Genomic DNA, 144,179 nt, shown 5'->3' on the forward strand with positions numbered 1-144,179 from the left:
ACGTCCGAACTTCGAACGATTTGTCTGCGTTCGGGGTCCCAGAGTCGGTATCCCATTTCGCCGTCTGATCCATATCCAAGGAAGATGCATTTCCTGGACCGAGGTGCAAGTTTTCGGCGATCATCTTTCGGAATGAGGGCGTACGCCTCGCATCCGAAGATCCTCAGCTTGTCGTAATTCGGCTTACTGCCGATCCATAGTTCCTGAGGAATTTGAAGTCCTAGAGGTCTACTTGGCGACATATTGATTATGTGTACTGCCGTGAGTAGAGCCTCTGCCCAGAAGCCATCCGACAGTCCGGAGTGTTGGAGCATGGAAACTATCCGTTCTTGGATTGTCCGATTCATGCGTTCGGCAATCCCGTTTTGCTCCGGACTGTGTGGTGCCGTAAATTCACGTCGGATGCCGCGTTGTCGGCAGAATTTGACGAATTCTTCGGATTTGAACTCTCCCCCATTGTCTGTTCGAAAGCATTTCAGCTTTCGGTCGGTTTGATTTTCTACCATAGCGAGCCAATCGGAGAAGATCGAGAAGACACGATCTTTGGTGCGAATTGGATACGCCCACACCTTTCGAGTCGAATCGTCAATAAAACTGACGAAGTAAGAGGCACCACCAAGAGACTGATGCGGCATTGGGCCACAGACGTCCGAGTGGACTAGATCGAGAGGTCTCGTTTCTCTTGGTGCTGAGGTCGGGTGTGATGCGGCTGCTTGTTTGCCATACTGGCAATGCTCGCAGAATTGATGGTCGGAGAAGGAGAGTTTGGGGATGTATCCGGCTCTAGATAGATGCGTAATGCCGGCCTTGCTGAGGTGTCCTAATCTTCGGTGCCATAGTGATGACACAGGAATATCCACCAAAAACAGGTTACCCTCTCTGAGCGTAACATGTAACGGGTACAGGGAGTGTATCTTGGGTCCTCTGGCAAGCAGGAGGTTCCCCCTGTGGAGTGTCCACCCTCCCGAAGAAAAACCGGCACGAATGCCGTCTTCATCTAGTTGTCCGACTGAGATCAATGGCCTTGAGAGCTCGGGTACATGTCGGACATTGTGGAGTACAAGTGTAGAGCCACCTGCAAGGTTGAGCTCTACTGTGCCGATTCCGATGATGTCACAGTGTTGTGAGTTGCCGACTCGAACTGAGTCGGAGTGACGGATCGTATATTGCCGAAATTGGGATCGATGAGGAGTCACGTGAAATGACGCGCCCGAATCTAAGAGCCATGTGCTCGATTCTTCAGTCGTGAGTAGAACTTCTGATCCGACTGGATTTTCGATTGATAGTATATTCGGGTCGTTTGGTAGCACATCAGCTGAGAAGCTGACGTAATTGATCTCCTCATGCCGGCCACTCTTCTTGTTGTTCTTGTTCTTGAGTGCGCGGCAGTCGGCTTTGATGTGTCCGGGTTTCTTGCAATAGTTGCAGATTCGGTTATCCCGTGACTGGCTCCGTCTTCGCTGGTTGTTCGGCGGTCGTGAGGAATCTCTTCCTCGTATGTTCGATCGGTCTGTCGAACCTTGTACTACATAAGCGTCGTCTGTTGAGTCTTTGGCGAAAGACTTTCTCCGAGCTGCTTCGGTCAGGATTGCGCTCGTGACTTCGGAGTATTTAACAGCCGTGGTTGACGCGTTGCACACGGTTGTGACGAAAGTTTCCCATGATGAGGGGAGGCTGCTCATGAGTATCATTGCTCTGAGTTCATCCTCGATTGCCGTCCCCTGTGACGAGATTTGGGAGCTTATGCTTTCGTACTCATTTAGGTGTGCTTGAACCGAATCGGATTCTTTCATCCGCAAGTTGTAGAGGCGCCGGATCAGAAACATCTTCGTTGCGGCGACCTTCTTTTCGTAAGTGTCCGACAGTGTTTTCCACAGTTCGAATGCTGTCGTACACGATTGCACCGTAAAGTATACCGATTCCGATAGGTGCATTCGAATCGTGGCGCGGACAATTCTGTCCAGCTTCTGCCACTCAATTGGTTTGTATCCTTCTGGAGGTTCTTCATTTTCGATGGGATCGATTTGCCCCTTGACTATGAGATAGTCCTGCATTTGTTCCTTCCAGAAGTTGAAGTTCGATCCATCGAACTTTCGTAGACTCATTTCTGACGAGCTGGATGTTGATGCCATCAAATTCGGTTTCGGTTGACGAAGCTCGGTTCGGAGTTGACTACGAACCTTGTTGGAGTGCAGCCGGTTGGCTCACCCGATATCGTTCTAGTCGGATTTGAACCCGAGTTGGTTCGGCTTCGGAACTTGCTCGAATTGACTCCGGTAGCTTGAGGGACAGAACCGACTGGTCTTCCCGAATGTTGCCGAGTCGGAGTGAGCCCGGTTCGCTTCGGATATATATGCCGAATACCGATTATTGAAACCGATTATCTGGACCGATTCTGCTTCGGTTGACTGCAGCGACGAGAGAGACGGATCCAACTGATCCTCTCGAATGTCGATCAGCCGGATGAAGCGCGAATTGGGGTTGTTGTCTTGAGACCGATCTGCACCGAGTGGTTACAATGAGCGGCGAGCAGCGTTTGTTGACCTCTTCGGATGCCGTTCAACCGAGTGGAGCACGATCGTGTCAATGTTACACAAGGGGATTTCACCTCGAGCGGTTACGATCACAAGGAACAGAGTACAACCGGCTGGCTTACTCCAAGTGAAGATGATCTAACGCGATGAGGTGCAAGCCTCGTTTTTCTTCTTCTTCTCTCTTCTTCGAATGACGCAAGAAACCGAATGCTGTGCAGGCTGAGACGACGGCCGACAGCAGATTGAAGGACCGAATACTGTGCAGGCTCTGATACCAGATGTTGTAAACAAGGCCGTGTCGATGCGGAAGATCTAATAGCATTCGATTAGGGTTGAGTACCTGCGTATGACAGAATCATAGATCGTGCACAGAGATAGAGAGAGAGAGAGAGAGAGAGAGAGGCACAAAAAGAGTTTCTATTCAATAGAAGAAATAATACAACAACCCCCCCTTACAAAAAGGTTACAAGGTCAATATATATAGTGACCGACTTAGGGCAACTACCATTTATGCTAATTACACAAATGGCCCAAAGGGATAGTGTGAATACGTCCATTATACACAGTATTCGACAGATAGGTCTAACTTCTTCCGAATGGAAGAGTTGGTGACCGTGTCGATGTTAAGCTGTCTGGCGATATCCATGCTTTTGCGACCCGAATGTAACCATCCAAGCGTTTCTCCACGAGCCATCGGCGTAGGGCAGTAGAGATGAAGATCGGCATCGCTAGGGTAGGTTCATGGAGAGGAGACGGGTAGTAGTGGTGAGTTGGAGCTCTGAGATAGGATGGGGAAGAAGGTGAGGAGGAGGAGCGATGGGAGCGCTGATAGCTAGAAGATGGGTTTCTGCTTTGTGCAGAAAATCTTCTGTTTCCTTCTTTTTGTGGCTTAGGGTTCATTGGGCGGTGAGCCATCGTGGTGCCGCGTGTTCTTGAACTAGGAGTTTGTGCATGCCTTTAGTCGTTTTAATAGTCGTTATCTTCTCTTCTTCTTTTTTTTTTTTTCGTAACAGTTATTTACAACCTATTTTTACATTATTGTACAAATGGGACTGTCCATTTTACGCTGCGGGTTCTCCGGCTTTGTCCCATTCGGCGGTGAATGGGTTAGGTGGCGTAGGGCCCAGGTAATGTTTGAGTCGAAACCCATTCACTTTTTGCCGTACTATTTCTCTAGCTAGCGTTCCTAGTTGGAACGTGACCTGTTCCACGCCAATTATCCAGTATGGGCTGGTCTAGTGGAAATGTAACTTCCCCGGCATATGGCCCATGCGCGTTTGAAAAACTAGCACCGCTCGGCCCACGGCGAACTCCTTTTCCCTTGCGCTCCGATGTCGATCGACAAACGCTTTACGCCGTCGTTGTTCCTGTTCCAACACAGCCATGTTGTGGACGCGTTTTTCCCCTAGTTCGAGGAGTTGGTAGAGTCGTTCCTCCTCCGACTTGGCTTCTGATAATCGGTTCCGTACCTGAATGCGCAAACTAGGTACCCAAAATTCGACCGGCATCACAGCCTCTAGTCCAAACGCTAGCTGGAACGGTGTTGACTGTATGCTTGTTTGTAACTAGTTTTGTACGCCCATAACGCACTCTGGAGTTTGGTATCCCAGTCCATTCTATTTTCATTGACGGTTTTCTTCAAAATGGTCTGTAAAGTTTTGTTCGTGGATTCCGCTAATCCATTCGCCTGTGGGTAGTATGGCGTGCTCTTCTTGTGGACTACTACGTAATGTTGTGTTAGTTCCCGAACCACCGTGTTGAGGAAGTGGCTCCCCTGGTCACTGATGAGCTCAATTGGACAGCCGAACCGGCACCAGATGTGCTCGTAAAGAAATTTGGTTGTGACGGCCGCCGTATTTTCACGTAGTGCCTTTGCTTCTACCCATTTGGTACAGTAATCCGTGGCTACCAATATGTATTTGTTGCCCGTACGGGCCGCTGCTGGTGTGAAGGGCCCCACAAAATCCAATCCCCACTTTTGGAAGGGGTCTAGTGGTAATATCAGCTGGTGTGGCATCCTTGCGTCCTTCGCGGGCTGACCCATCCGCTGGCACAAATCACACTTTCTACAATACTCGGATGCGTCTTTCTGCGTTGTTGGCCACCATAAGCCCGCCTGCCATACTTTGTGAGCTGTCACGTTGCCCGCGTAATGGCCGCCGGCCGTGCCGCAGTGTGCCTCCCGTAAAACTGCTTCTTTCTCATCCTGACGAACTCCACGTCACCAAATGCCGTCACTTCCTTTGTGATATAAATTTCCTTCGACAAGGCAGAAGTGACGGCTTCTGACGGCTAGTCGTTTCTTCTCGTCCGTGCGTAATTGTGGTGGAGGTAGTCCTATAGTTAAAAAGTACGTCATTTCCATAAGCCATTAGTCCGGAAAGGTGGATTCCGTTTTTTCTGCAAGTGTCGCTACTCGCCAAATGTCGGCGTCTGAAAAATCGTCGTCGTCCTTCTGTACTGTTTCTCCGTTCTCAAGTCTGCTCAAAAAATCCGTCATTGCGTGTTGCGTCCCTGGCTGATGTTGAATTACGAACTCGAATTCCTGGAGCAGCAACATCCACCGCGCCAATTTCCCTGTCAGGGCTTGTTCCTCCACCAAATACAATAATGCCAAATGATCCACGTGGAACGTGAATTTTCGTCCTAGTAAAAAATGTCGGAATTTATTGATGCTATAGATCATCCCTAGCGCCTCCCGCTCTGTTGTGGAATAGTTACGCTCTACTGCTGACAATTTACGACTTGCGTAGTATACTGGCCTATACCAGTTTGGTTCGTTTAGTTGCATTAGCGCACTTCCTATTGCTATGTTCGAGGCATCGACGAACACGTGGAATGGCTTCGCCCAAACTGGAGGTTGTACGACGGGGGCCTGTGTGAGCATTATCTTAAGTGCCTCATAGGCCTTATCCTCTGTTGCAGTCCATTGGAAAGGAGTCCGATGTATGGCAACGTGTAGTGGCGTGGCGAAGTCTGCCAAATACCGTATCATCCGACTATGCCACCGTATTTGGCCCAAAAATCGGCTAAGTGATTTGGCATTTGTCAGAGTTTTAGCTTGCGTAATAGCGGAGATCTTGTTTGGGTCGACTGCTATTCCTTCTTTGCTGATAATGTGGCCTAGGAGAGTCCCACTGGTCACGCCGAAGGCACATTCCGCGGGATTCAGGCTTAAGCGTGCGGTACGGCAACGTTCCAGGCACAAACGTAAGAGCGAAAAATGGTCTTTTGTTTGCCCATATACCACAAAATCGTCTAAAAAGACTTGCATGAACGCCAGAATGTATTCCCCAAAGATCTTCGTAATCATTCGTTGAAATGTTGTCGGCGTCATCTTTAGCCCAAACATCATGACGACCGCCACATATACTCCCCAGTCCGTGACAAACGCATGCGTACTTGGTTATAGCCACTGAAGCCATCTAAGAAACTGTACATCTCATGGCCTGCGACGGCGTCCAGCACGCTATCGGTGAAGGGTAAGGGAAATCCGTCCGTAATGGTTACGTCGTTTAATTTTCGGTAATCTACGCATACCCGTATTTTGCCATTTTTCTTTGGGACAACCACTATCGGGCTTAGCCATGTCGCTTGTTTAACTAGCCGTATGAACCCCGCCCTCAGTATCTTGTCAATTTCTTCTTTCACGCGGGTCGCGTAATTGGGGTTCATGCGGTAGTGGCGCTACTGGACAGGTTTCGCATCAGTTGCTAAATTGATCTTATGTTGATAGAACTTGGGATCTAACCCCTTCATGTCCTCGCGAGCCCAAGCGAACACATCTTTATATTCCGTGAGTAGTGCGATCATTGTGATTCTCTGGTCCGACCTCAATTCCTTTGCTATGGAGAGGAATCGGGGTTCCGATTCCGTACCCACATTTACTTCGTCGAGAGCAGAAGCGGTGACTCGTCGTGAAATCTTCATTTCCCTTTCGAATGCCGCCCGTGCTCTGCTGAGTTCCAATATGGACTCTGGGTTTGGTTCGTATGGCTCTTCGTGCGGGACAGTGGTCGTAGTATATTCTAACGCAGTTGCGATGACATCTATTTCGAAGAGCGGAATAATCCAAGGATGTTCGTCAAGGTACGCTTCCAATTCGGCATCCTCCACCCCAGCCAGCATATTTATGTCTTCCGCGTATAACTGTGTTATACCCTTAGATTGTGGCGTGTTGCCTTCCGTAGGTACACGAACCTTGGTGCGTCCATGCCGGAAACTGATACACTCGTGTTGCCAGCTCTGCTTGATATTTGCTGTCCAAAGCCATGGTCTGCCCAGAAGCACTGGGTACGCTCCTGGGGCATCCAAAGCGAGGACGACTGCCGATATGTCGAAGCGGTGTCCGCCCACGATGATGCCCATTTTGCGAATTAGCCCCAACAGTCGCACTGATCAGGTATCTGCCTTGCGGAGCCAGAATGGACACGCCTCCCATTCGGAAATGCCTAACTGTTCGCAAGTTTTCGCGCTAATCACATTGACGCCTGAGCCACCGTCGATTACGCATAGTTAACATGATTTCCAGTGGAAATGTGGAACTAGTTGTAGCAGTTTTTCCATAGTTAACGTGATTTCACAGCCTCCTAACACCTGCCAAATGGGGACCAACCCCGGTCTTTCATTCTCTGTTCGCTCCATTGTGTTCACGGACTCCTGCCGCATACGTTCCGTATTGGTCGCGTTTGCTTTTTCCACCCAGGCTTGGGCTTGTCGTCGTACCTCGTCCTGCGCAACCCAATCCGCCGTTTTTGTTTGCTAGCGTGTTGTGACTTGTTGCACCTCCGCCGTAATCATATTGATGGCGGGCCCCTTTCCCTTGCATGCTGGACATGTTGCACACGGTGCTCGGCCACAACCGAGGAATAGGATCAACTCACAGAAAATAGGAAATACAAAGTACACGGAGACAATAGAGAGAAGAGTACACAGGATATTTTTCGTGGAAAACCCTAAATGGGAAAAACCATGGGAGTCCTCAAACTCCAACTATCACTATGAACAGAGATGTACAATGGTGAAGCTTCAAGGCAACAACCTTGAGCTCACTGTCTTCGCCACAGGCGGCGGTAATACACAGAGGCAACGACCTCCTCGTCTCTCTCTCTCTCTCTCTCTCTCTCTCGGCTGCTCTCTTCACTCTCTCTAAGTGGAAAACAGAAAAATAAGCAACAACCAAAAAACTGTTTGCCCTAAGTCATATTTATACACATATGACTTTCGGGTTATTTACAGATATAGCCTCAAGGGCCCTTGGCAAACATATTCTCAAATATGTCCCCGTATCCGGATCTCTCTCCGGGTACATTCGTCATCCGGCTCCGAAGCCGGGGTCTTCATCATCCGGCTCCGTAGCCGGGACCGTAACCGTAACCGTAACCGTAACCGTAATTGCCGTCATTCATCTCCGGACATCCCATCCGAAGGGACCGAAAATCCCAACAAACTCCCCCTTCACTTCGGCATGGGATGTCTCTCCAATCCGATCCTCTTCCGGCATGCTTCCAGCTTGTCGGGTGTAAGTACCTTGGTCAGCATATCCGACCCGTTCTCGTCCGTGTGGATCTTCGTCAGCACGAACTCCTTGTCTTCTATCCTTTCCCGGATCCAGTGGTATCTACGCTGGATGTGCTTCGTCCGGGAGTGATAGGCCGCATTCTTCGCAAGGTGGATGGCACTCTGACTGTCGCAGTAGAGTCGGTACTCCTCCTGCCGGATACCGAGCTCTCTAATGAAGTCCTTCATCCATATCATTTCCTTGCCGGCTTCAACAGCCGCCATGTACTCCGCCTCCGTGGTTGACAACGCAACCGTCTTCTGCAGCCTCGACTGCCATGAAACAACTCCCCCTGCATACGTCATCACATACCCTGATGTGGATCGGCTGGTATCTGCATCAGCCGACATATCCGAATCGGTAAAGCCGTCGAGTTCGGGCTTACCGGAGCCGAATCGGAGGCACACGTTTGCCGTGCCCTTCAGGTATCGGAGTATCCACTTGGCTGCGTTCCAATGCTCTTTGCCGGGGTTGCTCATGTACCGGCTCACCACTCCGACTGCATATCCTATGTCCGGTCGGGTGCACACCATTGCGTACATCAAGCTCCCGACGGCAGAGGCATATGGTACTTTCATCATGTCCTCCTTCTCAGCCTTTGTCTTGGGGCTTTGCTTGCTGGACAGCTTGCAGTTTGTCGGGAGTGTTGACCCGACCGGTCTTGCCTCCGACATGTTGAACCGGTGAAGCACCTTTGTCACGTACTTCTCCTGTGACAGCCACAACTGCTTCTTCTTCCGGTCCCGGATGATGTGCATCCCTAGTATTTGCCTCGCCGGACCCAGGTCTTTCATTGAGAAGGTTCGGTGAAGGGCCTTCTTCAGCATCCGTATCTTGACCTGGTCCCGTCCGACGATCAACATGTCGTCCACGTACAGGAGGAGTATTAGAAAGTCTCCTCCTTCGAACTTCTTCACAAACACGCAGTGATCGGACTGCGTTTTGTGGTACCCTTCGTCTGTCATGAAGGAGTCGAACTTCCGGTACCATTGCCGGGGAGCCTGCTTCAGACCGTAAAGGCTCTTCTTCAACCGGCATACCAGGTGCTCCTTCCCTTTCTTCTCGAATCCTTCCGGTTGCTGCATGTAGATCTCTTCTTCGAGGTCACCGTGAAGGAATGCCGTCTTCACGTCCATCTGTTCTACCTCGAGGTCCATGCTTGCCGCTATGCTCAGCACCGTCCGGATGGAGGTCATCTTCACTACCGGGGCAAATATCTCGTCGAAGTCGACGCCCTTCTTCTGCTGAAACCCCTTCACCACGATCCTGGCTTTGTATCTCGGGGGTTTCCGGCATCTCCCGGTTTCAGCTTGAACACCCACTTGTTACGGAGTGCCCGTTTTCCTTTCGGCAACTCCACAAGTTCATATGTGTGGTTCTCATGCAGGGAATCCATCTCCTCCTGCATAGCACTTAACCATCTGTGGCTATGGGTGTCATGCTTCGCTTCTTCAAAGCTCTCCGGCTCCCCCTCGTCGGTTAGCAGCACGTGCTCTGGTTCCGGAAATCTCCGGGGAGCCCTTCTCTCTCTTAGAGGATATCTCCGTTCCGGAGCTTCGGTAACCGGTTCTTCCGATTCTTCTTCATCCGAATCCATTTCGGGATCGGGGCCGGTTCCGGTATTATTTTCATCTTCCTCGGCCGGTTCTGTCTCTTCACCGTCTTCGGCCGGATCCTCGAGTGCTAACCGGTCCCTTGCCGGTCGGGACTGCTCTTCGTAGAGTTTATCCTCACCGGTCGACTTGGAGCTCTTCATCTTCTTCTCCGACTCCCAGTCGGTGAGTGTCTCGTCCTCCATGAAGATGATATCTCGACTCCTGAATATCTTCTTGTCGACCGGGTCCCATACTCGGTAGCCGAACTCGTCGTCGCCGTAACCGAGGAATATGCATGGCCGGGTCTTTGGATCTAACTTTCCTCTCCGGTCCTTTGCCACATGCACGTATACGAGACACCCGAACACCTTCAGATGCCGGTAGGATACTTCCCTACCGGTCCACACTCTCTGCGGCGTGTCTCCGTTCAAAGGTACTGAGGGTGATCTGTTTATCACGTATGTCGCCGTCGACATTGCCTCAGCCCAAAACCCCTGGGGTAATTTCGCATGCGCCAGCATACTCCGGACCCTCTCCATTATGGTCCGGTTCATCCTCTCGGCCAGCCCGTTCAGTTCCGGCGTCTTCGACACAGTAAACTCGAGCCGGATTCCCTTCGAGCGACAGTACTCCTCGAACTGCCCCCGGTATTCCCCTCCGTTATCCGCTCGTATCGCTTTCAGCTTCTTGCCGGATTCCCTTTCCACTCTCGCGTGGAGTTCTTTGAAGACGGACAATACTTGGTCCTTTGTCTTCAACGGTGCCGTCCACAGCTTCCGGCTGTGATCATCAATGAATGTTACGAAGTACTGGGCTCCGCCATGTGACTTCGTTTCTACCTGACACACATCGGTGGCCACAGCTCACCAGCAGTGTCGGCTGCCACGTTCAACTCTTCCGGACACAACCAGGCATTCATAAGGTACAGTGTGTTGACTTTCCGGGCCCGAGCCACTATCAGGCTCCCCTTGCTGAACTTCATTACGCCGTTCCGGATGCTACCTGTGTAGCCTTCATCGTCTAGCCTCCCGGCCGAAATCAGGTTCAATCGAACCTCCGGAACGTGTCGAACATCCTTCAATAGCATCTTGCATCCGGTTGATGTCATCAGCCACACGTCTCCTATGCCGGCAATCCGGCATGTACCTTCATTTCCCATCCGGACACAGCCGTGCTCACCGGCTGTGTAGGATGAGAAGTATTTCTTCTCCGGGGTCAGGTGGAACGACGCTCCAGAATCGACCACCCAGGTCATCTCTTCACTGGCAAGGTTCAGCTCCCTCTCTTCGGTAATGAGCATTATCTCTTCTTCACTTGCCGCGAGTGCCGTCGTTCCTTTCCGGTCCTGCCCTCGCCGATCCGGACCTCTCCGGTCCGTGGCTCCCCGGTATGCACCGTTTCGCTCCGGTGACTTCTTCGAATCGGTGTCGTCGGCTCCGTTGTCCTTTCGGTAATGCCGACAATTCTTCCGGAAGTGCCCCGGCTTCCCACAGTGGAAGCATGTGGGTCTTCCTCTTGGCTGCGACCGGGTCCCCGACTTCTCCCGTCTTTGCGGACTCCGGTTCCATTGTCTTCCCCGTTCCGATTCGGTAAGCAGCGCCTTCGAGTCGGAGGCCGGTTCTTTATCTCTCCGACGCGCTTCTTCGTTCAAAATACTTGTCTTTACCGTTTGTAGGGACAAGTTATCTTCCGTGCAGGAGGTGCTGAGAGTCACCACCAAGTTCTCCCAGCTTTCCGGCAATGTACACATCAGAATGATGGCTTGCATTGCATCCTCCAACGGGAACTTGATCGCCGCAAGCTGGTTCACGAATCCCATGAACGTGCTCACGTGTTCCACCATATTCTCGCCGTCCCGGTACTTGAGGTTCACTATCTTCCTCATCAGGGAAGTCCGGTTCAACGCATTCTTCCTCTCGTAGAGGCCCGACAGCTTCTTCCACATCTCATATGCGTTGGTGTCGTTCGCCACATGTTGCAGAACACTTACATCTACATATTGCCGGATCGTCGCTACGGCTTTCCGGTTCAGGAGCTTCCACTCCGACTCTATTACCCCCTTGGGTATCTCGGCATTGTCGATCGGTTCGTACAGGTCTCGGACGATGAGAAGGTCTTCCATCTTTATCTTCCAGTCGGCGTAGTTCTGTGAGTTCAACACCATCATGCCCGGAGGCCCACTACCGCCGCCTTCCATTTTCTGTGTTAACCGTGCTCTGATACCACTTTGTTGCACACGGTGCTCGGCCACAACCGAGGAATAGGATCAACTCACAGAAAATAGGAAATACAAAGTACACGGAGACAATAGAGAGAAGAGTACACAGGATATTTTTCGTGGAAAACCCTAAATGGGAAAAACCACGGGAGTCCTCAAACTCCAACTATCACTATGAACAGAGATGTACAATGGTGAAGCTTCAAGGCAACAACCTTGAGCTCACTGTCTTCGCCACAGGCGGCGGTAATACACAGAGGCAACGACCTCCTCGTCTCTCTCTCTCTCTCTCTCTCTCGGCTGCTCTCTTCACTCTCTCTAAGTGGAAAACAGAAAAATAAGCAACAACCAAAAAACTGTTTGCCCTAAGTCATATTTATACACATATGACTTTCGGGTTATTTACAGATATAGCCTCAAGGGCCCTTGGCAAACATATTCTCAAATATGTCCCCGTATCCGGATCTCTCTCCGGGTACATTCGTCATCCGGCTCCGAAGCCGGGGTCTTCATCATCCGGCTCCGTAGCCGGGACCGTAACCGTAACCGTAACCGTAATTGCCGTCATTCATCTCCGGACATCCCATCCGGAGGGACCGAAAATCCCAACAGGACATTGCGTGGCATAGTGTCCGAGTTGCTGACAAATAAAACAATGGATGCTTGATTCTCCCTTCTCAGCCCCAGGTGGAGCGTGCCGCTCTCCGGGCGCTACTTGCTCTTCGCGGTCCGGCCTCATTTGTCGGAATGTACGCGGTGGCTGTTGTTGGTCCCGTCGTTGTTCCTGGTGCCGCTCATCCCCCGAACTTTCGTCGTAACGTCGGTGATCCCTATATTGTCGAGGCTTACCCCGATAGCCATTGAAGCCGCCCCGTTTGTTTGTCGGGCGTTGATGTTCGTATCGCCAACCCCCTTGGCGTAACTCGGATGTCCATGATAATCCTCGTCCTCCGGGTCGTCCTCCTCGGACTCGTTGTGATTCCGGCGATTCCGGTTGTACCGGTCCTCCCGCGGGTTGCGATCCTTATACCGGGGTCGGTCTTCTTGCCTCCTTTGTTCCGCCCGGTGCGGTTGACACTATGCGTCCATGCTGCGGACTGCGGGAGTGGCTCTGTTTAACATATTGTACTCGCATTGGTCGACTGTGTGAACCTTCGAGTGGCAGATTGGGCAGTGGATTCGCATATTGCACTCCACCGCGGAATGCCCCGAGTTCAAGCAAATCGTGCACTGGATTGCTTGACGAAATTGGCGTTCCTCATCCTGAGGTAACGCTTGTCGTAAGGATGACATTGAAAACCTCTCCTCCTCATCGTCTAACTCAAGCTGTAACACTCGTTCAATCACGATATCTGCCGTTTCCCCTTTCACGCTATTGTTGTTGAGCGTATCTCCTCATCATCCAACTCAAGCTGTAACGCTCGTTCAACTCATATTTGCATGTGGTTCGCATTCCAAACATTCAAGAACATGCGAATATGAGTTGCGGCGTCGGTTTCGCCGTTAAAGCGGGGGTAGGCAAAGGCCATCGTGGGAGCTACGGCGGATCAGAAAAGGTCACCGGGTGGCTGCGGTGAGCGTGGTCCCCTCGTCTCGTCGAGGTATTTGGGGAGCAAAGAATCCCCTTTGCACTCCTGGCAGGTAGTACTGAGGTCGCTGATGCGCGGCTTTTGCAGGGCGCGTTCTTCTGCCTGGCATGTGACGGACCTTGTTATTGGCCGCTCTTGTCTTGTTGGTTCTCTGGGTCGTCTGCGGCTAAACATCCATTTGTTGTTGCTCGTCTGTGAGGAAACACAGATCATCAAGCGTGCCAAAAGTGTTTCCTCTTAGGAACATGGTCCGTGGTCAGTCCTTCGACCTAGACCCCAAGGTGGGTGTGGAACAACGCACAGGGTTTAAGCGTACTGCATAAGGAGAGAACCTCTGTAATTCCTCCGCGTATAAGGGAAGACAGCTACAACCGAATCCTTATCACAGGTTACACTTACGTACTACTACGTTTAAGTATCCGAGACACAGACACTAAATTAGCCGCAGCTATACACAGAAACTCAGAGAAGATAGAATTCTATTATCAGGCGTTCTTTACATTCCCCAAAATTTACACGCACCTCCATAAGAGGTTTTCTGCCCTTTATATATGCAGGGTCTAATTAGCCGTTCACGCTTCCCGCGTGAACCGTTACATACGTTATGCTCTTATATAGTTTCTTATTCCTACGCTTTTGGCCGTCGGTTACTATTCCGGCGGACAACAGCAACCATGGAGACCCCCGTTAAGATCGGAGATGTTCAAGAGCTGGTGGTGGCATTGGTGGACCACGGTTCAGAAATCAACTTGATGTCCATGGACTTCTACAAGAAGGGGAAGTGGCCAATCAACACCAAGCACGGGTGGAAAATACAGGCAACAACGCACGCCACAGAAGAACTGCATGGAGCCTGCCCGAATGTACGAGTGAAAATCGGCGATGTCGAGATCGATCAGCACTTCTTCGTGCAGGAGATGTCCTCACATCCGGTTATACTCGGGGAACCATACATCACGATAGCACGAATGGAGACAAAGGTGTTGGACAACGGTTCGGCATATGCACGAGTCCAGAGCCAAGATGGGCGTCACTCGGTCCAGTTCCTGACGGTGCGACCGAACCATGAGCGTAACCGCGAGACCCTCGGTGGCGAAAACCGAGGGGATTTTTAGAGAGGGCTATCAAGGCGTGGGGCCGCGATAGTCCGGACACCCCAGAAAAACCCCACAGATGTACTATAGGCAAAAAGACATGTACCATAGGTAGGAAATTTTGGTTCTCCGATAGCGGAGGTTGTACGATAGCCGGTGTAGTTGGCCGGGAAAAGAAGTGGGCGGAGGAGCGACTTCAGGCATGCGGAGTCCTCGGCCCTGAAGAGGAAATCAACGAAGCCGTGGAGGCGGTCTCTTTCAACGACACCTTAGGGAAGTTACGAGAGGTGTTCGGAGAAGGCCTTAATGAGGACCAGACGATTTCAGTATGTTCGGAAAAGATGTACGAAGTCATCGCCGACTTCAGTAATGGACTCAAGTCGGATCGGACAGCTCGAGTGGTTACGAAGTACAAGACTATGGACCGGAAGGTGAGGCCGGTCGCGGCACCCTTGCTGGAGGGCAACAAGTTACGGATAAAGGGGGTCGCGTCGGACCCAATTTTACAAGATCCAGTCAACATAGGACACACGTTCACCGACATAACGCTACGGGAGCTCAAGGTCGGTGGGGGTGGCTTTCTACTACCGGCAGAAGAGGACCGGTTTTGGAGAATGCTCGGGAGGCACGGGAAGGCTTTCGCATTCTCACCGGAGTAGATCGGGTGCGTAGACCCGACGGTTATGGAACCAATGGTGATCTTCACGGTACCGCATGTGCCGTGGAATCTCAAACCGATTCCGATACCCAGAGCTCACATCCCGAAGCTGATGGAGCTGCAGAAATAGAAGGTGGAAATGGGCATCCTCGAACCATCGAATGCCCCATATTCGAATTGGTGGTTTACAGTGCCAAAGAAGAATGGCGCATTGCGCTTCATACAAGACTTGTAGCCGGTCAACAAGGTGACCATTTGAAACGTAGGTATCGGACCGACCACTGATGAGTTTGCGGAGGCCTTCAAAGGGAGTGTTAGGTGTAAAGGCCCGTAGTTCACAAATTAGGTAATTATTCGTATATGTGAACACATTGTTCACTTGGACAAGACACCTCCTTTTATAATGTGAACACACCACTTTCTATGTAAGGTTAACTAATATAATAACCTTCTTTTTTCTTGTGTACCAATCAAGGCGGTTGGGTACACCAAAGATCTGCGTGTCTCTACTCTCATCTCTACTACAGTCCTGTTTGCTGAACGTCATCTCTCAATGGTTGATCTGTCAAACATCCCTCTTTACCTTTAACTGGTATCAGAGCTAAATCTCTTTCCTCTACTTTGCTGTTTTTCTTTAGATTCAGAATCAGCAGAAAACACAGATTTAAAAAATAATAATAAATAATAAATAATAAAAAATCTGTCAGACCCTTTCCTATTGGTATTCTGCTCAATTTCTGAAGGCATCTGTCATAAATCTTGGGAGCAATGGCCTCCACTTCAGCTGAAGTGAAAAACCTCTTTGAAATCAAGAGATTTGATGGAAAAGGTTTCGAATTGTGGAAAGAGCGTATGCTGGGCATCCTCTTTCTAAGAGATTGTGAAGATGCTCTCGTAGAAAAGAAACCAGAGAGCATGGAAAATGATGCTTGGAACACCCTGAATAAGAAAGCCATTACATATATTAAAAGGGTTGTTTCTGATGAAATTCTTGTAGATGTAAAGGGCTTGACTACTGCCCATCAAGTTTGGGAGAAACTTAAGAAAACTTACGAGAATACTACTCCTGTGAATCAGGTGCATTTGATGAGAAAACTTGTCAGTATGAGGCTTGATGAGTCGAAAGGTGCAACAGAGCATCTATCTTTATTCACAGGTACTCTCTCCCAACTACAAGATTCAGGATTACCAGCTTTTGATGACAAGCTCAAAGTTATCTTCCTACTTATGACTTTACCGGATTCGTGGGAAACATTAGTTGTTTCACTATCTAATAGCCCCACCTTGACCTTCGATGGTGTGCAGGGCTCTATTCTCAGTGAAGAGATTAGAAGACAATCTAGTGGAGAAGGTAGTGGTTCAGCATACAATATTAGGGGGAGATATGATAAGAGGAACCCAAATGTAGGACAAAGAAATAGAAGTAAGAGTAGAGGGAAAGGAAAACAACAAGATATCACTTGCTATCATTGTGGCCGTAAAGGTCATAAGAAACTTGATTGTAGATATTGGAAGATGGAACTAGAAAGGAAGAAGAATGTTGGAGAGAAGAAAAACAAAGAGGATAAGTTTAATACAACAGAGAAAGCTAATATGGCTTCAAATGTTATCATTGAAGACCTATCTGGTGAAGATGGTGATGTACTTTGTATTACAGGTGATGCCTTTATAGCTCATGTTCAAGACATGCAAATCACCAAAACAGATGTTATTGATGCTTTATTGTCAATCAATGATGGATTGACACAGACATGGATAGTAGACTCTGGGGCTTCGTTTCATGTTACTCCATGTTTGGAGTGCTTTACCACATTTGATGCAGGCAGTTATGGAAAAGTTTATCTTGGTAACAATAGTGCTTGCAATATTGATGGTATTGGAACCATACACTTGTCTTTGGATAATGGTCAAGAGCTTGTGCTCAAAGATGTTAGGTATGTACCTGGCATAAAGAAAAGTTTGCTATCTGTAGGACAGATGGATTTGCATGGTTACACCACATTATTCGGTGGTGGATTATGGAAACTAAAGAAAGGATCTATGGTTATTGTGAAAGGTTGCAAAAAGGGCACTCTGTACTGTTTGCAATGCAAAGCTTTACCTGGAAAGTTTCTTGCTATTGCTGAATTCGACTCTCGTTTAGAGCTTTGGCATAAGAGATTAGGACATATGAGCCAAAAAGGACTTGAAGTCCTTTCTGCTTTAAAAAATTTGATGTTAAAGGATCAAAGCTGGTTTTTTGTAATGATTGTCTATTTGGCAAACAAGTGAGAAATTCTTATTATTCTGGTATCTCTCGTAAACCAAATGTGCTAGATTTGGTGCATTCTGATGTATGTAGCATGCCTGTAAAATCCTTGGGCGGTGCTGCATATTTTATTTCCTTTATCGATGATTATTCTAGGAAGATTTGGGTGTACTTGATGAAAAGAAAAGGTGATGCATTTGATGCATTTAAATCTTTTCATGCATTTGTGACTACTCAAAAAGGGACAAAACTGAAATGTCTCAGAACAGATAATGGGGGTGAGTTTACATCTGCAGAATTTAAGTCTTATTGTGACTTACATGGTATTAAAAGAGAGCTTACTGCTCCATATAACCCTTCATCAAATGGGGTGGCAGAAAGGTATAATAGGACCTTGTGTGAGCGAGTACGATGCATGCTGTCCACAGCTAATCTCCCTCATGAATTTTGGGGAGAAGCATTAAAAACCGCGGTTCATATATGTAATCGTTCTCCCAACAAGTCCTTAAAAAATGGAATCCCTGAGGAGGTTTGGTCTGGCAAACCAGCTTCATATGACCATTTACGAATTTTCGGTTGTGATGAGTTTGTACACATTAGAAGTGAGCTGAGAAATAAGCTCGATGCTAAGTCCACCATGGGCATTTTTATGGGCTATGGTGATGAAGGTGAAATGGGCTATAGGATTTGGTTACCTCAGTCCAGAAAAATTGTACGCAGCCGGGATGTTGTTTTTAATGAAGAAAAATTGCTGAAAAATGCTTGTTCCTCTGTTGGGAACTCTAAGAGCGTTACATTTCAGCAATTACAGCCATCCACAAAATCTGAAAATAAACCTCATGATGCTATACCAAAGGTTGAATATGATGGTCAACCGGTTATCTTTGAGCCAGAAGAAGTTGGACAGCAAAGAGATGCTCATGAAGATATTGGTCAACGAGATGAAGGTACTGAAGAACAAAATATAGATGTCGAACAACATGCTGGACATGGTTCGCAACAGCCAGAAAGTGCTGAAAATGATTTTCCTCCAGATTTAGAACCAATCCCAGAAAATACTGATCATTGGGTACGTAGGTCTAATCGTTCAAGGAGGCAGGTATATAGATATGACCCCTCTTTGCATTATGTCATGCTGTCAGATGAGGGTGAACCTCTTACTTATAAGGAGGCAATGTCATGTGAACTTAGTAGTAAGTGGGAGCTTGCAATGCAAGAAGAAATAAAATCTTTATATGCAAATGATACATGGGATCTTGTGTCCTTACCTCAAGGAAGGAAAGCTCTTCCAAATAAGTGGGTTTATAAGGTAAAGGAAATTGAAGGGAAACCAAAATACAAGGCAAGATTAGTTGCCAAGGGTTATGCACAGAAGGAAGGTATTGACTTCCAAGAGGTCTTCTCTCCTGTTGTGAAGATGACCACACTTCGTGTGCTATTTGCTCTCACTGCAATGCTTAATTTGGAGTTGTACCAAATGGATGTAAAGACCGCTTTTTTGCATGGTGATATTGATGAAGAGATCTACATGAAACAACATGAGGGTTTTGTAGTCTCTAACAAGGAGCATTTGGTATGCAAACTAAAACGTAGCTTGTATGGCCTAAAACAAGCACCACAACAGTGGTATAAGAAGTTTGATACTTTTATGCTTTCTCAAGGCTTTGATCGTAGCTATGCAGATCATTGTTTATACACGAAAAAGGATATTGATGACAGTCCTATCATACTTCTTCTATATGTGGATGATATGTTGCTAGCTGGGAAAAGAAAGACTAGTCTTGATGCTCTAAAAGATCAACTGAAATTGGTCTTCTCTATGAAAGATTTGGGAAATGCAGAGCATATTTTGGGCATGAGAATCAATAGAAACAGAAAAGACAAATTGTTGTTTTTGTCACAAGAAAAGTACATTGAAAAAGTGCTTAACAGATTTAATATGGCAGAAGCAAAGTCTCTTGGAGTTCCTTTGCTGTCATATCTTAAACTCAGCAAGGCTGATTGTCCAAAGGATGAGATGGAAATCAATGCTATGAAGGGAATTCCTTATGCATCAGCATGTGGTTCTCTAATGTATGCTATGGTAGCTACTCGTCCAGATATTGCTTATGCAATGGGAGTTGTTAGTCACTATATGTCTAATCCCGGGAAAGCACATTGGGAGGCTGTCAAGTGTGTTTTCAGGTATCTTAAAGGTACACAGAGAAAATGTTTATGCTATGGGAAGGGTGCATTAAATTTGCAAGGATATTGTGATGCAGACATGGCAGGTGACTTGGATACACGTAAGTCTACTAGCGGGTATATATTTACAGTTGCTGGTGGAGCAGTGTCTTGGTGCTCCAAATTGCAAAAGATTGTAGCACTGAGTACTACTGAAGCTGAATATATTTCAGCTACAGAAGCTTCAAAGGAAGCTATATGGCTCAGCAGACTTGGTGAAGATCTTGGCATGTCTGTTAGTACTCTTGTGTTAGGATGTGATAGCCAGAGTGCTGTGTATCTGGCTAAGAATGCCATGTTTCATTCGCGCACCAAACACATTGATGTGCGACATCACTTTATCAGACAAGTTTTGGAGGATGGTCTAGTCACATTGACCAAGATCAAAACACAGGATAATCCTGCAGATATTCTCACTAAAAGTCTTAGCAAAGCTCAACATGAGCATTGCATACAGTTAGTGGGAGTTACTTGAATGTTCACATCGGACCTTTAAGTGGGAGGTTGTTAGGTGTAAAGGCCCGTAGTTCACAAATTAGGTAATTATTCGTATATGTGAACACATTGTTCACTTGGACAAGACACCTCCTTTTATAATGTGAACACACCACTTTCTATGTAAGGTTAACTAATATAATAACCTTCTTTTTTCTTGTGTACCAATCAAGGCGGTTGGGTACACCAAAGATCTGCGTGTCTCTACTCTCATCTCTACTACAGTCCTGTTTGCTGAACGTCATCTCTCAATGGCTGATCTGTCAAACATCCCTCTTTACCTTTAGGGAGGTCGATCTACTCGGTTGGAGATCTGTACTCATGGTACGATTAGTTCCAACTAGTCGTAGAGAGTAGGGATGTCATGACAATGCGAACTCCTCTCGGCCTAGTTCAGATGTGTACCCTACCGCAAGGCAGAACTAACTCGATGGCGCACATGGTGAATGCGATGAACAAGGTGTTGAGGGACTGCATCCCGAACATCACCATGCCATTTCTGGACGACATCCCGATCAAAGGATGTCTGGTGGAGGCCAAGGACGAGTCGATCAGGCCCGACGGTTGCCGGAGGTTCGCGACGGACCACATCCGCAACTGCAAGAAGGTGCTACAAAGACTCGGGAGAGCGCGGCTCACCTTCTCTGGAGAAAAATCAGCCTTCGAACAGCCGGAGATCCTGGTAGTCGAACACCTGTGCGGGCCTTACGGCCCGAAGCCGTCCTCGGCGAAGGTAGAAGCCATCTCCACGATGAAGGATGATTGCGGGTCGGTCACGGAGGTCCGAAGGATCCTGGGGGCATGTGCGTTCTATCACATTTGGATTCCGCACTACGCGCATGTCGCGGAACCGCTTTACGGGTTATTAAAGAAAGGGCGCCGATTTGAATGGAGGACGGAGCACATGAAGTCGGTCCAGAGACTGAAGGAGGCGTTCGCCACGGCATTGGTTCTCCGGAAAACAGTTAACGGCAAGGAAGTCCCCATTTACGTGACGATGGACACGAGCCCGACTAGGATCAAGTGGGTGGTCAATCAGGAAGACGAAGACGGCGCGTACGATTCCCGATCCAGTTCGGGGCAAAGGTATTGAGCGAGCGGCAGCGAGGATACGCCCAAATCAAGTGCGAGCTATGGGGTATCGTTTCGGCAGTCAAGGCCGACAAGGACTATCTGATCGGGACGGAAGTGATCATCGAGACAAACTGCCTACCGATTCTGGGTATGGTTTTCAGATGCGCGACTCCGAACCTGGCGATGCTCAGGTGGATCGCGTATATCAAGTCCCTGAACCCGGAGATACAGCACATCTCTGAAAAGGATAATACCATGGCTGATATGCTTTCAAGGGCGCGGTTCAGCGACGAGGACGGCATGGTTTCGGATAACGAAGAAGTCGACGAGGACTTCTTCGAGTCAGCTAACGTAACAACAAGAAAGGGGAGCACTCCAGCGCTTAATGAATTCGACAAGAGCAAGTATGACAAGGGAGTGGCTCCAGATCGGCGGGTTCCTAAAGACAATCACACCGGACACGGCGTGGACGAAGGAAGAGACTAACCGGATTCGGAAGAAAGTGTACTGATTCTTCCTACGGGACGGGAGCATATGGAAGCACCCGAAGAAGAGAAACGACATCCCGCTCCAAGTGGTGGCGAAGAAAGAGGAACGGGAAGAATTGCTGACGGCATACCACGAGAGTCCCTGGGCCGGACACCACAGGACATGGGCCACATTCGAGAAGCTAAAGGGGAAGTACTGGTGGCCGGGACTATATCGGGACGTGCATCGGTTCGTGACGACTTGTGAAAACTGTCAGGTGCACTCCATAGTCCGACATCAGGACGAGCTTCACCCGACCTACCCTCCGACCGTCCACTTCAAGTGGATGGTGGATCTGGTGACGATGCCGATGGGGGTAGGGCAGATGCAGTATCTGGTGCTGGCTCGGGAGGACTTGACGAACTAGGTGGAAGGCCGAGCGTTGCAGAACCAAACGACTGCGGCCGTGTGCCAATTTTTGATCGAAGAAGTGGTATGTCGGTACGGGTGCGTAGGTAAGATCGTGGCCGACCGCGGAGAATTGGACGTGCAAGAGGCGGAAGAGTTGTTTGACCGGCTAGGGATTACACTCTCGCTCACCACAACGTACAATCCGGAGGCTAATGGGAAGGTGGAACGCGGACACGGACCGATCGTCAAAGCGTTGGTACGGGCGTGTGGAGATCAAGTCGGGAAGTGGTCGCGGCTCTTACCCTATGTGTTGTGGGCGGACCAAACTACGCACTATTCGGTAACCAGGTTCATGCCGGTGGAGCTAATGTACGGGCAGAAGCCGATCATGCCAAAGGAGCAAACAATCTCCTCATGGGCCACGGTGGACTGGAAAGACGAGATGAGCCGGGAGGAGCTATTAGCGGCACGGATTTGGCAGCTGGAGCGAAGACCGGAGGACGTGGACCGAGTTGCGGAGAAGCTACAGGTGGCGAGGGTAAAGAACAAAGGACGATTCGATCGGACTCACCGACTGAGACCGAAGAAGATCGAGGAAGGCGACTGGGTTCTAGTGTATGACAGCAGCCTCGACAACCAGCACAGGGCAATGCGGAAGTTAGCAAGAAGGTGGTTCGGGCCTTATGTGGTGACAAGCGCCAACGACAATGGGACCTACCATCTCGCGAAGCTCGACGGAACAAGGATGGTGGTACCAATGGCAGGGAAAAGGATCAAAGCATTCAAAAAGCGGCACGAGGCTGAACCCAACCCGGACGACCTGGATAGCGACAACGACCGGCTCGGAACGAATGTCGATCCGGAAGACGAAGGATAAGCGTGGGTCGGTCTTCTCCGGCAAGAGTCTAATTTGGCGCATACCGGTGGATGCGCTGTCGTAAAGAATTTCGGCCAGAGGCGGAAACCGGGAAATATTGGCTACATCGACGGGGTGCAACATGTGCGATCACCCTTGTACATTTAGTGTGAATAGTAGGAGTCGGGATAGAGAATCCCATGTAAGTCGGGATTTATCCCACATTGTAGCGCATCTCCCTCCTTGTTCTATAAAAGGAAGGGAGCGCCTCTTGTGAGAGGGTTGCCCATTTTGAGTTGTAAGGGTATACCATTTTGTGCTTCGTTTCTAGGGTTAGTGACTCTCTTTTTCTTTCCTCTACTCCTTCTCCTTCTCGACAACTCGAGCGGCAGCTATGGCGGGAAAGCTATTAGGTTAACTCTTCTTCTTCTGTGCGTAGCCGGCTCGCGGTTGGGGTGGTATCTCTCCCTGTTGTAGGTTGCTTTTGCTTGGCCTCCTGTGCAAGACCCCGCTCAGCGCGATGAGCCCAAGAGCTCCCTGACGGCGGCTTGGCGGCAGACTGCCGTTGCGACCTAGCCTACCTCAGTCCGAGTCGGAGTAAGAGTTGTAACTCACTCTTGTAATCATATATATTTATATATATGTTGGGAGACAGGTCCCTCCGGATGGGAAGGGAGAAGATCAGTGCCGATGAACAAACTCGGCCGAGGCCCGGTATGAACCGGATGGTGCAGGCCCGGTATGAACCAGATGAGGAGTACCCGGCTACGGAGAACCGGATGGTGCAGGCCCGGTATGAACCGGATGAGGAGTACCCGGCTACGGAGAGCCGGATGGTGCAGGCCTGGTATGAACCGGATGAGGAGTACCCGGCTACGGAGAGCCGGATGGTGCAGGCCCGGTATGAACCGGATGAGGAGTACCTGGCTACGGAGAGCCGGATGAGGAGCACCCGGCTACGAAGAGCCGGATGGTGCAGACCCGGTATGAACCGGAGGAAGAGACATATTCGTAAATATTTTTCTGAGAGCCCATTGTGGCTATATTTGTAAATAGCCAAAAAGTCATATTAGTATAAATATGACTTAGGGCAAACTAATATTATGTTGTCGTTATTTTTCTTGTTGGTGCAAGAAGCAGAGACAGTACGTAACGTTGTACAGAGAGAGAGAGAGAGAAAGAGGTCGCTGCCTCTGTTGTAACCGCCGCCTGTGGCGAAGATCGTGAGTCTGAGGTCGTTGCCTCCGTGAACTCACTGTTTTGTACATTCTTACATAGTGACAGTTTGCAGCCTGTGGGCTGCCGTGGTTTTTCCCCTAGTTTGGAGTTTTCCACGTAAACCTCTTGTGTATCTTCCTCTCCTTTGTGTCGTGTTTTTCGTTTCCTGTTTTCTGTGTATGAAAAGAATCTCGGTTGTGGCTGAGCGTTGCGCATAAGGAACGACAAGTTCCTGTCAATATATACAGGGTTGTGCATATTTGTGTCTCTGTCAGTGTCGGGTGCTTTCCCTTCCCTATGTTTCCTGTACATAAGAGGTGTGTGTTGTGTCGGTGTTGCGCGCGTGTTCTCTCCCTCTCTTCCTCTCTCGCGTTTGGTAGCCACCGGTACGCGTCTAGAATCGCTCCGGTTCGCACCACCACCAGTGCAGCCGAGACCGGAGAGAAGTCGGCTTCCTACGCTCTGTCACTCCCTAGTCCAAGACCCTCGTGGTCCCGCCCCTTCTATACGCACGCATGTAACATCGTGACATATTTGGTGAACCCGACGTGAAGGGCGGCAAGGGAGGATGGAGTTCGAAGAAGACAACTTCGCGCAACTTTTTGTCGAAGCGGTGAGGGAGTTTGGACGAGCAACAGCAAGAAGAGAGACAGCGCAGCAAGCTGTCGAATGCGTGGTCGAAAGAGTCGGCCGGTTCAACGGGGACAAAGGCCCATTCTACTTGGAAGCCTACAACGCCGAAATGGAGGAGCGAGACGTAGTCGAGGCGTTGAGGCTGGAGTTCTTCTGTCGGGTCGTCGTTGTCCGTATGCACGCGGAGGTGAAGGAGCTCCGAGAAGCTCATAGTTCGTGGGAGGCCTTTGAAGAGGTGCTCCTGCAGGCATATGGAGGACGGCGGAAGAGCCGGGGACAACGCGACTTTGACCAGTGGGTTGCATCGGCGAAGACCCACCGGGGCGCAATGAAGGCGTTCCGAGAGTACGAGCGGCGGCTTGCTCGGCTCCCGGAGCGGGAACAAGGTTTGGTGGGGGCGGACAAAGTCCTATTGTTCGTCAGGTTGATCGACCGAGCGGAACGGGAGGCCATCGAGATTGAGCTCGAAGACAATGACGGAGCGAATGGGCTTACGGAGGACTGGTCGAAGGTCAGAAGGGTGTGCCAATGGCTAGATGACAAGCGATGGCAGAAGATCGGTACGACGATACCACGGGAGAGGGTGCGGAACAAAACGCCCTCTTGACTTGCGGAGATAGAACGGCCGAGGACGAGGCCGAGATACCGATCGCGGAATCGGAACTTTGGGACCAGCGGTTTCGGGCGTGTCAGCCCGAAACCCCGGACATTGGAGAAGCAAGCCCAGGCGGGGCTTGCGTGATCGGTAAGGAGATGAACGCCGACCATGAAGAGCTAGTGGCTATGGACAAGGGCGTAAAACGGACGGACGACTCTTCGCGTCTTCCCACGCTTGCTCCCGAGACGACGATAGTCGGGCCCGAGTGCCCACATGAGTCCCAAGAGGAGGAAGGCGGCGGCGTGAGACCAAGAATCACCGGCGAGACGATACGGGGAAGGAGCGGACGAAAACCCTCAGACCCGATTCCGGAGAACTCAGCATTCGGGCCCTTATGCCCATGTGAGACCGAGGAGATGGATGATGGTATTGAGGAGTCCTGGCACGATGCCAACGAAGATGGATGGGAGATGGCCCGCGAAAAGGTTGAAGAAGAGACCAAGAAACGACCCAACCGGGGACCGAACCGTGCGACGCTCCGATACGGGTGGAGCATAATCCGGTTGTGGATTGTTCGATCGGGGCCAGAATCGGCATGAAGGTGCCGATACGGGAGAGGGTGCGGAACGAGCCGCCCTCTTTTACATGGGGGGAAAGACCGACCGGGCGAAGGTCAGGAATTGGAAGGAAGGTGATCAAAGGTTCGGAATGAGTCTGGCAAGGTCGGCATCGGAGCCGAAACTCCGGACATTGGAGAATCAAGCCCAGGTGGGGTTTGATTGATCACAGAGCGGATGCTATCCACCGACACCACTAAAAGGGGCGGTTGCCCGGACGAGTCGCCGAAAGACGTTGCGAAATCGGTTACCCCACGTCCTATCCGGAGATTTCGGCAGTTCAGTCGACGTCGCAACGTGAGACCAAAAGAGATTGAAGATGGAGGTGGGAATGCAGCAAGGAGCGCGACGACGAGTTCGGGAGAAGTACAGCGGATGAAGAGGAGAACGAAGACCGGTCCTACGGAGACCTTCACACCGATCCGGTTGTCGGCCCGAGTGCCGGCGTGAGTCCTATAGGAGAGATCGGTGGCAACAAGAGAACGGGACCCAGCGATCCAGAGAACCGGGCGGAGCGGACTCTCAGATAACCATTCCGGGAGGGAGGAAGAGAGCAGGCCTACGAAGAGGCCGAGGACACGGTACGTCGGTACCACGGGAGAGGGTGTGGAGCGAGCCACCCTCTCGACTTGCGGACGAAGACAACCCGGGATAAGGGTCTGGGTTACAACAAGCTCGAGGAGGATCCTTCACAACGGTTCTACAGACTCCGGCGGTCGGCCCGAGAGCCGGCGTGAGACCTAGAGTGACGATCGGTGGCGGCGAGGGAACAAAGGCAAAGAACTACAAATGGGCGGTCTACAGAGATCCTCACACCGATCCAGCTGTCGGCCCGAGTGCCGACGTGAGTCCTATAGGAAAGGACGGTGGTAGCAGGTGAACGTGACGATGGCGAGCGGAAGGCTCCAAATGTCATGAACACATGACCATTATGGCGTCACCCGGACTTGAACCTTGAACCTTGTAATCCATACTTGAAAACCTCAACCATTAAGATAGCTTATTGTTATATGAAACAATAAAAGCTACTTCTTATATTACATTGATTATTGTAAAACCTCTAGATTATTCTAGAATTTCTAGAATGTCCTACAGCATTCTAGGTCTAGAACATTCTAGAACATTCTAGAAATCTCTAAGCTATTCTATAGGAACCTATAAATAAGGGCATACATGTATTCTCAAATCAATTCGAATCAAACTGTTAGAACCAAGGATAAAAGATAGAGTGATGGAAGAAGGATATTAGAGAACACGAGAAGAAAGGAACAAAATACTAGTGTCATGATAACACTCACATCATGCATCGAAAGGATCATGACACTCACATTATGACTCGAAAGGATTTGAACCCAAAACCTTGTTGTATACATGTCGAATCCTTAACCATTGTATTAATATTCTTATATGTATAGTCTCTAGAATATGAAATCTAATATCATAGGAATATTCTATATTACTCTACATTCTAGAATGACCTAGAATATTCTAGAGTGTTCTATACCACTAGAACCTTCTAGAATACTCTAGAGATCTTCTAGATTACTCTACATTCTAGGATAACCTAAAATATTCTAGAGTGTTCTCTATTACTTATAAATAGGGATCTACCACCCATACCAAACCTAAATTGGTTCAACGCCATTTTGTAGCCTACTCTTTGTAATCCATTTTACGCTTCAATATAATCATTCTCTTCAATTATCTCTCTATCTCTTTTTCTCTCTTTTTCTCTCTTTCTCTCTCTCAGTGTTGACAGTTTGAACCAATTTATTTCCTTTCATCTCTTCGTCTTCCACAAATCCTAACAAGTTCTCTTCTTCCTTCTCCTCTCCTCTCGTAAGCTATGGAGTCCGTGAGCAAACAAGAATACATGCGTGTTCTTTCTGAGCTCGACATGCTCACAAATAAATTTGTGGCATTAGAGCATGAGAATCAAAGGCTACTTGGAGATCTACAACACGTGAGTGCCGAAAAAGCTCAACAATATGAAGAGTTATCACAGCAGGTTCATCAACTCAAGGCAACTATATTGTCATTATGTGAGCGAGTGTCGGGGGCTCAGAACTCCCCTAGAGAGCCAAAGATCAACCTCCCTGCCAAGTTTGATGGTACGAGGTCTTTATTTCGAGGCTTTTTGAATCAAGTTCGTCTAGTTATTCAGCTACATCCCAATCGGTATCCAACTGATGCTGCTCGTGTGGGATTAGTGGGAACTTTGCTATGCGGTACGGCATTAGTATGGTTCGCACCACTTCTCGAGAAGAAATCACCAACAGCTAGTTTCAAGCTAGTTTCGGAGACACCGACAGCACTAGGATAGCGATAAACAAGATTCGAAGGCTCCGACTAGGAGATCGTCCCGCGTCGTCTTATGCAGCCGATTTCCGTCTCTTGGCATGCGATATCCCCTGGGATGAGGCAGCTTTAATGGATCAATTCCGTCAAGGTTTGAGAAATGATGTCAAAGATCTTCTTCTTACTTTCCCTGAAGATCCTCAGTCACTTATAGAAGCCATTAGTCAAGTTGTGCGATGTGATAATCGCCTATTTGAGTGACTTTCTGAGCGCCAACAAATGTTACGCCGCCAACCTGAGCAGACTTACACTTCCGTAGTTGCAATGCCTCCACAAGTTTCTAGACCCATTACAAGGGATGGCCCAACTCCGATGGAAATAGAGTCAACACAACGTCGTGGGCCGTTATCAGATGCTGAGAAGCAACGGCGTCGAGCGCATCGCCTCAGCCTGTATTGTGGCGGTCCAGGACATATAGCTGTAAATTGTCCACATAAACCTAGGCGTCAAGTATACCAAGTAAGTGCCCATGAAAACCCTACATCGAGTTCTATTGTTACTTCTAATAACATAAATAAGCCTCATAGTCCATGCCATGAGAATAGATTCGATGTCTTGAGTCAATTAGAGGATGTGTAAACGGGTAAGTCCGGCCAAAATAGGAGCCATTTGGCTGGACCATCCTAGCTATGTAGAGTTAGTTCCTAGTCGTGGTTCCATTTCATCAAATCAAGTGAGTCAAGTTTTTTCAGCACAAGTCGAGCTTACCACATCTACATGTCATCGAGTCCTAGCCTCTGCCCTTCTAGATTCTGGAGCCAACTCTTGTTTCATGGATCGTGAATTTGCCTTGTCACAAAACATCCTCTTGAATAAGCTTCCCAACCCAGTAGCCGTAGGAGTCATTGATGGAGGTCCCATAGCATCAGGAGATATAGTCGAGGAGTCCGAGCCAATTAGGATAGTTCTTGGCATTTTGGCAAGCATAATCTCTTTCAACATTATTCGTAGTCCGGAATACCCAATAGTTCTAGGTCTCCCCTGGTTTGAACTCCATAACCCGAAGATTGATTGGATGAAAAGAACAATTGAGGAGACCCGGGAAAAAAGCACAAACCCTGCATCCCTCTCTCCTACATGTGATAATAGATCCCCGGAGTTATCACCCATCTCTTTACGATAGTTGCGGGAGGAAGGGAGGAACGAGGCCATGTTTGTCTTAACAATAATAGCAACTCCATCATCCACTTCACGTGAGGTGGATATTAAACTACCAGAGAAATACAAGGAGTTTTCAGATGTCTTTGATAAGGTGAAGGCCAATACATTGCGGGAGCATCGGCCATACGACTGCCCTATTGACTTACAACCAGGGAAAGAACCTCCATGGGGCCACCTTTATAATCTCTCCCCTATAGAGCTAGAAACTTTGCGGGAATATATTGATGAGAATCTGGCAAACGGATTCATTCGGCATTCTAGATCCCCTGCTAGTGCACCTATCTTCTTCGTTAAGAAGAAGAATGGGACTCTTCGGTTGGTCGTGGATTATTGAGGGCTAAACAAAGTGACTATCCGGAATAGATATGCTCTACCATTAATCCCGAATCTTTTGGAACGTCTCAGTGGTGCAAAATATTTCACGAAGTTGGACCTTCGTGGAGCATATAATCTAGTTCGAATTCGCTCGGGGGATGAATGGAAGACAGCTTTCCACACTCGCTATGGACATTTTGAGTATACAATGATGCCATTCGGTCTCACGAATGCACCTGCTGTTTTCCAACATATGGCGAACAATATTTTTCGAGATTTTCTTGATATCTTCACTATAGTTTACCTAGATGATATTTTAATCTACTCAAAGACCCAAGAGGAGCATGATGAACATGTTCGTCAGGTACTGCGTCGACTCCGAGAATATGGTCTCTACGCAAAATTAGAAAAGTGTCGTTTTGGCCAGAATCAAGTGGAATTTTTGGGGTATGTTGTATCGTCAAATGGTATTGCTATGGACCCCATGAAGGTACAAGCAATTTTAGAGTGGCAAACGCCCCTTTCAGTGTGTGATATGCAATGTTTTCTCGGGTTTGCAAATTTTTATCGAAAATTTATTAAAGATTATTCCAAGGTTGTGCTTCCGCTTACTCAGCTCACACATAAAGATTGACCATTTATATGGAGTTCAGATGCAGCTGAGGCATTCGAAAGCTTAAAACGAGCATTTACAACGGCACTTATCTTAGCACATGTCGACCCAACAAAACGCTTCATCCTCGAAGCCGATGCATCCGATTTTGCACTAGGGAGTGTCCTCTCGCAGACTGGAGATGATGGACAACTACACCCTGTCGCCTTTCATTCACGAAAGTTTGAAGCTGCAGAGATCAACTACGAGATCCATGACAAAGAGCTTCTTGCAATCGTGGATTCGTTTCAACAATGGCGACATTTCCTAGAAGGTTCTTCTCAGCAAATCATTGTCTACAATAATCATAAGAACCTGACTTATTTCCAAAAGTCTTGAGTCGGCGACAAGCCCGGTGGGCGCAATTTTTGACTCACTTCGATTTTATCATCATATATCGCCCTGGGATGCAGCAAGGCAAAGCAGATGCTCTTTCTCGGCGCTCTTATATGGAACTTCGTCCAGGGGAACCTGCATTTGAGCATCAAAAACAAATCCTTTTGGGTCCTAATCGATTACGATTAATGGTAGTTAACGCCATAACAACTCTTGAAAATTCCACTCTTCTTGATTCCATTCGAGATCATATGGCCACTGATGATTTTGCCAAGGATGTTTTGGATCATATCGTCCCAGATCGTGCTTCTTGCTCACGGTCGAAAAATCCTCGTAATGACTATTGTCAGTTCTATTGGCATGGTGGTTTTTCTATTTCGACAAAATTTATTGTATGTTCCTGATGGTCCCCCACGGCTACAAGTTTTGCAACATTGCCATGACTCACCAATGGCTGGTCATTTTGGAGTTCACAAGACTCTAGAATTAATTTCTCGACGTTATTGGTGGCCTCGCCTTCGTCATTTTGTTGAGGATTATGTTCGGAGTTGTGATATATGTTGTCGATCAAAGAATCCTCATCACCGACCCTATGGCTTACTACAACCACTTCCCATTCCGGAAACTCCTTGGAAGTCTATATCCTTGGACTTCATTACTGATCTCCCAGTTTCAAAAGGTTTTGATGCAATTCTCACAGTGGTTGATCGATTTACCAAAATGGCACATTTCTTGCCATGTACAAAGTCGATTACTAGTCAAGAGGCGGCTGATCTCGTTATGCGGGAGGTATTTAAGCATCATGGTCTGCCGGATGATATTATTAGTGATCGTTGTCCACAATTCATCTCAAAGTTTTGGAAACACCTATTCAAACTTCTCCACATTTCAGTTACGCTTTCTTCGGGCTATCATCCTGAAACAAATGGCCAAACAGAGCATACCAACCAGACATTGGAACAATATCTTCGTTGTTTCATCAACTATCAACAAGATGATTGGGTTGCTTTTTTACACTTGGCGGAATTCGCTTACAACAACTCAGCCCATTCTTCTACAGGATATTCCCCATTTTTCGCAAATACGGGCTGTCATCCTCGGTGGACGATGAATGCGCATCCAGAAGTTCCTACCAACCCTACTGCCGAGGATCGTCTTAGTCGCCTCCAAGAAATTCAAGCTAACATTCTCCACAATTTGCACGATGCTCAATTTACACACAAGAGGCTTGCCGATCGTCATCATCTAGACTCCTTAAAAAAGTTCCGCATTGGGGATCATGTATGGCTTCTCCAACACAACATCAAGACCACTCGACCTTGCAGTAAATTGGATTACCAACGTTTTGGCCCTTACATGATCACTGGTAAGATAAGTGATGTTGCATTTCGTCTTGACCTCTCCCTCCGCACATGCATCTTCATCCGGTGTTTCATGTATCCCGTTTGGAACCTTATACTACAAGTTCAATTCCGGGCCGACTTACGACACCCCCACCACCTGTCGAGTTCTTGGACGGGCCTGAATTTGAAGTTGTTGCCGTTCTCGATTCTAAAATCGTGCGCAACAAGCTGTATTACTTAGTCGATTGGCTAGGTTATACCCCCAATGATCGAACTTGGGAACCTGCCGCAAATCTTTCCAATGTTGCAGAACTCGTCAATGCATTTCATCGCCAATATCCTTGTAAACCAAGTCCTAATACAAACCCTACGACCCGTGAGACGTGTCGTCGAAAAAGGGGGATAGTGTCATGATAACACTCACATCATGCATCGAAAGGATCATGACACTCACATTATGACTCGAAAGGATTTGAACCCACGACCTTGTTGTACACATGTCAAATCCTTAACCATTGTATTAATATTCTTATATGTATAGTCTCTAGAATATGAAATCTAATATCATAGGAATATTCTATATTACTCTACATTCTAGAATGACCTAGAATATTCTAGAGTGTTCTATACCACTAGAACCTTCTAGAATACTCTAGAGATCTTCTAGATTACTCTACATTCTATGATAACCTAGAATATTCTAGAGTGTTCTCTATTACTTATAAATAGGGATCTACCACCCATCCCAAACCTATCCTCCTTTGTAACCATCCTGAAACCATGGCTGCCATTAACTCAGAAGAATATCTCACCCTTGTTGCAGAAATGGAGAACCTTAAATCCAAGTTCACATCTCTTGAAGTAGAGAATCAACGTCTATTTGGGGATCTACAAAAGGTTACTATAGAGAAGCAACAACAACAAGACGAGTTCACGCGACGAGTGCAACAGTTAGAGTCGACAATCGTAGTGTTACAACAACAAAGGGTTGAAGGTCAGGGACTTGTCAAGGAGCCCAAAATTAGCCTCCCAGCTAAATTTGATGGGTCGAGGGCGCATTTCCGAGGTTTCTTGAATCAAGTACGGTTGGTGATTCAAATGCATCCCGCGTGTTATCCAACAGATGCATCACGAGTCGGGCTAGTGGGCACCTTATTGACTGGCATAGTGTTGTCGTGGTTTGCTCCATTGCTAGAGACCAATTCCCCTCTATTGAATAATTTCAAGGAATTTATCAAGGAATTTAAAGCTTGTTTCGGTCCAGATACTGATGGGGCGAGAACAGCTATCAACAAGATTCGTACACTTCGTCAAGGTGATCAACCAGCTTCGACATATGTTGCCAATTTCCGTCTCATCGCAAGCGATATTCCTTGGGATGAACAAGCCCTAATGGAGCAATTCCGTTCAGGCCTTCGTAGTGATGTCAAAGACTTACTTCTTACCTTCCCCGAGGATCCAAGGTCACTTACAGAAGCTATTAGTCGAGCAATACGGTGTGATAATCGCCTTTTTGAGCGTCAATGTGAGCGACAACAACAAATAACAAGATCAAGATTCACACCAACTTATGCATCAATAACGGCGCAATCATCCCCAAGGCAAATGTATAGCCCTACTCCATCTCCAAGGCAAACACGTAGTCTAGTCCCAATGGATAGTCCTGCACCTATGGAGATCGATATGACTCAACGACGAGGACCGTTGTCAGATGAAGAGAAGCAACGTCGTCGAGCAAACCACCTATGCTTATATTGCGGAGGTCCAGGACATATAGCCATTCATTGCTCCCGTAGGCCGAGACGTCAGGTAAATCAAATTCACTATGACAATAAAAATGAGTCCAACATTTTAGAAGTAGTTAGTGAATCTAATATTATGAATAATCCACCCTTGTCCAATAAATTTGAAGTCCTAAGCCAATTAGAAGAGGAGTCAAACGAATAAGTCCGGCCAAAATAGGAGCCATTTGGTTGGACAACCCTAGATATGTACAACCTAGTGTGGGTTCCATTTCTTCCAAGCATGTCAGTAGAGTCTTCTCAGCCCTAGTACAAGTTAGGAGACCCAGTTGTCAACTTCAAGTCCAAGCCCTCTTAGATACTGGAGCCAATTCTTGTTTCATGGATAGAGATTTTGCCCAAAAATACCAAATATCCTTGCATACACTTCCTTGTCCAGTTTCCGTAGTAGTGATTGATGGACGCCCCATAGCTTCCGGGAAGATATTTGAAGAGTTTGAGCCAATACACATACTCTTGGGTGATTTAGGATGTGTAGTTTCCTTTAACATAATCCATAGTCCTGAGCATCCAATTGTCCTCGGTTTGCCATGGTTCGAGCTACATAACCCTAGAATCGATTGGAGGAAGCGAGAAATTAGGTGCCCTTTAGTGGAAAATATCATTGTCAAGGATCGAACTCGGGATTATCCTCCTAAAGTATATAGTTCTACTGATGCACCATATCCTTCTCATCAAATTTCAGCCATCACATTGCAACAATTGTGCCAAGTGGGAGGCAAGGAGGAGCTTTTCTTATTTGCAGTATTAATGACACCTTCTAGTGTCACTCAAGGGAATTCAGGCATCCAAATTCCCAAAAAATATCAAGACTATGCTGATGTTTTCGACAAAGTCAAAGCTAGTGTTCTTCCAAAGCATCGGTCGTACGAATGTCCTATTGATCTCCAACCAGGAAAAGAGCCACCGTGGGGTCCGATTTACAATTTATCACCCATCGAGCTTGAGGTTCTTCGAGAATACATCGAGGAAAATCTTGCACATGGGTTTATTCGACATTCAAAGTCTCTAGCTAGTGCTCCTATCTTTTTTGTGAAGAAAAAGGACGGCTCCCTTCGTTTGGTCGTGGACTATCGAGGCTTAAATAAAGTCACCATAAGGAATAGGTATGCTTTACCTTTAATCTCCAATCTCTTAGAATGCATTGGTGGGGCAAAGCATTTTACCAAATTTGATCTAAGGGGTGCATATAATCTTGTTCGAATTCGGCCGAGAGATGAGTGGAAAACAGCATTTCGTACTCGGTATGGTCATTTCGAGTATACAGTCATGCCTTTCGGGCTCACAAATGCACCTGTTGTTACGGGCATGAACATTTAATATCCCGTGGTGAGAATTTACCGTAGTATTCTATACACGTGGATAAGTGTGAGGGTTAAATGAGAGTGTAAAGAAGGGGAGGATTACTTTTAATCCTCGGGATTGAGACAACCCATTAGGTCAAGTGTGAACTTGCCTCCAGGGGCCTTGGGTATCACTATAAATAAGAGGCCTAGCTACCCTCATTTGATCATCTTTTGACTACATCGAGACTCTGCTCTTGTGGTGGGTCAACTCTTGTAGCGAGCGCGCCAACACCAGGTACGACTCGACGCCACGGCGGTGGTATGGGACGCCGATCGAGGCTCGAGTCCGTCTCGATCCCTTCGCTCGGGGGTGGTCGGGTGGATCGGCACCCTTCTTTCTCTTTCTCCTTTCTATCTATCATTAGTTTATCCTTATCTTAAGCTTACTTTAGTACCTAGATCTCTAATACCTGCAGTATTCCAACATATGGCAAATGACATCTTCCGGGATTTCTTGGATATTTTTCTAATCATCTACCTAGATGATCTATTGATTTACTCTAAAACACAGGGGGAGCATGATATACATGTGCGGCAAGTACTTGAACGCCTAAGGAAGTATGGTCTTTATGCCAAACTTGAGAAATGCAGTTTTGATTGCAAACAAGTCGAATTTTTGGGATACACTATTTCATCCCAGGGTGTTTTCATGGACCCAGCAAAAGTCCAAACAATATTGGAATGGAAACCCCCATGCTCAGTTCGGGATGTCCAGTGTTTCCTCGGATTTGCGAACTTCTATCGCAAATTCATACATAATTATTCAAGCATTGTGTTGCCCCTTACTCAACTCACTAAGAAAAATCAAGCATTTTTTTGGAGTATCGAAGCAGACAAGGCTTTTACGCAGCTGAAAGAGGCATTCACATCAACACCCATCCTAGCACATATTGATCCTAAAAAGCCATTTACTATTGAGGCAGATGCATCGGACTTTGCATTGGGGAGTATCCTATCGCAACCAGGCGAGGACGGGCAGACACATCCAGTCGCGTTTCACTCGAGAAAATTTATTGTTTCGGAGATAAACTATGAGGTGCATGACAAGGAGTTACTAGCTGTGGTTGACTCATTCGAGCAATGGCGTCATTTTCTAGAAGGATCACCTCATCAGATTATCATTTATAGTGATCACAAAAATCTCACATATTTTCAAACAGCTCGAGTATTAAATAGACGCCAAGCTCGGTGGGCCCAATTTTTAACGCGTTTCGATTTCAAGATCATTTTTCGCCCCGGAAAACAACAAGGGAAAGCAGATGCTTTGTCTCGGCGTTCGTATCTAGCACTTCGACCTGGAGATCCGGCCTTTGACAATCAAAAGCAAATTCTCCTCGGGCCATCAAAGCTACAGGTAACAACAATTTATGCCATGCCACTTGATTCTACCCTTCTTGACACTATTCGTCAACAACTTCATTCAGATGATTTCGCTAAGGATGTCTTAGCCCATTGTGGTTCAAGTCGTCCATCTTGCTCCACATTGCCAGGGTCATCTCAACATTATCAGGACTTCAAGTGGCAAGATGGCTTACTCTTCTACAAGAATCTCCTTTACGTCCCCGACGGATCACCCCGACTTCAAGTGTTGGAACATTGTCATGATACCCCCATGGCTGGACATTTTGGTATTTCCAAGACCATTGAGCTGGTGAAACGTTCATTTTGGTGGCCTCACTTACAAAAATTTGTCGAAGATTATGTTCGCACTTGTGACACTTGTTGTCGCGCCAAAATACCTCGGCATCACCCTTATGGCTTACTACAACCATTACCCCCTCCCAACAAGCCATGGCAGTCTATTTCTATGGATTTCATTACGGATCTACCACCTTCCAAAGGCTTTGATACTATTTTAACAGTAGTGGATCGGTTCACCAAGATGGCACATTTTGTACCATGTGTAAAGACCATCAATAGTGAAGAAACTGCAGATCTCATTATGCGTGAAGTGTTTCACCATCATGGTCTCCCGAATGATATTATTAGCGATCGAGGTCCTCAATTTATCTCACACTTTTGGAAGCACCTATGGGCAGGCCTCAAAATCTCTTGCAAACTCTCTTCGGCTTACCCACAAACTGACGGACAAACAGAGCGCACAAATCAAACGCTCGAGCAATATCTTTGATGTTTCATTAGTTATCAACAAGATGATTGGAGTAATATTTTACATCTTGCCGAGTTTGCATACAACAACACAGTCCACTCTTCTACCAAAGTTACATCTTTCTTTGCCTACACTGGCAACCACCCTCAATGGTGTATACTGGATCTTCCCGAGGTGTCACGAAACCCTAGTGCGGCGCATCACCTCCACCGACTACAACAAATCTGGTTCGAGTTATCGTCACATCTTCAGAAAGCATAAGCACACCATAAGACCAATGCCGATCGACATCGTCTTAAGTCTCCGTTTAAGGTTGGTGACCGTGTATGGTTGCTTCGTCGTCACATCAAGACTACCCGACCGTGTGCTAAGCTTGACTATCAACGCTTAGGTCCTTTTGTCATCACGGCGCAGATTAATGATGCAACATTTCGTCTTAACCTTCCTGCACATATGCGGCTTCACCCTGTCTTTCATAGCTCTCTTTTGGAACCTTGCCGCACCTCTTTAATTCCTAATCGTGTCGTGCCACCACCGCCTTCTGTACAACTTGTGGACGGCCCTGAATACGAGGTAGCTGTTATTCTCGATTCTAAGATTGTGCGCAATAAGCTTTATTATCTAGTTGATTGGCTTGGCTATCCTCCGAGTGATCGCACTTGGGAACCCATTGATAACGTTTGTAATGTTGAAGCTCTGGTCAACCACTTCCATCGTCACTATCCAAACAAGCCCGGCCCAAGAATGTTAACGCCGACTTCCACTCGGCGTTCTCGAAGGAGGGATAGTGTCATGAACACATGACCATTATGGCGTCACCCGAACTTGAACTTTGAACCTTGTAATCCATACTTGAAAACCTCAACCATTAAGATAGCTTATTGTTATATGAAACAATAAAAGCTACTTCTTGTATTACATTGATTATTGTAAAACCTCTAGATTATTCTAGAATGTTCTAGAATGTCCTACAACATTCTAGGTCTAGAACATTCTAGAACATTCTAGAAATCTCTAAGTTATTCTATAGGAACCTATAAATAAGGGCATACATGTATTCTCAAATCAATTCGAATCAACACCAGTCTTTAGCTCTCATTACATATCTTGTATCCATTCTCTTTCTTTCTCTATCTTATACATCCATTCTTCTCTTAGTATTTCGTTCCTTTCTTCTCGTGTTCTCTAATATCCTTCTTCCATCACTCTATCTTTTATCCTTGGTTCTGACACCAAACCGGTAGCAGCAGCGCGAGACGAAAGTGGCCAAGCAGGCTACCATGGGGTGTTCCTCAGACGTGGAGGACACCGGTACGCGGAGAGCGGAGCGTGCATACGGGGGAGTGAAGGGCCAACAATGAGGCACGCGTACTACGAGGTCGCGGCGAACGACCTATTGGCGGGACGAATGAGCCTACGGAGAGGCAAGCGGCACGAGGATGAACCGGACCCAAGCAACAAGGACGACCGATTCGAAGCAAATGGCGATTCGGAGGACGAAGGGTAAGCGCGAGCCAGTCTTCTCCGGCAGAGAGTCTATTTTGGCGCATACCGGTGGATGCGCGGTTAGGTGGGAGTGGATGTCGTGGAGAAAACCGTCCCTAGATGGAATCGGAGAATATCGGGAGAAACGGCGGTGTGCACCATGTGTACTCACCCTTGTATAAACGTGTGAATAGTAGGAGTCAAGTCGGGACAGAGAATCCCATGTAAGTCAGGATTTATCCCACATTGTAACGCATCCCTCTCCTTGTTCTATAAAAGGAAGGGGTGGTCCCTTGTAGAAGTTGCCCATTTTTGCATTCGTAGGGTATATCGTTGGATTAAGAGACATCATCTCTTTCTCTTCCTCTTGTTTAGGGTTTCGTTTCTTCTTCTTTCCTTTGCTTCTTCCTCTTCGTCGTTCTGTGTATCGAGAGGGACTTCTAGTGTTTCTATTTGTTGCACCATCCCCTATGCAAGACCCCGCTCGGCGCGACAAGCTCGAGAGCTCCCTGACCGGCAGCTTGGCAGTAGATGACTGTTGCAACCTGAGCTACTTAGGTCGGGCTCGATGCCAGTATTGTATCTTATTCTTGTAATATATGTGTGGAGGGTTCTGCGTATCGGTGTCTATGTGAGTGTTTTGGCGTCCTCTTACCTCCATTTCTGTACATAAGGGCATGAGTTGGGTCGGCGTGGTGTGTGTGTGTGTGTGAGTCGGTGTCAAGCGCGCGCTCTCTCTCTTTCTCTCTCTCGTTCGGTTGCTTCCGGAACGCGTCTGGAATCTTCTTCTCGGCTTCCCTTCTTCCCTTGTCCGAGACCCCCGTGGTCCCGCCCTTTTACACACACGCGCGTAATAACGTGACAGCACGGTTAGGTGGGGGCGAATGTCGTGGAGAAAACCGTCCCTAGGCGGAAACCGGGTATAACGTGCGTAAACCGGCCCTTACACGTGGGCACAAGTTTTGTTGTATAGTACGTAGATAGGTACAAGTCGGATGAGGCGAAATCCTAGGTAGCACACATTCATTAGGGAGAAAATCGAGGCGTATCCCTATCCAAAAGGACAAGGAATAAAAATGATGTTGTTGAGATATCAAGCTCAACTAGTTTAATCTAGTTAGTCAACACATGTAACTTAGTAGTTACCTAGATCGAATCTAGTTAATGTGTTGACCTTAAGCCTTTAAATAGGACCTTGTACTTAAGTGGGATATTCTAGATCCTCCACTCCTTAGTACATTTAATGTAGGACTTACACATAAGTACCTATGTTCTACCCACACATGTGCACCTTTGCACATGGGTTGTATATATATCTCATTGTGGGTATTTTTGTAGTTGATGACACTTTTCAATATAGTCAATCATCCCCCATTTATCTTTGTGTTCAAGTGTAACTTCCTCTCTCTCTCTCTCTCTCTCTCTTCCTCTCACACACTCTCACGCGCATATCATACTAATCTTCAGCTGCTTAACGTAACCATATAATTAGTCTCTAATTAACCATAGTTAATTACCTAATTACTTAACAGATCTAACGGGTGGTAATGGCCTCCCTCCTTGGGCTATAAAAGAGAGGGAGAGGTATGGTAAAAAGGTATCGCGTTGTGTGGAGGACGAAGTGCTGCCGGACTGGAACCGAGCTCTTCTCCTGTCTTCTCCATAGTCGTTCTATGCAGGTTTTCAGGAGGCTAACTCTACTCTGCGGAACGCTCGAGTGCTTCCGGTAGAGTCTCCATCTCGCGTTCTGTGTGTGTGTGTGTGTGTGTGTGTGTGTGTGTGTGTGCAGGCGTCAAAGCCTATCACTCGCCGGCTTGCCGGTTGTAACTCCTTGGTATATATATATACATATACATTCGTTTTGTCTCCATTGTTCAAAGTTAGTTGCAACTCATGTGAATCTGTGTGTCTGTGCACGTGTGAAGTACATCGGTAGTTTCCTTCCCCTCTTCTCATTCGGTTATTTCTCGGTCCAAGGCCCCCGTGGTCCCGCCTCGTTCCCCACGCACGCGCGTAACAACGCGACACCGTGATTGTGTGTTCGAGACGCCGACAACAAAATCCGGCTATCGGCTACCGTAATGCCGCTACGTAGCACGTACACGTGATCGAAGGAAGAAAAACAAAAGAAGAGAAGACACAATCAACATGAACACCCAAATGGGTAGCTCGCTCCCTAGCGAAAAGCTAGACTAGAGCAATTATTCATCTTGGGAGTACAAGATGACCCAATACCTCGTCGGCCAAGGGTATTGGAGCTACATTCACGACGCACTCGAAAACAAGCCCGACATCAAAAACGCCAACTACCCAGCGTGGGAGCAAGGAGCGAGTCGGGTAATGTATTGCTTGGCAACATGTGTCCACGACCACATTCAAGACGCCAAGACGCCTAAAGAGGCGTGGGCGAATTTAAAGAAAATTTTCGCTGCCAACACGACCGCCCGAAAGCTTCAACTCCAACAAGAGTTGAACAACATTCGGCAAAAAGACATGTCTATGTCAGACTACACCGCCAAGATCAAGAGCATTTGCGACTCACTTGGCTCCATCAACATAAACGTCAACGAAGACGAGATAGTTCAAGTATGCTTGGGCGGCCTCGCACAACGATTCGATCCATTACGGATGGCAATCTTGGCGAGAGAAAACCCTCCCTCATTCATCGACCTCCAATCAATGCTATTGGTTGAAGAGAACCACGTCCGAACCAAAAGCAAGACGTCGGAAGGACAAATGTTCTTCTCGAATTCGAATGGTGGCCGAGGAGGAAGTCGCGGCGGTAGAAGAGGTCAATTCGGCCCATCACACGAAGGGAACCCAAACCTTCACGGAAGCCATCAAGGAACTTTCGGAATAAGGGGGAGCTTCCATGCCAAACAAGGTCGGCAAACGACGACGCCCACAACTTGCAATTATTGCGGCAAAGTCGGCCACCATGAGGCGGTGTGTTGGAAAAAGAGAAGTGAGTCGGCTTCAACAAGTCGACAACTCATAAACTACGCATCGAACTCCTACTATGACAATCGTAGCGGAATGTTCACGAATCACACATTGAATTCCGACTACGGCGACCGTGGCAGAATGTTCGTAATGAGGCATAGAGCGAACTCTATGACGGCCTCCAACTCCGCAAGCACCTCCAATTCGGAAGACGTGCAGTTCGTCGATTCCGGCGCCTCACATCACATGACATCCCACAAGGAGTGGTTCAATGACTTGCGTACACCAGATCAACCCAGCTACATAGAGACGGGAGACAACACCACGCATCCCATTCGGCACATCGGCAATGTCCCATTCGGAAAAGAAGGCGAGCAAACTTGCATCAAGAATGTCTTGCATGTGCCCACAATAACGAAGAATTTGGTCTCGGTCGGCCAAATCATGGAGCAAGGCATGCAAGTCTGCTTCAACAACGAAGGTTGTTTCATCGAGAAAGATGGTCGACTCATAACCAAGGGACGAAGAGACGGTCGAATGTTCATCCTCGATTCGAACGAGGTGAAATCGGCAATGTACACTAAAGGTCTCAAAACCGAGACAAGCATCGAGTTGTGGCACAAGAGAATCGGCCACATGGCACATTAGTCTCTCGACGATGCCTTCTGATTCGTCAGCTTTATTGATGACTCGACTCAAAAGGTGTGGGCATATCCGATGTTGAGAGATCAAGCTCAATTTAGTTTAGTTAGTTAGTCAACAATATAACTTCGTAGTTACCTAAATATAATCTATTTAGAAGTGTTGACTATAACGCCTTAAATAGGACCTTGTACTTATGTGGGATATTCTAGATCCTCCACTCCTAGGTACATTTAATATAGGACTTACACCTTAGTACCTATATTCTACTCACACATGTGCACCTTTGCACATGAGATAGTATATATACCTCATTGTGGGTATTTTTGTATTTGATGATGATAAAGCTAATTTAATATAGTTACTCATCCCCCATCTTGTGTTGTTCATAAGTGTATCTCTCTCTCCCTCTTCCTCTCACACACATACACACACATATCACTTAATCTTCCGCTTATTAACTTAATCACATAATTAGGTACTAATTAACCCATACTTAATTACTTCCCTAATTCTTAACATCCGATAAAGACCAAAGATCTAGTGGTTCTCAATTTTCTCCGATTGGCTTGCTATGGTCAAGAATTAGTCCGGCCGAAAATTGAAATGCTTTCGAACAGATAATGGAGGAGAGTTCAAATCTGAAGAATTCGTCAGATTCTGCCAACAACGCGGTATACGACATGAATATACGGCACCCCACAATCCGGAGCAGAATGGAATTGCCGAGCGGATGAATCGGACAATTCAAGAAAGGATAGTTTCCATGCTCCAACACTTCGGACTATCAGATGGCTTTTGGGAAGAGGCACTACTTACGCAGTACACATAATCAATATGTCGCCTAGTAGGCCTCTAAGACTTTGGATACCTCAGGAACTATGGAACGGCATCAAGCTGAATTACGACAAGCTAAGGATTTTCGGGTGCAAGGCATACGCCCTCATACCGAAAGACGATCGCCGCAAACTTGCACCAAGGTCCCGGAAATGCATTTTCCTCGATTATGGACCAAATGGTGAAATCGGCTACTGACTTTAGGACCTTGAGCACAGACAGATCGTCTGAAGTTCAAACATAGTGTTCAATGAGTCAGCCATGCATCAATTGGCCGAAAAGCCAATTGAAGTCCGAAGGGTAATTTTTTCTAATGTGCCAACCCTTCACGAAGGCCCAACCCGCAACAAAAGATCGGCTTCACGGGTAGCCGAAACCTCTAGCACTGACTCGGCAGCATCCGACTCGGCACAACCGAATGTTTCGGCTTTTGACCATCCGACTTCGATACCCGATGCAACTAGTCTAGTCATACCTCGAAGATCAGTGAGACTGTCGCGGCCCCTAGAGAGATACTCTCCTGGAATCTTCTTTACGGACGCCAGAGAACTGACGTCATACGAAGAAGCATCGGCATCTGCCGATTCGGCCACCTAGCATCTGGCAATGGAGTCCGAAATGAACTCCATTCGAGCAAACCAAACTTGGGACTTGGTTGAACTACCGAAAAATCGATGTGCTCTTCCGTGCAAATGGGTCTATAGAATTAAAGAGACGTTTGATTCGTCCACCCCAAAATTCAAGGCCAGGTTAGTTGCGAAAGGGTTTCAATAGGAATGACAACCCTCCCCTTTATGCTCGGCGTTGTGGTAGCCGAGAATTTGGAGTTGATTTAGCTAGATGTCAAAACGGCATTCCTCCATGGTGATCTAGAGGAGGAAATTTATATGGAGTAGACGAAAGGCTTCGTCGCACCCGGTCAAGAACATCTAGTCTCCCGACTCAGGAAGAGTCTTTATAGCTTGAAACAAGCACCGCGACAATGGTGTTAGAAGTTTGATGACTTCATTCAGTCGGTTGGCTTCTCGAAGAGCGATGAGGGCCATTGTCTCTTCACGAAAACAACTTGAGATGGGTCACCCATCTTCCTCATCATCTACGTGGACGACATGCTAATCTCCGGTCGGTAAGCCGGAGAGCTTGTCGAACTCTTTCGGCAACTACGGTTTAAGTTTGCCATGAAGGACCTCGGTTCGGCAAGACACATTCTCGGCATGAAGATCAATCGAAATCGAAATCGAAGACAATTGTGTTTGTCCCAATGCGACTATATTACCCGTGTCCTCGAACGCTTCAACATGCAATCGGCTAAACCTACTTCAAACCCGCTCCCCATTAGCCTTTGGCTGTCTCAACGAGACTGCCCAACATCTGCTTCGGAGGGGGACATTATGAAGTCGATACCGTATGTACAGGCAATCAGCTCCTTGATGTATGCAATGGTCGCGACACGGCCTGACATAGCTCACGTCGTAAGAGTCGTCAAGAGATTCATGCACAACCCTAGCCAATCGCACTAGAACGCAGTAAAGCATGTGTTCAGATATATGGTGGGCACAAAAGACCTTGCCATTCTATTCGGCCCGAATGACACCTCAGGCGTAGTCGGCTTATACCGACTCCGACGTTGTCAACTGTGTGGTCAGTTGAAAATCGACAATCGAATACTGCTTTAAGTTCGGCAATGGAGCAATCTCGTGGAAACCGAAACTTCAGGAGTGCACTGCCACATCAACGACCGAGGCCGAATACGTAGCTGTGTCCAATGTGGCGAAAGAGGCCTTAGGCTCGGTCGGTTGGCTTGCACGTTTCAACAAGTCGAATCCGACTCAACTCCAGTTATCTACAATGACAGTCAGGGTGTTGTCGCTCTGTCGAAAAATCCGGTTCATCACAACGCCTCGAAGCACATCGACGTTCGATATCACTTTGTTCAGGACTGGACTACGTAATTTCAGGGAAAATCGGCCTCGAGAAGATATCTACAATCGATAATGTCACAGATGGGATGACCAAGTGTCTTTCAGCGGATCAATTTCGATCCTTTCGGCACGAAATGGGCATAACGAAGAATCGGTCCAATTAAGTCAGGCACTTAGGATGTTTTCGAACAATCGACCTCGATAGTTCGAAGTTCAGCCTTAACTTCCCCAACCTTGGCTAGTTCGGCCTTTAGTTTTTTCGAAGTTCACCGACTTGAACAAAATTTTAATTTGTTCAAAAACTTTGTATCAATTTGTATGGTACATTTATTTTGATTTACAGAATTTCAATGTATACGCCCATTACGGGGGAGTGTTGAATGCGGATTTCTAATGAATGTATTCACATTGTCTCCTTTTGTACACACTAGGTTTAGGCTATTTATGTAAATAGTGAGAAGGGCAATTGCCCTAAGTCAATCAATATATAAACTGACTTTGTAACCTAGTTTTGTAGTTGTTGAAATATAGTTCATCTTGTGCCTAATCGTCTCTCTCTCTTGCATTCTTGTTGTGTCTTGTTTCTCTGTTTCTGTTTTTTATGCCATCAATCTACCTTGCTTGCATCCACTTATGATCCTCACCGTAGGAGAGTGTTGATTTGTTCTGCACGACACGACAACGTTCTCAACACCCATTGGGTGATGCCGAGGTCGTGACATGTTGCCTCACTGATGACATTAACACCCGAACCACCATCGATAATGCAGCCATGAACCTCGCGGCCTTTGATGATGAGCTTAACCGAGGGGTTCTGGGAGTCCATTAATGGTGGACCGATGTCCGGCTCTGTACAGACCAAGTGGTTAGCACTTTGCCGGTGGTCAATATTTAATTGCATGTACTGAAAAGATTAAGGGTTCAAAGCATGCATGAAGCAAGGGCAAATGTGTGGCATGTGCTTTTAATCAAACCAATCACCCAAGCGAAAATAAAACTAGTTGCATATTAAACGAAGCAAGTCCATTTTTATGGAACATAACGAGCGCTAATAAATGAGTTAGAGAGAGCTCATTGTTGGGTTTCCCATTTTTTGGAACCAAATGCCCAAGCTTTGGTGACAAAGGGAACTACATGGGGTAGCAAATCATGAGGACATGTCAGAGGCTTACAATGACAAAGGTGCCAAAGTCGATCATATACTTCTATCAGGGATACCCCTTCCACATTTCTTTCTTAATTATACCCCATATGTATCCAACATCATTTTTCGTAATGTCCAATTGAAAATTGAGCCTACATGTAATCATGGATTTTAAACTACTTTCCCTAACCAATATTTTCTTTTCACGAAATTATATGTTTCATGTAAAACTTAAGTTTGGTTCTCTTTGAAACCCCATTTCGTGAAGGAAGTCACTCCATTCGTTTGTTTAGCTCCACCCTAATGAATTCGTTATGTTCTGTTGTGTAGGGCTATTTCTCCAAGCATCATTATTGCTAATATGGACATTGGACACAACTACAAAAGAAGAGGTCAAGACATTGAGCCTCCTTGTCACTTAACCTACCTTGTTGATGCAACTACCTGAACTTAGGTTTCATACACATTCACACTTTTCATTAACAAAAGCACATACACCCCACAAGATATACACATAAGATGTATACAAATTTATATTACATTTCAATTCATCTTTGTTTTGTCATGCATACCTACAAACATATACATGCATATATTGTAAGAATAGTTGTTGCTTGTAGAGTGGCCTCCCACCTACAAGGACATCAAACACAACTATAAAGGAGGAGATGACGAAACCAAACCTCCTCACCACTTAACCTAGGGTGCTCAACCACACCAATCAATCCCAAAATGAAGGACATGAAACAAACATAAAATACCATCAGTGTCCCATACAATCAAATATTAGCTTATGTTATGCATTGGTTATTTAATAAATATGAAGAAGAAAATGTAGCCTCGCCAACAAAGTCTCACTAGTGTCTTAAGATATTGTCATGAAGGGGGTAGTTAGTCCCCTTTACATAGCTCTACACCGAAGGCTCCTCGACCACCACGTTGTCATGGGTCCATATGGGTTTGTCACATTTTCTAGAATAACCAGTTTCCCAACTATCCTACCCTAAACCCAATAAAATTAGATATAGAATTGGTCCATAAGGTTACGCCAATAACACCCACTAACGTAAAAAAACACATAGAATACAACACTATTAAGTACCCACCATTGCAAAGCAAGAAAACATTGGCATCGGTGTAGTTGATGAGCTCAACGATGTCATGAAGCAAAGGCTTCACTATTAAGTACCCACCATATGCAAAGCAAGAAAACATTGGCATCGGTGTAGGTGCCAAGCTCAACGGTGTCATGAAGCAAAGGCTTCACAATATCAAAAAAATGGGAAAATTCTAAAATGATATCATCCTGCCAACAGTGTGTAGGATTTTACGGTTCGTGAATTAGACACCAAAATCCCAAGATACAACCTCCGGAAGGATAGTGTTAGGTTCAAGATTGTTAGGAATAAAAAAGTAATTATATAAGAGGGGGGAGGGAGGTTGAGTTAAAATAAGATCAATTCTATATTTTTTGAAAAAGTGTAATTTTACAGTTTAAATTTATTATTAAAAGCCCCTCTCCCATGGTGGGACAAGGCATGGAAAGTGAGTGAAGGAGGAGCTCGCAAGGGTGAAGAAGGTGTGGTGTCAAAGATGCCGTTGAAGAAGGTGGTTTGTGCAGGAGATGTATAGTGTGCGCAAAAAAATACAAAAATCAAGGAAAATAAAATAAGGCAATTTTGTTTTAAGAGTTTGAATTTTACCAAAGCACTTCGTTTTGTAAAGTAATGAATAGAAAGGAAAAGGAAAGGAAAACAAATAGAGGAAGAGAAATACTTATCATTAAAGTCTGTCCTCCCAAAGAAAGGAATCATGTTTGAATCTTGCCAAAGTAGCTTTTCGCAAACAAATCTTGTAAGTGTTTTTGAATCAATTAAAATTTTCTTCTCCCGAAAGCTTCGCATTTGTTTCATCTTCTTACCATCGCACCATCTACAATTACGCCATGTCATATCGAACATCCGCGAATCACAAAACATTGATGGTTGTGACACACGATTGCGATCATTACAACAACAAAATGTTAGAAACAAGGGGAATAGTGCACAACTCCTTTCAAAGCCTAGGACAAAGGGCCAACCCTCATTGTAAGAAGCTATAAAAGCCACTTTTGGTGACTTTTTTAGCTCTTCTTTTTCTCTTGAGTTTTATATCTTCATATACCTTAAGCTTCATCACTCTCTTCCTTCTTCCTTAATCTTTCACTTAAGTGAATTGAGTGATTAAGAATAATCACTATTTAGCTATACCTTAATCACTTTATTGTTACTAGCATAATTGTAACCATAGTTATGGGCTAATTTGTACGGATGAAGGGTAAGGATTGAGTTATCTCAACCCTATGGTGGGAGATAACTTTTGAGTGTTTCATCACCTAGTTACTTTTTATAATAATAAAAACAACCAATGGGAAACACACACAATGGCCTAGGGTTTGAGCCTATATAAGAAAGCTCACTACCTTCATGAAGGGGAATCTTTTTTTTATTTTATGTTATGACTCATGAGATAGAAACTTTGACAGTGTGGCAAACCTGTAGCTTCATACGTGTGTGCCTCCTCCTTCGTCAAACCCAATGTATGATCCATGTTTGTACCTTGTGGTATGGGACACCAACGAGGGACTTGGATCTGTCTCTCACCTTCCCTAACGGGTGGTCGGGTGGATTGTCGCCCTTTTTCTTATTTTCCTCTTAAATTTTGCTTTAAGTTAATTAAGATTCTAATAGTTGGTATCCGAGAAAAATTTACGTTTTCTTGTGTTGGTTCATTTTTTTATGTTTTCCTTGATCCTAGAACAATTAACAAGAGCTTGTAGTTAAGGAGATTGTAGTTACTTACCAAATAGCAAGAACTATTGCCTAATAAGAATAATAATGCACAAGTTGAGGGAGAGGTATGCGCCATTTTGCAACAAATATTAACCCTTAAAGTAAACTACATATATGAGATATATGTAAGATGGTAGGTTTCCCAGAGTGAAAATCAAACGTTCTCGACCATATACGGAGCAAATAAGTCGACCTAAGTGTCAATGAACTCTTGAGGTCAAACCCAACCTCTCGGCATGATGTGTTGAGGAGGATAATGGATGAACTAAATGCGAGATATAGATAAATTAAAATGACCACAACTTAGATTAGTAAAACTTTTGATGAGACTTTTGAGACAATAACATTAATAGATGCTTTTGGTCCCCACTTTGAAATTGATGACACTAGCATGAGTCTCCAAGTAATAGTTAACAAGATCACCATACTAGTCCTAATGAACAAGGTTTGGACTAAGTATCGTAAGCTACAAATCTTAGCAAAAGTAAAAATGATCACTTTATACAAGAAGTTAAGGATGATATATGGCTTTACACAAAAGCAGCAGGGTATAATAGTGAGCCACACATTTTAGGTGTATGGATCAAGTCCTATCTCATATTTATTATTGTTTGTTAGGGTGACCTTTCTTGAAGGTGAGTTGATTACTAATGGTTTACAAGCACAAAAGTAGTGCAACCTATTGAGTATGAGGCTACACCCAAAAGATCCGTGAACAATAAGTGAACCCATTTTATGGATGATTAGCAACTTATCATATACTTTTCTGCAAGGTTGTTACCTTGTGATCTCAAAGGGAATTGGAAAATTGACTATAATATAGAGTTATGGTCAAAACATAATAATAAAAAGTTTTGATATGATTTGGATTCCCTTGTTAGCAAATCCATTGGCACCAAATGTTGTGATGCCGATGAAGTGATGGTTTCATGTTTCAATTCTATTGCACAAAGATGTAAGCAATCTCAAGCTAGACTAAATGCATCCCATTACCCAAAAAAAGTTGTTACGAGGACAATGTGGTGGTGCATGTTTCACTTCTAGTGTGCAATGTGTGAGCATCTCAAGGTAGATCCATTAGAAATAGATTTGGTGCTCCCAATCCATTTGGGTAAATTAGGACTACTTAACTTTATCATAACAATGGAATGTTGGGTGTATATTAATCCCTAATTGAGTTTATCACTAGGTATATAAGGTGAATACACTAATGTGACAATAGAACTAAGGTGAATACACTAATGTGGTAAATTAATTAAGAAAATAAGGACCTAATTTTTACGAATAATTTCAAATTATGCAAGTCAAGAGCTCAATCACCTTCAAACTACTAGGAAAATACAAGGTTTGGGACAAGCCTTTCGAAGGTTCATCTCGAGTAAAGAAAGTCTTAGTGATGATGAAATAAGTAATTAGTTTTCATCGTCATAAACTTATGTCTACAAGAGGAAGCTGAATTAGTAGCCCTCCTCAAAGAGTGTAAAACACAATGTTCACATGGAGCTTTGAGGATATGAAAGGGGATAACCACATGAAGTAGTCATGGATATATGATCCCTATGCGACATAATGTAATTATGGCTTGATATGATGACAAACATGGAATCACTCTTGACAAAACTAAGGTCAAAATCTTCTAGAGATGTCTCCACCTTCTAATATAATGCAACTTTGGGTGACAAGGGTACTACAAAAGGCTTTGAGAACATGAGACTTACGTGCTAGGTATTTCATCTAATCAATGGGTGTGTAGCTAGGAGATCAACATTGAAGTCACATTATTGGGATAAAGAGTTCCACGTCCACACAAACGCCTTTATGTTTGTGGACGACGTTCTAGCCCAACCAAGGGAGGAAAAATAGACTTTGCTACAACTTTTTCTAACTGTCAACTCAAACAAGTGGAACATAATTATTTGACAATAAAGAATTATAAGGTGTGTTCCACAAGTATTGTGCGTCGTTTCCGTGTGCTTCACGGTTACACATTTATGGATTGATGGAGTTTTGCCTCATGTCAACATCGTTAGCCTATGATCTGGACCGACATATTCCCTTTTGGTGGCGAACTAGGCCAAGGTGGTTGTCAACCACCTTGGAGCTACTAATTAGCGTAGCTGTGATTGTTACTACTTAAGCTCTCTCTCTCTCTCTCTCTCTCAACAACGGAATGGGCTCTAGCATTTATCAATGTGTACGGTTTCCTCGTTTCGCAAAGAAACCGTACACATCGATACATGCTAGAGCCCATTCTATTGTCTTCCATTCGAACCATTGTTTCCATGTGACTTACCTCACATGCATTGCGATGTGAGACGAGGCGTTGGGGCACAAGTGATGAGAGTGGTCGACTATGCACACATTGCCCTAAACAAGTTCGAGAGTCCGCGGTATCACACTTCGTACAATGCTCTGCCTCTTATCAGATTCGGCCATGCTTTCCACACATCTTCAACCAAAAGCCCAATCCTCGCACGAATTTCTCTCACAACCACAACGTGCACCTCTCGATTGCAACATTCATTGGTAAAGTTTTAGAACATCGAGAGTCGCTACTCACTTTCACACACATCACGTGAAATGTAAATATTTTTGGTCTCATGGGTCATATTTGAACTCCAAAGACGATAATATAATCTATCTATTTATGTATGTATGTATGTATCCATAGTACGTAAAATTCATGTTCGTCTAGCATAACGTTCGTTTTCATACGTTGGAAAACGAATGCGAATGTTATTCAAACACTCTTGCGACTTTATTTTTTGTTTTTTTCCACTTTTTTAAGTTTTTTTTTTTAAAACTTTTTTTTTCCCCTTTTTTTAGGTTTATTTACCTCATAATAAATAGTTAATCCAAGAGTATGGTATTTACCATTCTTCAAAAAGGGGTGTTTACCATACTCGAGAATGCGAATGCACGCATGGTACGTATGGTTCAAACTTCATACTATGAATTATGAATGTATGTATCTATCGAAGGGTACCATTTACACCAGAAAGTCTTGAGTTGTAACTTGTGAGGTTTTGAAAGTGTTATGAAGTGGGGGGTATAAGTGTATAATTTTGTAAAAGCTTCTTCAGAGGGAGGGAGGGGTATAACCTACAAATAGTTTTCTGCACTGCACTGCACTGCACTGGAACCTGCAGAGCTATGGCGACGACGATTTCCTGCTCCTGCTCCTGCCATCGCAGATATTAGGGCTACAGACTTCTTCTCCGTTCCTTTCTTCCTTTTTCATCCCCTCCTCGCTCTTCTGAAGATTCGGCCAAACGGAAACCCGGAAGAGATCCGAAGGAAACCACAGAGATCTCGTGGAAGAATCGCCAGACGAATTCCTCGTTCGTAGGGCTTCCAGGAAGGCAAAACCTCCTCCTTTCTGAAGAGTACCAGAATCAGATGGAGAGCTGTCGACACGAGAAGATAAGCGAAGGCAAGTCTTCATCTTTGCCTTTCACGGCGAGATAGAGATATTGAGACGTAAGCAAGGAGATATTTGCGATTACGCGAAGGTATGAATTTTGCCTTTTTTCCGCTCCCTTATTCATCTATGGAGGATTCAATGAGAGGAAGAGATAAAGAGATTTTCTGAAGAAAATCTGCAGAGGTTATTGCGATATTAGGTAAGTGAGATTCTACCTTCTTCTTCTAAAGAGGTATCAAAAATAAAAAAGAACCAGAGATAGATAGAGAGTGACAAAAAGAATAAAACTGAATTTTTCTGAAAGAATGCATGTTTTTGCTATTCCAAGAATGTGAGGCTTTGATTTTTCTTCTTCGTATCCTTAAAAAGGATTAGAATCAGAAAGAACACAAAGATTTCAAAAGAAAAAGAGAAACGGGGATTTGGCAAAGATAGCAAAGATCTTTTCAAGTACAATAAGATAAAACTTCGCCCATTCTTCTTCTTCTTCTTCTAGAGAGGGGAGAGAATCAGAAAGAGACGATACCGCTGATACACTCAGAGAGAAAAGAAAGAAGTTATATTGGATAGAACTGATATACGCAGAGATAGAGAATCGATGGTGCCCTATAATGCATAACAGCACTCTTTAGTAAGAAAGAGAGATGCAGAGGCAAAATGGATGCTTTCAGGATTCCTATGCTGCTTTGTGAGAGAAAATATCTAGTATCTGTTAGAGAAATAGAGTACCCAGTATCTGTTGAGAAGGAGTATATGTTATCAAGCAGAGAAACAAAAAGGGCATCTATAGTCTTGTATAATACAATACAATACATTTGAGAGAGACAATGGAAGGTTTCAGGCCTCTTATGCTACCTGGCCATATACACACTGGACAGCTATGTCCGGTGTGTATGGCTCCTCATTTTCCCTTCTGTTCTCCACCTCCACCTCCACACCCCCATCATCGTTTTGTTGCAAATCACCATATACAACATTTCCATCAAAGACCAACATTTATTCAAGGTGACCATATGTTTACAGAACCTCGATTCAGACCTCCCCCTATTGCTACTGAAGCTCCCATGGTTCCTCAACGTCCTTATTATCCACAAGGGTTTCCGTCACATGTTGTTGAAGAACATCATCATCGACCTCATCTTCCTCCTCCACTGCAAGATCATAATCAGTTTCAACCAGGAGGAGATCTAAGGTTTAATACGATGATGATGCCTCAGCAAGGAGTTAACAATCGGATGGTGAATTCAGAGAGGAATATGGCATCTTTTCAACAACAGAGAATACAAACCGGGAAGGATGATAGATTATTAGTTCAAGATTCAGTACCTCATGCATTTCTTCAAAGGAACAATTGCTTTAATGGTGAACCTGATTCAACAAATAAAGCCGAAGCAACTATGAGGAATCAGTATTTACCTGGACGAGTAGCTGGAAACTATTCTGAATGGTCTCACGGAAGACAAGCTTTTCCATCAGAAGCATCACAGGCTATGGAAGTTTCACAGAATATGCATATGGAAGCGAACATACATTCTAGCTCTGTCCATTGTGTTGCAGGTGCTCCTAAGAACCAAGGTTTACTAGAAGGACAATCTGACATACAGTTTAACAACTCTGACAAGGAAGGATTTTACACACAGAAAGATGGTGAAATTCAGAAACATGGATTGAAGAGGAAGCAGCCAATGTCAAGAGAGGAAGAGTTGTTAATAGAGAAGGGATTATTAGATGATGAACAGAATCCTACAGCTCAGAAATTCTCTCATCAGACTGAATTACTTACGCAAAAGAATAGAAGTGTAGGAGGGATCAATGAATCAAAAATTCCCATTAGTCCGGAGAAAATGATGTCTAGCTGGCCCAGTGAAAACTTTTCTGGTAGAGGATGGCAAATGTTTGCCTCTCAACAGGTATCACAAACTGGTAATAGAAGCTTTAGACCAGAGTTTCAAGAAGGAAGGCAAGATAATGATATACTGTTACAACGGCAGAATAAAGAAATTTTGTTACAAAGGCAGTACGAAGAGTGGGAAGCGGAAGAGAAACGCATGGAAGCTCTGAAGAAAGCTGAAATCCTTGCAAAAGAAATTCAACAACGGGAAGAAAGCTCTCGGAACATGGGAAATTTGCAGTCAAGTCAGTTATCCGATTCTAATATGGAACAGCTTTTGATAGTTAAAAGGAATCAAGACAATATGAGTTCTGAGGATACTTATTCACGGTTCAAGACAACAATGAATGAACATAATTTGCCTCAAAACACCAGCATTTCATCATATTCTTCTCAAATGTCTCATCAACCCCAGCAATCAAACTATTACTCTGATTTGCAATTGAGTAATCATGATCATGAACTCCACCAAAGATCCATTCAACATGGAATGCAAGGGGAACAGTTTGATCATCAAAGACAAAATATTCCTCAAAAACCATATTTTCCTGAACAATCTTTTTCTATCTCTTTGCAAGGACAAACAAGGGAAGGTTCTGTGCAACAACGAAGGGATTCTCCAAATCCTATTCAATCATATGAAGATTACTGGCATCAGAATGGTCCAGGACACCGGAAAAATGAAAATGCAACAAATATTGCACAGGAAGTAGGACAATGGCATGAAACAAACTACCAGCTACTTCAGTCATATGAACAGAAAACACATCAATACAAGCAATCTATAGATTCAAAGAATACACAATCTCTTGTAAATGCTTCAGCCCATCGGGGTAATCTAGCTGAAAATGTCCATCAAGTAAGATTAGCTGAAAATGCTCACCTATCAGGACATTATCCAACAGGATCTACTATAGGTCATGGTGGTATTCCTCCACTTCCTCCTGTTTCGATTGATCCTCCTCCACCATGTTCACCACCTCCTCCATTACCTCCCTCGGATTATCCTACTGAAAATATGCCACCGCTACCTTCATCACCAATTTCTTCAACATTATTGGCAACAAGCCATTTTACTATGCACGGTTCTTCAGGCAATCAACAACATTATCAATTCCAACAAGACCAGAATCTACTCTCTAGAAATCAAGGTTATGGCTCACAAGAACTAGGTCATCCCCAGCATATGGTGAGTGACTGAAGCAAAGTCTACTCTTTGTTTGAATTTTTTAACCTTATCAATTTCGAGTCCATCCCTCAGCATATGATGGCTGAGTGAAGCAATTGATTTGGAATTTCTTCATTTACAAAGGAAATCATTGTTGATAAGCTTTAGATTTGTTCTGTTGGTTGCTCAGGCTGACAGTCATCACCAGACACAATTACAGCAGTCACATCCATCTCAACAATTTGAGAGACTGAAAACTATTGATGCTGTCAGCATATTTAGAAATCCAGGTCGTTTCACAAGACCAGACCGATTTGTTGTAATCCTTCGAGGACTTCCAGGTTGGTAAATTTCACATGTTCATGTGTGGCTATTGGGGCATCATTCTAGTAACTAAGATTGATCTTCACAAATTTCAGGCAGTGGTAAAAGCTATCTAGCCAAAGCTTTGCGTGATATTGAGGTAATGAATGGAGGTAGTGCTCCTCGGATACACTCTATGGACGATTATTTTATGTCTGAAGTGGAGAAGGTAAGTTATATACTATTGTGTATTCTGAGCACATGACCTCCATTTAAATTTTCATTGATAATGAACGAATTTTGAAGGTTGAGGAGCTAGAAATGAGTGCAAGCAGTTTGAGGAATAAGAAGAAGATAGTCAAGAAGGTGATGGAATATTGCTATGAGCCAGAAATGGAGGAGGTAATGTAAATTTTGCCAACTGCATATGCTTTTATGAAATCACTGTCTATCTAGGGCCTACACATTTTGTGCATACAAATTTCATTTTTTTGTCAGCCCTTACCAAAGGAGTATTTATGATGGTCTGCTATGTGTGCTTTGCAGTTCTTTCTTTGATATCAACTAGAGTACTCCATTTGTAGATGTGTTGCTGTAACACTTGTCTCTGAAGATAACTTAATTCTCCGGATAATTTAATTCTCCTCAATTTTGATAGGCTTATCGAGCAAGCATGCTGAAAGCTTTTAGGAAAACTTTGGAGGAAGGCATGTTCAAGTTCATTATTGGTATGGAGGTTTTAGAATTTTATTTTTCATTGATATGTGATGCTATTCTGCAGTAAATTATGTTAGTTTCTAGAAGTAGAGAGAAATTATCTTGGTTAGTAATGTTCTCAGTAATAAGGATGCTTGGGCTTGGGAGTTATGAAATATAGTTTAATTGAATGATGTAGATGCGTGAGTTAAAAGTTCTGCTCAAATATTGTTTTTCCTATACGATTTATGAATTCCACCATTTTGAAAATCGTGCGGTTGGTCTCTACCTCTCAACATTAATGAGACTTATGCAGAAAATAGAGACGCATGATGTGCGCATGCATGCTCATATATAAGTTCTATAGCAGTACATTTTAGAATGCCTATTAGTAGGCCATTATAATTACAGGGGAATGTTTTCCACGAACTTTTCTTTCGGCTAACTCAGCTGCAGTGGTGCTCGCAACACAATATTGACCATTTTGGTTTCTCTCGCATGTGGGCCTCATCTTAGTGGATGACCGCAATGTGCTGATAGCTGATTTTGCTCAATTTTGGGCAATTGCCAAGGTATATTATCTCGACTTTAATGGATTGAGTATGCCGCGATTCTTTTTCCAGTAAATCTGTCTTGTCTTACCTCATTTTTAGAATGATCGATTGTACATTATTAAAGCATATTATTTATCTGCCATTTTACCTGAGTTTGATGTGTAACGATAATTCCAGCTCCATCAAACTGGACCACAGCTCATTTTGAGTGTTTTTAAAATTTAAACCCAGACTTGATGATGCGTTTTCTGATGCCTTGATATATTCAAGAAGTCACCAGAGTTGGTGAGACTTGCTCTTTAGATGATGAAGCACATGTACATAAATGCTGAATTTTCTGCGACACAGTTAAAACCTTATGCTACAATTCCCTTGCCAAATACTCATCAGTAATTTGATTACTGTTGCCATTTTGAGCAAAAAACTTGATTATGATATTTTTGAATTATGACAGTCCATCATCCAAGTCAAATATAAGTAAAGAATGATATATTACTCTGCTGAATGTATGATCCTTGAACCTATTACAACATTATCAATATATGCTTATTCCTCTACCTATAATTACCTTTATGGTAGCCATGAAGCTTTACATCTCATTACCATGCCAAGTAAACACTTTTATCTTTGTGAGAGACAATGCAAGTTGCAACTGATGAAGAACCTGCTTCATATAAAATCTCTATTATTGTACATGTCTTCTATTACAAATTCTTGGAGTCATATGTCATCACATATCTCTTTTTTGATTATCACAAATTACTCGTGCCACTTCTTTGACCCACTTTCTCTGTTATGCTGTCCTATATAGTCAAAATTTGTGTTTCCATTCGAGGGAAATTTGACTCAACAAGGTCATCTAACCTCATTTTGAACATCACACAACCGTGAAGATACTCATGCAAGGTTCTCATCAATCTTACATTGGATTCCGAGAGACCCAACATATGTTCGTGTAGGTGATTGTGTGTCTTGCATGTATATTGTTTCACGTATTTGCATGTGACATTGTGAATTTCCATGCATTTTCAAGCAGCAATGAGATTAATGTGGAAATTTTTATAGTAGTGTAAATTTCATATCTCAAAAGGGATGGGAATCCTAAAAAAAGTTAATTATCTAGCCACAAAGTTTCTTATTTTGTCTTGTAGATATAATGTCAACATTTGTGTACCTTTTTAGGAGCTCTTGCAGGTAGAATTGTATAATTTAGTCCATTATGCAATGAGAAAACTCAGTACTTTGAAAAGCTATGCTGTAAAGAATTTGAAAGAAATGAAATTTGCACCTGTTAATTTATACATAAAACTGTTATAAAGGCATTAAGAAATCCTTACTTTTTCGACTGTTACATTTACAAAATTATGTAACCTAGGTGAGCTCTTTTATTCTACACTGTACATAAGAAAAAAGCTGTAAGGTAAAGGGTATTTCATGTGGGATTAGATAGCTAAGTTAAAAAAATAGATTTGAGAAGGTATTCATAACAGAGTGCTTGAAGTAACGTTATGCTTGTGTTGTTTGCACAGAGGTCTGGATATGAAGTATATGTACTGGAGGCACCATATACTGATGTTAAGGTATTTCTAGATTAATATATAGTTTGCGTAGTGCTTAAGAGTGAAAATTTTATGGTTCTGTCATCCAGTAATTTGTTCTACCATAATTTACTTGATTGACTACAGGGTTGTGCTGCGAGAAATGTGCATAACTTTACAGAGGAGCAAGTAAAATCTATGGCTGATCACTGGGAGCCAACCCCTCCGCTTTATCGAAAGTTGGATGTTTCGGTATGTACAGGAAATCGTGAAACCTCTGATCAGTTAACTAATATTTGATCTTCTAACTAATTATTGTAAACCATCCAGTTGTTATTTCGAGGTGATGATTTGAACACTCAAGATATCATTGAGGTAAGGTATTGAAGGTCATGGGTTCTGTGTAGATATACTAGCATGGAAAAGCATAAAAATACCATCACTGGTTGCAGGTTGAGATGGATGCAGATGACATAGAACAGGAGGAAGAAGAAGATTTTCAATCACCGAAAGAGAAATCATTTGGAACTAGTGCTGATAGTTCAGGTTTGTCCCTTTACTGTATTGAAGGCCTAATGAGTCACTTTGTGATGCTTAGTGAATTATTTAGTTTCATGTAATAGTTTTGACATATTCTCTTGCATTCTCCATACCCAATTACTATAGGACATGCACTTTATGTTTGTACCATAGAGGCGTTGAAGCATAGCCTAGAATGACCGGTCATGGTATGTCTCTGAGCTGGCGATAAATCATTGGTAGTAGTTACACAGAGGTCCTTTCTCATGAGGTGTCAGTATCAACTCACGACAGAATGTAATGCTATGGAGGATGAGAACCTAGTTGGGTCCCATATACTTTTACTGGAATGGAGACCATAAAGAGATTACTTGTTCTAATTTTGGATCTATAGGCTTATCGATGACTCAGTTTATGTGTACACATGTGTCTCTCCCTGTTATGGACCAACCTTTGGTGAGATTAGGAAGACATGTAGTAGCTTGGCAGACAAAACAACGAAGAATCTTTCAGACTTCTGCTAATGACTCATAGAGTAGCTTCAACAAGGAATTGTGTATTGAAGCCACTCATATGATGGACCTATTGTACAGAGACTTCAGGAATGTGTCTTGATATAATCTTTCTTGCTATTTTTTCACATGATCAATTGGCAGTTTGTTTTTTGGTAGGTAGGACATTTGCCATTAACAAGATTTATTGTATACATCTGATCTGATGACATTTTTAGTGACTTCTTCCTTATGTTTCTTTTACTAATAAGCAATCTGGTGGCTTTCCATGCTTAGGACATGATTTTGTGGGTGCCGTTGCATTCATACAATTGATCCATGTGAATATGTTATTTGATGAAATTGATTTTAATACCTTTGATCAGAGAATTCAACATGGGGGGATAGATGGGAGGACAAGAGTGAACCTGCAACTGAATCCAAGGTGTTGCCAGTGGCGAAAAGGCTCATCAAGAATGACAGCCTTGGGCGTGAGAATATCAAGAAAAGCAATGACAATGCCCTGTCGGGGTTAATGACAACCTATGGTAAAAAAGATAAGTTTGTACATTGGTCAGATAATGAGGTATGTTGTAGCTTTAGAAGGAAACCAGTTTATCACTATCTTTTTAATATGAGGACTTACAATGTATTCTGATTGGTGCATGGCCTATAGGGTAATTCAAGGAGCAAATTGGGATTTACTATAGCATCTCAGAAGGGACCATCTCTTATTATTGGACCTGGTCCTGGGTATAATGGGGTATGTATGTACCACTATAATATTCATATGGTTCCTTATGGAATGTATTGTAGACTCAGTGAATTGAAATGAAAACGTCAGATTTCCAATCCTGTCATGGCTGAAGATGACAAGCGCCTGGAGGGCGAGTTACGGAAAACTAATAAGTTTACAGAGCAGTTGCGTGCAGAGCAAGAAACTTTTAAAGCTGTTTTAGCTAGGCGGCGTCAAAGAATATGTGCGTTGGATGAGGATGAGGAGGATTAATACAGAGGAGTAGAATTTATATTCTTTTAGCTCAGGCAGTTTGATTCACAATAGCTATCAATTTGATCAATGTGTATTGATACAAAAATCTGCCAACGTGTTAGTTTCCCTTGCACTCATTTAAATGTGCTTCCTTCCATGAGGCATATTTTCAAATTATACTCTAAACCTTAGGCCTTCGAAGGATGAAATGTATGTGCCCAGAGGGTGTATGATGAGCATTCAAAGCCTGAATGCTGTGTAACTTAAATGTAAACACTACTTGAATGAAAAAATGAGTCCTGTTCCTATCTTATCCATTAACACTCTTCAAAGTAGAAGTGCTATATATCTTTCAATGGAAGCCTTGTGTCGTTTACATATGTACCAGTGGATGATAGAAAACATAATGGTAAGGGGTCCCTTGTATAGGTTATTTTGACTCTTAAAAGATGGTCAATAAAAATTTTATTTCTTTTCTCTCAATTGCAACACTTTGGGTTCAGGTTCATATATCTCAGTTGCTTTGCAGTGCAAGAAAATATTAGGTTTGATGTCATATGTAAAAAGTTTCTGATAGCACAATTATCAAGAAATGATGTTGTAAAGTGTAGAGTTACCGTCTTCATTGTATGTATACAAACTGCCTTAAGCATTTCATATGTTGGTGATGAATGGAATAAACCTATTTGGAAGTAAATATCAATTTAATAAGCTTGTTAACATGAGAAGAAGGCTGACAGTGTTATAACTGATATTGATATGTCAATTCATCATATGTAAATTTTACATACAAAGAGTGCTTATATGGGACGTTAATTCATTGTCAACTTAGCATAGAAATAGTGCTTTTGTTGGACGTTTATTCATACTCTTCAACTCATAAAAGCTTATTCAACTTTGGGGGTAAGCAGTTTAAGAAAAAAAATTATTGAGAGTTGCCTTCCATACCATTATATAATTCCAAACGTTTTAAAAATTTGTTTTGTACTGACATACATAAAGGTCACTTGAGAGTTGTTTTCTATTGTATAATTCCAAACGTTTTCAAACGTACTTCAGATTTTCCCCACATACATGGTGATATGGTGACATCAGCACTTACCATCTCTCACAATTGAAAGGATATGGTGATATCAACACTCAAACATCTTTACCACAACTGGAGGTTGATATCAGCAAATATCTCACGATTGAAGAACATTTCAGTGATGCAAAGTTTGCAAGTTTAGGGTTCTTCCATTATTTGGTAGGTTTTCCATTTGAATGTAGGAGAATCCCTTTGTGCCCACCATTTGGTAGGTTTTCTACTTGAAAGAACCTCCAAGACTTTTGCCTTATGCATGGAGGATATATGCACATACTATTATATAAATTTTACGATTCAGAGGTAAAAAAAAGCACATCATGTGATTGTGCATAGCTTCTATGACGACAAAGTAGACCCAAAAATATCTTCTTTTTTCTCATTTGCGAAGGTTTATGCAAAATGCTTGTAATCATAAAAATTTCCTTTTTATCATTTTACATTTAAATTATAGCAGATCCGTTTCCCAGTCGATCATTAGCATCTCTCATATGATCTTTTGATACTCCAGAGAAATTTGGATAAACTTCATGTCACTAAACAGAAAATGGCCCGAGTCCAAACTCTTGTCATGCATCATCATTGTTTCCATTCTGCATTCATAAAATGGCAATAATGGCATGGCCCCACTCGAGTATAGTCAAACTTTAATGTAACTTGTGTTCAGCTGAGTTGCAACTCGGAAAATATTTTCAATTGACTATCTGCTCCCCCACTAACAATAGAGTCAAGATTCCACCAATCTGCACAGAGGATCTGTACGAAAAGAAACAAACAAAAATCTCTGGCTTTGGTGTTAAGCACACGTATAACAGTAAGCCAACTTCACCTTTTAATTGGCCTTGCCAATATATCATTAAACAATTGAGTGAATGCATCATGACACCTCTCTTAAATCTTACCAATTTACTAGGTAGGAACTATGATACACCCCATTGGGCTCTCCGTACAGACTGCATAAAAATGTTTCACTTTGAACCCAATGGTCATTCCCAACTTCCAAGGGAATGTCTCCTACAAGGCCTTTGAGATTGTACGGAGGGAACATCTCCTACAAAGATTTTGTGCACCCAACATTCCTTGTGATGTGATATGGGATGAGTTAGGCCTCCAAGGGGGTTTAGGTAGGATGCCAACTCTCACTGATCCTACTCGAAATCGATATATTAGGTACACCTGTCCCCATTCTTCTTTACACTGATGAGATAACCTCGGCCTTTGAATCTCAATCTCATATGGTGTGAAGTAGGATGCCAACTCACCTACCCTCCATGGACTCAATATATCAGATACACCTGTCCAAATTCTTCTTTACACTGATGACATGCGCTTGGCCTTTGAATATCTCAATCTCATATGGTGTGAAGTACGATGCCAACTCTCACCTTGCCTCCTCAGACTTGATATATTAGGTACACCTCTCCACGTTCTTTTTTACACTGATGACATAACCTTGGCCATTGAATCTCAGACTCGCATTTGTCTATAACATCATTCAATGCTGTAGATGGTTTTCACTGAGAAAAAGGGCTCACCGTAAATCCAGAAAAGACCAAGGCCATGATCTTCCACACATCTGTGCTGACTTGCTAGAGAGCTATCTTCACATTATCAGGAGGGCAAGTTGAAGTAGTGGATTCCTATGTATAACTAGGAGTCACATTTACAAGCACAAATGGGCACTTTTCTATGACCCAAACAACCACGGACTGATTCACTCGAGGATATGTAGCTGTAGTCATGCATCAGGCACATTCCCAAGAGTCCTGTACCAAAGTACAGTTACTAGACACCATGGTCACCTCAACCCTCAAGTATTGTGCTGCCATATGGCTTCAAGCCTCCCCATGTACATGTCTGTGGACACAAATAGCACATCCACTGCTTATGATGTTGTCGAGGATGACACATGTTAAAGCATTCACCCCACACAGGAACATTTATACTGAATTGGAAGCATCACCTATGATGGTTGATGCATTGTTCCAGACCATGAACTTCATCAACTGGATTCAACCATGCCACCTTAAAGAATTAAACATAAGGTGTTTGAAGCATCAAAGGAAATGGCAGCAACAGAACATGTAGATGGATCATGGCACACAGGTGATGAAGTAGTTCAACAATAATGGGCTATGTTCAAAAGACTAGGATCACACCAAGCGAGCCTTTCTTCCAACTTTGGCCTACTACAAAATCATTTCATGATCGAATCAGGGGACACAAAGGTTGAGCTACATGGACATCTACATGTCCAATGGTGCTTGGAAAGCAGGACAACTTAGAGTTTCCTCTCACCAAATAGAGGCAAAAGTCAACACTTCACATACCTAGGACTGAAAGATTACATGCTTAATGGTGATTGGAAAGCAGGAGGCCAAATCAGAGTTCCCCCCACCAAATAGAGAGTGGAGCAAAAGTCAACACCAAATTATGAAAGGAAATATCAAAAGAGTGGAACATTTTGTCTAGGTGCCCAGATTACAAGCACATCCGAGAGAAGTATGCCACCTTCCACACTGACAACACCACCATTTGACAAATGATGGAGAAGGCTGACCCATGACACTTTGGCTAAATCCTGCTTGCACTTCAAAATCATAGAAGAATCAATCCGCATATTAGCAAGTGAGATGCAATGGCAATCACACATCACTGATTTCTTCCATCGTTCCACACCTCCATTAACGATGTGCTGTAGTGTCATTGTATGTCAGGACGAATAACATAACTGTTCTATTCTCTCTCTCTCTCTCTCTCTCTCTCTCTCTCTCTCTCTCTCTCTCCCCTCTTATGTCACATCTCATACATAACACACACACACACATACACAAATACCTTATCATCATGAGCGTGTATTGTTTGTAAAGGAATCTGCAATAAAAGTAGAGAAATTGATATAATTAACATATAATTTTTTCATGTCAACTAAGAAAATTAGAGTATTTTCAGTCAAAAAGAATAAATCTTGAGTTTTTTAACAGAATTTCAAATTTTCTGCCAATAAAAAACTGTTACAAATCTAAGGTACATGAAGAGATAGCAATTGAGCTCTCATAATTCTATATCAGGAAGAAATCTGAACATGTGCAAATCCTGATTCAGGGATTTCGGAATAATCCATTGAGAACCAACACCTTAGAATCATTCTAATGAAAATTGCTGGACAAATATGGTCAACTCCTTTCTTCATACATACTCTATTGGAGACTAGATTAGAGCTTTACGACATTACCCAACTCGAAGACTACGGTTGTTGTTAATTGTGTACCTTCATAATTACATGATGCATAGCTTTTACTGTGACTTTCCAAAATGACACTACTTTGAAAAAGTTAGGCAGGATTGGGAGAACTCCTGCAGTCTTTTTGAGAGTTGCATCAAGATAATACTAAATTACTTGTTAAGAAGCTATGGTACATGTGAAATTGTAGCTACAAATCACATTTTACACATCAAAACTTTGATTCACCGCGTTAGTGTTGTCTTTCCAGTTATATACTGACTAGTAATGTAAAAATATTTGAAATTCCTTCCTTGGAATCCTTTTAAAAGAAACAAAACAAAACAAACATCAATTACACAAGCAGCATACAGAAATCATTGATTAAAAATAAACACCTTGCTTCGTATATCCCATAACTTGATAGAGCCATCGTGGGAAGCTGACAGGATATGGTGCATAGAACGATTATGCCTATTGATAAGACACCATGAAATTAATAGGACGCATAGAAGAGAACAAGAAATAATATGGAAGCATACATCCAGCCACACAGAACATACCATTTGCATGCAGAAATCCAAGCTTTGTGGGATGAGAGCTGAAGAATAGGTGTATTAATGCCTGAAATCCATCTCAACACATCAAAAACATGTTCATGCACGTAGCTCAATATAGAATAAACGTGGATCCAGACCTGGAATCCGAGGGTCCCATATCCTCAACAGCGGATCTGCCCCACCAGCTGCAAGTAGTGAATTGTTTTCTCCCCCCAAGCTAAGGCAGTGTAAAGCTTTGGTATTTGTCTGGAATATAAAAGGTTTAATATACTTGAAAACAAGCACATATATCCATGAATCTGAAAATACAGAACCATGTGACTACGCTATGTACTATATGTATGTTAACTACATTTTTATCATTTTTTGATAGTTTCCCCAATGAAGCAATCAACAAATTACTTCCAGTCTATCAACCACTACCATGCATATTGCCAAAATGTAACACCTCCTAAGGTTACATGCAACGACAATTGACAATCTAGACTATAATCATAGGTCATGGTTCCATACCAGAGTTTCTGTATTTATATTTGTCTCTGCATCCCAGGTTCGGATGGAATGATCCCACGAAGCAGACACAATAGCATCTCTTTCACTCCAAATAACAGCTGAAACACATTGTGTATGCCCTTCAAATGTAGCCATTGGACCTACCTGGTTATAGCAGCAAAATACACAGAATATTTTTTGTAACAACAAGTAATATCCTCACGTTTTGGCCTTCCTTCACAACTTTACATTCTACCTCTATCTCTTGAGCTTCAAATGATCCAGAATCTTCAGTCAATTTTCTCTTTTTTATAGAAACAATGTTGTCTTCTGGATTTGAATCTTCTGGAATTTTCCACAGCTTTAAGGTGCAGTCCCATGATCCCGAGCAAACCTAAAACAGATTGCAGCAAAAGAATTCCTAAACCATTCTATTTTTAAAAACAGATGAAATCTAAAGCAATAATGTCAACGCAAGATCAGAGAATCTCATCGAGTAAATTCATATCTAAAGTGTAAGTAATTCTTACTGATTCTTTTATCCATGTAAATAAAGGAAACACAGCTCCAAGATGGGATTCTACTACCTAGTGGACGGCCCTCGGTAGAAACATTGGGTTCTAATATATGCACCCAGCAGGGGTTGAATCTACAACCCCCCCAATTACGCAGTGGTACCTTCACCACTAGACCATTATGAGGACAAACTAGCTAGTTATTATCTTCTAAATTTCAAGAAGCATTCCAAGTTTTTCAGTTCCGAAATAGATTTATAATAATAGGTAATATCAACTCCACCTAATCACTGTGTCACACACTATCATAATGGCTGGTCCTTGGGTTATACCAGTCTCTTATGACATCTATTCTAATGATCACTGCAAATCCAAAACACACAAGCTAAGTACATAGAAAGACATTAAAAACCCTAAACGATGTAAGCTCCACATTCCAACCTTCAGACAATAAAGATTAAATCAGGCATGTGTTGCGTTAATGCTAACAAAATGCTTCTACGACCAAGAAAAACTCACAGTGTCGCCAGATGAATTAGACGCCACAGATTGCACTGATGAGCCATGGCCTTTCAAAATTGTAATTGGCTTTTCAGGAGACAAATGACAATTAGATGATTTGTCTTCGTAAAGCTGCAAAATTCACCTTAAGTTAATTTTTATTAAAAGATTTTAAAACCATAAATAACATAAGTTTATGCACAAAAAAGGATTTACAAACCTGCCACACTCGAATAGTGCGGTCTTTTGACCCAGAAATCAGCTTCCAACTCTGAGACTCTGAAGGAATAAAAGAGAGAAGAAACCAGAACATCCATTTTCTTTGATTTAGTCTAAAACATTAAATTCCTTTACAAATGCAATGATGAGATTCTATAGGTAAAACCTGATGGTCTATGTATGCTAAGAGAAGTAATTGCCCCTGTATGTCCATCTAACAGCTGCATTGATACCCCATCAGCACTCCAAATTCTATGAGATAAGTCAATAATGTTGTAAAAGAGAGACCATTTCCATTCAAGAGCATTGATTTTAATTATTGACATTGGAGAAAACAAGCATTACCTGAGAGAAGTATCATATGATCCTGTTGAGATGAACCTGCAAAATCCGGTAGAAAGAGGAAGTGAGAAATGTGATAGCTGGGGTTCTACTGCTTCCTATAAAATTTAAAGTTTGCAGGCTTAAAATTTGATGCCCATTATGAAAGAAAATGCCTCATTCACTAGAACACATGTTGAATCTTTTCATCTGGCAGCTGGAATTATTTACACAGGAAACAGAAATTGCAAGAAATATATTTGATTCCTATCAATTTCGTACATTAGTAAATTTTCTGCATGTAAAAGAACCTTGGCTGATTAGAAAATAAAACTTTTCTGAAGTACTGGGTCAGATAGCAGCCAGAACAAAATAACAAACACTGGGTGAGACAGAGACAGAATAAAACTTGAGTGTCAAAATATTCCAAATCTGATGCAATGAAGGGATAAATTTGACCTTGGATGAGTACCAATAACTGCACTGACCCAGTCCTTATGATCCCGAGGCTTCTCAGGTTTAGGTGGCCCAACGGCATAAGCATATTCTATAGTCAGGGTGGATTCCTAGTTCATCACAATGCAAGATATCAGTGAGAAATATTGCCAAATTCATTATTATCACATATACATGTTGTAGAAGAAAGCACCAATACATACAGCTGATAGATTTTTGCTCAGCAAAAGTTGTTCTAGAGAAGTTCTAAGCAACTCATTGTCAACAAGGAAATCAAATGGTGTTGGTTTATCTGAAACAACATGAAATGGAATCAAATTAAATACATAAGAGTAAGAGATCAGAAAACCCCTCCAAATTCCAAAAAATAAACATCTTGCACACCATCCACAAAACAAAAACATGTTTAATAATTGTGAATTGATTCTATAAAGATAGCTTCCCAGAACACTCTTACAACATACTTTCATGTTGTGGTAGCTTAAATATTGGGCTGAACTACTTTTTTTGTAAAAGGTATTGTATCATATTATGACATATAAACAATATGAAGATTACACAAAGGTGGAAAAGAAAGCATCCTGAGTTATCTGAACACTCTTATCAGAGGAAGGAATCATCAGAAGACCCTCATATATGAACACATATCTATCCCATTCATTGCACAGTGTGATAGGGCAGCTACAGACATCTTCATATCAATTAGAGATTGATGTAGGCAGATATGCACCCACACCCCTAGAAGAAAGAATTTTCCAATAATGTCATCAAGGAGTGGAATTTGACGAGCACTATGTTTGTAACTATACAGTTTTTTATGAAATAAGAGGGAGATAACATTGCCTCTTTTACCAAGGCTTTGGCCCACTATCCAAGGTAATTAAATATGAGGATTAGTGGTGCTTGGGTCTGTTAGAAATCAAGAGACAAGGAGAATTGTTGAAAGGACAACAATACAACCACACAAGCTCATCAACAAAGAACAATCACAACTTTCTTTGGCCCCATCACCCCTACTTATGATACAAGTCAATCAAGGGCTACTTAGTGGGCCCCTGATTAGGACATTGCAAACGAGTTACAAAACATTGGGCAATATTAAACCATCATGCACATACGCTGAGGTCTTGTGGACCACAATCTTGCCACCCTTGCCATTTATAGATAACAACCATTATCTCTCACCATCGCAAGTTCTTCCATCACTTTGAGGTCTCCATTCTGGATCAAACAATGTGATTTTTTGAAGACAAAAATTACAATCTATCTGAGTCGAGAATTTTACATCTATAGACAATGGGATTCTTTAGTCACTTCTATTTTTATTTAGTTAAATCTATTTTATTTTGTTCTTCTCAAAGAAGGGACAACATGTCAAGATGTAATCTCTTGTATGATCATTTTGGCCTCTTAAAGACATTCTTTCTTTCTTTCTCCTCTCTCTGTCTCATCCATATAAATCATGGGTTATATTTGCGCATGAGAGAGAGGGGGAGGGGATTACATATATATCAGGATGTGCACACCTCATACAATCATCATCATGGGTGATACGTATCATCATCCCATATCATTCGCAATATGTGCCATTGCATTATTTGTCCTGTATTTGATACTTACAAGAGACTACTTCTGAATACTTAATAGGCTGGCATAGGCCTCACGTAGACATCATCATGTAATTTCTTTGGTCTAATAGGTCATGTCGGCCTTTCGAACAAATAAAAATAAATTATACCTCTACATTCTGTAATTTCTTTGGTGTCATATGCCATTTTGTCCATTTCAAGATTCCCCTCTCTATCTCTATCTATTTTTCTTTTAATATTGCATAATAAAACTCTTGCATCCAGGCATTTTGGCTAGAATTAACTTCCAAGAGTTGGGTGACACGCATGTAAATCATTCAAGTTTCCTTATAAGTGTTTCAGTATTGCATGCAACGCCCTTTCTGGATGGGAGCCTATCCATAGCTAGGAAACTCTATCCTTTGTAAAAGCTTTCTCATAGGCCAGTTTTTGGCCTTTATTAGAGGTAACAAATCTTTTTCTTCTCGCCCTACCTCTACTGCTCATGTACTTCTTCTTTTTTATCATAAGCCATTCCGGTTATTTGAAAACTTTAGTATAACATCGTTCTGATGTAATTTCTTTGTTCTCACGAGTAATTGAAGCCATCTGGCCATAAGTTGGTTTGGTCATTTACATCATATCATCCGAAGTCATAATATTCAGATAAAGCAAGTTCAATTCTTTCCATGGGCTCAGCATTATAGTTATACAATAGTGGTAAGCCAAGTATTTTCATAACCCATACAATCATTTTACAAATCTCACTAATTGCATAAGCTTTTACTAGACGCCCTTGTGAAATGGAAGGGTAAATGCATGACCTTTTTCTTCTTCAAAAAACCTTATAAACAGAGCTACAACTGCGCCATCTCTCTCGTGTACAGATATACATACACGTAACCTACATATGCACGAACACATACACATTGCAGATAGCAAATCAAACGCCTCCTTAATAAAGAAACATAATCAACAAAAGGATATAATACTATACGATACCTAGTCCGAGCAGGGCATTGATGACCTCTGACAATCCATAGCGACCGAGGTGGGATGGAACAGAGAAAGGAGTGGTGGCCACACGAAGCTCGGTGGGGAGTTTGGTCACAAAACGGACCTGTATCTGTCTCTCCTCCGCCATGGCTCAAAAACAAAACCCTGTCTGTCTGTCTGTCTTCTTCTTCTTCTTCTTCTTCTTCTGCTAACCCCTTCTGTATATATACATACAGATTGCTAAACCTTCTTTATTTCCCCGCTTGCCCCTGAGTTTTCCTTTATTTCCCCGCTTGCCCCTGCCTATACATACGGTTTGCGGGGTTTATCGGTTCGGTTCGAGCCTTTATCGATTTAACCGTTTTTTATTTAAACGGTTTGAACTCATGGTTCAAAGTTCAAACAGTTTTTGACGGTTTAGGATTGGCATTCCATCATTATCTTAAATATTTTTATCAAAATTTTAAGCCCAATTTTGATATTTTAAGAGAAATCTTTCAATTTTTCTAAATAAAAATGTGAAGTTTTGAATTTTGACCTACCTTGAAAACCAAAACCGAATCGCGAAACCATGGTTTTAATTGTTTAACGGTTTGAATGTGCTCCCCGATGAGAGACTTGCCAGTGTGTGTCCGTTGTATTTGTTTCCCTACTAACCAGCTCCGATCTGTTCAACATCTACCTTTTTTGTTCATTAATAGGATTTGTTGTTATTTGTCTATGTTTGCGCACGAGTTGATCTCTCTCTCTCTCTCTCTCTCTCTCTCTCTCTCTCTCTCTCTCTCTCATTCTTTCTTGGACTTTGGCATAGTGTCTACTTATGCGCCACATAGTAAGAGGTTGTCATCCCGCCCTCTAGAATCCGCAGTTTACCACCCCGAGCCCGTGTGCTCAACAAGCAAACGGTCGACGTAGGGATTGCTTCAGCCTGCACATGTCGCCGAAAGCCCGAGAGCTTGCCATCTGTAGGCCGAGAGTTCGAACTAATAACGAAGATCCCTTTTCGAGGGAGAGTTGGTATCCCCGTGGAGGCATACATTCGGAAGCATCTGGTGGACCGTACTTGCGAGTGGTCACGTCGATTGGTGAATGAGGAACGACCAGACCAATTGATCAAAAAGGACCAGTCAATTCCGATTTGTCCAATTGAGTCAGACAAGCCGGAATTAGAATCAGACGAGCCGACCGATAGTTGGGGTTCGTCGAGCTAATAGGTGGGCCGGTTCGGCCTGCAACGAAGCACCCAGCCTCAACTTCTATCATTGACCTCCTTGGTCCAGGACCCCGATGGTCTCGCCCAAGCATACCTACAAGCTGTATATTTCCGCGACATCTTTGGTGAACCCGACGTGAAAAGGTGGCAAGGGAGTTTTAGGATGAGAGGCAGTGAGCTCGCGGAAGCAATGACGGTGGCCGTTGACCGCCTAGTGAACGCTCAAGAGAGTGTCGGTGGTCTCCATGGGGCCATAGAATCTATAGTTGGCACATCAGGCCAATTTAACGGGTGAGATGTCACCAGTAACCTCGAGGCCCACAAGGCTGAAATGTTGATGAGGGATATCGTGAAGGATAGGCAATTGATTGGATTCACTCGAGTAGTAACACATGAGTATCCATGCAAAGGTACTCGAAATTCATGTTGACTGTCATAATTGGTAGGAGTTCGAGGACCAACTCCTCAAAAGGTACGGCCTTGATGACTTGCTCTAGATGTAGAAGGAGCTTATGGAATAGGTCGAGCTCCCGGGAAAGGAATGAACAGGACGGTGCTCCTTCAGGAGTTCGAGAAGCGCTTCACCCCACTATCAACACTAGATAGGACCTTGCTCGACACGAGCAATGTCTTATTGTTCATAAAGGTGGTGGATGTGCGAGACTGAGAGAATGTGGGTCTCTTCTTAGAGACAGATGATGGGATCACAATCATTGTGCTGTGGTGAAGAGGGTCTCTACCCGATTTGACAAATTACAGGAGTGGAATGAGGACGGGTCGTCATGTGGACAGGCTGCCAGTAGCAAAACCATGGAGGTGCTCATTCAGAGTGAAGAAATGAGAAGGTGAGCTGACACAGGCCCGCCAAACCCAGTGAACATTGTTGAAGGGCCATCCAGAGGGTTGACATTGGAGGAGCTAACAAAAATGGTACGAGACCTTCAAATCACCCAAGCTCGCAGAGACGGTGGGGCCCCTCCTTGCAACCGGCAACTGTTGTATGTCCAAGAATGAATGTGGCGCGACAACATGTGCCACATATGGAAGGAATGCGCCGACTTTGCAGAGGCACTAAAGAATAATGTAGTGTACATGTGGAACAACCGGGTGCATGTTAGTGAGTGGTGGAGGCTCCTGGAAATGAACACCGGATGTGGCGGGATGAAGAGGCTAATGGAGGAGGCAAAGGCACGACATGTCGAGGCCGTCCACTACTCAGCGTCGACCAGAATCCGTGTAGGACGGGAAAAGGGCACCCGAAGGAGAAGAATATTGAATTTTGGCTGATCATTCTTGATAGCCTAGCCGGGAAGAAGGACGAAGCAAACTGAGCGAAGCAGCAGTCATGCCATTCCATAGGTAAATTAGAATATATGAGGTAGATTTTGATAAAATTATTGATGATCAATGGTTAAACCCATCAATAATAAAAACTCACGAACATAAAAACAAAAGAAGGAAAAACTCATGGAGTTTCAATGATACAAGGTATCATTTGTTTTCTACTATTGAATGATGATTTATCCCATAGTGTTCTATAGGGAGGGTTTAGATTACTTAGTTTTTTTGTTTTTCATAAAAAACTATCCTCCATTGGTATTAAAATTAAAATGGGCAATATACAAGATAATCCAATATTACAACAAATAATATTGTATAGCCATGTCGAATGATTGTAGCCAATCTTTCTTGGTAAAGATAAATAATCTTTCTAGCCAATCTTATTCATGTTCGGCACATCCAAGAACAATGTTCATTCAAGAAGCCCATTATTTCAATTAGATTACTTAGTTGGGAGTTCATATAGGGAGATTGATACTCCATGCATGCTAGGGTGATTTACCAAACACACTTCCTTTTCAAATTTATAAAATTCCCAAATTCGAATATACTAGTTACGTTGATCAATTAATCATATGTGAGAGCTAAGCGGTTGATACTCCTTTTGGGGTGATTTACTACACCAATTTCCATATACTATTGTATAATTCCTACTTCCCATCATTTCTATTCTCCATAAGTTGTGTTGATTGTTTACTTATGAGTGCAACCACACATCAAACAAACATGTCAAATTCCAATACTTAATCAACTATAGTAAATGAAACTATTGCTTCAATTTTTTGAGCACCCTTAATTGTACATCCCCAACAAAGAATGGCCAATAATTTTCCAATTGAGTTTAAATATAACGTGTGGGCAAATAATGCAATCGATTTATGAATATATATATATATATGATAACTTCAAGATTGGGCATTGTTCTATTGTGTGAATCATGATCATTGCATCCCCATGGCGATGCCATCCTACTTTACCCATTCATTATGTTTTTAAACACATGGTGTATTATGGTTTTGGTTACCAATTATATGGGTAGAAATGAGCTAAAGGGTTATGAGATTAAGAACAAGTTGTGAGGTTAAGTTGATGGCTCACCATGAGTTGCTTGGCAAAAGAACAAATCCATATTCATCATATTTCACATGTCATGCTCATGTAATTGTTCATGGATGATTATAAAGAAAAGCACAAGTTGGTCAGATATTCATAGATCAATGGTTATAACAGTTTTGATAGCATTCTTTAATGCTTTGATAAAGTACCGTTTCTCAAAATTTTCCCCTTTAAATAAGGAGCGAGTTATAGTCATCCTATACCATGCCCCAATACAAAGGCTTTCCTCAACATGTGTTCACTCTCTTATAAGAAAGTGAGAGAGAAGACAAATGGGCCTTGAATATATTATAAATTATAATTGAAAAAGGAGAAACAACTAAATGGTCGTGTCTTCCATATGTTCTGATTGAAAGATGTGAAGGAACATTGATGCAGTGCCATACCATCTTAAAATAATGATGTGGCTCCATCTTCACGTAGCAAACCCTCAGAGTGAAGCAATGGCTTAACGTGTATATTTATATATAGTACATTGTTGAATATATATCCAAATATTTGTCATCATTGGGCGAATCCCCTCAAAAATTGGTGGAAACTTTAGTACGAACAACAAGCTCTGGAGAGAATCAAGGTGCAAGAACAAGGACCTTGATGGTTCCTTTACTATTAGCCGCAAGCATGGTTGGACTTTCACTCTTCCAACAAACTGCACAAATGAAATGAGGCGTGTCTTCATCGCTGTCATCGAAATCCGAGGATCGAAACCTATACCTTGCAGCTGGATTCGAAATCGCCTGTGTATTTTGGTTTATACAAGTTTTTTGTTAAAACTGATAGATTGTGATTTGGCCCAGTCATATTTGAGCCATTGCTCTATAAGCCAAATGCTATAGTGTTCTGAACTCTCAACCCTCCCTTGATTGGCCATAAATGGCAATCAAACCAAACCCCCTATTACTAGGTGCAAAAGCAAATAACAGAAAATACTCTCATTTTTATTTTATTTTTATTTTCAATGATTGGGTAAACACCCCATTTTGTTGTAAACCAATTGTCTCATGGGCCAATTTTGGTCTTAGAAGACGTTAATATTTCTTTCTTTCTTTCTTTCTTTCTTTCTCAACCCTCCTTTTGGATGTTTACTGACATGCCCCCGATTTAGAAAAATCACCCAAATGCCCCTATTCAGTTGTGAATGTACTCCTACAAAGAGGTTAAGGGAGCTATTCGGGTACTTTTTGAAAACCCAGAGCATTCTTGTATTTGGTGCTTTCCCCGAAAAACTATTTACATATATGCTGCATACCTTGTGATACACACACACTTCATTTGTTTCACTGCCGCTTGCAATATAATCTCCGTTCACCGAAAGCCCAACAAAGTGCTTTTCATTCCTGTGGCCTTTAAATGTTCGCACCTTTTAAAGAAAATAAAACCAAAGCAAAATAAGTTAAAAACCATAAAATCTCTCCAACACTTAAAATCAATACGCCACACTTTTGAGTTGGTTTCTGAAATTAGAAAAACAAAACCATACATGTGTATTCTCTTTCACATCCCAGAGGCAAAGAGTGCTATCAGTAGATGCCGAAGCAAGCTCTGTTGACGAGAGGAATTTAACATATGAAACCGCTTTCCTGTGTCCGGTAAATACATGCAATGGGGCATGAGTATTCCGCAAATCATAGTAATGAATACGATGATCAGCTGAGCCAACCTAAATATAACACATATAATTCTTGTAAGAATCAATCGATCAGTCATACAAACCTGTTACTTCTAGGCAATACACCCAACTACCACAACAATTACCCAAAAATTAGTCCATGTAATATAAAAATTACTAATACAGTGATATTCTGGTAGTTTATGAAAACATACGAGCATTCTGATAAATACCCAGAAAGTTAATGAGATATTTTACAGTCTTTCTCCTTTATTATGATGTGCCAAGGATGTAACATACCGCCAAGTAATTACTTGATCTGGGGTTATACTTGACACAGCATATATTAGCCCTCATATCAATATCAATCACACTTGATTCCTGCCTTGTGCACCAGACTTTTACCTGTATAGCAAATTTCGCTGGGTCAGAGATGAAACAAAAACATAGTTTCATATGAATTCGATGTTTCTTGACGCACATAACATTTGAGACTTATGGTTTTAAACAGGGTATTCATGTCTATGGAGGTACATCAGAGCAATACAAAAATAGATGACATTTTTTACACACTACATATGTACACAAGGTGATTAACTTACATCAAGTGAGATGTGTTGACAATAAGTTGTCTACAACTTAGGGACATCCCACTTCAAACCGACGTTCTTCACTTTGAGTGCTTCTAAGAACTTTACTGTCTTCTCGACACTGAGAAATGTGTCTATAACTTAGGGACATCCCACTTCAAACCGACGTTCTTCACTTTGAATGCTTCTAAGAACTTTACTGTCTTCTCGACACTAAGAAATGTGTCTATAACTTAGGGACATCCCACTTCAAACCGACGTTCTTCACTTTGAGTGCTTCTAAGAACTTTACTGTCTTCTCGACACTGAGAAATGTGTCTATAACTCAGAGACATCCCACTTCAAACCGACGTTCTTCACTTTGAGTGCTTCTAAGAACTTTAGTGTCTTCTCAACATGAGAAATGTGTCTACAACTTAGGGACATCCCACTTCAAACCTACATTCTTCACTTGAGTGCTTCTAAGAACTTTAGTGTCTTCTTGACACGTGAACATTTCTCATTGTGTTGTTTTGTGGGTTTTCGCCTTACATTGAGGTTCAAAAGAAGTAGGTCTCTTCATGCCCAACGTCCAAACATGACAATACAAGGCATACTAGGAAATGACTCTTTAAAAAGTTAACAATAATGTAAGTAGGAGCAAGAATATTTCTGAGCTGCTTATTATATGCCACACAACCAAGTGTGAGGGCTTCTTATGGTGTTCCAATCAATTTGAAAACATAAGCCAAGTTGTATGATACTTCACTATGTTTTACATCAATGATATTCTTCATCTTGCAATTATATTATATCATGTTCCAAATCTCAAACAAGAACTATTTGAGTTTACCTATAGAATTAGTGATAAAAACCTTGCTTCTCAAAAGTGGCATAACTTTAAAGTTGCTCTTTTGATTTGAGAGGCTAGTTTTGAACATTTTACTAATCCCCCACATTGAATGCAAGTTTTTTCTTAATTCATCAAAAGAGATTGGGAAGTTTGATAAACATAATTTGGAGCTTTCCACCAGCTACCTTGTTCTATATATTCGACACGTGATGCATGTTGACAGCCTGCTGTAGCCTGCCAGACTAAGTTTCCACATTGATCATCTACAATATCATGTCTTGAAACAATCTCTGAGACAAGACATTGTTAACATTAACCTCCATACAGAAACCTCTAAACCATAGAATGAACCATACGTATCATATGTGCATTCGCATTCGAGAATGATTCAATCAAACGTGTATGGTAAATCATCTCAAAGTTGGATTGGATTGACTAGGGTCTATATTATATATTGATTCACTCTCAATCCTAATAAGTGGACTCTAATCCATTGTGAACCACTAACATAAGTATGGTTGCAATATTTGCATTGTATCACATGCATACTTTTGGGATGCGAATCAAGACATCTCTATCATCCTCAGTTTCGAACTTTACAAAAAAATGAGTATGAACTATAGAGATTGAATCAAAATATGTCATTATAAATTATAATCAAACGTTCAAAAACTCATAAAACGTATATTCGAGAATATGAAGAAAACATGACATAGGCAGTAGTAGCATAACAACTTACCACTCGGGTGTGCTAATTTCTAATAACAAAGAAAGAAAGAAAAAGAAGGAAAAAAAAACATGACACTAACATAAAATTTTGCCATGACACTAACAAGAGGATATGAGAAAGTTGGGAATTGAACCCAAGACACAAGTAATAGTACCACAACAACTTACCACTAGGTTGTGCTTAGTTGTAATAATAAAAAATTAAAAGAAAAAAACTATTATAACACTAACATAAAATTTTGCTATAACATGATACTAATGAAAGAGAGAGAAGAGAAAATTGGGAATCGAACCCAAGACATAGACAACAATAGCATGACTCCTTACCACTAGGGTGAGCTAAATTGTAATGATAACAAATGGAAAAAAGAAAAAAAACAGGAGCACATATTTTTCCCATTTCAAACGTGTTCGTTTCCAAACGTTGGAATGCTTGCACGAACACGAATATTACGTTCTATGCTCTAAACAATATACTGCTCTCCTGGGTCAGCATTTTGCTTTTCTTGCAAACATGGAAAAAAACCTTTCCCCATTTTCCTTTTTATGCTCAAAGGTAAATGAATGACAAGATATATTCATCGGTGTTGCACTAATTTGAAGTTGATTTTGAGGGCATCAGCTAAGATAGACGCAAATGGAGACTTTCCTAATCCATTTTCCTAGGAAATGTATTCTGTTATTCTCCATCCTCTACTCAAGTTGTTTGTGTATTGGTTAGACACAGGAACCATGACAGTATTTGTAGACACCACTACTCATTTGTGATCCTATCAAAAGAAGTGTATCACACACTAGGAAGAGACTTTATTTTCTTGACTTATAAATATGAGTATTGTGGAGCATGCATGAACAAATTTCGGTCTTTCTTTATTTAAATTTACATTTGAAGTATGCTTTGTTTATGAATACCTTAGTAAATGCAAGAACATTAGATTTTCATGTGCATTGAAAAAGCCTTTTACGTTCATAGTTCAGGGTCATTTCTCCTGACATTAAAGAAATGTTGTATCTCACTCATACACGTACATCTCTTGATATGATATGTACATATAGCATATTAAGCTACATAAGCTAACATACACATAATGATCTGTGAGTGGGAATGTTTTTTAATGACATACATAGGAAGGACAAAGGTTGAAAAAATCCACTCATACCTTGCAATCATCACTCCCTGATACCAGCATTGATGGATCTGTTTGTGAAAAGTCCACACTCCAAGCACGTTTCTCATGTTCTTCATATTCCATGATGCTCTGGATTATTCCAATAGAAATCAAGATGGCATTCCATAACACGCAAATACTCACAAATCTTCTGTGATCTGGCAAACCACCTGTCGTGTATTTACATCCCACACAGTCACAATGCCCTCATAATCACTACTAGCTATTTGATTCTTGATCTGTGCATTCCAGCTCAGACAATTGAGCCTTGATCTTGTTGGCATCTCAACAACTGGAAAATGTACATCTGCCGGCACATTTACCACCTGTTCAGAAATGTTGAAGAAATATTCAATGCCCATTACACGATTTGATCCAAATACATGATATGCCACCTACTTACACACCGTAGAGAATTCGAAGATTTTTATACACCTTGAAACACCAGCAGTTGCAAACAGCTTATCATCTCGGTCAAATTCGATGCTGTAATCCACTAAAAGATCAGAGTAACGCAGCAAAATGGTGTGATTTTGCATGTACATTGCAAATGTTCCTGTTATGGTTCTAATTTTTAAAAGAATGAAGATTTGAAGTTTTACCTGGAAACAACATTGGAAGAATGAAATAGATCACCTTGGCGAACTTCTGCTATCACACGTACACGGCTGTAAATATTGCACGTTTTTGAGTCATAAACTAAGAGTATTCATTGTATCCAGCAGAAAACATGACAAGTGAAAAATAGGCACAAACCTGTAGCGTGTGAAAGCATTTAGAATACTTTGGAAATCTTCAAGTCCTACATTTCCAATACCTTTGTTACTAATGTATTTATCTTTCTTGTGATTCAAATCTAGTTGTCCTGATTTTTGCTGAGATACTAACTGTCTCCTGTTTAGCAAGTAGCATTCTTGTAGGTCTTCAAACTGGAACAAAACATCAGAAACTCAGGGAAGCAAACAAAAAGGTCAAAAGATTTTAGACAAGCAAATACTATGATGAGTGTATAGAAGGTAGGAGTACTTCTGGGAAGTATAGTTTGCCATTGACAGAGCTGTCTTAGATCTGAATTCTTGAAAGAAGTTAAACAGCATAAAGTTAAATAGACCATAGAAGTACGTCTACTTGTCCTGTATGATCCAACCATAGAGAAATATTCAAGAACCCAGTCCTACTTGGGAAAAGAATGGATATAAATGCCCCTTATAATGTTATTGCATAATGCTCACTCTAGCTAGTTACACAAAATATCATCTTTGGTGGTGAGCTTCTTAGTAGGAGTGCACATGTTCAGGTCATTGAAATGGTTGGCCAAACATGCAATACATTAATGAATTCACAGAATTTATCATTCGAACCAATTTTGAAATTTCATTACAATTAACAAATACATTCCAAGATCTGAACTAGAATTGTGGACAGAAGCCTCAGCACTTGAAAATAATAATTAGTTCACACTACTTAGAACATACCTGGGCTAAAACCTTTTTCTTCTTTGTGATCGATGTGCCATGCGATGCAATGGGCTCTTCGGATTTGGAAGAAGAATCTACCGATCCAGCACCAAATAGCATATTCCTCTTATGATTGCTCATCAGTGGTATTGTTTCTCTGAGCTCTTCTTTACTAGAAGCAGTTCCTGGCTCATTTTTAACTTCAGTTTCATCTCCTCCTCTGTCATGAGCTGCCATAGGATTTGATGCATTTAAAATCATGTGTAGCTTTACAGAATATCTTTCCCTAGCTCTTATGAGTTCTTGTCTTTTCTTCTCTATCGTCATAACATCTTCTTTTATCAGCTGTAGATCAGCTTGCAACTGGAAAAATCAAAACCTGGTGAGAATGGTAAGTATGCCCATTACTTCTAACTTCTGTTACATGCATTGAATTCTATACACTGTCTACTACAACTTCAGCTAGTACATCTTTAGAACCAGTCTAACCTCATTCAACTCTTCTTGTTTATGTTGGTGAAGCTTCTGCAAGAACTTAAGAAGGATTTCCATGTTCAACTCTGCCTCTTCTTGCTCAACTTTTCTTTTCTTCTCAGCCAGAAGAGAGAGCAGAGAATCCAGCTCCTTCACGGAAACATCAGCTCCCTGCGATGGAGATCATAATGTCATGAATATTATAGCACACTACACCTTATCATCCACATCATCCACACACCCAATAAGGACTAGTGTATCTCAAATGCAAACCTCTTGAAGATATAGCTTTAAATGCTCCAAAGGCGATGCACTGATTACAAGTTGGGAAGCTGAAGCCTTCTTCAGAAGCTGCCATTTCAAAATATGAAGACTTATTAAAGCAACACACAAAACTTAAAGCAACAAAGTGGAACTAAAGAGGAGATGCATGCTTCTGTTTCACATTAGGGCATTGTTTTTTCATAGGAACATTTTTTTTGTAAGTTAACGCATTTCATAACGTCCTTAGAATGCCCACCACTGTTCTTGAATTACAATGAGAAGCTCTTCACTCTTCAATTCGAATTTAAAATGGACAGGAAAATCACATGAATTATTTTTTTCCTTTGCATTTACACTGAGGAAGATTATCTTGAGCCAAAATATAGAGAGACAAGATCCCCAATTATATAATGTTAATGAAAGAAAGAAGAAAAGAATATGTTAATAAAGAATAAAGAAACCAAATTACATAAATAATTAAGCAGTTATTTCATAAAGTAAGGAATCTCATCATAGAGCTTGTTAGTTGAGGAATCATATCATATAACTTGTTACAAAAATATATCATATAACTTTTTTTTTCAAATATCATACAACTTGTTGAGCTCAGGAATCACACCATATTACTCGTGAGTCATTAAGGAAACATCATATAAATTGTTGAGTAAAGGAATCGCATACCTTATTGAGAAGAAAGTTTGGAAAGACCTGAGCAGAAGTTAGATAGAGTCCACACCATGGGCAATTCTTCTTATTGTTGAGGTGGGTCATGATGCACATATAGCAGAAGTTATGACCACATGAAGTAGAAAAAGCATCTTTCATAGTCTGAAAGCAAATGGGACATGTTATATCTTTGTCAAGTTCTTGCTTCAAGTTCGATGGAATCTGTCTCACAGCTGATACTGAAGGAACATGGATTCCTGCTGAAGTTTCTTCACCAGAAGGATCCATGCTGGGATGATGAAACCCCCAAAAAAACAGGAAAAAAACACCTATTTTTGTTAAAATTAGAAACCTCATTCTGAACAACAAGAAGAATTTGGAAAAATAAAAAAATGCCCAAATATTGTGGGCATATGTATATTCATAATCAGATTGAAGGGAGGGATTTACATGAGAATCTGGGCTCTTTCTGGAATTGAATCAGAACATTTGTGGAGAGGTAAGAAGGAATGGGATTAGGGGGAGCAGGGTGAAGCAATCTGCAATTAGGGTTTTTGGGTTGTGTACGTAAATGGGGGGGATTTGGTATGGTATGCAAAGATGAACTGTGACAGGGACACGAAGGAGCAGCAGCCATGGGTGAGGAGGAGGCTTCGCGGCCATTGTTGTCACCACACGTTTCAATCAAACAGACCACACAAAGCAAATTGGAAGAGGGAATGAAATGCATACATACATTATACATAACAAAATGAGAGAAATATATGTATGTATGTAGACATATACACGTAGAATCAATCAATAATAGAATGAATGGTGAAAAACACACAACACACAATTATGAACATACATACATACATATATTAATCCACATCCATTTCTTGACCTAACCCTAAAAGCAAACCCCTAATCAAAACTCTCCTAATGAAGAAGGCTTCTTCTTTTTTAGAACTAATCCCCAAACTCGAACACCCCCCCCCCCTAATCGAAACACTCTCTCCAAATGGAAGAACCTTCGCTACGAGCGGCAATTCGGAACTCCGACTCCGTTTTAAGATCGGCCACGGCCCATAATTAGAGTTATGTGTACGTTTCCATTCTTTGTCCAGCCCTCGGATGATTGCGCCTTCGGAAAGGCTCAACAGAGAGAATGATACAAGATATTAGTAGTAACTTGTAAAAATGGTATTTGGCCCCCCCATAAACAAACGCCAATCAACCCACTGGTCGATCTTTTGTTTCTATTATTTTGTAGTTGTTTCCAGACAAACCCATAATTGGGCAGGATGGGTGTTAATTGTTGCGCCTCGACAAACTCCAAAAATTCTTTGAGATCAAGCCTCAACTTATCTCCTACTTGCCTCTTTGACCCCCAACGAAACAATCGATTAAACTCAAAGCACAATCTCTCCTTTCCAAGCCTATGTAATAACGACGTTGGCATAAGTAACTCTTTTTTACAAAGAATTACAATGCTCTCTACTAGGTGATGGTTTCAGTACAAACATGTAACAAAAAGTGCTTCTTACCATGAGACAACCAAGTATTGAACACATGAGGAACAAGGAATACTGAGTGGACCACGGCTTATCAATACTTGCCCACCGTAAAGCCTTAATTGTTGTCATCCCTATCAAATATGAGAATATAATGGCCGTATTCACATTGCCCCATTGCATTGGTCCTTGAGATCCGTGGCCATCAAACTTGTGCTTGTGTTGTTTGCTCGTGAAGTTGGCCACAGGATTTGTTGCTCCCTTAAGTATATTGGCATGGCTCAGTGATCAATTTGATTGCGCTCACATGTCAAGCCATGAGATATTTTAGTTTATAATGTCATTCAATCGCGTTAGTTCACCGCTTGTGAGAGTTGATTGGTTTGACACCCGAGCCGTTTGATTGTGTTTATTGTCCACGATGTATGTAATTCGAGTTTACTCTAGGATGACATGTGCATGGACTTTCATAGTACTCATAAAAAGATTAAATGATGGTGTTAGTGTCATTATTTGATGGTACACATACTCATCCACCCTTCGGTAGTAGGTACCTGATCCTTGATGAAACAAATGTTCCAATCGTATTGATGACACACATACTCATCCACCCTTAGGTAGCTCATACTCGATCAACAAAATAGAATCATATGCATAATTTTCCTAGGATACCACCTTTGCATTTTTCATGCTTTCTTAGCAATGTATGTAATTGTTTCTTAGTGGTTTCATGGTTTAACATAGAGAGCAAACTTGGCATGCTAGTTTAATATTTAATTTTACATTTAAAACTTAAAAGCCTACAAAAGAGCAAGCAAAATTAGAACATTTTGGGCAATTGTGAGTGTATGGAAGAAAATAAATTGAAGATATTTAAGGACATTGTTTGAGATTCAATTGAATGGAATCGGGGCAACAATGGTGTCAATATACAAGAGACTAGCAAAATATGGGCATTGAGACACTACTACAATAGGTGAAGAATACTTGTAACATGGGAGAAGATAACAAACATTTCACAAAACATGCAAGGAAGTGAGGGCAATGATGTTGATCTTGTGACAATTAGTCAACATGAGCAAGTGACGTTCATGCAATGCAATACAACCAAATATGATTTTGGTGCTAAAGTGAATAATGTCCTCAACACTGGCCCCATCATGGCCACAAAAATAGCATGAACTGATTCATACAACAATTGCAATAAAAATATATTCAAGCCCCACACTTACATTGCAAGGTCAAACCATAATATATCTTATATCAGTTCATCATCACATGGTATGTGAGGTAATGTAACATTTGGCATACACATCATGCAAAATGACGTAACAAACATTATAGGTAAGTTCGGGTTAATTGTAATATGGAATATCCAAAACAATGCTTGTTTCATAGCATCTCGCAATTGAAACATCAAATGAGAATGCCATAACACGATGGCAGATAGACTAACATATAAAATCAAGGGAAATAACATAGTAGCAAGCTTTAATTCTAGATTTCAATAGTTTCGTAAGAGCTGATATTCTCAGATGTTTTAGCAAGAAACGAGACACTTAAACAAAAATAATGAAGCCCCAAGATAAAGTGTGTTAGGGAATACATGTTAACAACATGAAGGTTGATACATAAAAGTATGCTACATGACTAGACAAATGTAGGTTGTAAGATTGGTAGAGAAGCATCAACATCTTATACATTTCCTGATGTGTGGATAGTGTGGGTAGTGAAGCATCGACATCAAGTACATTTCTCGTTGTTATATCACCAACAAATTTAGCATAACCATCATACATATTGCTAGGAATTTCCTTTTCAATTTGACCATTCGTATGTTATTCTGTGCTTTGAGAAACTCTATTGAGCAAAATATTTCTCGCTATCCTTTTATGTGCCACTAGAGAGAGACGACATTGCTGGGAATAGAATTTGATGTTGTGGAATGGAATGTTATAACAATCTCCGAGCCACAAAGCATCTTCTTCAATTTTCTTATGAAGCTCCACCTACACTTTTCATATCATCATAGTTCTTTGGAGATGTCCCCAAGCCTCTTTTAACTTGTGATAACCATCTAGAATTTTTATTGTCCAAGTTAAAAAAAAGAATCATTAATACTAGATCTTCAAAATGATCTAAATGTAGGGGATTGCATTGAGGTTTCTAGGTCTGTCAAAATGTTGATGAATCACATGAAAAGGTAGTTCCAAAAGTTTCGTGAGATGAAAATTAACTTCTTTTCGTGACCCTAGAATTTTCCTCATACGATAATCCAATTGTGTATCTTACTAATGTCATAGTACATCTATGATGCTTATAAGAATAACCATCTTTTCAATTTTGATGAAAGATGGTGTTCATGATGTGGGTGCATCGTTCCATCACATGTCGAAATGATGGTTCTTGAAGGAGAAGGGTAATGCTTGGATTGTGAATGATAAGAGCCAACAAAGTTGTTTGATATTAAAAGGAACCAAGTTCAAGCACGGTGCACCAACAAAGTTTTGACAAATTAAGACACCCATTCTTGAATGTTCAAGATCAACAAGCCTATCACCTCATAATTCTAAAATGAGTTAGTGAATTTGAAATGGGATAATGTTCAAGATCAACAAGCCTATCACCTCAATAGGTTTTGAATTAGTCTTTTGGGAAGTGAATTATGTTTTCAAACAAGAGAAAATTTACTCAATGGAGTCCACTGCATACTTATTAAATAAATGTTTGATCTTGGGGCTTTTAGAGGCTTGTCAAAGTCTTAGGTTTTGTTTTAGGAACTTTGGCACTTAATTGGGTGCAAATTCCTTAGGTACCTTTTATTGTCAAGAACTTGGTCCAAAGCTTTGTTGGTCCCCTTTAAGCTCTTAAACGTTTTGTACTTTGAATAAGTCTCTTTTATTGATTATTTAGTCACAACAATGTTGGACCATTGAAAACTTTCAGCATTGTCCAATATGTAGATCGTGGCTAAAATCGAGGCACTAACCCATATTGGGAACTAGACGTTGAAGAAAAAGAAACACAAACACAATTTATATACTCTAATACAAAGTCTTTATAATGTTATGTGTGTAGGGAAAGCGTAAGACTCCCAACATTGAATTGATATTTCGAGGTTGAAACCATGCATTAGATTCATGTCTTGTTGCAATACACGGGATGCCATCATTTTAGTTCCATTAGCTTAAGTACAAACATGTTAAATGTTCACATGAATGATTTGAGATCAACTATTGTTGAATGATGACATGATTGATTGAGATGAGTTATCATTGAATGACTATATGGACAACAAAGATCTCCATGATGACCTTGTGAACGTGGGCACAATGGAAAAGGGACATATGTTGGAGCTTTGTTTGGCGTGCATGTGTGTTGGGGTGGTGGTGGGGGTCCATGACAATGGGCGTGAGTAATCCACGGGTTACCAAGTTGAAGCAATTTGGGGACAACATGCATCACATACTAAGATTCACGTTTGCACTTGTTGTGGCTCAACTTCTCAACTATGGACGTAACTAATGATGTCTCATACCTTCCATGGGCAGGGTTTTAGGACTTAAGAACACACTTGATGTTATGGGCATGGCCATAATTTATCTACGTGTATAGAATACTACGGTACAAACTTACCACGAGATAATTTGTGGTCATGCCCGTAACACTTGATATGAAACTGATTGATGTATGGTGTATCTCCACTTTGGGAAAGCCGCAAAAGAAACATTTTCCTCGTGGCTTAAGGCATCTCCTGTATGCAAGGCCCCAACCACAATACTTCCTAAGAATGAATACCTTAGCTCTCAATGTTAATCAAGATTGCTAACTCGCTTCAATCACACAGTTTTGCCCAAATATATGCGATTGGAATACCCACACATTTATAGCTTGCACCTCCATCCACACATGTCTCTACAATACAACATTCATTTGCTCGAGATTTTGGCAAGGCTTCCTATTCCTATCCCCCAACTAATGTCCGATCAAGCTTTCGTGATCCACCATCCAGATGTGCAAAATCGAGGAACCCTGTAAACTTATTCTAAGTACTACTATGCCAATACACCCTCTTGGATATACCGACACATAGATCTTGCTGTCCTAATCGCCATTAAATATCTCTATATGTTGGCCAATCGACACTCCAATCAGTAAATCGTAAATGATCTTATAATGACGATGTCTTCTTCATATATATCTCTCCCTCTCTCCTGGATGGTTGGTGAGGGTGTGGAGGTTCACAGGTTCAAAACCAACCCTCCCTGCTATAACAGTAGTTGTTACAAGGTAGGAAGGAGCAGACACACATGCACACGTGCTTAGGTCTATCTATAAAAGTAGATAAATAGGAAAATAAGAGCAAAAAAGGAAAATGTGGATTTAGCAAATTAAAGAGCGAAGGAAAAGAGCAAAAATAAATAAATAAAGGGAGAAAAAAAAAAACGAAAAAAAATGGATAAACAGCAAAAACAAAGAAGAAGAAGAAGAAGATAAAGAAAACAAAGAGAGACGAAAAAAAAAAACAAATAAGTGGAATAAAAATGGAGATTACATAAATAAACAGAAGTACTTAAAAAAAGGGGAATAAAATGGGGCAGGGAAAAATAAAAAAAGAGGAATAAAATAAATAAGAAATAATTAAAAAAGGCAATAAATTGGGGTTGGAAAAATAAAAATTACAGGAATAAAAGTGGAGATAAATAAATAGGAAATAAATTAAAAAAGGGAATAAATTGGGGTAGGGAAAAATAAAAATAGAAATAAATAAAATGGAGATAAGTGAGCAGGAAGTAATTAAAAAAAAAGGGAATAAAAAATGGATAGGAAGAAATAAGATTAGGAAGAGGGAGTGGATAAATGGGCCTTTAATTAAATAGATTTTTCATATTTTTATGTTGGCTTTTATTATTATTAATATTTAGTTTCAGGGGGGGGGGGGTTGAATTAATGGGCAGTAATTAATTAGCGACTTAATTGGATTAATCGGATGATTTTGTTATTATTGTGTTTCGTGCGTGCGGGGAGAACTGCATTCAAGAAGCAATTAGGAGGAATCGGATGGATCCTCACCGTCCAAAACAGGTGATCCCAAGGCACGGCCAGATTAATCTACGCCGTCCGTTGGGATTCTTTCCAATTTCTCTTATACTGTTAAACCCCCCAAAAAAACAGTACAGAAATAACTGTTATTCGAAAATTATTTTTTATTTCGGTTTTTTTTTTTGGGGGTCTATTATTTCGTTTTTTATTTTCTTTTAATCTATTTATTTATTTGTTAAAAATTCATAGTATGTAATATTCGCGTTCGTTAGCCCAAACATTCGTTTCATACGTTCCAGAAACGATTGCGTATGTTATTAAAACATTCGTGTTTTTCTTTTCACTTTTTGCCAACGAAAAATTTTACCTTATAATAAATAATGAGTGCAAAAGTATGGTATCTACCATTACTTCGAGGGTGTTTTTCATACTCGAATTTATACGAATGTTGGAGAATGCGAATGCACGAATGGTACATATGCTTCATACGCAGAAAATTTGTTTTTGTGTTTCTCTCTCTTCTGTGTCTGTCTCTGCGCGCGCAGCAGCCGCCCCCGCCATAGCCAGAAAGCTCCGATCCTTCCTTTATATTTATACGTTATTGTGCCATAGCTTCTCCATCATTCATCCTGCCATAGCTTCTCAATCAGAAGAACTCTCTGTCTGTCTTTCTGTCTTTCTGTTTGTCTGTGCCTGTCTCCACCATCATCATCGTCTTCTTCATTTCCCCGTTTCTGCTTCTCCTCCTTCCATCGCCTGTGCTTCTTCTTCTTCTTCTTCTTCTTCATCTTCTTTATTATCATCTCCATCCTCTCCATCGTCTGTTTCTTCCTCTTCCCCATCCCTTCTTTCTACCATATCCTCTTCTTCATTTTCTGCTCCTTACCTCCCCCTTCTTCTTCAAGTTCTTCTTCTTCTTCGATTTCATCACTTTTCCTGTGCCTCTCTTTCGCTCTCTGCAGTTTCTTGTTTCTTCCTCGACCATTCTCGCCCTGCAGCTCAGCCCGTACCCATTCGGTATTTTCCAGCTTCCTTTCTGGTTTCTGCAGACCTCTTTTAATCAAATAGCTTCTCTGCATCACATGCTTTAATTCCCAGAGGTTTTACTTACTGCTTTCTTCCTCGCTTAATCTTATCTCTTGCCTTGCCAAAATTAGGGTTTGTTTTCCTCTTCTATAACTAGGATCCCCCCTCCTCTAATTCCTTTAAGAAATTCGCGACTCTATTTCATCTTCCTTTCCTTGCCAATTACTAATCTTTAATCGAGTCGAGCAATCCTTACGATCATTATTGGATCCGTAGGATTTCTTCCCCGCATACGAATTATATGATTTTACGTGGCTTTATTATAATGGCAAGCTTCACCATTAATCCTTTATCTCTGCAATCTTCAGCACTTCGTCATAACCAGCATTACATAACATATTCAGCATTGTAAATATTTCATCTGATTCATCACTCTGAGATCATTATATAATCTCTCGATATATTTAAATAATGATGCGCAGGGTTTTCCCACTCAGGCCTGCAGACGCCATTCATCTTCACACGATAACCTTCTCTGATAATAAAAATGAGGCCTTGATGGAGGAAGACACCATAGCCGATGATAATCGTATCACGACCAAGAGATCATCCCTGAAGAGATCACATGTCTCTCTGGACGAATCTTCTTTCTGCGCTTTAATGGCGCCCTTTGCTTCAACAGAAGACCTAGAAAATCAAGATCCCATGGCCTCTTGCATGTCCAGCGATCACCCTATCTTCTTCAAATCGGGGAGCAAGAGTATATCCAGTTTAGTAACGCTAAAAAAGAATTATACTTCTCCCATTTCTTCCTCTTATCCTCGCTCTGCAGAGAAATCATTCAGAGAATTAGAATATGGAGGAGACGATCGCAGAATGCACGATCGTAATTCAAGCTTCGATTTCTCGGTGGATTCTGGTATGGAAGGATGCGAAGGGATCACAAATTCTTCTTCTTCATCATCATCATCGTCCTTGTCTTCATCAACTAGTTTTGAAGCATCTGAGTAAGTAGTTTTCTTTCTTGTTCTTTCGTTCTGTCATTCTTAGATCATTATCATCCAAACATCTGATCGTTATTGTTATTTCTACAGTAATCAAGTCAAACTCTGAGAAATCTTCATCATCTTCTTCCTTTCTCTCCGTATCCATGCATCAATCGCTCATAGATAGTATTCTGCATCATTTGATTAGAATTTAGTTGTAAGTAGATGATCTTGACTATGCAACTCTCAAGCCATGGTTCCTCATATGTTTACTGGATACCTTTTGTCTTTTTCTGGTCTCTTTCTCTGATGAGTTATTTCATGCCATCCTTCTTCTGTTCCGGAATCTCCTCTCCTCTCCTCTCCTTTCTTTCTTTCTTTCTCGCCGATTCCTTGTCTTTAGAGGTCATCCTTCTTTTTCATTCATTCATTTCTTCTTCTTCTTCTTCTTCTTCCCCTCCTTCTTCAATGTTTCTTCTTCTTAATCTTCACTGTCTCTGTCTTAATCATCGTCTCCATCTTTAATCTTCTTCTCCTCCTCCTCCTCCTTCTTGAATCTTTTTCTCCTGGTTGTTATTACTATTTCTTGCTTAAAAAATAAGCCTTGTTGATCAGAATGATTTCTTCTCTCTTCAATTATATTTAGCAGGTCCATGGTTGAGTACTACTATGAATCCATAGATTCGAGTACAGAAGCTTCCTCAAATAGCCATCCCTCACGAAGCTATATTGTTACCCAAAAGGAAAACGCAACAGAAGCTAAAAATTCCTGTGCAGACCAAACCATGAAGCTCCATCTCGATCATCCCATGTCACCTCTCCATAACAGTAGTGCAGACAAGACCGTAGACTCCATTAAGATCGTCTCCTCTCGTGGACATATCAATGGCTCCATCGCGGACCATATTCTTGATGATGATCTCGTCATCGATTCTCATCCTCGATCTCCATTAGGTCCTGACCATCATACTTCGCTTTTCTCCATGGATATGTCTACCACTAATTCCTGCACCAAGCTTCCTTACCCTAATTGTGTAAAGAAGCTTCACGGAGGCTTTAAGTTCCTCAGTTCGTGCCATTATTCTCCGTTTAGATATTTCTCTGCGTGTCTGTTACCAAGAAGAAAACTTCATCGTCGTCATCATAATAAAAAAGTTAACGATGCGTATGCTTATAATATCACTTCAGATCAACAAAGAAATTGTGATATAACCTCGATCATCAGCCCTACTGCAGAGATCAGTACTAGTGCAGCTGTTCGGAATTCTCCTTCTGCAATCAGAGTAGACATGTCTTCAATAAATGGATCAGAAAAATCATCAGAAGTCGCAGAGAAACTTGATCATAGCCAGGTTCATAGCTTGCGTGATGAGCCATCTTCATCTCCGCCGATTCGTCACAAGTGCCAATCTTTCCGTCTTAATTCATGTACCCTCGCTCAACAAGAAAGCCACGGAGATGAATCCCGACGTAATATTTACTATAAATCACTGTGTAAGATTAAGGATCGGAAGGCAGCTTCTTTCCATTATGGCTCCAATTATTCTAGGCCTGTATCGGCAGAGGTTATTAAGCCAACCTTATCTTGCAGATCGAAGATGGATGAAAGGAAGATATTAAAGAAAGGGTTGAACAGAATTATTTCTAAGTTCCCTCGTCGCCCGATCACTGATCACAATTCTGCAGAGCTAAATTTGGATGAAGAAGAAGAGATTTTTCTGCGGAAGTATCTGGCTTTGAAAGGTGAAATTAGCAGGCTTTGGAAGGAGAAGGGACGTTTGGCTCAAGACTTGTTCACTGAAGTGAAAGCTTGGATCGCCAACGACCAGAAGATAAATGCTAGAGTTTCAGATCGAGATGTAGTACTTAAATATAATCAAAATGTTGATCAAGGCACAGCACATGAATACTACTCGAAGATTGAAGCCGATCCTCAGCGTCAGAAGCGAAAACAAAGCTACGTCCAAAATTGCTTAGAGAAGGAGCAAGAAATCAAACGGAGTAAGGAATGGTCTGCTAGAATAGAGAAAATCAAAACAGAAGAAAGAAGACTGAGAGATAGAGTCATAGAGATGGCCGAAGAGATGGTGAAGATGCAGAGAGAAGTTTCTTCATGTAGATCAAGAGAAGCCTTTTTACAGTCACAAACAGAAGATTATGAAGCTGCTCTGCAAGCATTGGTTGCGAAATGCAGAAAGAGTGACGAAGAAATGGAAAAGTTGAAGCTTTCCATGGAATCTGTCAATATGAAATTGAGGTGTAAGGAAGAAGAAGTCTGTGTTCTGAGACAAGAGAATAAGGCTATGGCGTTGGAGAAGGAGGAGATATTGAAGGAATTTGTGTGGTTAAAACGAGCCTCTGAGGAGCAAGCTCTGACATTTGAAGAAATATGGAAGCATTTGGTTGATTTGGTGAATAATTGCTCTGCAGATGACGATCAATGCAACATAATTAAAGAGCAGGGCATTGGAAAGCTACATAGAAATCTGATCAGATTAGCTCTGAGAGAAGAATCTCTCTTGAAAGAAATAGGGTTTCTGCGTGCTGAGTTTGCTACCATCACTAAACCAGCAGCAACTATATTAAGTACTACTGCTAGCTGTGATCCGAATTCAAAATCTAATCTTCATACTCAGGTAAATCAGCCCAAGATCCTAAACCTTGAAGAATAAATGTGAAAACCCCTTTTAGATCAAAGGACAATTGAGAACCCTAAGACCCACCTAAATCGTAAACAACCCTAAAGCCCCGTTCGATGAAAAATTTCCCCCCCTAATTAATACAAGTGTAAACCCAGTGTATGCTCAATGTTTTGATATATTGAATTTATGGCTAACAGACAGATGGAAGTGAAAGCAACAGTTGCAATACAAGCAGCGAAATGAGAAATAGTGAAGGGAATCAACAAGGTGTTGATCATAGCCTGAACATGGAGAGAATGCTGTGTTTGGCCAACAGGCGGGTGTGGCAACTCGAACATGAAGTAAGTATAAGTTATATCTGCTGGTCCAATATCTTAGATTCATGTGGGTTTAGAGTGGTAGTTCTAATCGGAAATGAACATTTGAACATCTTTGGTTTGTGTCTATACGGATTGCATTTTGAACCCTAAAATCCACCATTCTGTCATCTAAATATCAGAGTTGTTGTAGCTGAGAAATACACATTTTTTTACCTCTGGTAGGGTTTAGGGTTTGAAACATACACATTTTGACGTAATCGGTGTATTAATGTCTAATAGGGTTTTTAGATATTTTATCATATCTAAAATATGGTTTAGGATTGCACTTAATTTGAAGGAGGCACAAATTTTACATGGGTTTAGGGTTTATGGTATTGTGTTGCACTTTAACTTTAAAAAATTGCCACATTTTGACATCCAACAGGGTTCAGGGTTCATGGTTTAGGGTTTAGGGTTATATTTTGTTGTGAAATAGCACATGTTTTGACATCTTATTATACTATAACAGCTCGGCATTAGAGATGATGAGGTAAAGCTCTTGCAATTGAATCTGCGAGAGAGCGAATGGGAGCTGAAAGAGCTCCGGAACGAGCTCTCATGGGCCAACATTCAAAAGGATGAATTCCAGAAGCAATTTGAGGAGAAAGGTGAGGAATGTACAAGGCTAGCTTCTGAGATAGCTGAGCTCAAAGAGCTAGCAGAGAAGCTAGATGATGAATTGATGCTAAAAGAGGGTGAGATCTCCATCCTTAGGGAAGCCTATAGTGACAGTGACTTCTAGGAGTGTTTCACAGGAAGATTGATTTGATGATGAAATGCCTCAAGGATGTTTCAATACATTCCCTCCATGAAACCTACCTTGGATATGGAAGAATGAATGGCCAAGCTTTGTTCAAAACAAACACTTAAAAGAGCAAATACCATTGTGTGTATGTATCCTGAAGTCATCTCATCTCTATCTACCAAACAATACATAATATATATACACATTGACATTTACAATACACATTTCAGTTGGTTGTACATATACTTGTTGGTATCTCATTTGGGAAGTCTTTTGGGAGTGAGCTCTTTTTATGTATGGTATGGGGTGCTAAACTTGCATGCATGATGACCCCATGCCTAACTTGTGTACGAACATATTGCCTCTACGGATGTTCTGCATTCTACCACTATATCGTACGTGTGTGTAACTGTTGCTCATATCTCGGCATCTCGATTCCGTGTTTATCACAAGCTAATTCCCATGTTCGCATGTGATTTTGGCCTCCATTTTTCACTCAAGAATGGCTTGACAACACTAAACCTAGTGCCATTCTCTCGAGTTTAGTTCTTTTGAGGCTCTAACCCGTCCAATGAAACCCTAAACTGCAATGATATTTATAGTTCGACACCCTTCAACATCACCTTTATTCATCAATTCTTCAAGTTATGAAATTCATGACGCCTTTGATAACCAAAGCCATTGACCTATATCAAAGCCTTAAGCATCCTAACGTAAAGGGACATCCAAAAGGATTACAATGTAAGGCCTACGTAAACTATTGAGGTATAGGAATGTTTTACGTTCCCTTTTATTGATCACCATGGCACACATGGATACACCTTCACAATTCGAGCAATTGTATCTTTACCTTGTCTAATCAAGGCCAAATTCTTTGTATCACACTCTTTCCTTGGCAACAACTAGCCTTGGTGTGTCCACCTTTTCATTGGGGTTTTTGCATATTTGATTGGCAATGTAGGACGTCATGTTAGTGCATAAGCTTGTTTGCACGAGGATCTTCACTTTCTTCATTGGTGACATAATTGTTCAATAGGCACCTTAGATCAATTGTTGGGTAACTTTGTCATGAAAACCTAGTGATAAAAGGCAAGGTAGAGCAACTTTTTGAAAATGAAAGATGATGATTGAAAAGTAAATGTTCTTGGGTTGCTATTTATTTCTTTCCATGTCCAGGCTACCATCGCAATAGCTATGTATTCAATTTGGGCAGAGAAAATGAAAGTGATATACATATTATTGTTGGTTGGTGAATTATATGTAATGTTTAATCATAAGTATTAGGACTAATGTCATGATGAAGTATCATGCGAAATTCATGTTGATTTTACTCTGGGAAGATGGTGGAAAGTCGAAGTCATGAGGAAAATAGATGAAACCAAATAGAGATGAACATCTAGATACATTGTCAAAAGGAAACTCATTACAAAGAATTTAGCAAAAAGGTGAAATGTTCAGAAGGTCCTTGCTTCTTGCTTCTTTAGTGCATATAGAATAGTGGAAGTTATTGGTCTTGGTCCGTGAATGAACATAACCTTCATGACGCTTAACATTGGTGCTAATGAGGTTTGTGTAGGTTGTCCCACATCTCATAATGTATGGGGAACCACCCGATTTGATGTGGGTAGAGCCATTTTTGAACATGTATGTATTCATTCTCATTTTGGTCTCGTTGTTCTAAGTTGTTTCAAATATGTGTTTGTATGCAAAAGACAGTGGGGTTTTAAGAGAATTAAAGTATATTCTTCCTTAATTAGAGTTCGTAAAGAGTACCCTCATGCTCATGAAAAATGCTAGTTGTCAGACTTTGGTTATCTCCAGTTTGTGGTTTAAGGCAGTGGAGTTGCACACAGTTGTACAAAAGAACCATGTTTGCACGTCGCGTCTTAGTTTCTTCACCACCCTTCCATGCAATTGTAATGCTCAAATTATTATTTTGCATGGAGTTGTTGTTTGTGTCATTCCTTGGGCATGAATGAAGAGTCATGTAAAAACACTTCATCATTGATTTGACTATGGGGTCCCCACCTCACTTTCCTAATACTAGAAACACGGAGAAATTTGTTTTCGTATTGATCACCTCAAGGAGAGAACGCACATTGATTTTTGTCTCATTTTTGGAATAGCGAGAGAGGTATCATCTCCATGCACAATGTGGATCAAAGATATTGATGGCTTGAATATTCATAGTTCATTCGTTTCAACGAATAATATCTATGTGAAAACTTATTTATAAAGAAGGTTGTGTCTTGATTAGGAAACACCAATTTTGATTACGATTGCCTCTCTAGAGGTAATCCATTATGTTTGGAAGTCCTGTTTGAAAAGCCCTAAAGCCTGGGAAAGAAATATGATGCTCTATTGATCAATATATTTCATGACTATATTCTTATCACTATATTTCTTTTTAGCTCTCATCGATTGTATCATGCTTCCATTTCACTTGAAAAAAGTATCGGTTTGACGACAACCTTCTCAGAAAGCACTAAACACCATCATTTTCACTTGGTTTGATAATCCATCAATTGAGAGGGCACACATGAGGAGTGAATGTGTCTATCTTTTGTGCCTCTTTTGGTTAGATAATGATTCTACATTATAATCCAAGGAAAAATTAGGTTGTACACAAGGTTTGGCCTTCAAAAAATATAGGGTGACCAAAAGGATACTCTATCATCTATGATTACATGGAACACACTTTTTTGGCTTACCTCCCTTCTCGTTACACACGTTTTGTTTCTGGTTTACCTCTCTTCTCCTTATGCACTTAATTTGGCTTGACCATGTGTGTAGCCTTAACATGCTAGAAATTTTTGCCAATGTGGGAACTAATTTGAATAAAATTATTCCCATGAATAATGCTCTCTCTTCTTCATAGATCTTGATGGGTAAAGTCAACACATGACATCTTTTGTTATTTTGGGATTTCCTTGACCTCCTTTTCTTTTCCCAATCCTAAAGCAAGCTTGTAAATACACGTTGACCTTGTTTTGTACGAGCTTTATACATCACAACTTATAACCTTGATAATGTACCTACCATGCACAAAAGCATGATGATATATGAAGGGGCGATTCAAATAAGAATAGACCCGATTGAAGGTATTGAGGTGTATCACACATTTTGGACCTAATAAGAGCTAGCAAACATGTAATATATTATTAATATGATAAAAATAATAAAGTGTGTCACAGAGCGCACAACACGTGTCAAAGAAGAATGTCCAATAATTGAGGTACTTAAGGGCAAGCTTTTTTGGATCATCATCATCTTAATGTTATGGGTATAGAACAAAAAAGCAATGAAGCGAAAAGCATGTAACTACCCCAAGACATTGGACAGAATGTACATCGGCCCCTCCATGAGGCATATGAATTTCAATTGTTAACCCTCAAAGGTATATATGCCATCCTTCATAAGCAAAGGAGGTGATATTGAAACCAACCTTACATGCTTCTCATATCTAGAAGCATGATAGAGATGAAAAACATCATTGATTTAATCAAATTTTGTATGGAAGAAGTTTTGCAATGCAAATGAAGCCTCACTCCACAACTTTAATTGTGTGACATTCTAACCACACAATATGTGGATTTCGTCCAACTTTTATGGTTCATACATAAAAGCATGATTATACCAAAAACAATCACATTCTTTTGTTCATTAGTTGTAGGAGCAACCAAGAAAAGACGTTGTACGTTTGGAAATAAAAAATGATTATGCAAACACATAATCTGCAAATACCGATAGATTTCATGGGAGTCAGAACTAATAACATTTTAAGTTCTCGGCTAACCGAAGTAATTCATCATTAGATAAACACACAAAGGATTCATATGTATGTACGTATGCATGCATATATATACCCAACACTTGCATTGAAATGATTGAAAACTTCATCGTTTCCCTACTGAAACACAATTTGAATAACAAAGATGAATCATTTGAATGTGGGAAAAACATAAATATACCGGCTTCTTGATGTTTAATATATTTGCTACAGTTGCCCTCTTGGTTTTCAAAGCTTACTAGTAGTATACACCTTGTGATTTTTAGAAACTATTCTCATATCCTTATAAGTCGAATCAACGATTAATTAGTTAATGATTCATTTCAGTTATGTTTTGGAATCGTTTTATAATGTAATTTGCCCCTCGATCGAATGAAACTAGCAAGTTCGAGCCCTAAGTCTTGCAATATATAATCTTTGCTCAAGATGAAGAAAATTGAGGGAACTTTTTGGTAAATTTACAAAACCCAAGCATTGTAGTCATTTTGACAACCCAAGCTCTAACCTGGAAATTTTTATCTTTTGCATTTCTATTGCCCAACTTGGATAAGGGTAATTTTGAAAACTCTTAACAACATAGTTACGTTTGCGGGTAATATGGAGAACTAAGCTTTCGATGGAGTTTTGCAAACAATTTACCCTTGGTTACTAGAGTCAAAATGTAACCATGTGCCGAAGACTATGCTTGGAACGTATTTTTTATTACAAATTCCTTGCTTCATCATTTTGCCTTACTAGTGTTGGGCTACCACTTTCCAAGAATTAATGCATGCTATTTTTCACGATAAATTGGCAAGGCACATTGCAAGGGTTAGAAAGGAACACTCTAGTTCCCATCTCTGATCTTCATTTATTTGTACCAAGGGTTGTGCCTAGGCTCTTTGTGAATGTTGATTCATGTCCATTCGTTTGACCACCCAACACTTTGTTGGGTTGCATCCCCTGATTCTCTTGACTTTGTGTCAACTTCTGTGTATGCTTACTTGCTTGACCCTACGTCAAGCCAGATGTTACTTGTGCAATGTATAGCGAACAACATTGGCTACAAGAGTTTCTTCTTGGCCGATTCTTAGACTTGTGTGGTGACATAATATGTTGTCTTGGGTCAACTTTAGGTCAACAATTGTCATCTCAATTAATTGTTAATCACTAAATATTCTCTTCATCAATCTCTAAAATGAGAGTAAATGGGGATAAGTAGGGTATTAGACAATGCATTAATCACTACTCTTTAATAATTAGCTTGTCTTAACAACAATATACCAAATTGTCCCACTTAAATGGGGTGGGTATTAGGCAATGCATTATAATTATGTGTGATGGAGAGATATCGTGATTATATGTGTGTGGATGTTCTCTCTCGATTATTTTGTTTTCAATGAGCTCATTTTAGAGCATCCTTTTGTACCCTATATCACATCACCAAAATTGACCCCCATTTGTCTTATTTCAAGGGTTTACATCTCTATTCCAGTTAAAATACATAAAGTTCTATTATAGATAGGGACCGACTACAAAAGCTTGCTAAATGGCCAGCATTGCGCACACTCGTGGGACAACTACAAGACAATGTTTCTCTACAAGTTAAATATCGTAATTGGTTGGGAGCCCTTTTTGGGAATCGTATTCATTGTTTCTTTGGAAGCAACACCATATCAGTGTCCAATGGTCAAATGGATTGAGAGGGGAATGAAGAGAGGAATGGTGAAGCCATGGTGTCAAGGTAACATGGGGTTGAAGGTAGAGGTGTAAGGATGGGGGAGGGGTAAAAAAAAGGGTAAAGTGAAGGTCGAGAGCATTGGGAAGACGTGACGATGAGAAGTTTGGAGGTTGCAAGGAGTATGACCCTACTACTAGCATAGACAATTGTAAGGTCAATGAAGTTAGTCATTACTAGTGTGCTAGGTGAGGGCAACAACAATTCGCTTCCACATCACAACATTCGTAAGAAATATAGCTCAAATCAAGATTATGGCGTGCGCTCAATGTTGCACCTCAAGCTACTATAATGATATATGTGGGTATAAACAACCCCAAAAATGCTAGAGATTGTAGACAACAAATATCTCAACATCCCTAATCTAGCTATTCAAGCAACTTGTCACATCTCTTCTATTCTAATCTTGAATCATATCTTTTTGGATCAACACTTCCAAAAGCACAAGTACTTAACATGGAATTTGTCCTTCAACATCAATAAAGGCTCCTCTTGCCAACAACTCACAAGTCTCTAGAATGGCATCACCACTCTTCTATTATCCAACCAATGCAACTTTGAGACATTTCTTCCATCGCTACCCACAACTCAAGCTCATAGACAAAATTGTTAACTGACTTAGGCTTTCTCATGAAGTCTTGCTAGAACTATTTGTCTTTGGTATCATGTTCCTCGAGCAATCCTTCATAATATCACCCTTTTCACCATTGGAGAAGCATGTTGCATTAAACTTCTTCGTCTTCGGTATGTTTTTGAGATAACCAACCTCATGCAACCTCATGCAAGATATCCACTTATGTCCTTTAAATATTCAACCACTTCAACATGTCATCAAACCTAGTGGGAGGATGAGTATCACTTGCTTATCACATGCTTAGTAAATAAGGTAATTTATGAGAAATATGATTATTTGTTAAACGAGATGATAATGTGAGTGAACCATACTGAAATTTCTGCATAGCGGGGTGAGCACGTATATGCATGCATTATTTTCACATCGAGAGTTTTTAATTTAGAGTAGTAACTCCCCTTGTCAAGGAGTTACATACAAGGTGATATGTTGATTTGGTCCCATAGGTCAAAATTGGCTTCATCATGAACGATAACCCTATCTCACCTTGAAATGCCCATCCCTAGGCCTACATACCCCACTTCAATCCCCAACACCTGAATGACTCCCCTCCAAGGGGTTAAGATTGGTATGTACATTCAAGCACTAGCATTAGCACCTTTAAGTGCAAGGTGTTAGACGTAGACAAGAAATAAGAACTCCTCAAGCTCCACACCCAAACTAGAAAAATCCAAGTTCAGTCAGATGGTGGAATTCCTCAAGTAAAAAGAAGTCTGCCATGATTTGAGTTTGGCAATGATGTTCAATCCTTCCTAGTTTTCGTGAATTCTAGTGGTTCATTTGGAATTTTTCAACACTCGTACAACAATTGATAACCTAGGTTGTGATGGACTATACAAACATTGAACTCTTCACCATCACCATCACCTTCACTTTGAACCAACAAGGTTCTTAGTTTTATTTTGTGGGTAACTAGCTACCTTTGCAAATTCCACCAACTCTAGTAGCTTTATGGGTGGTTGGGAGCCACCCTTAATCATCTTGCCTATCCAAGGTTACCCGATCTTCTCCCAACTATCCAAAAGGGATCCCAACAACAACAATGCAAGTACCTTGTCGGCCAGAGGCACTTCTAGAGAGGTAGTTTGGTTTATTAGTCCTTGGAAAGCATTCAAGTGCTCTACCATGTTGGAGCCATCCTGATATCTCAGTCTCATTATCTTTCTGAAGAGTGAGACTTTGTGTCAAAGTTAATATACGGAAGCTTTGACAAACCAGTTTACTCGAATAGCAACAGAAAATACACACAAGTTTAATGGAAGCTTGAATCACACAAACGGAGAGTGGGAGAGACGGAGAGAGCAGAACAACATAAACTCAATTCAAAATAATAACACTTTGTATGACACAATGTCCTACAGAACACTTCTTTATAGAAATCCTTAAAGGACTAACATGTACTTCAATGCTCATACGAGCGACTGACACCAACTCCAAGGAATATGCCTACGTACTAAGATAAGATTGTAGGCCTCTAACGACCTACCGATTACAATCCGATCCGTCTCTCTGATACCGATCCAGATCTAGTTGAGTTTGTCCACTCAACACCCCCCCCCCCTCAAGCTCAACTTGAGGTCGGATCGAGGTGTCAATGTTTGTCGGTCCTTCCCTCCGACTTCTCATGGCATCTTCCCACCTTGCTCGCGCTCCTCGTCCCGTCCGGTCGCGCTTCCCACGACCCATCCAGTTCCGCGCTCCTCGACCTTCTCGGTCGTCTTGTCTGCTCAAGGCCCATCTCAATTCCTTTGCTACTATGACTTCCTCCGTGTCAGTGTCGGTGTCGACTTTTGTTGCCTTCGGCTCCTCCAAACCGAACTCCTCTTCCGAATTGGTTGCCTCCGATTCGATCCAACTCTTGTCCAAATTGGTTGTCTCCAATTCGTCTTCAACCTTCATGCCCTTCACCACATCGGACCACGTCAGAGTCTTGGCCTTCTCATTCCTGTCGGCTCTATCCTTCTTGACTCTACTGTCGTCGCCACTTGTTCTGACTTGTTCAGATGTGCCGACTTCTTTAGTCGATTCGGCTCCGTTTTTCTTCTAGTCTCCCCTTGTTTTGGTCTTTTCCTTCTTTCTGACTCCTGTTTTTGTTGTTTCCATTCCGGTTCTCCCTGTATCAGCACAGGTTCTCCCCCTCATGTGCAGTTGTCGACTAGTTGACGGTACTAGGTCGGCTCGCATTCTGTAGTTCAAGAGTCGGCATCGATCTTTTGATTACGATCGAGGGGGGTTGCTATGGACTTACACTCTGTCATCCCAAACTTGAAGAGAAGATTGAGGATATACTGTCTTTGAGATATCAAAATGCCGTCAAGGGTCCGAATTACTTCTATTCCTAGAAAGTAATGGAGCTCCTTCATATCGATCATTTCGAATTAATCGGAGAGTAGCTTCTTGGTGTGTTCGATGTCCACGATGTGCTCTCCTCCAATGACCAAGTCGTCCACATAGATTATGATGAATAATTGTCCTCTAGAATAGTTTCAAATGAATAGAGAATTGTCGAACTTGGACATTCAAAAGCCGATTTGCTGAAGATATTGGGTTATTTTCGAATGGCATGCTCTCGGTGCTTGTTTGAGATCGTAGAGAGGCTTTTTGAGTCGACAGACAACAATTGGGTGCGTACTCAACTCGAATCCAGGTGGTTGAATCATGTACACCTCGTCTAATTCGCCTTGTAGAAAGGCGTTCTTTACATCTATTTGATGGAGGGGCCACCCTTTTGCTGCAACAAGCGCGATCATAGTCTGAATGGTAGTCATCTTCACCACTAGGGCAAATGTCTCTTCATAATCGATCCCTTGTGTCTACACATATCCTGTTGCCACAAGCCGAACCTTAATTCGATTGATGGAGTTGTCGGCATTATGCTTCACCTGAATATCCACAGGCAACCAATCGCCTTTTGGTGGGGTGAAGAAGGAACGAGATCCCAGGTCTTGTTTATGACAGAGGAAGAACTCTACCAAGTACGAGATGTGGTTGGTAGAAAGACCCAAAGAACTTCATGCTACCTCTTCTCACCCCTATATCTAATAAAATTAATCATGAAAAGGGCAATCACCCTCCTCTCCATTGTTAAGACATGATCTTGAAATTGAGTGGAGCTCAATATTATATGCATATATATTGTGGTAGTATAATAAGAGGCCATGAACTTTTGTATCCAAGGACAAAGTTGAAGGGAGATATTCTAGCAAATGGTGACAATAACTATGAAGATGTCAATGAAGCAATCAAATCAAACCATGCACTTGCATTCACACATGGAAAAGATGGTTTGAATCTAATCCATATTGGAACAAGAAATCAACAATATCAATCTGCCTCTTAACTCAATTCAATTGGGAGACAATATATCGACATGATCCCATCACAACATATACATAAAATCCTTCTCCCTAACATTTGATCTAGAAATTATCTATAAAATCTTCTTTAACTTGATGCTTCTTTTTTGAGACAAACTGGCCATGTCTCATTTGTGTAAATTTGCAATTCTGTCGAATAAGGCTCAATTCACCAATGCTAGCATCTCTAATAGGAAATTTGCAATTGCATTGGGTATTTCAAAATTGGAGCTTTGTATCATTTGCAATTTTATGTAGATAAGGGAATATCAGAAGAATCAAGTATCTAAAATAAGCTTGGTCCTTATTGTCACTGGCGATGAATGAGGACTATCTTCTCATGTTGATACCTCCAACCATCAGAACCTAAATCCTGATGTATAGATATTTGTTTTGTTCGAATTGACAGGCTCAAGTGTCTGAACCTTGATAGACAAGGACTCAGCAGAATTTTATATAGATAATGGAATGTCAGAAGAATCAAGATCTCAAAATCAGCTTGGTCCTTACTGTCATCAGCAAATAGTATCTTTTGGTGTCACTGCCAGAAATAGCTGTTCAACCTTCGAAAGCATCATTGCCAGTGATTGAGCCTGAAATGAATAGAAAGATTCTTCATTAAAGCAATTCACAAAGACAGATTCTTCATAACTTCGCTCACCAAAGAGAGAATTCTAAAATCCTCACGTTAAATTTCCCAATTCAAACATTATATAGCATTATATAGCTTTAAATGGAAAATGATGCTTACCACAGCATTACAAGTCGCTGCATGTTCACATATTATTGCAGTAAGCTTTAGCTGCAACGCATACAATGCTTTGTTTCACTGAGATTTTGATATCTCCACCAGTTGATAAACCTATAATGAACCAGATTCTGGTCTACAGATTGTGAAAGCTCACAGGTGAAGGTCTGTGTATGTTTCATAAATATAGTCTGTACCCTGAGAACAATGATAATATAACAGTTATTATTCTGACATGTCTAACACTTTTGAGCCCATATTGATCAAATTTGGGATTAGCCTTTGCCTAAAAACACCCCGAATAATCTGAAGCCATTTATCACAATGGTTAACTCTTTTAACACAGCCAAACATTTGCCTCATCCACTTCTTAGCATAACAATTACATAAATGTTCTGGTCTGATCATACCTTTGTACCTGAGGTCCATAGATAAACTATAAGCCTGAGTTTACTTCCACTATAGAATGGCATCCTGCATAGGCAACAATAAAGAGATTAATGGAAGCTCAAAACTTTCTCCCTTCCACCAAATTTTGGTGGATAAATACCATTATATAAATCTGTCTGCCACTCTGTCAACTCCAGTAAAAAAAACCATGATCATCCGATAAGTTACAACACATCATAACACTTAACAAAGTGATTCAAACAATATTGTAGAATTCAATCATGTGTATGGCTTTGTTAGGGTACTCCCTCGATCACACAGAAACTTGAAAGTAGAAAATATTTGCATCACTTCCATAAGGACTATCTTGCATCAAATATTTTACATTCTACTTATTATTTGATGAAAGACATCCTTGCTGAATGAAGATGCTTGAGTGGTGATGCCCAGCAATGTGTCAGTTACACTCAGAGTGCTCCATGAATGTTGAGATTAGAGGTCTAAATAAAACTGAGAAAGATAATTCTTCCATATAATACAAGCAGTCGTTTGCTCAAAAAGATTGGAATGCAATATGTAGTTGTATGAATATATTAGTGATTAGCAGCCTAAAGAAATCTGTGAAAGATAGTTCGTCCATATAATACAGGCATTCTTTTGCTCAAAATGTTGGAATGCAAGATATAATTGTCTGGATGCCTAGTATGAAAAGTTTGGATTGCGTTTTTAAAGGTCCATGGAGGGGTTTGTTGGCATAAAAGGCCGACTCTACCCATGATCTAACCTGTTAGTACAAGTGACAAACACCTCGAAAAGAGGAAAAAAGAGTTCCAAAAAGGGTTACATGAATACCCTTTTCTCTGATGTTGAATGTCTGCATCAACTGCTGTTATTACAGAGAGATCTGAGGGAAAGATGCAGGGAGGTCACTGAAGTCTAATCTCTACAAACAAGGCTAATAACCTCTTGCATCGACATATTGCAATTGCAGCCCTTTTGTCCCATGGACGTGATCTCGATTAGAGAAAGAGGATTAAAAATTGTGACCATCTTGGTGACCATCAAGCGGATACATAAAAGCTTCTCACACATTGTCATATTCAACAAGATGAACTTATCCATCACTTTGTTGCATCACATGCAGCAACCATAACCCAGTCTCTCCTTACTTTCTATCTATTCAACTACTTTGGAACACTTGAATCTCTATTTCTTTATTTTTCCCTCTCCACGCATCCAACTTTCCCATAAGAAAAATGAAGTGTTATGACATGGTTAATCTTTCATTTTATGTCTCTCTAAGCAATGAAGATCCAAGTCCCCCCCCCCCTTCAAAAGACCTACTTTTTAAAACCCTGTTATTAATTATTCTCTCATTTTGCTTTTCCATTACACAATGCAAATGAAGAAACTTATTTCATACCAAAATCGACATCACGTTCACAACTGCTAAACTTTTGGCAAGCTAGGGTTTAAGTGCTGAGGTATCTCGCACGAAAACGAGATTTTGGTCAAACATGGTCTTTGATGAGATTAAGGAACTAAGGAAAGAAACTAAGGAAAGAAACTATGATCTTCCACAGAAACTCACGAAATATGAATTGAAGGAAAGAGTGTGAACTTACATAGGAATTCTGAACAAGAAGTTCATCAGATCAAACCGAGGGAAGTCCTCTTCTTCTTTTTCTCATTCCCAGGAAAGAAACGGAAGGAAGGAGAATCGATGACAGGAAGAATCACATTGAGAAATCCTGCAAAGAGAGACAGTTTGACATCTCCTTGATGATCATGGTCATGATGATCGAGCTTTGAGGATGACAAAGTTGAAAAAGAATAGAGACGCACGAACCTGTTTTGCTTTCAACTGTTCTCCAGCTCCCCACTGTTTTGCTTCTTCCCCTGTTTTAGCTCGGTTTGGGATCGCTGAAGCCGAGCCGAGCCGAACCGATTTGGGCAAAAACCGGTTTCCAAATCTGTTAAGGCTCAATCGGCTTGGCCTAACCGGTTAGCCTTGACCAGTTTAGGAACCGGTTCAGTTCGGCTCAAGTTTGGAAACCCTCAAACCGGTTAAGGCTTAACCGGTTTGGTTTTGGACAAGGTCAAACCGGTTAAGCCAAATCCGAACCATTACCGATTCCCAGTTAAAACCTCTGACTTACCATCAATTAATCACACTGACATTTTACCCTACTCTTTTCAGCGTGGTTCCTACTTGCCCGAATTAACAATGAATCTCGTTGGGGCCCTTTACACATCTACTTCTGGTGGTTCTTTTGTGTATGCCAAATGGGAAACAAGAGAAGCCTGGTGAGAGCCTCGATGCATGTGTGTTCAACAAACATAACAACCATTGCATGAATATGCGCAAATAGGGGGTGTGAGTGAGTATGTATTATATCTTCCTAGTTTGGTATATGCGTCGTTACTCATTACATCTAACCCTCTCTCAACCAATACCCAATAGGCTACTTAATGTAGAGACAATGTTATCTAATAATATGCACTAGTCATGGTTTGTTTGTTCATTGTATGATATGTACGCATGTTTGGGCACTAGCTACAATACTTTCCTTTCTTGCCACAAGACACTTAATCAAACCTTGTTTCGCGCTTGGACCTTCCATGAATTATGTGATCTTTGATTTACTTCCACCATTGTTGCTTCCTAGCATGCCTACAATTTTTGGTTGGAGAAGTTCGCCAAAACGGCTACCTGCATATATAAATGCATCTCTCCAATTGCCTTATTTGTGTTTCACCTGAGAATAGGGCCACAAGCTCAAGAAAAGCCTAGATATGCTTGACCAAAAGGGGTTGCTTCAGCCAATATGATTTAATTTGCCATCTTGGAGCGCTAACACATTCTCTCTATGGTGATGCTCGACCAAACCATCATTGAGAAAAAAGGTCTGATTTATTTAAGAGCAACAATGCACTATAGATGTCCATTTTCCACATCACCTACTTGGCATGATGATGTTCCAACATTTATCCTATCCGCAATTGTGGCTTAGTCGAAAAACACTTTTAGTGGCTATCACATATAGAGGTAGTCGTGTCATGTTTGTATGTTCTTGGGGCAAAATGTTTTGTTGATAAGATTACTATTCCATTGAATATCGCAATGACTCACTCATGTTGACATCATCTTGTTAGCTATACCTATGTGTGCACAAATGTAATTAGGGAAGGTACGATACTAACTATATAGGAGTTTAACAATAAAAGATGTTGGCAAAGCCTGAATTTACTTCAAGTAATTATCCTATCATCTTTCTTGCGACGATCGTGCTAAGCAAGTCGCATTGGTATTATACAATATCACATTCTTCATTGAGGTGGTATATCATTGATGATAAGGGGGGTGAAAATACACTTGGTAGTTGTGATGCATGACAAGGTGGTAGCCTAGGATTGGATAGGTCAAAAGTTTGGGTATGTGTGTTCAAATTTTCACTATCACCATATAGGATTCCATGTTGGTATGGTAGACATTACCATACAATACCATACATTACCATGCATTGTGCATACTAGGTTGGCACATTATACATAAGAAGAGCAAAGGCAAAGCAACTAACGGTTTGCAACCCATGATACTAACGAATTGCTCAATAAGCTCTACGGAAAAGTAAAGATGTCATCTAATCCATTCTTGCAAGCAGGCTATGGGGACACAAGAAGAATCGATTGCTGAACGAGGTGGGTTCTCCACGAAGATTATTAGAACGTGTTGACATGAGAGTAACATAATGACTAAATCAGTGAGGGTGCCAAATAGTCATGGAATCTTAGTACATATGGAAGAATAACTAGTTAAACGTGTGATACAATATACATATATTCTATAAAACATTAAAAAAAGGCAACTTTCTAGACTTTCTCAAAATAGAATAGTAGCATTAGGACTAGACAAATTGGGAAACGTATGCTCTAGATAATTACATACAGAATAGGTAACATTTTAATCCACTATATATATAATAATAATAATTTATTGCTTTAAATTGAAGAGGACATTACAGAGAGATTATATGTGTACATGTTGAATAATGTCCTACTTAAATTGAAAGAGGACATTAAACCTAGAGATTTTGTATGTACATGTTGATTTAATATAATGGCAGCATCTTCATCTATCAAGCCGATCATCCCGGCATTGACGGGGCAAGCATTGCGTCGGTGGACGATTCTCGATCCGTCCATCCCAACCAACATTTTTGCCCAATATCGGCCCTATGCATCCGATGTCTATGCTTACACTACTTGGGTCCCAACCCTCGTGTTTGGTGCATATTGGCTTGCTCAGGTACTTTGATCCTAAATTGTACTATGTTAATTTTTAAATCTCTTACTTAAATCCATCAATTTATTATCTAAAATATCAAATAGTTTATGATTATAAAATGTTGTAATAATAACATGTGTGTGTGTGTGTGTGTGTGTTGGGTTAGCCTGAAGAAGGGAGGTGGAATGAGAGCTTGAGGGAGGCTTTGCTCCATCCCTTCACACTCCACCCTTTCACCCACACATAACTAGTAGAACTACTTAAATGATCTATCTAATATTGCCGCTATCATCAAAATCAAAAGGGCACCTAGTTAATCAAATCAATCAATATATGCTGGTATTGATAATCTAGTTGGCCGACATAGAAACATTTATACTAGTGTCGGTCAAGAGAAACTATCAACTATTATGTCTATGCATAATAATATAAATAGTTGTCTAGTTTTATGAGACTCAATTGAAAGGGATCCGAAGTTTGCTTTCCAAAGGACTCGTTATCATTTGGAATTTCAAATTCAATTGTTTGTTCAGAGTTGCCAACTTCAAATTAAATTATACCGTTGTATCCGTTAATGCCACAATCTCATATGTTGGCATCAAATGTATAACTTTCGGTGTGTGTCACCATCTGTCATCATATTGTGTAAACTTAGTAGTGAAGTGATATTATAAAGAATTTGATAAACCTTGTTATAAATATGCAATTTTAATTACAAAGATTTAGTAATCACAAGCGGAATGTGAAACACAAGTATGCTAAGATAAGAAGTTGCTCGAATTAAGGGTTTTATTGATCATTATTGTTGATTGATATTGCATTCCACGAGTGTATACATCGATGAAATGAAAGATATTCTCAAAGATGAGTGCATTGATTGATACACTTGCCAAGTTAAAACAAATTAAGATTAAGGGTTTTATTAATAATTATTGTTGATTAATATTGCATTCCACAAGTGTATACATTGATGATGAAGCAACAAAGTTATTGTCAAAGATGCGTGCATTTAATTGATCATTTTGTGGGAGCTAACTTTTGAGGATTTGAAATTGAATTGCTAGCTATATTGCTAGATATTTCCATTTGCATACTAGTGTTGAGGTGGGAGTAATTTCAAAATGTATGATCCTAGTTCCTTTTTATTGCCCTCTTCTAGTTTTCCTAGTCATTTAGGTGCCAAATGGGCAGGAGTTGTGTGCGTAAAAACCTAATGTCATTTGTGATGATGTATGGTATGATGTGAGTGAAGTATGTATGGTGCAAGGTCCTATGATGTAATTTTATGGTGTGGTGCTTGGTCTTTTGAATGATGCAATGGGAAATCAATGTATTGCGTTTGCCACCCATCTCTTGATTGTTACATTGTCCATCACCTATTGGCACATAATTGGTGTCTTATTAGTTCATGTGGTCAATGATAAGGATCAAGAACCATTACCCATCTCCCTCATTGTAAATTTGTAATGAGCTCAATGCCGATTATGTGGTTACACAGGTGCAAGGCATTGTTGCCATTTACTTGATGTCCACAATGCTTGAACTTAATAACAAAAATATCCATGCTATTTTTCTATGGTTGGTGGCCTAATGTGGTAAATTTATGTTCATTTGTATCGTTATACCATAGCTAGTTTGTAGACTTTCACAAGAATCACCAGATAGTTTTGTATCGGAAAAATGTGCCCCCTTCCTAGATTCATATATGTTGCACCTAATTATAAAACCCTGTTCTTGGTTGAATGGGGAACATATCAATACATATTAGAGCCCATCCAATTGTTTGCTATTTGAAATATTGCGTCCATGTTGTTGCACAAGTTATCAGAGTGAAGTTGATTGTAGATACTTTTCCCTAAACAAGTTTGGGAGTCTCTCTCACACACATACCCTATAAGGCCCAAGTTAGACTCCTTCGAGAGAGAAAGGGGAAACTCCTTTTTCTATTCGTGGATGCCTAAGAAGCAAGCTCAAATGGTTAGCATGCATCTCTCAAATTTCGCCTACGATGAACTTGGGCGATGACAAGTGTTGGTTTCATTTGTGTAGTAGTTGGGCTAGAATTGTAATAAAAAACTTTTCATTGTTGAAAAACAAGAACAAAGTAAAACACCTGCCTTTTTTGGTATTTGCTCTATAGTATGAATTTAAAATCTAGGGGTATTATTAGATATATTGATCGCTACAAAGTAGTATTTTTTATTAGAAGCTTGCAAGTTTATTGTGTTTTACTCGAACCAAAATCCAAACATTTTAAGTTTCCTAAACTTGTTTTACATTGCTACAAAGTCCTTGGAAATGTGGACATTTTGATGTCTAAATATGCCAAAAGAATGCTTACATTGAAATGTTGCACAATGTATATAAACATGTATGTTTATTTTGTAGGATATACTAAAGACGGTCTCTTTATAGAATAACGTATGTATAGGAATTTTCAAAATAAATGCTCTCCTAATCCTTAATTGTGTAAAATTTACAAGCACATGTTTGATGAGTATTAATAACGTTCATTGACACTAAGGATGTCCACACTAGAGCAAAATATATCCTTCTAATAAAATAATGTGTAAAGTTTGAACTATAAGATATGGAGATTTATTGATGAATATATCCTTCTAATACATACGTACATACATATGTATATATACTTCACACCTAGAATGAATATGGAGGCATCTCACTTCATAATTTAGTATGAGAGAAGTATGTATGTAGCTATTTATCTTATGTTGATTGAAGATCCAAATTTATATATATTTTCTCCATAAGTATCCTTCCCAAATTGGGGTTTCTTCAAAAGAGTTCATCCTAGATCTATGGCATTTATATGAAGAAACGAGGACAAAACAAAAACGAATTCTCTCACATATTGCTTTGATACCAATTCATGAACATTAATAGATTGGATCAACAATTGAAGATGATTCCAACATTCTAATCAAGTAGTTGTTACCTAGATGCCTTTTATTCATTTATCATATCATATGGTAAAATCTTTTATTTAAACTTGGGGTTTTTATTGTAAATTCATAAGTAAATTTAGAAAAGAAAGGCATCGAATCTCATAATTGTGTGTGTGAGCATTCATATTGCTTGGAGTTTAAGTTTGCGAATGAGAAATATGTTGCTACAACCAACAATATTAGAGAAGTTTGATAAGAACATTTATATTTCTCCAAAATCAAAGTTGAGATGTATTTGCATTTACAAGTACTTTGGGATGTTGTTGAGAAAGGCGATGCTTTGATGCAAGGCAAAGTTAAGTTTGGAAAAAGGTGCCAAAATAATAATATTGCTTGAACTAAAAGTATGAACATAACAAGATTATGATGATATGATAATGTTATTTGTGTGCCAAGATGTATAATATTGGAACTATTAGAAATAGGAATGTGATTGTTGAAGTGGATGGAGCCATCATGGCCATCTCCCCCCAATGGATTGGTGGTAAAGAAGGAGACCAAAAAGAAAAGAAAAAGAAAAATAATGAAATTGATTTTCGATTAAGAGAGTGCATGTATTGCAAATTGCAATGTATGGTAATCCAAGTAAGAAACCAACCCTCCAACTATGTCAAAATACAACACAACACAGTTTGCAATCACACAGAGAGGTGGATGATCACAACCTTTTAACTCAGTTCAATGGTGATGTGGGGCCATCAACGTGGATTCAAATCATATTCAAACAAGCTCGTTTGAAGAATATAGTTATAGGACTACATAGTTGGGAAGTGGACCTTTAGAAATCATATTAAGAAGGTGCATATTTATGGCCACACTAATGTTATAAACCTATTTATGGCCACACTAATGTTATAAACCAAAACGAAAATGGACTTCTTTTTAGCTTTACTTCCGTATGTTTGTTAATCTCTCTCTCTCGATCTTTGTATTATTCCCTATGTCTTGATAAGTGTTAATTATCATATTCTAGCTTGAATTGAGAGTGTAGGTTAATTGCACGATATTGATTGGGAGTTTATAGACAATATTAGATTGTAGTGATTGTGTTGCCTAGTCAACATAGGAAGATTAATATTACATCGACTTGACTAAATTAAAATCATCTCTTCGTTTATTGATCTTATGATTGCTAAACATTAGAACAAGTAAGAAAACTAGGCCACAACATTAATGTAACAGAGTGCTTATATATCTTCTCAGCCAGAGTCGTTAACCATCGATAAAAAAAACATAAATCATATTTTGTTCTTGAATATGAAGACTCGATGACTTTGAGCAAACTCGAAGTGTGTGCCCCGAATTGAACTTCATTACGAATATTTCGTTCATCCATCGAGCTCGATGTTTTGACTGATGATTCTCTTCGATCAAAGCATGAATACTCTCGAAACAATCAAAGCATGAATACTCGAAACTAAGGTGTTAAATGCGACATGACCATTATTCATGGAACCCGAAAAGAGAGGAAAAAAAGACACAACGTGATCGCAACAAAGCCCCGGAAATATGTAGAAGTGGAGGTAGTTTTCTTATCATTGAATATCCAATTTCTCAAACTAAGGTTTAGGGTTTAGAGTGGCAATGCCAGGTATCGATGACAATAATCAAACTAAGGTTTAGGGTTTAGAGTAGCCATGCCATGGATTGATGACAACAATCAAACTAAGGTTTAGGGGTTTAGGGTTTAGGGCGGCCATGCCAAGGATCGACGACAAAGAATAAGATTTTTAGGGTTTTTTGTGTGGAGAGTTTCTTTGTTTCTTCTCTATCCAAAATCAATGGTCCCAAGTATTAAATAAAATTCAAATAAATATTAATTAGTTATTTATTATGCTTATATATATATATATATTGTTTTACTTATTTATTTATTTGCCTTTATATACATATGTATATATGTACATATATACACATAAAATCTAATAAATATGTATCTAATTAGTTATTTATAATAATAAATTATAATAATAATATTTTCTAGGTTTTTGTCTTTATCTTTATGTATATCTGACTATAAGTATATAATTATATATATATAAATAAAAATTAGCAAATAATTATATATATATATATATATATAAATAAAAATTAGCATATAATTATTTGCTAATTTTGATTTATTTCATATACATATGTATTGAAATAACAGACGCTCTGTGCGAATTCTCTCAGAAACGATTTTGCAGGAAGCTCCCCAGAGGTACGTTTCTGCTCTCATTAGGGTTAGTAGTTAGGGTTTAATGGTTAGGGTCTTTTAGTTTCCTTCTAGGGTTTGGACTGTTCCCTTTTTCTGTTTCCATTGCCTTTCGAGTTTAGGGTTTTGGTATTTTGCTGTTTTTGTTTTTTGTTTCCATTAGGTTTGTGGACTTTTTTTTGCTCTCTATTGTCGCTGCCTTTTGTGTTTAGGGATTTGTCTTTATGGCTTCGTTTTCGTTAGGGCTTTGGCTGTTAGAGTCACAGGTGCATATCTGTTTCCATTAGGGTTTAGAGTTAGGGTTAGGGTTTTAGCTTTAGTGCCACGTCTCTGGATACGTTATAATTAAGCTTAGTTGGCGTTAGGTCGAGTGTGAGTTTTAGCGTTAGGCTTAGTGTTTCAGCGTTACAGGCACGTCTCCGTTTTCATTTTGAATTAGGCTTAAGATCAGGGTTTTGGAGAAAGGTGGGGCAGTAGATCATTAGGGTTTTGGCTTTACTGTTACAGTTTCCTATTGTATCACTCTTTGGATTCGGTTAAAATTTTAGCTTTACAGCCATTTTTTTCTTGATAATGTATGTGCTACTATGCTATATTCATTTTTCTTTTTAGCATTTTCAATACAAGATTGAATGTCATGTAGTAATACCCATAGATTGTTAGGATTTGGTTTTCACCTACGTTTTTCTATAAAATGAGTATTAGGCTTAAGGTATTGGCTTTACAGTTACATTTTCTTATGAGGTTTGGTATATAGTTAGTCCTAAAGGTTTTAGCTTTATAGTTAATTTTCCTGTCAAACTTAAGGTTTTCCTTCTCTGTTTTTGTTAAAGAAGGTCTACACTGTTGTACAGATTATATTATTTTGAAATTAAATCCGAGATGGAATCTCAAGTTGTGAATCGAAAGGTGGCAATAGCTGTAGATCTAAGTGATGAGAGTGCCTATGCTGTCCGATGGGCCGTGGCAAATTATCTTCGACCTTCCGATACTGTTATTCTTCTCCATGTTCAACCCACAAGTATTCTCTATGGTGCTGATTGGGGTGCCATGGAGCAATCAGTCGATTTTGGTGATAATAAACAAGCCCAACAACAAAGCTTCGATGACCTAACCTCAAGCAAAGCATCGGATCTTTCTAAACCCATCCTTGATGCCAAGATTCCTCTCAAGATTCACATTGTGAAAGACCATGATATGAAGGAGAGGATATGTCTTGAAGTTGAAAGGCTTGGTGTGAATGCAGTCATTATGGGTAGCCGAGGATTTGGTGCTGTCAAGAAATCACATAAGGCACGCTTGGGAAGTGTCAGTGATTATTGTGTTCATCATTGTGATTGCCCTGTTGTGGTAGTTCGCTTTCCCGATGAGGAAAAACAAGCTTGTGGGTTCCAAAAGCTCAGTGAGAATGAAGAAAAGGGAGAGAAAGAGAAAGGAGAAGGAAAGAAGAAAGCAGAAGAGATTATTGATTCTTCTTCAAATGAGATTTCTCAGGAGGACAAATATGAGAATGGGAGTGCAAAGAAGATTAGGGCTGATGTGGAAGCATAATGTATGGTGCTTTCCCGCGTGGCAAAAAGCCAATCAACAATGAAAACTAGGGTCTGTTTTCAGCTTGCACTCGAGTGTCATGAACTCAGATTGATGAACAAATGTAGGTTTTGTGTTTTTGATGTTTACTTTCTTTCGAGTACAGTGATCGATTGGTAGTCAATAAGTCATTGCCACCGGCGCTGGTATCTCTGTAAAGCTGTATGGTGAACTTCGAACATTTTCTTTCTTTTTGCTTAGGTGTAAAACTCTAATCATGTTTTGCTTCAATGACTTCTTCCTAGGAGATTCCCACCAACCTCTCTATTTTTGCTCTTGTTTCTCAAATGCTAGTTATTTTGATGGAAACCCCATATTTGAGGATGTCTTGGATGTTTTCCCACTAGAATTTTGATATTTTGAAGAATGGTAGAGAAACATCTTGGAGAAGGATTTGTGTTGTTTGGTAGATGTATTTATTTTAAAGAGTAAATAATTGATCCAGAGGATTAATGTTCAGGTTTTTCTGATTAGTTGTTTGATAAAGTAATTGGTCCCTTTGTTGAAGTGTAAGTTTAGTTCTGTTATTCTCATTGTTTGTAGTTGACAAGTTGTGCAATGAAATGGTTGTTTGAACATTTGAAGGGACAGAAGAATGGGTCCCATGCTTGAGGATTGAATTTGTTAGTGATCTCTTTATTAGTTGTGGCTCTTTGGTGAATGTTTGTCAACCCATTTGAAGAAGTAGAAGGGATGGGTTCCATTATTATCCTTGTCAGTTTTCACATTGGTTTGGTTTGGTTTGGCTTGATGCATGGCTTCAATTAGCTCTTATGTATACTCTATTTTTCTTCACATCAGTGCAAAATGGAGTGTGTTGAACTATTCCCAGGTTTTGTTCTTCCATTTTCCTAGTAATTTTGGATTGATGTTTGGAAGGATGGATCCAAGGAGTCGTAAGTAAAGCCTTTTCCTAATGGACTCCCTATTGACCTTATCCTAATTGCAGCATGTTCATTATTGATATGTGTGTTTCGCCATTCATCATGTCTCTATTCTTCGTTTGATTTACGTTGTCTGTGCAATTTTCCATTTACCAACATCGCCTTATTATTATTCTTATTATTATTGGGTCTATCATTGAATCTCTCACAAGTTGATTGTGGTTATGAGTCATGACTATTGAAGGTTTCCCCTATTTGAAGTTCCAACATAAGTTGAGATGGAATTGTTCTCTTATTTGGCTCCATTGGTTCAAGAGAAATGCATATGTGAATGTGGTTTGAGAGGGTGAAGAAGTGGATCCAACATCGAAACAAGGTGCATAGTTCCCTCTCGCAAGCAGATTTTTTTAGGGATCTTAATAGATGCTCGTGTCGGAAGCATGTTCTTAAGTACCCATTCATTCTTGCAATGAGTTCTTTTTTAACCCATTCCTTTTGAGTTTGGACCATTTTGTGATAATTAATTATGTAAATTGTGTCCATGATCGATGTACATGAATTTGGCATTTCTCTAAAAATATTGTGTACTTAGCCCTCTCTTTATCTTGGATCCTTAGGCAACATGTAACCTACATGATTCCATCAACTCTTAAAATTCCAAGACCGTCAAGGCACATCCAATACCACAAAGAAATCAATCATGACTAGCCTCTCACTTTTCCATAAAAAATCAAACCTAAAAATCTATTATATCTAAAACTTTCCATAAAGAATTACATGTGTGCTTTTTGGCCCTTTTGTGTATTTACTGGGCTCTTCATCTTCACAAGTACACATTCTTAAGAACAAATATATTTGCACACACATATACCTTGTTACTTCAATAGTAGTTGGAAAAGTTATGATGAAATGAGAATCAAGGAAGAATATATTGTAAGTGGAAGGGAGCACACAAGGGAAAATTAGAATAGCCGACGTGTATTGAAAGATGATTTCCTAGAATGCACTTGACTCTGAGTACTCCATGTTGTCTATATAGACAAGTACCCTCCCCATGCTAAAAAAGCCCCTTGGTAAAGAAGTCCTAGAGAGCTAAGAAGACTTCTGAAACATAGGGTAGGGAAACACAACACTTATTGTTGGATATCCGAAATTAGGTCCAAACTATTTTGGTGTGGCTCCTTCGTAACAACAATAGAGAGATTTGTAGAAAGAAAGAAAGATATATTAACGTCTTCTAAGTCCAAAATTGGCCATTTATCCCTATGGTAGACATCTCTGACATGTCTGGAGAAGCATCAATCGAGGGAGATATTCTTCGCAAATGTTCAAAGAATAAAACCACCACCTGTAGTACTAAGTAAGTACTAACAATTGGCAACGGTTCGGTTTGAGAGTGTCAAAACCGAACCGTTTAAAAAATGTGAATCTTGAACTAAAGTGAACCGTTTAAACCGTTAAGACGTGGTTTGAACCGTTGCTGACTGTTAGTAAATACCATAACATTGCTTGAGAGGAGGAGGAGGGGTAATGCTTGTAAATAATTAAAAGAAGAAGAAGAAGAAGCAACCAAAGGAGGGGTAGTCTCCCCTAATTAATAAAACAGCCAATTTCAGCAAATTTCTGTCTGTTTTGATGCTCCCCCCTAAATATAGTTAAAGATGGCTGTTTTTAGTTGTATTTGCAGTGTTAGTTTTCTTACCAGAAGAAGAAAGAATGAAGAAGAAGAAGAAGAATTTCTTCTTCTTCTTCTTCTTCTTCTTCTTCTTTGTTTCCACACCTATGATGATGAATATAATGAAGAAACAGGGCATCAAAGTAACATAGCCATGATTTTTTCTTCTCCCATTATTTACGGTTGCAATGAACAGTCTCATTAGTTAGTAGGCCCTTCTCTGAGTTTGGGTTTGGGGACCCCCCCTCTCTTTCGTTCTTCTTCCTACTCTTCATTAATAACAAGTAAAAGAAGAAGAAGAAGAAGTAGAAAGAAAGACTCAAAAGTCTTATTGCAACAAACATATTCACATATATACTTTTTTCTTTAGATCATATATATATATATGTATGTATATATGCACACACACACACACACACACACACACACAATGGTAGCTTCTCGTAAATTTTCTTATGTTCCATTCATTCTTCTCTTGTAAATAAATGCTGGAGAAAAACCATGCAGTTCTTGAAGCTTGGATCCAAACAAGACTTCTTTTACTGTGATGGAGATATCAACATGTAAGTATTTCTTCCTTTCTCTTCTTATTGCTTCATTTATTTTGGTGTTTTATGAAGATAGATTCTTTGTACTTACGTATGTATGCATTATATATTGTCAAAGTATTTGCATCTCTCATTATGTATGCGTTGGGGAGAAACGTTTCTCCTTAGGATTCATTATTTGTTGGGTAAATGGTGATCAATTGTCTTGCTCTTTGAGTAGTGATTTTGCTTTCCTTAAAATTCATACACTATTGGGTCATTTCTCTATTGGAAAGAATTTTTGTCCTTCTGTAATTGGCGGAGTTTTCTGTTCCTTAGTATTTTCTATTGGGAAATGCAATTTATTCATTGTGTTGTTTTCTGAGGAGAGTTTCTCTTACTTCTGCTATTACTATTGTCTATTAGAAAATATTATAACTCCCTGTTCTGTTTTCGGATTTTGTAGAGCTGTGGATAGTGAGCTTCCTAGTGATGTCGTGTTTGTTGTGGAAGGGAAGAGGTTTCATCTACATAAGGTATGTCCTTCACAGTAACATCATATGATATATTTAATTCATTATTAACCCTCATTTTTTTTATAACAGAACCTTTTTATAACATCACATGACTTCTTATGCATGTTTTTTATGATGAAGCTCAATTACCTAATTTCTTTCTTTCTTTTTGTATGTATCTATGAACCTTCATGATGAATCTCAAGCTTGTTTATTTAATGTATGTTGTACTATTTATCATGTATTCTAATGTTTATATCCATGAGAATATAAGGAATTCCTTGACATAAGATACATTAACATGTTCTCGTGTCTTACTATTTGTGGTGCAATGTGCAATCATAACTCTTAGAAATATGCAACGAGTGTATAGTAATGGATTTTTGACTTATTTGTTTCTTTTTTATCAGTCATGTTGAATCTCACGTATGTATACCGATCATGTATGCATACATTGTGTTTGGAATAATGTATATAACATATTGCATAGTAAATTACAGGACATTAGACTTTATTGTTGAAGTGAGTTTATTTAGCTCAACTAATCTAGTTTTTTTTTCTTCACTTCCAGTACCCTTTGCTGACAAAATGTGGCTATCTTCAGAGCTTGGCAACGCAAAAGAATATAAATAATGAAATAAGCATCGAGGACATCCCCGGTGGCTATAAATCTTTTGAGCTCTGTGCCAAGTTTTGCTATGGAATTGTGATAACCCTACATGCATTCAATGTGATGGCTGTGCGTTGTGCATCTGAGTATCTTCAGATGACAGAATCTTTAGAAAAAGGAAATCTTGGGTACAAAATAGAAATGTTTTTGAACTCAATTGTGTTTCAGAGTTGGAAGGACTGTATGATTAGCCTACAGTGTACGACGTCCCTACAGCCTTGGGCCGAAGATCTAAACCTAGTTAATGGATGCATCAATTCGATAACTTTTAAAGCATGTATGGATCATTCTACATCACCATCAAATAAGACAAATGATTCACTCTTTGATGACTTTACTTCTCATTGGAATGACATGCAAGTGATTGAGAATCATGGTGATTCTAAAGATTGGTGGATGAAAGATGTTTGTGAGCTGGATATCGATCTTTTTCAGCGAGTATTGTTAGCTATTAAATCTACAGGTAGAATGACTTCTGAACTAATTGGGAAATCTCTTAGAATATATGCATATAGGTGGCTCCCAGGTCTATCTCGCAATCAAAACTTGATGGAAACAATACAACGAGGTATTCAAGGTGCTTGTGATGATTCTCTTGAGACTTTGACAAAGCACAAGCTTTTATTAGAGACTATAGTTGGTCTCCTGCCCTCCGAAAAGGGCTCAACCTCATGTAGCTTTCTATTAAAACTACTTAAGGCTGCAAATTTATTGTTTGTTACACCATCCACAAAAATGGAACTTGTGAGAAGGATAGGTATGCAGTTGGAAGAAGCATCTTTGAATGATTTATTCATTCCTTCACTATCTTATGCCAGTGATTCTTTGTATGATGTGGAGCTGGTTCAGTGTATTGTGGAACATTATGTGATGCATTTAAACTCTCCATTGAGTCCATACAATAGATGTATGACTCCATCAGGTGAGCATTTCGATTTGTTTGATAAGGAAAGTTCCAAATGTGTGATGCACGGATCTGAGCTGAGAGTCGCAAAGCTTATCGATGGATATCTGGCTGAAATAGCACGGGATTCGAACCTGGTGCTGGAAACGTTCATCGCACTTGCTGAACTGATCCCTGATTCAGCAAGGCCAATGCATGACGACCTCTACGGTGCAATCGATATCTACTTGAAGGTTAGACAATATTCCTGATAAGTTATTTGTTCATTGACATGATGATGCCCAAAATGTTGATCAAATGATGTATATAAATATGTATGTAATGTAGATGTAGGTCTAACCTGATATAAAATGATAAATTGTTTGTCTAATGTAAGGTAGAACATCCGTTTCCTGATCTGAATCTGATGTTATATAAACATATCACTAAGGGTTTATAAACTAGTATATCTAACGGTATATAAAATGGTGTACCTAATATTTATAATGATATATAAAATGATGTATCCAATGGTATATAAATGTTATATCTAATGGTATCCAATTTTAATGTTCATCTGATAGTATATTACACAATATATCTAATGTATCCAATAGTATATAAAATATATCTAAGTTTAATGTTTATCTGATGATATATACACAATGATATACAACTGTTGATGGTCTATTCTCAGGAGCATCCAGGGATGACAAAAAATGAGAAGAAGAAGCTATGCAGGCTGATGGATTGCAAGAAGTTATCCATCAATGCTTGTATGCATGCTGCACAAAATGATCGTCTCCCACTCAGAGTAGTCGTCCAAGTTCTGTTCTTTGAGCAAGCAAGGACTGCCATGACACGCAGAGGGTACAATTCGAGGCATAATCATCATCATCTCCCAGGCAATAATATTATGGCCCTCATGCCTCCACCTCATGTATTGCATTGTAATCATGATGATGAGGATGATGATGATGATGATGATGATGATGATGAGAGGCCATTGGAACCTTCCAGAACCTCAATTGAGAAAGATTGGCAAAAAGATTTCAGAACATTGAAAGGGGACATGGACCTTACAAAGAACAGCATTACACGTGGGGAGGGGACTAGGAACCATGTGCATATGCACATGCACATGCTGAAACCATCAAGGACAAGGCACCTTTTCTTCTCTCCAAAGAAAGTCTTGAGAAAGATATGGGCATCAGTAAGCCAAACATCCGCAAGCAAAGTGGATATTATGATGTCAAGTGAGATGAGTTCAGGGAGCTCAGTCGGAAGTAGCCATTCAGTAGCTTCGAATGAGTGATGATATGTATGTCTTGTGATGCAATTGTATATTAGTTTTGTGCATTAAAACTACATGTTTGGACATTTTGTAGCACACAATTTAATAGAGCAGGGGACACAAGTCTCTTACCTTTGTATTTGTATAGTTAATATAATAAATGGTGTTCTACTCAAAATGGAGAGCATGTTGTGTCTTGGGATCTTGGAACTGAGATACGTATATTTGAGGGTTATTTGTGAAAATATCTCTCTTTATTTGAGGGTTGTGGCTAAGTTTTATGACTCAAGTTTTTGTGAGTATACCTTAAACTTTCTGCTGAAATCGATTTACATGAGCTTCTCTGCATATTTCTTTGTATAGCCCTATTGCTGGCCACCATGACTAGTGTGCTCCCCAATTGCATGAATTTCACATCTCGGCTGTGCTGTAGATTCCATGAACATTCTGTGTCCTCGCATTGGAACCGTTATCTACACTTCTTGGACTGAATCGTGCGATGCTAATGATCTATCTTAGTAGCATTCTTAAGGTCAAGTAATGTATCAAACTGGTTTCCTTTTTGCAGCCCCCCAGATATATGAGGTTAAGTATCGAGGAAAGAAAAGGTTCATACATCTCAAGCAAGATTCCAAAAATCTTAGAGGTCTATGAACTGAAATTTTGAACGAAAAGTGAACGTGCAAATTTTCTTGGTTAGCAACATGGCTGCTATTACTAGTGTTTCTGTCTGTTTTGTTTTCCTTCCTGGCATCTTGTCCCCAGGAAAGAAGAGATGTATATGTCTGAAGCAGAACTTCAAAAACCGATGGTGCTGGTGCTGTGGTATAAAGATGCTGAGGCAGCACCAAAGTCTCCTATTTTTCTTGTTTTATGGGGGCCATTGGTGTCAGCTTTTAGGCCATTCTGTTGATTTCTAAAATGCTACGGATATTCTTATACTAAGAAAGTAATTCTAATGGAAAAATGAGGTGAAAGATTCGAAATGATGCCATCAATATCAGAGCTTTTTTTCATCAGTGTAATGCATTATAACTTTTAGTATGGATTTAGGAAAGTATAGAAAATTAACTCGTACAAGCACAATAGTGAATAATAATACAAAAGTAGTTTCTGTTAAATTTGTTGCCGGAAAATAAATACATATTCCTTCATTATAGTGTCTCTACAACTTTATTTCTTAGGTTATCTAGTATTCTGCGTCGATGTTTACTATTGGAGGAAAGCTTGTATATTGACATTTAATCTTACAAATTCCATAATCAAAGTGATTGAAATTATTAGAACCAGAAAGATTAAAGATGCACGTACCAGTATTAATCACCGTTCAAACTACTTTATGCAATCAATTTCTAACTTCATATTACTCCAAGCATTTAGAATCCGACTCTTGTTCAAGAAAATTATGCTCGTTCGCTCTTTAGAATAACATTTCCGAAGAGTGAGGAAAGCATGAAGCAACCAGTCAGGTATATAATGAGATCTCTTTCTAGGTCATCACAACAGGTTCCAAAAGTCACGTTTTAATGCTTGGGAGGCATTGTGAGGTTTCTCAAATGTACCATATATATAACACCACCCCATGGATTAGTAAGATGCACATAAATTCAACAAGTGTACAAAAATGCAGCCGAAGTTACAAAGATTCATAAATCCCTGAAGAAAATACATTAACCATACCATGGTTTCTTTTTATGTAGTATTAATATTCAAATCCAACATGAGTAGATGGGCCTCTGAATATATATATCCAAAATCAGAGTTATTTAGTTCCATCCTTGCTTCAGAAAAATAAAGTATTATACATATATATAAAGTTAATGTGGTCAGCATATCTCTTAGAGAACACTTTTTAACATACAAACACTTAATTTGGGTGCAAGATTGCTCAAAGTTCAAACTACACACAGACAAACACATCTCCATGTCCAGCTCCACTGCGTACACACTGCATGACATTTGATGTATACATTTTTCCCCTTCTTGCTTGCACAGAGGAAAGGTGGAACTTTATTTTGAGTGAGATCATTCCTGCATTTTGTGCAGGTTATAAGGCAGACTAATAACAAGATAATCATATAATCGTTATACTGGATATGAGACCATAATAGAATCAATCAGTTCTTGAAGAGGTGCAAGCTCTTTCTTGTCAATCAGCCCAAATTCCTGTCAAAACATTTAGTATTCGTCCATATCAAAAACATGGGTGAAATATTCTTATCATATTTTTTTACTTCACCAAAGCTTAAAGAAGTTGTTGCATACATATGTGTAAAGAATGAAGTGTTTGAAACATGTGTTGAGATGCGCTTCCTCCTTGAGGTTCACAATTTTCTGAAAATGTGAATGATATATGTGTGCATACACACGAAATAATCTCTTGAAGATTATCTTAACAACATCCTTGAAATTCGGAGGGAAAGGAGCACCTATATCGATCAATAAAAAACAACATTCATCTCTTGTAGAGAATTAGACTACTTCAACATCTCTACACATGCCAAAGTGACATATATATAAGACCAGAAAATGTTACAATCATAATGTCAGGAGATCTCTCCATAGAAAAAGAAAACTTGAAATAAATTGTATCTACTTCTTTAAGAACGTTATAACAGAGACATTTCACATGTACCTACCTAACCGTTGCGGGAATATGGACTCGTCATCTAGCTGCCCCTCTATCCAATTCATCAAAAATTCAACATATTTTGGAGCAGATACTTCTATTGGCTTCTTGATTTGTACGCCATCAGCCCACCTATATTCATACCTGGGAAAAAGAGGGGAAAAAAAAGTTAACTTGAGATTGTTCTCACATAATCCCTTGCTTTGAAGAGTCTTACATACTTAGGCCCTGCAGACATTGTGGGGCAATTCTCGGCTGTACAAAATTCTGAAAGTGTCCCATAAAGTAAATTGACCTGATTGAAGAAATCAACAGCTGCAGATCCAGGATCAAAGACATGATTCAGATATTTTTACTTGTACTTTGTCAGCATTATACAAAAGTCCCTCTTCCAAAGTAAACTGTACACAGATTTATCTTACTATGTGGCTGATGCCCATATCCGAGTTTATATTACTTGTATAACAGCTTGCTTTCTTGCTCTTCCAAGGAGAACAAAACCCATCTTGTGATGCATTATGTGAGAATGATGTCAACACTCCAACAAGGGAATAGCAGTTACAAGTTCTTAAAAGAACAGTTGATATATTAAGTATTAGTACATATTCCCTGCTTGGCTTCTGCAGAAACTACATAAAAGAGATGGGAAAGCTCAATGCCTAATTATTGAAGTATAAGAACATCTGAACAAAGAGTGCTATCCTATTTCATCTTCCAATAAGGAATGGGAAGTTAAAGTCAACATACTAAGATTCTATTTCTACGCTGGATTTGGGTGGGATTGCGACTCAGACAGGTACATTGCTTATCTCCCCAAGACCCCTTCTTACCATATGCATGAAAGATATCCAAACTTCAAGCATTTCTTAATTTCCTAAAAGTGAAGAGTGAAAATGAAACTCCATTTCTGTTGTTCTCAAAGACGAGACAACAGTTAAGATGTAATCTCTTGTTTGGTCTTGGTAATATTTATTTTATTTTCATTTGTTGTTCTCAAAGATGAGACAACACTTAAGATGTAATCTCTTGTTTGGTCTTATAGGCCATTTTGGCCTCTTGAAAGACGTTATTATATCTTTCTTTCTTTCTGCTTCACTCACTTCAGAAACCTCTCCATTCTGGATCAACCTATGCTAGAGATCTTTCAAAGACAAAAATTACAATATATCTGACTTGAGAATCTTACATGTGCCGATAACAAGATTCTTTAGTCTGTTTTTATCTTATTTACTTCTTCTTTTTTGTTTGTTTACTTAAAGACAAGACAGCACTTAAAATGTGGTCTCTTGTTTGGTCTTATAGTCCATTTTGGCCTCTTAAAAGACATTAGTATTTCTTTCTTTCTTTCTGCATGCAGAACTGTGAGATCTGATGAGCATGTTCTTGGTGATTGGAAAAACGAAAAAAGCAAACTAATACCACTCAGGTAAAAATGCTTATATTGAATCCTCTTGTATGCTGGCATTTCTATGGACAAGGTGATGGGCATCAGCAAGGAAGCTCACAATAAGACAGGTTCTTATCTTCATACACTAATGTCTCACATCTAATTATTATCATCAAGTTTCTTCCCCTTTTTCCCACAAAGCATAAATTGGAGTTCAAATGAACTCGTGTGCTTGGTGTTTGAAAAAATTAACAAAGCACTTAGCTATAACCAAGCAGATAAATAGCACTTCAATGAACAATGTTATGAATATCAGTTAAGAAGCTCACTTAAGACAGCAGTGTTCTAAATTGTTTTCAGGTTCCATAGGCTACAGATCACTTGTTGTATCTCTCTGCTCTATGCACCGCACTCAGCTAACTTATCCATAGAGTTCTAATCACTACACTGATTAGATCTTCTCATCAGTTACCTTGTCTCTTCCACAATCATCACATCTGTGTCCTTATGATAGCCGTAATACTCCACTGCATCACTATGAGAAAGTGGTTCACACATTTGGTTCGGCAACCTTTTTCTTCATTTCTTGCCATTCACCAGGAAAAGAACATCCTCATGAATTTAGCTAATCAATAAGGAGAATCAAGCTGAGATGATAATTTTTAGAAAGAAATATTTGCCCCAAAGGTCACAAATGAAGCTCACCATGTCCCACCTATGTCTTTTTTTATCACCTATGAAAAAGTTAAATATGCATTATGGTGCCAGGATATACTCTGATTTGGACAACGTTTAAGGTTGATAGATCCAAGAGTTTCCTGATTGAATCACACAAAGTTTTTGTTGGCCTTCCTTAGCACATAAGGCTACACCTATAGTGAGACATGCTACGAAAAAGATTATGATGGAGAAAACCAAAAGTGACACTAACAACGAGCTAGCTTTAAAGCACTCAGTGAGAATAATAGATTGCTTTTGGATATTGCAAGAATTGGGAAATTAAGAGAGGGAATACAGAGTACTTACTACAAAGATGAAAAGAAGTTTCTCAGTTGCTTTCATTGTAGGAGAAAAAAATTGTCCCTACTTATCATATTCTGTTTTTTTTTGTTTTTCCTTTATGTGTTTCCGACAAGGACTAACTTCATCCAACAATAGATATGAGGAAGTCTTTGTAAAACTGTACCATCACTTACCTACAAAAAATATATGAGAGTATACAAACTTACTATTCACGGCAAGCCATTCATACATATCTTCACCAGGAGGAAGCCGAACAGCCTCCCGTAAGTTTCCACTACCTAGGGTTGCATCAATATGTCTCCGTAGTTGTGCACCCTAGAAAAGCACAGAAGGTATTCCGGCATGTTTACATACAAAACCCATTCGAAAAAAATCATAAATCAGTCTAAAAGGTTCTGAAAGCATACCTTGCTTCCTGATGGAGTACTTTTTTTTGGGCGAAATGTCCGTTGATTGTTCCTGTATCATTCAATGAAATGGTGATCTTAAAGTCAAATTGACTCAACTGATTGTTGAAATAGAGAAAACAGGATACAAATAAATTGAAGTTGGGAATGCAATCATAACTCTCTAATTCTCAACAATCAGCCATGCACTTGTTGTGAGAAAACTGTTATGAACGGCAGTAAGGTGCCGAAGTGGCTAGTAACAGCAGAAAAATAAACTTAAATAAGAACTATATGTTGGGAATAAAGGGCCATCGTGCCTTTTATTAGTGCATGAGTGTGAACGCACTCGTAGCACACTTTTGAGTTGTATATACATAATATCTAAAAACCAAAAAAGAGGTACACTCTTTGTACCCAAGACAACGTGCATCTCTGTCTCTCACTCAGACTCTCTCTATTGGGAATAAAGGGCCACCGTGCCTTTTATTAGTGCACGAGTGTGAACGCACTCGTAGCACACTTTTGAGTTGTATATACATAATATCTAAAAACCAAAAAAGAGGTACACTCTTTTGTACCCAAGACAGCGTGCATCTCTCTCTCTCACTCAAACTCTCTCCCTCTTTGTTTTTGACCTAAACCCTAATCCTCGTGCTGCCTTCAAACTGGTATCAGAGCCAAGGTTTAGGGTTTTATGCAGAGAAAAGTTTAGGGTTTTCTGCAGAGCAGAGTTTAGGGTTTCTGCAGAGCAGGTCATGTTTTCTGCAGTGCAGGTTTGGTCCTTCGTTTGGGCTAAAATCATGACTAGCAGCAGTGAAAGTAGCCACCTTATGCACATCAAGAAGCTTGAGGGTGCACATAACTTTGCGGTTTGGAAAAAGCAGTGCTACAACATCCTGCTACAAAAGAAGCATGCAAAGCCTATAAAAGTCAAAGGGGTAAAGCCTATAGATATGGACGAAGATGATTGACAAGAGTTGAATGAGCTTGTACGCTCGACTATTGAGTTGTCGATTTCTGATGCCTTGCTTTTTAATATTGAAGGTTTGGACTCTGCCTATTCTATATGGATTAGACTAGAGGAACTGTATGCCCAAAAGACGGCAGCTAGCAAAGTTTATTGGCTTAAGAAACTTATGGATTTACGTATAACAGAGGGTACACCCATGTCAACTCACCTGAGTGAGTTCAATTCCATTTTCAGCCAGTTGATTGCATTGAAATTCATCATTGATGATGAGTTTAAGGCCACGTTTTTACTTTGCACCTTGCCAGAAAGTTGGGATACTTTCAGGACTGCTATGAGCAATTCAAATGCGATGCTTCTTTATGCCGATGTAGAGAGTTCTCTACTCATGGAAGAGATGAGTCAGCAAAATAATGCATCCAATAAGTTCTCTAGTGCGTTGCATATGAGGGGTAGGTCACAACAAAGAGACAAATCTGATAGTTATGGCCGTAGTAAATCACGTGGTAAAGATGTAGAATGCCATCACTGTGGCAAAAAGGGTCACTTTAAACGTGATTGTTTCAAATGGAAGAAAGAGAAAGGAAAGGGCAAGAAGATAGATGATTTCATAGAAGAAAAGAGAGACATTCAACCGAGGAAAGGCAATACTAAAAGTGAAGAGGTGAATGTAGTCACTCATGATAGTGATAGTGGAAATGATGTACTCTTTGTTTCATCATGCCATAGAGAACATGCTTTACTTGCAGATACGGATGGTGACATGCACACTTGGATACTCGATTCCGGTGCTTCTTTTCACGTCACCCCTCATCGTGAGTGGTTTTCAGATTACATAGGGGGTCGACATGGTGTTGTCCATCTTGGGGACAACTATGCATGTGAAATTGCAGGTATTGGCACTGTGCAATTACAGTCTCAGCATGGTTCGGCTTTCACACTTCAGCATGTACGGCATGTACCTCAGCTCAAGAAGAGCTTGATTAGCACAGGACAGCTAGATGATGATGGATTTCACACAACCTTTGGTGATGGGAAATGGAAGATTTGTAAGGGATCTAGAGTTATTGCCAAGGGTAGTAAAAGTGATACTTTGTATCCTCTCCATGTATCTAGTGTGAGTGACCATGTTGCCATAATCGAGCAGCCTAGTGTTTCTTTGTGGCATGGCCGGTTGGGACACATGAGTGAAACTGGTATGAAAGTACTTTCTCGTTTGGGTTACTTGCCGTGTCTTTGTTATGCTGATTTTGAACATTGTGATCATTGCATTTATGGTAAAAATGTACAAACATCTCATAAAAAGTCTCTTTTGCTGAAGTCGTCCCCGCTTGAGTTAGTACATTCAGATGTATGTTAGATGCCAGGGCTATCATTAGGGGGAAAGAAATACTTAGTCACTTTTGTCGATGATGCTACACGGAAGGTATGGGTTTACCCTATTCGTAGCAAGGATGAAGTGCTCGACAAATTTCGAACATTTTTGGCATTAGTTGAGAATCAAATTGATAAGACACTTAAGTGTCTTCACTCTGACAATGGTGGGGAATATGTGTCCAAGGCTTTTCAAGCATTTTGTGACAGCAAAGGGATAAAGAGGGAACTCACTGCCCCTTATAATCCACCCCAAAATGGAGTTGCAGAGCGTATGAATCGGACTATTCAAGATAAGGTCCGTACTATGCTGTCTCATGCTGCGTTACCCCATGGTTTTTGGGCAGAGGCTGTTATGACAGCTGTTCACTTGATTAATCGGTCACCTAACAGGTCTTTGGGAGGGGGAATACCCCAAGAAGCGTGGTCGGGCAAGCCACCTTCATATGCTCACTTGAGAGTGTTTGGCTGTAAGGCTTTTGTGCATATTCGTAAAGAAGAACGCAACAAACTTGAGCCAAAGTCCTGCAAATGTATTTTCCTAGGATATGGTGATGAGGGTGAAATGGGGTATAGATTGTGGGATCCCGAGAAAAGAAAAATAGTACGCAGCAATGATGTTATCTTCCGGGAAAATCGCATGCATAAACAACCTGAAAAGGCTGAGGAAGTATGTAGGGTTGTATTCCGAGAAGAAATACCTTTTAGACAGGAAAATGTGCCCACTGTACAGCAGCAAACACCTGCTGTAAACTTACCTGCAAATGCAGAAAATGAGGTTGGAAATGATCAACCAGCCTTTGCCAATAATGATGAGCCACCAAATGTGCAGGAATGCCTAGAACAGCAAGCTGTTAATGCTGATTTGCAGGCTGGAATGCCTGGACAGCAAGTTGAAAATGATGATTTGCAAGCTCAACAGCTACCAAACAATGAGCATTGGGTTAGGAGATCGTCTAGAGTTACTAGACAGCCTGACAGATTTGTTCCTGATGCAAACAGTGTGGCTGATTATGTCATGGTAACTGATTGTGGCGAACTGACTTGCTTCAAGGAAGCAATGGACAGACAGGACAATAAGAAATGGTATAAAGCCATGTTGTCAGAGATGGAATCTCTTGAGAAAAATGACAGGCTGATTATGTCATGGTAACTGATTGTGGCGAACTGACTTGCTTCAAGGAAGCAATGGACAGACAGGACAATAAGAAATGGTATAAAGCCATGTTGTCAGAGATGGAATCTCTTGAGAAAAATGACACTTGGGATTTGGTGCAGTTGCCTAAAGGGCAGAAAACATTTCCATGCAAATGGGTTTATAAAATGACGGTCATTTCTGATTCCTCGCCAAAGTACAAAGCAAGGTTGGTTGCAAAAGGATACAAGCAGGAATATGGAGTTGATTTTGATGAGATCTTCTTGCCTGTAGTCAAGATGACTACATTAAGAATCATTTTGGGCTTAGTTGCAGCTGAAGATATGGAACTCATACAGATGGATGTGAAGACCGCCTTTTTACATGGCAATCTGCATGAAGACATATATATGCAGCAGCCTGAAGGTTTTGTGGCTAAAGGCAAAGAGAAGATGGTTTGTAAGCTCAAAAGGAGTTTGTATGGGTTGAAACAAGCACCAAGAGAATGGTATCATAAATTTGATGCATTTATGCAGTCTCAAGGTTTTCGTAGAAGTCAAGTGGACCACTGCTTGTACACCAAGAAGGCAGGAGATGGCAGCCTGATTATCTTGGTTTTGTATGTTGACGATATGTTGATTGCTGGCAAGGATGTTCATGCCTTGAATTCATTGAAGCAAATCCTTCATGGCAGCTTTGATATGAAGGATCTTGCTGATGCAAATCACATCCTTGGCATGCGAATACTCCAAAACCGGTCGAAAGGGGTACTTTTTCTATCTCAGCAGGAGTATATCTCTAAGGTTTTGCAGCGTTTCAATACGGAGGGGGGAAAAACAATTGGGGTTCCATTACCTCCATATTTGAAACTCAGTGCAGAAGACAGCCCTACATCTGATGATGAGAAGGCTGAAATGGCTAAGGTTCCATATGCTTCTGCCGTAACTTCATCCTCTTCAACCAAATCAGTTGCTGGCTCATCTAACACCGAGACTGAAGCTTGGCTAGATAAGGATTCTCGTGCCCATGCTTTCCTCATGTTTAATATTAAACCGAGCATCGCTCATCAATTTCAAGATACAGATGAAGAGATAGCCAATGAACTATGGACATCCATCAAAAAGAGGTACCATCAAGCTAAACATGCTCAAATGATAGCTATTGAGAACCAACTAGCTAATCTCAAGATTCATGACACTCCCAACATCATGGATCAAATAACACAATTTGTTACTCTCCAAAAGGAACTAGTTTCTTTGGGAAGCAAGTCAACTGAAGTTGAGTTTGTGCATCGTCTAATGATAAAGTTGCCTGAGTCATTCTCAGCATTTTGTGACACAATTTCTCTTCTTCCCAACACACCTGATATGAATACATTTCTTGGTATGCTACAAGATAGGGCAACAAGGAAGAAAAGTGCTCAAACTTCCAATGAGACGCTTCTACATGCGAAAAGTAAAGGCAAGTGGAAGCAAAATGGTAACTCCTACAACAAACTCAACCCAAGACCACCAAACAACCCAGCCTACAAGGAGCTTACCTGTCATTATTGTGGCCACAAAGGTCACATTCAGCCCGACTGTCAGAAAAAGAAAAGAGACGATGCCAGGAAATCTTCTTCTACTGAAAATCAACCTACACTGAAATCCAACTCAGCCCACTCAGCCCACTCAGCCAAAGAAACAATTTTCCTTGGCATTGAGGAACATACTTCACATTTGGCTGGACCAACTACCTCAACCATTGATGAGTGGCTAGTAGATAGTGGTGCCACTTCACACATGAACTATGACAAATCCATTTTGCATGATGTGAAGCCTAGCTCTTCCCAAATCTCTATAGGAGATGCCTCAAGCATTGAGGCTTCATGTGTGGGTAGTGTGTTTCTTGACAATTCTTCAAATGAAGAACCTGTCGTTCTTCAAGATGTGCTACATGTGCCTCTAATCTCTGCCAACCTACTTTCGGTCTACAAAATCGCTAAGCAAGGTTATGGAGTCTACTTTGATAGCTCAGTTTTGGAAGTGATTGACACCAACAGCCTACAAATTGTAGCTAGTGGCACATAAGAAGGGGGTTTATATCGCCTAAAAAGCTCCCATAGCCCCTTGGAAAAGTCCAAATCTCATCTTCTTCAAGGCTCTCATGCGTTGGTTGCACAAGAAGATCCCACGTTGTGGCATGCTAGGTTTGGTCATCTCAACTATGATTCTCTTCAAAAGCTCTCCTCTTCCCAACTAGTTGAGGGTCTTCCTATTTTCAAATCTCCCAATACCCCATGTGTTGCTTGTCTTCATGGCAAGCAACATCAAGAGCCTTTCCCTCATGAAGCCACTCACCGTTCAACATCTATCTTGGAGTTAGTGCACATGGATCTTTGTGGTCCCATGAAAACCACTACTCTTGGTGGTGTGCGCTACTTCATGCTTATAATTGATGATTTCTCCCGCAAGGTTTGGGTTTATTTTCTTGTAGAAAAATCCCAAGCCTTCACAAAATTTCAAGAATGCGTATCTCTCGTGGAGAATGAGACATCAAAGAAAGTTTGAAAGATCAAGTCGGACAATGGTGGAGAGTTTATCTCCCACGCTTTCCACCATTTTTGCTCTCAACGAGGCATTGCTCGCCAATTTTCTACACCTAGTACCCCTCAACAAAATGGAGTCGTGGAAAGGAAGAACCAGACAGTCCAAGAGATGGTTCGTACGATGCTATCTCAATCTGATCTTACTCTCTCGTTTTGGGGTGAAGCTGTCAACACAGCAGTCTACATCATCAACTGCTGCCCAACAAAAGCAGTTGTTGGAATGACGCTTGCAGAAGCATTTACAGGTGTAAAGCCCTCAATATCTCATTTTAAAGTCTTTGGTTGTGATGCTTATGTTCACATTTCAGATCATAAAAGGAAGAAATTTGAGTCCAAAACCAAGAAATGCAAATTTCTTGGTTACAACACAATCTAAAGCGTACAGGTTATGGGATTTAGAGTCAAAGTCCCTAGTCATCTCTGGGGATGTTCATTTTGTGGAGTCTCCACCAGATGACTCTAGGATTTCACCTGAGTTCATGGTTGAAATCCCAGCTCCTCCGGAATCTCCTATTTTAGACGAAGATGTTTCACCTTCAAGGCCCCTATCTCCTCCTACTCAATCTCTAACTTCGCCAACAATTCAATCCTCTCCCTCAACTCCATTTGTTTCCCCTCCCTCTACAAACCAACTTCTGCCACTTCCCAAGTGGCTTCAAGCCACCATTCGTGATTCTTAACTCTCCGATGCTAAACTTCTTGAGTATACATCTAGTTCTCGAACACGTAAGTCACAACGGCCTCTTCACTCATGCAACTTTGCCTTATTGTGCACTGTTGTGCAATCAAAAGAACCCACAGTAGCAAAAGAGGCCCTTGTTCTTCCAAAGTGGAAGCAACAATGGAAGTTGAACTTGATTCAATTGAGCGGAATCATACATGGGAGCTCGTCCCACGGCCTCAACATCGACAAGTCATTGGACTGAAATGGATTTTCAAGACCAAATACCATGCTGATGGTACTTTGGATAAGCACAAGGCACGTTTAGTGGCAAAAGGCTACTCACAAGTCGAAGGAGTGGATTACGAGGAAACTTTTGCTCCAACAGCAAGGTACACCTCTATCCGATGTGCGCTTGCACTTGCTGCTCACAACAAATGGCCCATTTTTCAAATGGATGTCAAGTCAGCCTTCCTTAACGGTGACTTGAAAGAGGAGGTTTATGTTGAACAGCCTCCAGGTTTTGAGATTTTAGAGCAGAAAAACATGGTCTACAGGTTACACAAAGCCTTGAATGGCTTAAAGCAAGCTCCCAAAGCTTGGCATGACAAAATTGATAGCTTCTTTCTCTCTCTTGGGTTTCAAAACTGTAATGCTGACAACAATCTCTATGTTTTTTCCCAAGATAATTTGTTATGCTTGATCATATTATATGTTGACGACCTTCTAATTACAGGGTCCCTTGCATCTAAAATCGAGGAGGTCAGCGCTGACCTCAAAACAACCTTTGAAATGATTGATCTAGGACTTCTCCATTATTTCATAGGTATGGAGGTCTATCAATCACATGGTGGTGGTACCTTTCTCAACCAACATAGGTATCTCAGGCAGCTCCTTGAGACCTATAGCATGTCAAATTGCAAGCCACTCTCCTGTCCAATGGATCCAAACTCAAAGCTATCTCGTGAAGACAATTCTCCCATATTTGAGGATATCACGAAATATATAAGGTTAATTGGGTCCCTTCTTCACTTAACTTATACAAGACCTGATTTGTCCTATAGCGTGAGTATTCTCAGCCAATTCTCAAGTGCTCCAAGACAAAGTCATTGGCAAGCAACTATTCGAGTTCTTCGGTATTTGGCCAACACACTCGACTATGGTCTGTCTTTTAGAGGCGGCATTGAGCTTGTTGGCTACTCAAATGCTGATTGGGCAGGTAATATTGATTCTAGAAGGTCCACATCTGGCTATTGTTTTATGTTAGGTTCAGGCTTGATTTCTTGGAAATCAAAGAAGCAAAACTCAGTTTCTACTTCATCGACGAAAGCTGAATACCGCGCCTACTTGGATACTTGTTGTGAGTTGCTATGGTTAATGCAATTGTTTTCTCACATTGGTGTTTTGCAAGACTCTCCTATTGCAGTTTTCACCGACAGCCAAAGTGCCCGTGCCTTGGCACATAGCTCAACATTTCATAGTAGAACAAAACAAATCGAAGTGCACTACCATTTTGTTCGTGAATTAGTAAAATCACAAGTCATCAACTTGGCATATTAGAAAATGTGGCCGATTTATTTACTAAGCCGCTTCCAAGGCAAGCCATTGATCAGCTCCTTGATCGACTCAATGTTGGACCGCCGTTTTGGAGCTGAGAGGTGTTGGAGGGTGGCAACTCCAAACCTGCACTCTCTTTCATCTTTATTATCTCTGTACTACATTCTCTCTCTTCCCAAATTTTTTTCTCTCTAGAATCTGCAATTCTTTAAATGCCTTCTCTCTCTAGAATATGCAATGCTTTAAATGCCTTTTGTCTCTTCCACTTTTTCCAAGATATTCCCTTTTTTTATTCCTAGTTTATTGTACCTGTTTGGTAGTACAAGAGTCTCTTAACTACCAAACAACCATTCCCAATTTTGTATAAATAGGCTTATACCAGCCTCTTTTGTAATGAGATTATTTTCTGCTGCTACTTACAAACAAGCACAACACTTTGGTTGTGTCTCTACTCTTTGCAACCATTTTTCTACTGCTGTCTAACAACCTTCTCACAGCTTGGCTGTGTCTATTTTGTTCTAACTCTTCCGCTACTGCTATTAATAGCACTTCTCACATTCCTCTCTACAGGAAGCGGAAAGAACAACATCAAACAATTTACACAAAGTTTAAGAGACATAGATTTAAAAATCACTCAGTCAATTAGTCGTATTAGAAAGCACTGTCCTCATTGGGACAACATTGCTAAATGAGAGCTTTCTCTTGAGGGAATATCAACAATGATTTCAATGCAAGACTTCCGACAATACCTAACTGGTGAAACTTAATTACACAAAAAATGCTTTATGGGAGGACTAAATCATCGTCAATAAACTCAGGATAGAGTGCAATGAAAATGTTATAATTTTTTCTTAAACTATAACAGTATAAATCAAGTTGATTTTGTTAACCTTATTAAACATTGTATAGATTTCTCAAATATTGAATTCTGTTATGTTTCCATTCATTTTCACATCATCAATTTATGGTTGGAGAAAGAAGTGGAGAAGGATAGTCTTAGCATTAGACTCTATGAACAAGTAATTGTGATAACACCAAAAAATATGATTATAATGCATTCACATGAAGCGTACAAGGGTTATAAAGTATTACTCGAGTATTACCCGATGGACAATTGCACCATAAATCTTCATTTTCCAATATATAATTACGATAAAACTGGTTTATAGGATTGCTTCCCCAATCCAGAAAGGAAGAAGTGTTTATTGGATTGGGAAAATGAACAAATTATCGTATAGAAACATGACATCTTAAGTTCCAATTACTTCACCAATCTAACACTTACTTGACTCTAGAGCTAAAACTATATATACCTTCATGAAGAGACAACATGAGCAGAAACTCCTGACATAGAAGAAAGAAAATCAAACTGAATTAAAGAAACATGTTTGATGAAAAAGAGGTCAAACATGCAAACATCCACAACAGGTACAAGCATCTTCATCTCTTGAATAACAAATCAAAAGCTGTAAAATGTAGACCTTCTGTTAATCCATCTACTACTACCCATAAAGTTGATAGATTAAAAACTCCAAAGAGTTTGCAATGTTTCCTCATAAATTTCATATACTTTCCTCAATTTACATAAATTTTGTGGTGTCATCTGGTATCTGTTGCATATTTTACTTTTCTCTCTTTCGTAGGAAGACCTACTTCTTGATGAAGGATTACTTCTTCATAGGTTTTCATTGCACATCATATCAAAGTTTCAAAATTTTCTGAAATCAGGAATACACTAGATGGAGGCATGACCACAGATCAGGCCGAGGTTTTCGAAAGGAATCTGAATACAGATTTTTGATAGATTGAGCTAATATAGCAGAAAGAAGGAGATGAGGATGCAATGAGATGATTTAATAGACCTCAAAAAAAATTTGAAATCAAATCGAAGGAGGAGGAGAAATCAAAGGAAATATTCTTCGAATTCAAAGGAACACACTTGTTATAAACCAAGAAAAGATTTTGTTAAGATTCAAAGAAGTTATTCATCGAAATCAGAAGAGAGAGAGAAAAAACAATAGCACGTATCGTGATCAGAAGAAGAGGAAGAAAATATTTTCAGAGTAGAGGAGAATAAAAGAAAAGAAACGAAGGAGGAAATATTTTTGATTCTCGAGAACCAGAAGAAAGACAAGAACGCGAAGCAGGTGCGTCCAAGAAGACCACGAAAGGTAGAAGTTATGGCCAGAAATCAGAGAGAGAGAGAGAGAGAGAGAGAAAGAGAGAGCTCGTGTACCTGCCCAGGCCGAAGAAATTCATGGCGCGAAACGGATGAGCGAAACGGAAGGGGATCACGAAACGGCCGAGCGATTCCTTCGTTTCGCAGCGCGCAGAGAGCGACTTTGCTTTCGTTGACACACAGAGACAGACAGACAGACAGAAAACACACACAGAGAGAGAGAGAGAGAGAGAGAGAGAAAGTGGAGATGGAGTTTTGTCTATTTCTGTCGATGCCCCCGTTCTGTTTCTCATAATTCCCCCCATGCCCTTCCACCAAGCTCTCTCTCTCTCTCTCTCTCTCTCTCTTTCTCTTTTATCGTAATTATCTTACCTAGTGGTAAGTCGTTTACACTAGTAACAATACATCTTGGGTTCAAACACACACGATTGTATTAATAACTGCGTGTGCAAAACACTACTCACAATGGGTTTCACAATGGACTATGGACACCCCGCTAACTAACTACATGGATAGGCGGAACTTGTTGCATTGCCAATAGGCAAGTCGAACACTCCAGTGAGCGAAAGAATTTCCGCTTGCTCCAATAAAGAAAATTGCCCCATTTGTACCCCCCCTCCCCCCCTTCAACTTTCGCAGATATGCTCTCACTCCATGCCTACCATCAAATGCAAAAGTGTTGCGCATATCCCAATTATGACGCAATCCCCAATACCTCGAAAATAGGAAAACGATCTCCATCTCTGATTTGGGGTCAACCTGTGTAACGTGTGCAAACGCCCACTGTGTAGGCATCAAATAACACCATGATAAAATTTGCCAAATTTGAGAAATGTGACCCCAAATTTCACAAGCAATCCGGACATTATATGAAACTATGAGTACTATCTTCCATTTGAATAGTACAAAAAAGCAATTGCCCGTTACTAGTCCACGTTTTTAGATCTACCATCATCCATGATCAGAGTTATGTATTTTCCATTATTCTTCAGCCTTAGATGATAGCAATGATACAAAAGATAAGTAGTCACTTGTAAAAACAATGTCTAACCCTGTAAACACCAATCAATCCACGGTTGCTATTTTGTTTGTAAAGATAAAGGACCTTGCATCAATGCAATATTTTTGAAGTTGTTGCCAGATAAACCCATAATTGGGTGGAATGCATAATAATTGTCATGCTTTGAGAACTCCAAAATTATTTGAGATTGAGCCTCAACTATATCTCCCACCTCTTTAACCCCCAAATGAAACAAACGATTAAACTAAGAGTGCATTCTCTCATTTCTAGGCCAACATAATAACTAAGAAGACAAAAGTAACTCTTTTTGCAAAGAATTACAATGTTCTCGACTAGATGATGGTTTCCATACACATAACAAGACCACTTCTTGCTATGAGATAACCAAGTGTTGAGCACATGAAAAGTCAAGAATCTTAAGTTAAATATATCCGTTTAGTAATTGTCACCATGACAAGTAATATAATATCGTGGATTCCATAATAAATTGGACAACCTTCAGGCGCACATGAAATGGCCAAGATTGTGACTTCCAATACATGAACTTATCCCTGCAAGCAAGCAAGCAACTTCTGTCATATTATCCATAGTTGTTCATCAAGAGTGCAAAGTTTTTTTCATTTCCATGTTATTCTATTCATTCAGATTCAAATGGGGCCCGTCCAATTTAGAAGGTAATGGAAAGTAATTCCATGTAGCTCAACGCACCTAATGAGTTGTATTATACGTAAACCCAAACAACATCCTCCTGCCTAGGTAGACAAAAGGGCACTTTTGGAACACCAATTGGCATGCATAAATTACATCTTATTTTCAATCCCAATTACTGAATTAGAAATGTAGAAACCAAAGTTGGCAAAAGTTTGTATCATATTATAACACACTTGATTAAGGATTTGTGGTAAGTCAAAACAAGGTTGTTATTGAGTAGTGTTCCCACTCATATGAGAAAAGGGGTCAATTGGCAAGGCCATACACTCATGGAGCTAGTAAAAAGATTGTTTCTTTAAAGTGAAAAGAAAAGTGCAAAGAATCTTCTTACCATTGATTGATCAAGATTGTCATTAAACGACTGCTTTAAAGTGATAAGAAAATTGAGCTTTGTGTTGCTGGATTCACAGATTATGGCCAGAAGATGATATTACGCACTTCCTCACCAACAGACAACTCACCCCTAATAGTATAGTAGATGACTCTTAACCTTGCGGACCATTCTTCCCCTACAACAAATGGCTCTACCTTAGCAACTTTGGTTTTCTCTACCACACGTGAAGATGGCGTACTACCATCCGGTAGGTTTCCTTGAAAGATTGAAATTTGTTAGTTTGCTCCACAACCAAAGGCCCAAAGTTTTGTTCGGGGTCAAAGACCCGTGCGCTCTTGGTTATTCATTTCCTGGGCGGAATAAGGTGAAGGAGCATTTGTTTTGCCCCACTTTGGAATGTCAAGGGGAATGGAATGCATTAGTGGGTACTAATGATCCTATGAGTTCCAAACAGGGATCTAGCTCATCATTGGATCTCGCCAATACAACCTATGGTTTTGATAAATCTCTATAAATAGAAGAAAGGGGCCCTTGCACACATGCATGTAAAACAATGGAGCCTCCCATAACAAGAAAGCAGTTGGTTGGGTAAAGGCTAACCAAGCCACATATGCTTAGCTAATATTTTCAGACAATCAACCACACTAGGATTGAGACACAACCTAAACTCCATAGGGAGGCAACAATGGGGAATAACAAACAATGGGCAAAAGCCCGCTCCAACAATATTGCGTGAGGTTACAATGCTTGTTTTATCTCGTGGACAAGTCATTTGTGCACCCCCTCCCCTTACCCTACTTTGTGTGGTTCCACCACTCGGTTACAACTTAAGACATGAACAATCACAAATGATTAGCATTTTGATCTTCCTTCAAGATTGTGCAAATCAATTCTACACTTTGTTTATTTGGATTTGGTTGTGTTATACATACTGTTGAAAGTGCGCCCCATTCCGCATCTCTTGAACTAGACTTAACTAGTAGTAATGATGGTAGAGAGTTGGCAAATTTTTAGTAGAACCGATGGTAGAATCGTCTTTATTGGAGGGAAGGAAGGATGTTAGTATGCTAAAGCGCTTTCACGGTGGAAGGGAGGTTTGAAAGGTCAATTCCCCTTTCCTAAAGTGCATTTTTTCAAGCTAAGAAAAGGGTAAATAGAAGTTTTGCTTCTCTTCCTTTATATCCCTTTATTGGAGTCTTTAAGTGAACAAACTTTCTCTTCCCTTCCATTTCCGCAACTATGGATAGAGTCGACATACCACCTTCACCTAATTGGAGACTTGATTTAGCTACTCTAACTTACAAGACATCCACTAAATCAATTGAGCATTTGTAACATTCATTCCAATTGGATACCCCAAGTGTCGAAAAATGGACGAATCTTTGTCATCCTAAACATTCTAAATCCCGTTCACTACATGATATGAGACTAAACTTCCTCTAATTAATATGTAATCTGGAAGCCAATGAAAATTGGTTCCATACAAGCATCCCCTTCTCAAGATTATCTCTAATTTCACCATAATCAATTCTTGATGAGTTTGTTGTACATAATCCATAACCATTTGAACAATCAATACATTATTCAATATATTCCAACCTGCAATAAAACCATATTGGGCAGGATGTATCAACTTTGACAAATAATTTTGTAATCTATTTTCCAAGACCTTTATAAAGGTCTTATACAATCCCCCCATCAAAGAAATAGGTCTCTATCGATGAAATGACTCGGGAGATGCCACTTTCAGAACTAATTTAATGAAACTAACCTTCAAAGCTTGAAGCATACAACCAAAATCCTAACAACGTTGAAACATCAAAGTTAGAGGCCCATTTAAAATGTTTGAATATCGCTTAAAATTTCCATTTGTGAAGCCATCCCAATTGGGGCTCTTACTACTAGGAAGATTCCTTAAAACCGTGTCCACCTCATCTCTATGAAATCTACATCCAATTCATGACTAATGAAATCATGTGTAACAAAATCTCACTACCAAGATTTGAACCTATAACCTTTAAACAAGAGTCATACATTAACAATCCCACCCATTTATTTCTAGTAATAAATATTTTTTCATATTATTATTATTTAGAGTCGTGTGACACTGGACACAATGGATGATCACCAAATGGCCTGCATGCATGTATGCCAAGTGGCGATCATGCATGAGCATATATATGTTGTCGAAACTCGTGAGTAGGAGAGAGAGAGAGAGAGAGAGAGAGAGAGAGAGAGAGAGAGAGAAGAAAAGAAATGGAAATGAGATTATATTATGAGGAAACAAGGTTACAAAGAGTAGGCTAAGGGCTAAAGACTGGTGTTGAACCGAATGAGTTGTGATGAATGAATATACACCTATTTATAGGTCCTTATGGAGTATTCTAGAATGTTCTAGAATATTTTAGATATTTATGATATTTAATATAATCATGGAATATCCTAGAATGTTCTAGAATACTCTAGAATGTTCAAGAATACTTTAAATATCTTGTAATAACTAATAATATATTTATTATAACTATACATCATATATGTAACATATAGACCAAGACGTCGTGGGCTCGAATCCTTGTAAGGCCAAAATATATGTCTTCATGAGATTATCCCCCCTTTTTGACGACGAGTTCCACGAGTCGGAAGACAAGATTTCGGACTTGGCTTATGCGGATATTTCTTGTGAAATGCAGCAACCATTTTGGAGGCATTAGCAATATTCTCGAGAGGTTCCCATGTTTGATCATTAGGTGTATAACCTAACCAGTTAGCCAAATAATACAGTTTGTTTCGAACGATCTTGGAGACGAGAATGGCGGCAACTTCATATTTGGAGCCATTCGAAACTTCGATTAGAGGTGGGGGAGATGTAAGACGACCTGGAATAGAGTTGGTTGTGTGGGGCTCCAAAAGTGAAACATGGAAGACCGGGTGAAGATGTATATGAGGGGGAAGATCAAGGCGAAATGCCACATCATTGATCTTACCAGATATCACATATGGACCAAAACATTGATAATCCAATTTGCAGCAAGGTCGGGTTGTTTTAATGCGACCTTGTAAAAGCCATACTTGATCTCCCACTTGAAATGTAGTCGATGAATCACGTCGATGACGGTTGAGAACCTTCTTTTGAGTGTTTTGAGCATCACATAAATGGTGCAAAAGGATATCTTGAACTTCGTGGAGTCGGGTGAGCCGATCTTCAACAGCCGGGTTTGTCGGGAGTTGGGGATGTTCAAGCATAGTCCAATGAGGATGGTACCCAATGTTTGCAAAAAATGGGGAATAACCAGTAGAAGAATGTTCTGAGTTGTTGTAAGCAAATTCCACCAAATGTAATAGATCAACCCAATCATCTTGTTGATAGTTGACAAAACAACGAAGATATTGTTCTACTGTTTGGTTGGTGCGCTTACTCTGCTCGTTAGTTTCTAGATGGTAGCCGGAAGAGAGTTTGCAAGAAGTATGTAAGAGTTTGAACATGTGTCGCCAAAATTTTGAGATGAATTGGGGACCCCGAT

General features: G+C 40.8%; 7 protein-coding genes and 2 long non-coding RNA genes across 16 annotated transcripts; 4 read left to right on the forward strand and 5 right to left on the reverse strand.

The window, feature by feature from the left end:
* The first annotated feature begins 52,883 nt into the window (after positions 1-52,883).
* On the forward strand, positions 52,884-61,202 carry LOC147867202 (uncharacterized). 2 transcript variants are annotated; one of them, XR_015529323.1, is made up of 13 exons: positions 52,884-55,820; positions 55,990-56,140; positions 56,219-56,331; positions 56,409-56,504; positions 56,761-56,830; positions 57,315-57,370; positions 58,882-58,932; positions 59,038-59,142; positions 59,221-59,265; positions 59,343-59,436; positions 60,287-60,448; positions 60,577-60,663; positions 60,745-60,776. XR_015529323.1 is itself a non-coding variant. In XM_087314989.1 (13 exons), exons 1-13 carry the CDS (start codon positions 53,568-53,570, stop codon positions 60,907-60,909), a joined length of 3,486 nt encoding a protein of 1,161 aa, XP_087171115.1. In that variant the 5' UTR covers positions 52,890-53,567; the 3' UTR covers positions 60,910-61,202. The 2 variants fall into 2 exon arrangements, 1 of the variants encoding a protein (XP_087171115.1); XM_087314989.1 differs by having other exon boundaries at positions 52,890-55,820; positions 60,287-60,486; positions 60,745-61,202.
* A 1,149-nt stretch (positions 61,203-62,351) lies between these two features.
* On the reverse strand, positions 62,352-90,811 carry LOC147867203 (Transducin/WD40 repeat-like superfamily protein). Its single transcript, XM_087314997.1, has 15 exons — positions 90,796-90,811; positions 70,833-70,995; positions 68,466-68,554; positions 68,266-68,372; positions 67,831-67,866; positions 67,652-67,737; positions 67,487-67,545; positions 67,285-67,398; positions 66,507-66,644; positions 66,272-66,415; positions 65,896-66,004; positions 65,762-65,822; positions 65,597-65,672; positions 64,814-64,849; positions 62,352-62,731 (listed from the first exon to the last, which is right to left on the reverse strand). Exons 2-15 carry the CDS (start codon positions 70,972-70,974, stop codon positions 62,639-62,641), a joined length of 1,290 nt encoding a protein of 429 aa, XP_087171123.1. The 5' UTR covers positions 70,975-70,995; positions 90,796-90,811; the 3' UTR covers positions 62,352-62,638.
* LOC147867204 (uncharacterized) lies at positions 62,867-64,727 on the reverse strand. The gene is made up of 2 exons (XR_015529329.1): positions 63,271-64,727; positions 62,867-63,151 (listed from the first exon to the last, which is right to left on the reverse strand). It is a non-coding gene; the product is annotated as an uncharacterized LOC147867204 (long non-coding RNA).
* Positions 74,933-82,986, reverse strand: LOC147867205 (E3 ubiquitin-protein ligase COP1-like). 2 transcript variants are annotated; one of them, XM_087314995.1, is made up of 14 exons: positions 82,737-82,986; positions 82,302-82,575; positions 81,630-81,707; positions 81,372-81,527; positions 80,901-81,245; positions 80,182-80,354; positions 80,028-80,093; positions 79,833-79,911; positions 79,596-79,751; positions 79,417-79,515; positions 76,406-76,510; positions 75,977-76,156; positions 75,746-75,856; positions 74,933-75,233 (listed from the first exon to the last, which is right to left on the reverse strand). In XM_087314995.1, the coding sequence occupies exons 2-14, from the start codon at positions 82,572-82,574 to the stop codon at positions 75,066-75,068; spliced, it is 1,989 nt and encodes a 662-aa protein (XP_087171121.1). In that variant the 5' UTR covers position 82,575; positions 82,737-82,986; the 3' UTR covers positions 74,933-75,065. The 2 variants fall into 2 exon arrangements, with proteins under 2 accessions (XP_087171121.1, XP_087171122.1); XM_087314996.1 differs by lacking the exon at positions 82,737-82,986 and adding an exon at positions 82,616-82,640.
* On the forward strand, positions 90,079-94,771 carry LOC147867206 (uncharacterized). 2 transcript variants are annotated; one of them, XM_087314993.1, is made up of 5 exons: positions 90,079-90,570; positions 90,613-90,858; positions 91,487-93,473; positions 93,677-93,820; positions 94,308-94,771. In XM_087314993.1, exons 1-5 carry the CDS (start codon positions 90,323-90,325, stop codon positions 94,578-94,580), a joined length of 2,898 nt encoding a protein of 965 aa, XP_087171119.1. In that variant the 5' UTR covers positions 90,079-90,322; the 3' UTR covers positions 94,581-94,771. The 2 variants fall into 2 exon arrangements, with proteins under 2 accessions (XP_087171119.1, XP_087171118.1); XM_087314992.1 differs by having other exon boundaries at positions 90,079-90,858.
* A 9,497-nt stretch (positions 94,772-104,268) lies between these two features.
* Positions 104,269-107,122, reverse strand: LOC147867207 (uncharacterized). 5 transcript variants are annotated; one of them, XR_015529327.1, is made up of 5 exons: positions 107,061-107,122; positions 106,841-107,021; positions 105,236-105,299; positions 104,829-105,023; positions 104,269-104,670 (listed from the first exon to the last, which is right to left on the reverse strand). It is a non-coding gene; the product is annotated as an uncharacterized LOC147867207 (long non-coding RNA). The 5 variants fall into 5 exon arrangements; XR_015529326.1 differs by having other exon boundaries at positions 106,837-107,021; XR_015529324.1 differs by lacking the exon at positions 104,829-105,023.
* Positions 107,123-115,548: 8,426 nt separating this feature from the next.
* Positions 115,549-116,490, forward strand: LOC147867208 (universal stress protein PHOS34-like). Its single transcript, XM_087314990.1, has one exon. The coding sequence runs from the start codon at positions 115,549-115,551 to the stop codon at positions 116,215-116,217; it is 669 nt and encodes a 222-aa protein (XP_087171116.1). The 3' UTR covers positions 116,218-116,490.
* A 2,749-nt stretch (positions 116,491-119,239) lies between these two features.
* On the forward strand, positions 119,240-122,904 carry LOC147867209 (BTB/POZ domain-containing protein At1g67900-like). Its single transcript, XM_087314991.1, has 4 exons — positions 119,240-119,378; positions 119,809-119,878; positions 120,429-121,664; positions 122,108-122,904. Exons 1-4 carry the CDS (start codon positions 119,317-119,319, stop codon positions 122,723-122,725), a joined length of 1,986 nt encoding a protein of 661 aa, XP_087171117.1. The 5' UTR covers positions 119,240-119,316; the 3' UTR covers positions 122,726-122,904.
* A 1,415-nt stretch (positions 122,905-124,319) lies between these two features.
* On the reverse strand, positions 124,320-138,802 carry LOC147867210 (MOB kinase activator-like 1A). Its single transcript, XM_087314998.1, has 7 exons — positions 138,650-138,802; positions 128,151-128,202; positions 127,950-128,058; positions 125,555-125,648; positions 125,344-125,477; positions 124,970-125,133; positions 124,320-124,870 (listed from the first exon to the last, which is right to left on the reverse strand). Exons 1-7 carry the CDS (start codon positions 138,670-138,672, stop codon positions 124,790-124,792), a joined length of 657 nt encoding a protein of 218 aa, XP_087171124.1. The 5' UTR covers positions 138,673-138,802; the 3' UTR covers positions 124,320-124,789.
* Between the last annotated feature and the right edge of the window lie 5,377 nt (positions 138,803-144,179).

Source organism: Azolla caroliniana, unplaced genomic scaffold (assembly GCF_043228905.1).
Source record: "Azolla caroliniana isolate FFs.n. ecotype wild unplaced genomic scaffold, voAzoCaro1.0.p SCAF_2, whole genome shotgun sequence".
In the NCBI taxonomy this organism is placed as follows: Eukaryota; Viridiplantae; Streptophyta; class Polypodiopsida; order Salviniales; family Salviniaceae; genus Azolla; species Azolla caroliniana.

Excerpts from the sequence above, each read along its gene's own strand:
- LOC147867210 (XM_087314998.1), bottom strand. The coding sequence starts at position 138,672 with ATGAATTTCTTCGGCCTGGGCAG. Across the intron at positions 128,203-138,649 it reads AATTTCTTCGGCCTGGGCAG|GAACAATCAACGGACATTTC; the intron begins GTACACGAGCTC and ends TGAATGATACAG. Across the intron at positions 128,059-128,150 it reads GTACTCCATCAGGAAGCAAG|GGTGCACAACTACGGAGACA; the intron begins GTATGCTTTCAG and ends GTGCTTTTCTAG.
- LOC147867206 (XM_087314992.1), top strand. The coding sequence starts at position 90,323 with ATGATGCGCAGGGTTTTCCCACTCAGGCCTGCAGACGCCATTCATCTT. Across the intron at positions 90,859-91,486 it reads ACTAGTTTTGAAGCATCTGA|GTCCATGGTTGAGTACTACT; the intron begins GTAAGTAGTTTT and ends TATATTTAGCAG. Across the intron at positions 93,474-93,676 it reads AATCTAATCTTCATACTCAG|ACAGATGGAAGTGAAAGCAA; the intron begins GTAAATCAGCCC and ends TATGGCTAACAG.
- LOC147867202 (XM_087314989.1), top strand. The coding sequence starts at position 53,568 with ATGGAAGGTTTCAGGCCTCTTATGCTACCTGGCCATATACACACTGGA. Across the intron at positions 56,141-56,218 it reads AATCCTTCGAGGACTTCCAG|GCAGTGGTAAAAGCTATCTA; the intron begins GTTGGTAAATTT and ends CACAAATTTCAG. Across the intron at positions 59,266-59,342 it reads ACACTCAAGATATCATTGAG|GTTGAGATGGATGCAGATGA; the intron begins GTAAGGTATTGA and ends CACTGGTTGCAG.
- LOC147867209 (XM_087314991.1), top strand. The coding sequence starts at position 119,317 with ATGCAGTTCTTGAAGCTTGGATCCAAACAAGACTTCTTTTACTGTGAT. Across the intron at positions 119,379-119,808 it reads TGTGATGGAGATATCAACAT|AGCTGTGGATAGTGAGCTTC; the intron begins GTAAGTATTTCT and ends CGGATTTTGTAG. Across the intron at positions 119,879-120,428 it reads AGAGGTTTCATCTACATAAG|TACCCTTTGCTGACAAAATG; the intron begins GTATGTCCTTCA and ends CTTCACTTCCAG.
- LOC147867205 (XM_087314995.1), bottom strand. The coding sequence starts at position 82,574 with ATGGATCCTTCTGGTGAAGAAACTTCAGCAGGAATCCATGTTCCTTCA. Across the intron at positions 79,752-79,832 it reads AAATCTTCGAATTCTCTACG|GTGGTAAATGTGCCGGCAGA; the intron begins GTGTGTAAGTAG and ends ATTTCTGAACAG. Across the intron at positions 79,516-79,595 it reads GGGATGTAAATACACGACAG|AGCATCATGGAATATGAAGA; the intron begins GTGGTTTGCCAG and ends GGAATAATCCAG.
- LOC147867203 (XM_087314997.1), bottom strand. The coding sequence starts at position 70,974 with ATGGCGGAGGAGAGACAGATACAGGTCCGTTTTGTGACCAAACTCCCC. Across the intron at positions 67,867-68,265 it reads GTTATTGGTACTCATCCAAG|GTTCATCTCAACAGGATCAT; the intron begins GTCAAATTTATC and ends CGGATTTTGCAG. Across the intron at positions 65,823-65,895 it reads ATGGGACCCTCGGATTCCAG|GCATTAATACACCTATTCTT; the intron begins GTCTGGATCCAC and ends GATGGATTTCAG.
- LOC147867208 (XM_087314990.1), top strand. The coding sequence starts at position 115,549 with ATGGAATCTCAAGTTGTGAATCGAAAGGTGGCAATAGCTGTAGATCTA.